The sequence below is a fragment of the Sphaeramia orbicularis genome, chromosome 17, assembly GCF_902148855.1.
Source record: "Sphaeramia orbicularis chromosome 17, fSphaOr1.1, whole genome shotgun sequence".
In the NCBI taxonomy this organism is placed as follows: domain Eukaryota; kingdom Metazoa; phylum Chordata; class Actinopteri; order Kurtiformes; family Apogonidae; genus Sphaeramia; species Sphaeramia orbicularis.
This window is the reverse complement of record NC_043973.1, coordinates 15,899,331-16,043,509: the sequence shown is the minus strand read 5'-3', so window position 1 is coordinate 16,043,509 and position 144,179 is coordinate 15,899,331. Positions and strand designations below refer to the sequence as shown.

Sequence of the window (144,179 nt, the reverse complement as noted above, 5' to 3'; positions counted from 1 at the left end):
TAACATGAACAATCTGAATTTTTAAAGAAAAGAAAGAAAGAAAGAAAGAAAGATAAGAGCAATTTTAACAATATTCTACGCCAGTTTACCATTGACACATATTTATTACAACTTACAGATAACAGTGGATCCACAAATACACACATTTAATAACAGGCACACTGTAAAAAATGACTGTAGAATTAACACCAAAAAGTTGTAAAACTGCAACATGAAAAAACTATAAGTAACAATACAATGCAAAGTTGTTTACTTGAAAAGATTTTTGTGTCAATGATTAAATCAAATATAGCTGTAGTTTTTACAGGAAGAGTATGTGAACAAAACCAGATTAGTGTGTAGAAATGATGTATTTCTATTGTTTTTAGAAAATAAAACTGTAAATTGAAAAACAATGTGGTGCCGTTTAAATTGCAAGACCATAATGTTGAAATAACAGTCTATTTTCTTTTCTTTTCTTTTCTTTTTTCTTTTTTTTTTTTTTTTTTAACAAAAAAGTTATAAAAAAGTAAACATTTAACAATTTAACATTTTAAATTTGTAAATTAATGGGTTGGTAGAGTTGGCAGAGTGGCTCTTCCAATAACCAAAGGGTTGGTGGTTTGAATCCTGGCTCTGACTGTCCATATATCAAAGTGTCCATGGAAGACACTGAACCTTAAATTGGTCCCAGTTGGACCTGGTGGTTTTGGAAAGTGCTTTGGACACCATGAAGGTGGAGAAAATGTGCTAAATAAGTGCAGTCCATTTACCATTTAAATCCAGTGTTAAATCTACATGTTTAAAATGTTAAATCTACATTTTACTCCGTAAATATGTTTACAGTTGGATGTGTTTTTTTTACAGTATTGTTCTAGTAACCACAGCTGCCAGTTTTTTTCCATAAAAACAACAGGATTTTTTTTTTTTTTACAGTGCAGAATATTGGTGAAATTACATCTATTTCTCTTAAGGTATTTCAGGTTCATATTTGTTCAAGTTATTCACATTTTTTGTGAAAGTATAATTTGTAAATGCAAACATTTTATGTAATTTTACTTTTTTACACTAAAACAAAGAGAAAAACATTTGTAGTTGTCATTATTTATATGTTATTATGTTATTATTTCAGTGGTTCGACCCACTTCAGATCTGTATGTGCAACCTGAACTAAAAGGATTTTAACATTGTTAATATCTTCAGTGTAAGTTTTGGATTTCACAAATCCATCCCATGGGCCAGACTGGACCCCTTCATTGGCCGGTTTTGGCCCACGGGACATATGTTTAACACCTGAACTTTAACTGATGTAACTTCCCACACACAAAACTATAAAGCTCAAAAGTCTGAAAAAAATCATCAAAATGAGGTGAACCCACTGTCAAAACTTTATTTTAAACTCTTCAGTCTAAATAGCATTGGAAATAATATAAATTTAAGGCACAACCACCAAAATAATTCACAAACAACAAATTCTTGCTTCAGTGAATGTCTACATTTAAATCCTATTGAGTGGTTATATTTCCACATCAGTGCTTGGTACTGTTCATAGTTATGTTTTAACAAGAAGAAAATCACATTTTATTATTTCATTCCACTTAAGTCAATAATTACAAACCTGTTGGGGAAGAAAAGGAAGCGGACAATGTGACTGACCTTTTCAATGAAAGGGAATATATTAAAACGTCCCCTCTTTGTAATTGCAAACATTGTTATTCATTTCTTTTCATCCCACACTGTAACAGATTACATTTACATTATCATTTAATTACATGTAACTAGTTCATCTCCAACAGCCCCCTTAATTTCTAATCTTTCAGTTTGCATCCAAAAGAGTGAATTTTGTTCATTGAATCCTGCAGATTTTAAGTCAAAATAGAACTACACTGTAAAAAAAATCTGTAACTTAACAGAATTTTTACTATTTATTTTACAGATTTTTCCTGTATTTTCAAGATACAGGAAAATATCAATGAAATGACAAAAATAGACTGTAATTTTACATGTCAAATTTAAAATAACATGAAAAAACTGTAACTGTGAATAACCAAAAAATTTCAATTTTTTAAAAGAACTTTTTTCTTTTTTCACAGAGAAATACAGTTAACATACATTTGCAAATGTATCATAGTTTCACAAATATTTCTTTTCTATTTATGAGATTAAACTGTTAATTTAAAGTTTAATACTGTAAAAAAAATATATATATATATTAAAACCAGACAAAATTACTGATAATTACACGTAAAAGAAGTATTTGTTCTGTAAGTTTAACAAGACTTGTTTGTTAATTGAAAAATATCTTGTGTAATTACGGGAGGTTTCACAACAAAAATATTGAATAAATGTATTTTTGTGTATGTATAACATGTATAAGCACTGATAAACTGTCCAAATACAGTTTTTATCAGTGGATTGTACAACTTAGTCTCATTGAAAATTTTATATATATTTATATATATATATATATATATATATATATATATATATATATATATATATATATATATATATATATATTTATATATATATATATATATATATATATATATGTATGTCATTTGATTGTTTTAATATATGTAAATATTCTTTATTAAACATTAAAAAGTTAAACAAAAATGCATAATCTCATGTAAAGTTAGAGCAAAAAACTGTATTTTAATTATTGAAAATTACCATATTTTTATGAGATGGTTATTTTCCGTTATTTAACAGTATTTTTTTGGCACCAGTGCTGCCGGAATATTACTGTTTTTATTACTTTTTTTTTTGTTTTTTTTCTTACAGTGTATTACATCAACCCAAGTTCATTCTTGTCCACATGCTGTTACAGCTGCTGTTTACAATTTGTTTAGCTTCAGAACATATTAATTATAACGAAAAGATTAATAAAACAATTACTTCTCTCAATAACACTACAAAAATGACTATATGTACACCCTTTCAAATCAACAGCATTTTAATTATTATGTATAATAAGTGTATTTTTCCAAATTTTTTGTCAATAAAGATTTCAATCAATAATTCAAAAAGAGAAGACAACCTCAGTAAAAGGTTCAACTGTGATCACATGTAAAACAAGGAGAGACAATTATTTTTCTGAAACTGTAACAGATCCCAATCTATTTTTCATAACTGAATTACATAACACTTGTACATAAAACTCTGGTCATAAACCCCCACCTCTGAGCCCCTTCCACCTGCACAACCCCATCTCCACCCTACAGGCTTGTCCTGCCAACCACTCCACCCACTTATACCCACCCACCCCCTAACAGAGACACTCCCTGCAGGGCAAACACTGAGGCCCGTCAGCACAAAGGCTGGGTAAACAGCTCGTTGCTTTCCTCTTCGGGCCCACTCTGTGCTCCGGGGCTGAGACAAATGCAGGGTGGATCCCTGGTCTCTGGTATGGAGCTAAGAATAGTAGCGACCAGCGAGGTAACAATGTGCACAGCTGAGGTGCATGACATGCAGGAATGTACCATCAGATAATAAGGAAGAGCTTAATAACAACAGGAGGCAAACAAGTGTGAGAACAGAGGACAGACCTGTAATGCATGTGTGACCTAATAACAGAAGGGAAAGACGTATTCAGACTTAAAGGAATGATATTTAGCTTTTTTAAATGCAATTATGCATTTTAAAACATTTCCCTGTGGTCTATATAAACTGTAAATGCTATGCTTGGTGTTTGAATTCTTCATTAATTCAACTCCACAGGTCCATTTTCAACCCTATTTCTGAATAATGACACCAGAAAGGTTGTTTTGAGCGCTGGCCCTTTAAATGTAAATGAGCTACTTCACGCCCCACCCCCTCCAGGTTGTTGGCTGTGCTGCTCTGTCCAATTCAACCGACAACTGAACATTTTAGGCAATCGGCTCAAAGTTTGGACATATTTTCAGTTTGGACTACAACCGCTGCTGCTGACCAAGGTTCTAATAGTTTTGGATTTTTCATTATAGTTTAGTTTTATTTAGTTTTGACTTTTTTTTTTTCTAATTCAGTTAGTTTTATTTAGTTTTTAGAGCAGGTTTGCTTGTTTTTATTAGTTTTCATTTTTTTCTAAATGCTTAGTTTTAGTTTAGTTTAGTTTCTTTATATCTTTTCTCTTCTTCACCATTGTATTCAAATAAATCCCAGACAGGACTCTGCTGCTTTCTCCCAACTTTAGTCTCCATGTTTCCAGGTAGAGTGGGGACCAGAAGACGACTGTAAACCATAAGTGACGAGAAGTGACGGACCGTTAAATATCATACGGTGCCAGCAGCTAAAATTGCTTGAGGGAAATAAATCGATTTCATATCAATCCGACATTGACAAAGACGAAAACGAAAGGAATTTTATCCACAATTTTTAAATGTTTTAGTTAGTTCCAATACAGTTTCAGTTATCGTTTTTTTTCTTTTAATTATAGTTTTTATTTATTTCAGTTAATGAAAATGTTTTCATCATTTCTTCAGTTTTTGTTAACGATAAATAACCTTGCTGCTGACAAACAATTATGGCGAACTCAGAAAAATGTTCGTCGGAAGTCTTGACCATATATGTACAAATGTTGTGACGTAACTACAGGGTGTCCCATAAGTCTCCATACATAGGAAAAATAAACGTTTCTTGAGATAAACCATTTTTATTTATATAATATGCTCTATATGACTGCCATTTTGTCGGGAACATATTTCAATGCGTGTCCTCCACTGCTGAAGAACTATAAAGAAGAAATATAAAGAAATACATGTTAGAACCATATATGTATGGGATGTATTATGTCTCCTATGTATGGAGACTTATGGGACACCCTGTAGTTATAGACGTAATTAATTAAGCAGGAATTGAAACAGGTTGTAGAAATCCACTTGATTTTTGTCAAAATGAATATAAAGATAGCTTTGCAGCACCTGGAGGGTTCAAATTCAAACTTTTTGAACTATTAGGGTCCAAATACACAAATAAATGAACCAAAGACTAATAAAAGTGAGTCTAGCAAAATATGACCCCTATAAGGGTGGATTCACACCTGGAAAGTCCTTTGGTCAGCTGATTTGGTTCAGATCGAAAGCAGACTTTTCTTTTCTTTTTTTTCTTTGTTTGGGTCGGATCGTATTCTCATTGCACTTTTTACTAGCGGACCAAAATTTGTAAACAGAAGCACCCATGTGATGAACTGCACTGGCATTGGACAGAAAAGTTGGGGGCAGGGTAAACTATTTGAACTGTTAGGGTCCCTAAATACACACATAAATATACCAAAGACTAATAAAAGTGGGTATAGTAAAATATGACCCCTTTAAGTACAAGTATAAAACCACACTGACAATACTCCAATACTCCACTGCAAGTCCAACCCTGCAATCAAACCTTATTTTATCAGCAAAATGTGCTGTAGTATGACAAACCAAAACAGTCATTGTGTAGTAAACTGGTCCATGTCTGTGTTACACTATTATATATGATGTTTTTAATTCATTTTACTACTGCGTTCATGTGTATGTTGCATTTTATTTCTGTAGACATTTAAAGTAGAGCTCATTTTAATCACTATATAAAGTGTTGGTAGTTTGATTCACATTAACTAGGAGATCATCATATATGTGCAGTGCTGTTGTCTTGGGAGAACCAAGGTTATTATCGTTAACAAAAACTAATGAAATGACGAAAACTAGAATTGTAAAAACATTTTCGTTAACTGAAATAAATAAAAACTATAATTAAAAGAAAAAAAGCAATAACTAACTGAAACTGTATTGTGTGCTTACAAAACTAACTAAAACGAATAAAAATTATAGATAAAATTTCCTTCGTTTTCGTCTTTGTCAATGTCGGATTGATATGAAATTGATTTATTTTCCTCAAGCAATTTTATCTGTTGGCACCTTATGATATTTAGCGGTTCGTCACTTGTGGTTTCCAGTCGTCTTCTGGTCCCCACTCTACCTGGAAACATGGACACTAAAGTTGGGAGAAAGCAGCAGAGTCCTGTCTGGGATTTATTTGAATTCGACAGCGAAGAAAATAAAAGATAGAAAAAAAAACCCTAAAACTAAACTAAAACTAAGCATTTAGAAAATAACTACAACTAATAAAAACTAGCAAACCCGCTCTGAAAACAAATTTAAAATTAACTGAACTAGAGAAAAAAAAGTCAAAACTAAATAAAATTAAACTATAATGAAAAATCCAAAACTATTATAACCTTGGTGAGAACCACGTATTTCTTAAAAGTTGGATTTCCATGAGTTCAGAAAAATATCTGTTTTCAGCTTTGTGATGCTGTATTGTTAAATTAATGCAAGAAGGTTTTAAAGGACAACTTCATCAATCAGTAAATATTTGTAAGCGTTCAAAATCAATGGAGAGCCACAAAAGGGGATACTGAAATCTGAAAGGTAAATAAATCTGTCAGACATATACATCATCCATCTTGATAGTACTGTACCTAATAAAGTGGCCAGTGAGTGTACATTACTACTGTTGTTGCCATCTGCCTCTTGGTTTGATGTGTTGTGCATTCAGAGATGCTCATCTGTATATCTCCATGGTAACCAGTTGTTACTTGAGTTACTCTTACCTTTCTATCAGCTCACACCAGTCTGGCCACTGACCTCTGACCTCCGGAACTGTCTCTCATTGGATATTCTGTGGTGTTCGGACCATTCTGTGTAAACCATAGAGATGAAGATGAGCAGTTTCTGAAACACTCTGACCATGACACATTCAAAGTCACTTTACTCACCTTTTTTCCCGTTGTGAGGCTCAGTTTTAACTTTATCAGATCATCTCAGCCATGTCCACATTAGTAAATAATTAAATTGCTGCCATGTTTGTTAAATTCTACACTTTTACCCCGGCCCCCGAAGGGGAGGCAAGGGTTCAACTTGTTTGTTTCTTTGTTTGTTTTTTTGTTAACACTCTAGCAGCAAAACTATTGGTTGAATTCATACCAAATTTGGTTTACAGATTGCCAGTGACTCAGAATAAAAGCCTTTATATTTTAATAATAATAAATAATACATTTTATTTGTATAGCGCTTTTCATGGAACTCAAAGGTACTTTACATACAGCAGATAAAAACAGAAATCAAACACATTAAAGACAGATAAAAGCAGGTGCAGAAGGCAGGTACATACATATAAAACAGTTAAACATTAAAAGCAATCTTAAATAAGTGAGTTTTTAAAAGGGATTTGGAGGTGTTGAGGTCGGAGCAATGTCGGAGCAATGCCGACTTTTGGAAAAAGTTGGTCAAACTTAAAATTTTTTATGAATTTTTAAAATCTTTTTTTTTTCCTCCCATTTACTTATAATGGGCGAGATTTCAAATGTTTATAAAAATATAAATTTTGTTTCAATTTACTTCAAACTTGGCACATATATAGCAGCAATTGATATGCTGACATCAGCACATGCAAAGACATGATGACATCAGCTGGATCAATGCTAAAATAATCTAGTCTACTCTCGTTAAACCGCCCGCCGTTATACCGCCATTTCCGCCTATCGCCATCCGCCAGCCCAGTTCCATGCACAAACAACACTCATACCATTGATTTCCCGACCGTTATACCGCCAGCATGATTGCCATCGAGTACACATAAATTTTAACAATGCACTGAAACAAACACGCCAGACGCTGATCGCGACAAGCTACGAGTAGGTCTACGGAACGGCCACCGTTCATTTATCGCAGAACACTCAGTAGGTCAGGATGTCGGGAAGAGGACGTGGGATTAAGCCAAAGCCTCAAGATGATGGGGTGTCATTTCCCGACACGGTATAATAATGCTTAAAATGTTTCCCCACTTTAAATGATCCCTTACAACATAACAGAATCAAGACTTATTTAGAAACGCAATTAGAACGGGTTAACGGAGGCAGCATAGACATCATATAGTAAAGACATGCACATTATGGACGCAACCCGTTATAACGCCATTTTCGCTATACCGCCAATTTGGCCGTGAACGGAAGTTGGCGGTATAACGAGAGTAGACTGTACATTTGTTGCTGGAGTTAATAAAAGCATTTGGTGGCATCTCAGGGTACACAATCAACAACACCAAGTCTTCGATTCTACTACTTGAGGAGAAAGGGAGTGAAAATCCACCCAGAGAAGTTTCCCGATTTAAAGATCAATTTACATATTTGGGAATAGAAATTGTGTCAAAATGATCTCTAATTGTAAAATCTAATTTTGAACCACTGACAGAGGAAATAACAGAGTGAATTAATAGATGGACATCCCTGCCCTTATCTTTGATTGGTAGAATCAATATTTTAAAAATGAACACACTTCCTAAGATACTGTATTTATTTCAGAATATACCACTGCCTCTGCCTGATGATTTTTTAAAGAAAATTAAAAAGTTTTTTACTGTTTTCATATGGCAAAATAACAAAGCTATCAACTATCCATGCTGCACCTGCCACATAGTAATGGAGGCTTAAAGTGTCCAAATATAACTTGGTATTATTGGGCCATGCAATTAAGGACTATTAAATTTTACTTTGCAACAAGGGTTGTTACACAATGGAAAGAAATGGAATCTGAATCTTTGCGCTTGCCTTACCCATGTATCTCTATTCAGATAAATTGCCAAACTTGATAAGACATCAGCTGGATCGATGCCAAAATAAGATGCAATATGTGCGAGGGGCGGGGTTTGTTGTGCCTGGCACCACTTGTTTTGTCTTGTACTTACAACGTGTGGATTGACAATAAAATCTAATGTAATCTAATGTAATCTAATCTAATCTAATCTAATGTAATCTAATGTAATGTAATGTAATGTAATCTAATCTAATCTAATCTAATCTAATCTAATCTAATCTAACTCTGTCATGCATGAATTATGAGAAGCTTAATCAAGATTTTTTTTCCTGAGTGTTTTTATTCATTTGTAGGCATAAAAAAAAAATGTGATTGAATTTTTTTTTTTTTTTTATGAACCTATTTTTCATGGCACTACAAAAATATCCACTCATCTGAACACCATGGGTTTAATTTTTGAAGCTCAAAAATATGTATGTACTGACATACTGTGTGAAAAGTATGAAATAAAAGCATTTTTTACCTCCTGAGACCCAGCAATGCATTTTTGTCCTCTGTAGGGGACAAAAGTTTGACAGTTTTACTTAAAAAAAAAAAAAAAAAAAAAAAAAAGATGTCCATTGCAATGGACATTCCATTAAAAAAATAGATAAATAAAAATAATTTTTAAAAATGTATCTGAAAAAAAAAAAAAAAAAAGTGTTGCTTTATGCAGTTTCCAATCAAGACAACTGTTTAATGGAAAAAAGCTAAAAATGTCACTTTCCTGGGTCTCAGGAGGTTAATGCTGCTAATCTGATGTTTTCTCACATTTGAACTTACTATAATACTAGTTATTACTTACTCAGATAATATGCAAAAAAGAAAAAAAAAAAAATTGTTAAAAAAAAATTATAAAATAAAACTCTGTTAATTACAGTCTAATAACAATTAACAATTGATTTAGATAAAAGAACAGGGAAGTTACAGTAATGGTATGAATGTCAGTGTATGGGATGGTGCATAAGCGTCCACTGTGTTGGTTGATATGGAACTAAAACAACAAAACCCATGAATACACAAGAGAACAGCTGTAGAAAAACTGTCCACTGTAGTGACCACTATGCATGAAAGGGTTAATCTAAATTCTATTAGATATTTGTGTTAACATGCAGTTGAACAAGTGTACCTAATAAAGTGGCCTGTGTAGATGTAAGCACAGGAGTTAAGTTAAGTGTAGTATTGGCCTCTGAGATGTTATGAAGTAGAGGAATAAAGCTGCATTAAGTGGAAAAACTCATGTTAAGTACCTCAGATTTATTCTTCAGTGCAGCAGATAAGAAATAGTACTTTATTATTCCATCACTCCCTAATAAGACTCAAATTATGCGACTGACATTAAAAATAAGCTTTACAAAACCATATTTCTGTCCTAACACAGGCCTGTTTTATCCATTTAAAGGGCTGACACTTACATCAAACTTATTTGCCAAATAATTCCACCCACGCTCCAAATCCACATCAGATAATAGCCCCTGGAGTGAAAAATAAAACCCTCAATAAAATGATTTACTGTGTAAACTATGGGAGCAGCCAGGTGGTACCACACTGCAGGCAGGCTCACACATCTGAAAAGAGCGTGTCTGTATCATCCATCATGTTGAGCGATGGCCGTGAACTTGTTTGGCGTTGTATGAGGCTTTACAGGATGACAGTGTTTGTACATCCACAGTTAAACCTCATGCAAGCACAACACACATATATCATCACACACACACACACACACACTTTCGTCTCTGGAAACTCGGTAGCTCCTCTGGAATTTCTTCATTTCCTTCATAGAGAATAAAACTGAATTTATGGGAGAACATTTTTTTATAGGAGATTTTTACATGTTTTTTTGTATCATTTATTTGGTGAAGTTTGAGTCTAATCTCCAGAAAGTGCTCATGTGCCGCAGGGATGTGCGTTCACAGCGGTTTCCACGGTTACAGGGTGATGTTCCGGGACCAGATGGGGCGACGGCTTATGGTTTGGATTTTCTGTGGTGATGCTGGAGGAGGCCGAAAAACAGAGAGCGATGAGGTGGACTATGCTCCTCCACACATGATGGACAGTAAAAGAGTGTTTTTTTTCTCTTCCCTCTGAGGTTTCTCCAGTTACTTTAGGAGGCACAGGTCACTGCTTGTCCTTCCTCTTTGTCTCTTCTGTTGCTCTCTACATCCAAAGGTGCTTTTCTTTCTTGGGCTTGTTCCAGTTTCCGAGTTTGTTTTCACTTTTCGAGCGGGAACTCCCCTCATCCACCACACTGTCCAAAGCACACACCCCCCCCCAGGCTAAATCTGCAGGACAAAGTTACAAGAAGCAAAACAGTGAGCTCCATAACAACATCTTTCCACATTAGCTCAACAAGTGAATATAGCGCTGATAATCTGGGCAGTAATTTACACCCAATCAAAGCGTCTCCAAGCTGCATTCCTGCAGGCGTCCATCAGCTTTGTTTAATAACTCTTCATACAAACTATTCCTGAGACAAATCACCAACATATGGTTTGATTAGAGGCCTCAGAATATGGATGAATTCAAGGTTTGGTTATGCTGTCAAATATCTCTCTTCCCTTAGACACGTTTGTTTTTATAAATTAATACACAACAATAATTGATAATGATTAACCCTTTAATGCACAGGTGTCAAACATGTGGCCCGGGGGCCAAATCCGGCCCACTAAAGGTTCCAGTCTGGCCCTTGGGATGAATTTGAGAAATGCAAAAATTGCGCTAAGATATTACCAATCCTTTTAGTTCAGGTTCCACATTCCGACCAATTCAATCTCAAGTGGGCAGGACCAGTAAAATACTATCATAAAAACATAAAGATAATGACAGCTCCAAATTTTTCTCTTTGTAAATATAAATATTTTGATGTATTTACTCTAAAACAAAGTTTCATTTTGCAAAAAATGTGAATAACCTGAAATGTCTTAAGTGAAGTGTGTACAGTTTTAACAAGCTTCTGCCTGTTATTAAATGTTTTGTGTGTTTGTAGATCCACTGTGGTCTGTACATTATAATCTACATGTGTAAATGATAAACTGAGGCAGAAAATTGTTAAAATTACACTTATTTTTTCAGTTTGTTCATGTTAATCACATTGTTTGAAAAGATACTTCGCAAATGTAAACCTTCTCATAATGTAAATTTACTTTTTTGCTCTAAAACATAGAGAAAAGTTTGGAGTTGACATTATTTATATATTCTTATGTTATTATTTTACTGGTTTGGCCCACTTCAGATCAAATTTAGCTGAATGTGGCCCCTGAACTGAAATGAGTTTGACACGCCTGCTTTAATGCATAGTGGTCACTACAGTGGACAGTTATTCTACAGCTGTTCTTTTGTGTGTTCATGGATTTTGTTGTTTTAGGGTGTATTCACACCTACCACGTTTGGTCTGTTTAAAACGGACCAGAGTTCGTTTCCCCAGAAAGTCCGGACTTTTTTTTAGGTGTGAATCCAAACATGCAAACTCTGATTCGAACCAAACAAGCGGACCGAGACCAACTAGAAGAGGTGGTCTCAGTCCGCTTCCAAACGGACTCTGGGCCGGTTCACTTCTGGTGTGAATATAACCGACCTCAAACCAAACCAAACCAAGGAATCTTGTGCCTTCTTGTGCTTGACGAGCCACCGTAGCCACTGGAAGTAGCCGAGGTTTACAGGTGGTCAGAGCTAATAGCAGCAGCCATGAGCTGTGGACAGACGTGGAGCAATGAGGAAACTGAATGTGCCATTGACATTTGGTCAGATGCCCGTATTATGAAACTGGCTCCGACTGAGCTTTACTTGAGTGTTAACATTATTTTCAAAAATTTGTGTCAGTAAAAATACAATTTATATTCCGAAAATGATAACTGTATGTAGGAGTACCATGATTATTTTCATCAACACTGGCCGTCTCTGGTTCACCCCGCCCCCGACTTTTCTGTCCAATGCTAGTGCAGTTCATCACATGTGTGCTTGTGTTCACGCATTTTGGTCCACTAGAAAAAAGTGCAATGTGAATGCGATCCGACCTAAATGAAAAAAATAAAGCCCGCATTTGATCTGAATCAAATAAGCGGACGAAAGGACTTTTCAGGTGTGAATACACCCTTAGTTTCATATCAGCCAACACAGTGGACGCTTATGCATCATCCCATACACTGCAATTGATAACATTACTGTAACTTTACTGTTCTTGATAAACCTGATCTAACATGTTCAAGTTTAAATCAATTAATTGTTATTGTTATTAGACTGTAATTAACAACAAAAGTTTTTTTTTTTTTTTTTTTTGGCATATTATGTCCATGAAGTGAGTAATGATTAGTATTAGAGTACACTACAAAAAAAAATGTTCAGGATATTTCTTTCTTTTTTTTTTTTTGTCTTTTTTTTTTCGTCATTTTTGCCATTTGTAAATAAAACGATGTCTGGTCATTAAAAAAAAAAAAAAGTGTTTCAATTCAGTTCACACATAAAAAAGTAAAAAGTATTGTGCAAGAATCCCAACTGAAAAAAATAGCCCAAAAATTAAAAATATCCATAACTTTTTGTTTGTAGTGTATGCTAAAATGTGAGAAAACATCAAATTAGCAGCATTCAGTGTTTTTATTTTATAGTTTTCACACAGTATATCAATAAAAACATGTTTCTTTGCTTCAAAAATTAAACACATGGTGTCCAGCTTGGTGGACATTTTTGCAACTCCATGAAAAATAGCTTCATAAAAAAAACAATAATAATAATCGCATTGTTTTTGTAATGCCCAAAGAAGAATAAAGAAAAAAATCTTGATTAATGTTCTCATAATTCATGCATGAAAGGGTTAATAAAGGAAAATGTACAAAGTTTCATTTTCCTTAATAAGGGTTTGTGGCTTATTTGGGTTGTGTTTTAACCATATGTTTGATGAGTTTAATTCCATACATTAACTTTGTCCCTATAGTGTTGTTATAAACACTTCTGCTGTATTTGGGCGCTTCTCTGAAACTGGTCCCTAAAAACAGGACATGGGGCTAAAAATTCAAACCAGATGTAGACTAATGTTATGAAGACAAGTTTGGAAGCACTTTGGGTCTATTTTAAAAATAAATATTTACTGAGATAAAAGAGAAACTATTTTTCCAAATAAAACATATTTTTATGTGTTTTTAATATTATTTTTTATTCAAAAATCTGCACGTAACACGATAAAAAGGACCCGGAAATTACACACTATTTTTTTTTTTTTTAATTCTCTCACAAGTACATTTTGGAAATCAAACTAATTATACAAGACAGAGTGTTTCACAAAAATGACCGCTGTTGCAAAGTCACTGACGATTTATGTGTTTAAATGGGCAGGTTCTGCATGTAACGAAAGTGGACACCATGGGTTACATGCGAAACCTGGAATAAGACTGACATTCATGAAAAACCAGCATGTCTGGGTTAAAAAAACTACTAGGATCATCTAATTTAACGCTAATTTAACACTCTAATTGATTTATAGCGGTATACAAAACCATTTACAGCCATGCTTTCCAGATCAAATGCACTGACACCTAGGTAGCTTTTCCTGTCCCAATTTTGATTCTATTTTTGTCCCCAGTATTTTATTAAAAACTCATTAATTTTGGGATAGCTCAGAGCAGGAGTATAATTTTTTTTGCATTTATCTGAGGTCATCATTAGGTACACCCTGGGGGGAAATATGTCTAAATTTCCCTTTTATTACTGAGTCTAAAAAAGCTGGAAAAGTGCCACGTACCAAAATGAACCCAGTTTCATCGAAGGACACGTATGTAAAAAGGGTGAAAAATTAAAATTAGATAAAATACGTGGACAAAAAAATTGATTAAGGCAGACATTAAAAGGTTAAATGCGAGAATTTGCTGCTTTGTTCATGCTGTTTATCAGTTTTATTAGTATTTTAGACGTATTTATTCTCATAAAGGCACAATGTACATTTATGCCTTTTGATAAAGAGTGTAAAATAACAGACATACTTGAAACACGATCCTATGTGCCTCTAAATTTCTTTGGTGTTTCTTGGCATAAATGAAGAATATTATAATAATATTGTTGCAGATGGAAGAACTCAGACCAGTAACACTGTGTAGAGATATTAAAATTAAGGCATGAATTTAACCCTTTAAACCCTAAGCCTGAAGTGGTCTCTTTGGACTTTTTTTTTTCTTCATATTTTGATTCTAAAAAGGTTAGAAAATATGCTGTGAGTGAGTCGTTTTGTCCATTTCGTCATAGCACTTAGAGATTTCAAAATCTAGCAGTCATTTACACTTTACTGCATGTAATAATATTGCTAAAACAACTTCTTCTCCAGCTTGGGTGAAAATATCATAATGACCCAATAAAGCCTATAAAGCCCAAAGTCTCAAGTTTCATAAACAGTTGGAATTTTTCCAATTGCACAAACATTGAAAGAGTTACAGCCATCCAAACTGCACATGCACAGGGTGTGTCAGCAATGACACATCAGGTTTTAAAGAGTAAAAGTTTTACTCAAGTAAAAACAGTCATCAGGATGTTATATTTCAGAATGATACATATTTCTGGGTGCAGTTCGTTACTGTGATCATGGATACTGAAGCTGGTAAAAGTGATTTGACAGTTTATCAGCTGAGTAGGTTGTGAAACTCACCTCTGGGATCAAGAGAGTTCAATGTTAGCCAGTAATATGACCTCATTATGTTTTACAAATCTGCATGAATAAATGCACTGGACTAAAAAGTATAATATTTGCGTCTGAGTTGCAGTGACATCAAAGTATAAAGCCACATAAGATGAAAATAAATAAATATAAGTCATGTAAAAATGAGTAAAAACACTAAAATTCCACTTATATTCAGTGTCAGGTGTTAAGGACCACAGCTGTGATGGTTGCTGACTTTTTTGTCTGCTTTTTATAAGAATATACTGAAAATATTTTTGCAATCCCTGTGTTTGCTCAGTTTTATGTCCCTTAAATTCATTTTATTTTAACAGTTTTGTTTGCACTTTTTTTTTTTTTTTACACTGTTTTCCTTGTGTTATTTTTTGTTTTTACTGTTGTTTGCAGTGTTGTGGTCATTTTTGTTACTATTTTTACCAAGTTTTGATGGTGTAACTGCTTTTGGTGTTCAGCAGGTGTCAAAAAGCAGTTGGACTGATTTAGAAAAAAGGAGACCCAAAATAAAATATCATTATGTTTTACAAATCTGCATGAATAAATGAACTGGAGTAAAAAGTACAATATTTGCGTCTGAGTTGTGGTGACATCAAACTATCAAGCAACATAATATGGAAATAAATAAAATACTAGAAGCACTCGGAGAGCGCAGACCTCCGCCAAGGCTGATCAGTGGCCCCCCCCGTGGGCCCCCCCACCCCCGATCACCACTAAAATTTAATCATTTCATCCTTATCCCATTTCCAACAAACCCTGAAAATTTCATCAAAATCTGTCCATAACTTTTTGAGTTATGTTGCACACTAACGGACAGACAAACAAACAAACAAACCCTGGCAAACACATAACCTCCTTGGCGGAGGTAATAAGTCATGTAAAAATGAGTAAAAACACTAAAATTCCAGTTCTATTCAGTGTCAGGTGCTGAGAACCACAGCTGTGATGTGTGCTGACTTTTTTGTCTGCTTTTTATAAGAATATATTTAAAATATTTTTGCCATCCCTGTGTTTGCTCAGTTTTATGTCCCTTAAATGCATTATAACAGTTTTGTTTGCACTTTTTTTTAGGGACCAAGCAGAAAGGTGAGGCCCTCTCACACACTGAGTGAGAGGCCTTCCCTTGAAGCAAGGCCCTATTGTTTTTTGTTCACTTATATTATTTTTCCGTGACGCTTTAAACTAGAATTTCACCCCCTAAACATGCTCAAAAACTCATCAAACTTTGCACACGTCAGGTCCTGTGAAAAATTGGATAAAGTGTAAAAATTAACCCCATAGGTGCTCTCTAGCGCCACCTATGTGAAATTAAAAATGGTAACGGCCCTAGTGGTAAGTAGGAATGTCGTAGAGACATGAAACCAATGACAAAATGTTTTTTGGATGATGCACTACAAATGATACACTGATGCCCCTGACCTAACGCCAACAGGAAGTTCGCAATATGCCTTTCAAAATAAAATTTCTAAAACTAACTCATCTTACACTGTGTGTTGTATTGACTTCTAAGTAGCACCAAAAGATAGAGTGAACCCTTCTGAAAAAAGTGATCTTGCAACTTTTTCAGAACTGCCTGTGTTTTTTTTTTTAGAAGCCCGGAAAGTTGCGATGTCTGGAACTAATTTTTCACTTTGGACTTTTTCCCCACATGTTATATATCTATACATTCAGGGGACTCACCACAACTCTCACATGCAAAAATTTTTGAGATAGGTTGTACGGTTATTGATTTATTGAAATTGTTTGGGTTTTTTTTATACTTTTTCCACTTTAAACCACCATTTGACGCCCTTAACATGCTCAAAAACTCACCAAAGTTGGCAGACATGTCATGGCTGGTGAACACTTTCCTACAATATCAAAATTAACCCCTTGGGTGCCAAAATAGATTCTGTAGCGCCACCTATGTACTAAAAAATACAAAATCTGCCCTAGCGGCCAGTAGGAATTTCACAGACACATGAAACAAATGCCAAAATGTTGGTCTGATTGAGCCCAACAAATCATACACTGACACTCATGAGCTAACTCCAACAGGAAGTTGACAATCTGCCTTTCAAAGTGACTCTACCTTCCTGCGATTACTGCTTATTCATTTCTGACTTTTTTCACACAATTTGTACATCATTAAACTTCCACAAGTCTGCAAGTGAAAGAATTTTTGAGATTGGACCTATGGTTATGGAATAATCGTGATTTATTTCAAGACTACTTTTACTTTTGATCATTAAAAATTACTCTCTCACAGACACACATGCTCACACAACAGGGTTTTTCCAAAATAATAGCCTTAAATGTGATAAATCATCACTTTTAAGTCTCAATTGTTCATACAATTTCAATTCATTTTTCAAACTGATTCTGTCTCTCACATACAAAACAAACGCACATACACACAGTAGGCTTCTCAGAATAAAAGTCTCATTTAAAGGTGATGGTGGTTTCAGCAAAGGGTCACTGGTGTTCTGTAGGGATGTAAGAAGGATGGACACAAAAGGGTGGGAGCTGGTACTGGAACGGAGAGGTGTGAGTGGAGCTGAGGTGTCGACGGTCACAGGAGGCGGAACGCCCGGTTCGAGGTCCTGCCCAATGCTGCTTGCAGCTTTAATTTACACTCTTTTCCTTGTGTTATTTTTTGCTTTTACTGTTTGCAGTGTTATGGTCATTTTTGTTAATGTTTTACCAAGTTTTGATTGTGTAACTGCTTTTGGAGTTCAGCAGGTGTCAAAAAGCAGTTGGACTGATTTAGAAAAAAGGAGACCCAAAATAAAATATCATTATGTTTCACAAATCTGCATGAATACATGCACTGGAGTAAAAAGTACAATATTTGCATCTGAGTTGCGGTGACATCTAAGTATAAAGCAACATAAGATGGAAATAAATAAAATATAAGTCATGTAAAAATGAGTAAAAACACTAAAATTCCAGTTCTATTCAGTGTCAGGTGCTGAGAACCACAGCTGTGATGTGTGCTGACTTTTTTATCTGGTCTTTTTAAGAATACATTAAAAATATTTTTGCCATCCCTGTGTTTGTTCAGTTTTATGTCTCTTAAACCCATTCATGCATGAATTATGAGAACCTTAATCAAGAGTTTTTGTTGTTTTTTTTTTCTGAGTGTTTCTATTCCTCTTTAGGCATGAAAAAAATTGAAACATTTTTATGAACCTAATTTTCATGGAGTTCCAAAATGTCAACTCAGCTGGACATCATGCGTTTAATTTCAGAAGCAAAGAAACATGTATTTACTGATATACTGCGTCAAAACTAGGAAATAAAAACATGTTTAATGCTCCTAATCTGATGTTTTCTCACATTTTAACATGTCTGCATCGAGATAATATGCAAAAAAAAACAAAAAAAAACAAAACATTAGAATCTAATAAAAATTACCAATTTTTTACACTCAAACATGTAACTGCAGATCAGGTTTATCTAGAACAGCAAATTTAGATTAATGGTATGAATTACAGTGTATGGGATGATGCACAAGCGTCCAATGTGTTGGCTGATATGGAACTAAAACAACAAAATCCATAAGAGAACACCTTTGAACAGCTGTCCACTGTAGTGACCACTATGCATGAAAGGGTTAAATGAATTTTATTTTTAACACTTTTATTTGTGTAGAGATGCGCATGTGCTGTCTCATCTCATCTCATCTCAGTACAGATGTGTTTTTCTGATTTACATACGAGCAGGGAAATCATTCGAACACTTCTGTACCACTCTGAAACCACTTTGTTGACACTGAATATGTGGAAACGTACACTGCAGGTTTTCTAGGCTGTAGTGAGACAGGTACCTGACAGGCTGTGGGTGTGTCCAGTTCAGAGACAAAGGTGGACTGACAGAATGTGGGCCACAGTGTGGAGAAGGGAATGTTGTTTTCCCTGGTCTCAGCTGACCCAGCATTAAGTCAACACAGGAGAAAGGAGCCCTGTCTCTCCGTCCGGGCGTCTGAATGGGTGTTTTCTCTCCCCATTCCAACTCTTTTACGAGGAGTTTAAATTTCAGGCCCGGAGGTCGTGGCCCCTCCGCTCCAAACCAACAGAGAGGAGGTGGGGTGGGGAACCTGTCGCCGAGAATAAAAAGCCCGCCGGCTGAAGAGGTGCAGGCGTGCTCACAGGCCTGTCTGCCGGACCAACAGGAACGACCGCCTCCAACCGGTCAGCCAGCTGCCACTGGGGTCCCAGGTGGCAAACATCCCCCTCCCTCCTCCTCCTCCTCATGCTTCTGCTTCTACCCCCAGACCGGACCCCACCCTCACATATGTGGACTCCAGGTTCTGGTGGCCAGTGAGGCGTGACTGGTTGGGACCAAACGTTTCTGGCACCACATTAACAGCAGGATGGGACGGTCCAGTGGCGCTTTAGGGGTCCTCAGGGTCCGATCCTCCATCAGCTGACACCAGCACAGACTCCCAGCAGCTGGAGCCGGATCACTGGATCTGAGCAGCATCTCCGCTCCTCTGGATTTAAGTGATGATGCGACGTGGAAACGCCAGTGACGGTTTCACAAAGGCTGCAGCTGAAAAGTCCATTTGTATGAGAAGAAAAACAAGTTATTATACAAAACTGAAAAAAGGACGCTTTGAAAGTGAAGGTGGCAAGAGTGTATTCAAGTATTCAAATTCAGGGTGAACTTGATATTAACCCTTTAACCTACAGGTGTCAAACATGCGGCCCGGGGGCCAAAACCAGCCCGCCAAATTTCCAATCCGGATGACTTTGCAAAGTGCAGAAAATATTAACAGTCAAGGGTGTTGAACTCAAAAATAATAGCTTAATAACCTAGAAATAATGACTCCAAATGTTCTTCTTGGTTTAATGTGAAAAAATTAATATGACGTTATGCCTATAAATCACAGGTGTCAAACATGCGGCCCTGGGGCCAAATCCGGCCCGCCAAAGGGTCCAGTCCAGCCCTTGGGATGAATTTGAAAAATGCAAAAATTACACTGAAGATATTGACAATCCTTTCATTTCAGGTTCCACATTCAGACCAATTCAATCTCAAGTGGGCGGAACAAGTAAAATACGATCATAATAACATGTAAATAATGACAACTTCAAATTTTTCTCTTTGTAAATGTAAATATTTTCATGTATTTACACTAAAGCAAAGTTTAATTTAACAAAAAATGTGAATAACTTGAAATATCTTAAGGGAAGTACAATTTTTTAACAATACTGTGCCTGTTACTCAATGTTTTGTGTATTTGTAGATCCACTGTGATCTGTAAGTTATAATGTACATGTGTAAATGATAAACTGAGGCAGAATATTGTTCAAATTACACTTATTTTTTCAGTTTGTTCATGTTATTCACATCTTTTGAAAGGATAGTTTGTAGATGTAAACCTGTTCAGAATGTAAATTAACTTTTTTTGCTCTAAAACATAGAGAAAAGTTTGGAGTTGACATTATTTATATATAATTATGTTATTATTTTACTGGTTCAGCCCACTGCTGATCAAATTTAGCTGAATGTGGCTCCTGAACTATAATGAGTTTGACACCCTTGCTATAAATAATGGCAACTTCAATTTCTTCTCTTTGATTTATTGCAACGAACATTAAACTCTGATATCCTTTAATAATTAAATGTCAATAACCTGAACAAATATGAACAATCTGAAATGTCTAAAGAAAAATATATGCAATTTTAACAATATTCTGCCTGTTTTGTGCCTTGGTAGCAAGGTTATTATTGTTAACGAAAACTAACAAAATGACGAAAAGTAGAATAGTAAAAACATTTTTGTTAACAGAAATAAATAAAACTATAATTAAAAGAAAAAAAATGATAACTAACTGAAACTGTATTGTGTGTTTACAAAACTAACTAAAACGGATAAAAAATCGGGAAAAAATTCCCTTCGTTTCGTCTTTGTCAATGTCGGATTGATATGAAATCGATTTATTTCCCTCAAGTAATTTTAGCTGCTGGTACCGTATGATATTTAACGGTCCGTCACTTCTCGTCACTTGTCGTTTAGTCGTCTTCTCGTCCCCACTCTACCTGGAAACATGGAGACTAAAGTTGGGAGAAAGCAGCAGAGTCCTGTCTGGGATTTATGTGAATTCGACGGTGAAGAAGAGAAAAGATATAAAGAAACTAAAACTAAACTAAAACTAAGCATTTAGAAAATAACGAAAACTAATAAAAACTAGCAAACCTGCTCTAAGAACTAATTAAAACTACCTGAATTAGAGAAATAAAAAGTCAACCTAAATAAAACTAAACTATAATGAAAAATGCAAAACTATTATAACCTTGCTTGGTAGATCAGATCTGTAATGCACATGTATAAATCATAAGTTGAGGCATAATATTGATCAAATTTTTCTTATTATTTCTTCTTATTTTTTGTCAGAAATTTCAGCTTTTTCAGTTTATTCACATCTTTTTTGTTGGGATAGTTTGTAAAATGTTAATGATTTCATAATTTAATCTTATTTTTTGCATATAAAAAATTTGGAGTTGTCATTATTTATAGGCTATTACGCTATTATTGAACTGGTCCGGCCCGCTGGTGGTCAAATTGGGCTGAATGTGGCCCCTGAAAGAAAATGAGTTTGACACCCCTGCTTTAACCCCTGATGTGTCTGTGGTGAGCGCTCTGAATGTAGGATTTATGTTAAATATTAATAAAAATCCAACTGTTTGCTCAAGAGGAAAAATTTCAAAGCGTGCTGATAGAATAGACCTTGTGCTTTCCGTAGACATCTGAGCATGCTCAGTGCATCCCCCTGCCACTTGTATAACAGGGGCAAAACACAGAGCAGTGAGTAAGACTGACTCACTATTAAAATACAGGGGTTGGACAAAATAATGGAAACACCTTAAAAAATCAACAAAATATAATTTAATATGGTGTAGGTCCGCCTTTTGCGGCAATTACAGCCTCAAGTCTCCGAGGTGTTGATTCATACAACTTGTGAATTGTTTCCAAAGGAATTTTAAGCCATTCTTCAGTTAGAATACCCTCCAACTCTTTTAGAGACGATGGAAATCGACATCTTACTTGAATCTCTAAAACTGACCATAAATGCTCAATAATGTTGAGGTCTGGGGACTGTGCCGGCCATACGAGATGCTCAACTTCATTAGAATGTTCCTCATGCCATTCTTTAACAATTCTAGCTGTATGGATTGGGGCATTATCATCTTGAGGTGAAGGTGTTTCCATTATTTTGTCCAACCCCTGTAGATGGTTTGGATTGTTTTTTTGTTTTTTTTTTTGTTTTTTTACACCGTTCTCCTTGTGTTTTTTTTGTTTTTGCTGTTGTTTGCAGTGTTGTGGTGATTTTTGTTAATTTGTTTTACTGTGTTTTTATCAAGTTTTGATCATGTAACTGCTTTTTTGGAGTTCAACCAGGTGTCAAAAAGCAGCTGGACTGATTTAGAGAAAAAGAGCCCCAAAACAAAAACTACCGGGCCCAAATTCAAATCCTTGTTGTTGTTCTGTGTGTTCCGGTTCACAGTTCATGTTCAACATCTGAAATCTCTTACTGATATACATTCTGAGTGCCTTATTTAGTAAAAACCTGTCAAACTTCAATTCCTCTCTTTGTCTTTTTCTGTTATTCCACCCAGTTTTGACCTTAAAACACAGTAAAACAAAACCACCAAAGAAAAGGAACACAAGCACATACTCACAACAGCTTTTATGACACTGAAACAGACGCAAATTCACAGCAGCAGCATTTACCTGGAATAATGTCTCAGGGGTTAAAGGGTTAAAGTTAGGAGTGTGCAAAAAAACGTAACCACTTTTCTCAAATGCATTAAAACTACAATATACAGTATTTAACATGTGAGAAGTTAAAAATTAAAGATATTTATGTGAAGTACTTGGCTAGAGTAGTGAAGTATTTGCATTTCATTTGTGCCCACCTTTGGATATAATCAGAACCAAAACCAGGACCAGACCAGATGTAGAGGGACACTATGACAACCTAGTTTATGAAATATATACACAAAGCTCTGCTCTTCATGAATACACCTGAACAGCACAAAAAGAATTTAAATAGTTTACCACCGTGGTTTGTGTTTTATTACTGATGGTCTACGTCTCCTTCTCTTCATGTCTACCGACAATGACATTGGTTTGGGGTGGTTAGGGGAGGCAGGGGGTATTATTTTTGGTTCAGTTTGTTTGTTGGTTGAATTCATACCAAATTGGGTTCATAGATTGCCAGTGACCCAGAATAGATGTGATTACATTTTGGGAAAAGTAGGTCAAAATTCCAATTTTTTAAATGAATTTTTAAAATTTTCATTCCCATTTACTTATGATGGATGAAATTTCAAATTGCTATAAAAACGTCAATTTTAACTCAGTTTAACCATTTGAGGCATTAATTATAAGAACTTTAGTCAAGATTTTTTTTTTTTTTCCTGAGTTTTTATTCCTCTTTAGTCATGAAAAAAAACAATGTGACCGAAATTTTTTTAATGAATCTATTTTTTATGGAGTTCCAAAAATATCCACTCAGCTGGACACAATGCGTTTAATTTTTGAAGCAAAGAAACATGGATTTAAAACACAATAACAGAAAGTGATAAACTGTGTGAAAACTATGAAATAAAAACATTTTTCATGCAGCTAATCTGATGTTTTCTCACATTTTACCATACACTAATACTAGTTATTATTCACTTCATGGAGATAATATGCAAAAAAAAAAAAAAAAAAAAAAAAATCCTATTTGTATAAGAAAACAGTTAATTACAGTCTAAAAATTACCAGTTGATTTACACTAAACATGTTACTGCAGATCAGGTTTATCAAGAACAGCAAAGTTACAGTAATGGTATGAACTGCAGTGTATGAGGTTGTGCATAAGTGTTCTCTGCGTTGGTTCATATGCAAATAAAAGAACAAAACCTATGAATATACTAGAGAACAGCTGTCCACTGTAGTGACCGCTATGCATGAAAGGGTTAATTACAACGTTGCAGAGATATAGAGATTAATTTTTGACATCACTTTGCAAAAAGTGATAGCTAAGTGCTAAATACTAGCTTGTTTTTGAAGTTTTTTATTAAAATTATAAATCTTTTTCTTCTCCCATTAACTTATAATGGAAGAAATTTCAAATGTCCATAATTTTTTATATTTAACAAATATTGAATATGGATGAATGAGTTGATCGATGCCAAAATGAGCTACAATATGTGTGAGGGGTGGGGTTTGTCGTGCCTGACACCACTTGTTTATCCATCTTTCCTTGTGCTGGTTCCATCTTATCTCTGAATATACATGTGTAAAACCAGTATGATCTGTCAGAACATCCTACAGATGGTGGTCTAGAGCACAGGTGTCAAACATGCGGCCCGGGGGCCAAAACTGGCCTGCCAAAGGGTCCAATCCGGCCCCTGGGATGAATTTGTGAAATGTAAAAATTACAATGAAGATATTAACAATCAAGGATGTTCAATCTAAAGTAAAATACTATTATAACTAGAAGCACTCGGAGAGCGCAGACCTCCGCCAAGGCTGATCAGTGGCCCCCCCCGTGGGCCCCCCCACCCCCGATCACCACCAAAATTTAATCATTTCTTCCTTATCCCATTTCCAACAAACCCTGAAAATTTCATCCAAATCTGTCCATAACTTTTTGAGTTATGTTGCACACTAACGGACAGACAAACAAACAAACCCTGGCAAAAACATAACCTCCTTGGCGGAGGTAATAACCTGTAAATAATGAAAAAAAGCTATTTTTTTTATTTTTGTTTTAGTGTCAAAAAGTAGAACGTAAAAAAATAAAGGAAGGTCCGCACAACCTGTGAGCTTCCATCTGTTTGGGAGCTCACAGGTTGTGCGGACCTTCCTTTATTTTTTCACGTTCTACTTTTTGGGATCCTGCACATCTCTAATTTTGGATGTGCGTGTCGTTTACCTTTTCTAGTGTCAAAGAGTAAAATTACAAAAAAATGTTTACATTTATAGACTGGCTTTTCACAAAAAATAGGAATAACCTGAAATGTCGTAAGAGAAGTATGTAGTATTTTAACAATATTCTGCCTATTATCAAATGTTTTGTGTATTTGTAGATCCACTGTGATCTGTAAGTTGTGGTGCACATGTATAAATGATAAACTGAGGTGTAATATTGTTAAAATTACACTTATTTTTCTCAAGAATTTTCAGGTTGTTCATATTTGTTCATGTTACGTTCAAGTACGGTTTGTAGATGTAAACATTTTAATTACGGAATTTTACTTTTTTCACACAAAAACATAGAGAAAACTTTGGAGTTGATATTATTTCTAAGTTCTTATCCTATTATTTACATTATTTTAGTGGTCCGGCCCACTTTATTTCATATTAGGTTGTACGTGGCCCCTGAACTAAAATGAGTTTGACACCCCTGGTCTAGAGTCTAGTCTAGAGAGTAGAGTTTGATAAAACAGGATTTTTTTTCATGAAATTATTTACAGAAGCACCTGAAAGTGTCAGAACTTGTTATTTTGGGGGAATTTAAGTCTATTTTAAAGGACTGAGAAAACAAACTTGATCAATGTGGCTGTTTTTAAATTTGCACCAAATTTGTAGCTGAACTTGTCCTTATTGATCTTGAATTTTCTTTTATATACAACCAGATTCTACACTTTTAAGATAAGGAAACTTACATAAAGGGGATAAAACTTCATGAAAAGGACCTCGATGTGTATTTTTCTCTTGGTTTAAAACATCCAGTGTGGGAAAACTGGAATGACTGACTGAGAGAATAGACGACACTGAAAACAGCTGGGTTAGAATGGATATTTATGTAGACCTATCTGATCTCCAACTGTGTATTCAGACTCATACTCTTCTGTGCACAGATATTGTTAACTGCATTAGTTAACAAATAAATCAGACAATGCACAAGCAATTTAGAGATATCCCGCAGTTGTGGTCTTGAAATGAAATCCAGAGTCCCCTTTGTCTGAAAGTGAGACAAAACTGACTATGGTTGAGTCCAAGGTGAGACGGAAAACTTTAAAATATAGTTTCAAGACCATGACTGATCTGAAGAACTGTGACTATTCTAGCTTAAACTTTAACAGAAATGGGTTCCAAGATCGAAGAAAGCATTACATGTAGTTGCATGAAAAGAACGGATATTTACTGTAAGGTCTCAAATTAAGAAAAAACAAACTACGGTCACGTTCACACTGCAGGTCTTAATGCTCAATTCTATATATATATATATAAATACAGGGTGGGGAAACAAAATTTACAATATTTTGAGGCAGGGATTGAAAGACAGTGTATGACCAATTAGTTTATTGAAAGTCATGAGAATTTATTTGCCACAAGAAAATTGACATAATAGAAAATGTTTTTATTCTATGTGTCCTCCTTCTTTCTCAATAACTGCCTTCACACGCTTCCTGAAACTTGCGCAAGTGTTCCTCAAATATTGGGGTGACAACTTCTCCCATTCTTCTTTAATAGTATCTTCCAGACTTTCTCATAATAGTTTTGCTCATAGTCATTCTCTTCTTTACATTATAAACAGTCTTTATGGACACTCCAACTATTTTTGAAATCTCCTTTGGTGTGACGAGTGCATTCAGCAAATCACACACTCTTTGACGTTTGCTTTCCTGATTACTCATATGGGCAAAAGTTTCTGAAAAGGTATGGATAATAGTGTTAAGTATGATTATGACATCAATATATGTTTGGTTTCAAAACAATTGACGTAGTGCCTGCTGAGAAAAAACAACTAAATGTTCATTGTAAATTTTGCTTCCCCACCCTGTATATATATATATATATATATATATATATATATATATATATATTTTTTTTTTTTTTTTTTTTCTTTTTTTTTTTTTTTTTTTTTTTCTAAAATCTGAATTTTTTTTTGTGTGATATTAGAATTTAACCAATAAAAACCCAGTGTTTCTTTTCCGGCAGTTCCCAAAGGAATTTTTCTCTGTATTTAATTTTTATTAAGCAATTTTTTACCATTTATTATAATATTATCCTCTGTATTTTGCATTTCTTCAATAAAAATGAGGTATTATTCCATATTTAATTCACTGATCATGTAGATCACAGGTGTCAAACATGCGGCCCGGGGGCCAAATCCGGCCCACCAAAGGGTCCAGTCCGGCCCTTGGGATGAATTTGTGAAATGCAAAAATTACACTGAAGATATTAACAATCCTTTTACTTCAGGTCTTCCGCCAGCACAGAATGTGTGCGTCATTGCAACAGGACAAAACAACGAACATGTGCAGAATGGCAGGAATAAAGTCCAAACGGAATAAAGGGTTTACATGTCCGAGGAATAATTTAGACCGGAATTAAAAGGGGATTAAACCAGTGACTTTAACCGGGTTTAAATTTAATCTGAACTATTCTTTTTCAGCTGGAACAAGATGTTTACATGGGAATCTGAAATAGGATCTAACCTTTAATCAGTTTAAACCAGGAATAAAAGTTGTCATGTAAACGCACGGACAGTCTAATTAGATTTTAAGTGGGTCAGACCAGTAAAATATTATCATAATAACCTATAAATAATGACAACCCCAAATTTTCTCTTTGTTTTTCGGTGTAAAAAAGTAAAATTACATGAAAATGTTTACATTACCAAACTATACTTTTACAAAAAATGTGAATAACCTGAACAAATATGAACAAATGGAAATGTCTTAAGAAAAGTAAATGTAATTTTACCAATATTCTGCCTGTTACTAAATGTTTTGTGCGATTGTAACACACGTATAAATGATAAACTGACAAACTGAGGCAGAATATTGTTAAAATTGCACTTGCTTTTCTTAAGACAATTCAAGTTGTTCATGTTATTCAGATTTAAAAAAAAAAACTTTGTTGATGTAAACCTGATCATAATGTAATTTTACTTTTTTCACTGTTATTATTTTACTGGTCTGGCCCACTGGAGATCAAATTGGGCTGGATGTGGCCCCTGAACTAAAATGAGTTTGACACCCCTGATGTAGATGTTCATAAAAGCTCAGATTAAACACAGATGTCATCAGACTCATGTGAACAATCTACAGCTCTGAAGTGACCCATATTTACTTCTGTAAACGCAGCACAGTCTTTGTTTTTCAGTAAATATTCATGCAGTGTGACTGAGTATCCTGCTTTATGTGGAACTGGACAGGTTTTAATCTTTTGTTCAAAATCCCACATATTGAGACAATGTCACGCACAGGGAATACATGAACTCTAACAGATGACAGTCAGGTTTCCACCCATTGAATTTTCAGAAAATCACGTGCGCTTCCATCCACTCTTATCTTATTTTTTCTTCACTTTTATTAGTTAATTGATTCATCTGCACTTTAACAGTTAATTTATTCATTTGGAGTCATTCTGTGTATTAAATTTTCTACCTGAATACTATAATTTAGCCCGGTGTTGTGTTTTTTTCCATCTGAATGGAAGAAAATAGAAAGGAACAAACGTGCTAATTTTTATGGTACATCATGATCTGTTTACACTGGAAATAAAAACGCAATTAATATAAGTAGATTTCTGTTTACTGATGCCATATAGTGCCTTTAACCCTTTCATGCATTGTGGTCACTACAATAGACAGTTATTCTCCAGCTGTTCTCTTGTATATTCATGGGTTTTGTTGTTTTAGTTCCATATCAGCCAACACAGTGGACTCTTATGCATCATCCCAAACACTGCAATTCATACAATTACTGTAACGTTGCTGCTCTTGATAAACCTGATCTGCACTAACATGTTTTTGTGTAAATTAATTACTAATTATAATTAGAGTGTAATTAACAGTTTTCTGAAACAAAAAGTTTTTGTTTTTTGTTTTTTTTTGCATATCCACCATAAACCCAGCAATGCATTGTGTCCTCTGTAGGGAACAAAAGTTTGACAGTTTAACTTAAAAAAAAATACTGTCCATTACAAAGGACATTCCATGAAAAAAATTAATCAATAAACAAAAATAATTTTTAAAATGTATCTGAAAAAACTGTCGCATTATGCAGTTTCCAATCAAGACTATTTTAACCCTTTCGTGCATAGTGGTCACTACAGTGGATAGTTATTCTACAGCTGTTCTCTTGTATATTCATGGGTTTTGTTATTTTAGTTTCATATCAGCCAACACAATACACAATGCACTGACATCGATAACATTACTGTAACTTGGCTGTTCTTTATAAACCAGATCTAACATGTTTGAGTGTAAATCAATTCCTTGTTATCGTTATTAGACTGTAATTAACAACAAAAGTTGTTTTTTTTTTTGGTATATTATCTCCATGAAGTGACTAGTATTGGAGTTTGAGAAATGTATTACAAAATGCACTTGACACATTTTTATTTAAAAAATGTAATAACATGGTTCATTATGCAATAACAATCCAAATTAATATAATTTCAGAGCAATTTAGAAGAAATTAGTGACCGGAGCTACAGGTAATATAATCAGAACTTTAACCACACAGTTTAAAGATTAATTTAGCACATTACATTTTCCTGAAAATAAAAATGTGTCAAGTGCATTTTGTAATAAATTTCTCAAATTGTAATAACTTACTACATAATGTGAGAAAATTTACTATATAATGTGTTGACGTAGTTTATTACAAAATGTGTCAGTTTATTACATAATGCGGCTTTATTACAAGATGACGTGACATTCTTATTACATTTTGAACTTTTATTACATAATGGGAATTTATTACATAATGCGGCTCAACAAACCTACTCTTTATGTTCAGTTCAGAATCAGAAATACTTTATTAACCCTTTCATGCATAGTGGTCACTACAGTGGACAGTTATTCTACAGCTGTTCTGTTGTATATTCATGAGTTTTGTTGTTTTACTTGCATATTACCCAACGCAGTGGACGCTTATGCACCATCACATACACTGCAATTCATACCCTTACTGTAACTTTGCTGTTCTTGATAAACCTGATCCCCACTAACATGTTTGAGTGTAAATCAATTGCTAATTCTTATTAGACTGTAATTAACATTTTTCTCAGGCAAAAAGGTTTTTTTGTACAATATCTCCATAAAGTGAGTAACAACTAGTATTAGAGTATGATATAATGTGAGAAAACAGATTAGCTGCATCAAAAATGCTTTAATTTCATAGTTTTCACACAGTATATCACTTTCTGATATTGCGTTTTAAATTCATGTTTCTTTGCTTCAGAAATTAAACACATGGTGTCCAGATGAGTGGACATTTTTGTAACTATGGGAAAAATACACTGAACAAAAATATAAATGCCACACTTGTTTTTGCTCCCATTTTTCATGAGCTGAACTCAAAGATCTAAAACTTTTTCTGTATGCACATAAGGTTTATTTCTCTCAAATATTGTTCACAAATCTGTCTACATTTGTGTTAGTGAACACTTCTTCTTTGCTGAGATAATCCATCCACCTCACAGGTGTGGCATAGCAAGATGCTGATTAGACAGCAGGATTATTGCACAGGTGTGCCTTAGGCTGGCCACAATAAAAGGCCACTCTAAAATGTGCAGTTTTATCACACAGCACAATACCACAGATGTCACAAGTTTTGAGGGAATATGAAATCAGCATGCTGACTTCAGGAATCTCCACCAGAGCTTTTGCCTGTGAACTGAATGTTCATTTCTCTACCATAAGCCATCTCCAAAGCTGTTTCAGAGAATTCATGAAGAACACTGCGTGAGGAAAATGGTGGTCACACCAAATACTGACTGGTTTTCTGACCTCCCTGGACCACCCAATACAGTAAGAGTGCACATTTTAGAGTGGCCTTTTATTGTGGCCAGCCTAAGTCACACCTGTGCAATAATCCTGCTGTCTAATCAGCATCTTGATATGCCACACCTGTGAGGTGGATGGATTATCTCAGCAAAGGACAAAGGAGAAGTGTTCACTAGCACAGATTTAGACAAATTTATGAACAATATTTGACAGAAATAGGCCTTTTGTGTTCGTAGAAAAAGTTTTAGATTGTTGAGTTCAGCTCATGAAAAATGGGAGCAAAAACAAAAGTGTGACATTTATATTTTTGTTCAGTGTAGGTTCATTAAAAAAAAGTCAATCACACTTTTTTTCATGCCTAAATAGGAATAAAAACACTCAGGAAAAAAACTTGACTAAGGTTCTCATAATTCATGCATGAAAGGGTTAATAGTAATCAAGCTCCTATTTTTTTTAATCTTCTGCATTTCCACACAAAATGAAAATGCAGATGAAATAAGTGGAAACAAACCTACCATCAGAAGAACTGTGAAACCTCTGTTTCCTTTTACACTCACAGTATGAATGTAGCGGGGGAGTTGGAAAGGTTTCATTGAAAATAAAACAGTATTTAAGACTTTCAGACAGGATCCAGCTGATCCAAGCTGTCTTTGTTGGTTTCAGATGATGGTATGATTTTCATCTCATGGTTTTTTTTTGTCTGTGCAGAACAGACTGTGAATGAGTCCCTGGTGGCCACGGCAATGAAACGCGATCTGCCTCAGAGTTTAGCAGGTGAAGAGAAAGAAATACACCAGCCAGAGATGAGAATAGACAAAGAATGAGAGGAGGGGTGGATGAGAGGAGGGGTGGATGAGAGGAGGGGTGGATGAGAGGAGGCTGAAGTGAGAGTCGGCGAGGGACAGAGTAGGACAGACATAAACACACCGGAGAAAAGGAGAGTACATTAGGGAGGAAGTCCGGTGGATGGGGATTGAAGAATGATTTCCTCTGGCTCTGCAGGTAGGAGATACAGAGTACAGAGCAGCAGAGGAAATCCCCGTCCTCACACTCCTCCCTTCCATCCCTCCTTCATCTTTACAGTGAGCTCCAAGCGGTTCTGTGAGAGCTTCTTCCCAACTGCCATCAGACTGTTACATACATCTGTGTAATAAAGCAGACACACTTCCTCCTCTCAGGAGTAATCTTTTAGTGTAATTACGGTTTTATGTGCAATTATTTTAACATTTCTCTATTTATTACTTGTTATATTTATATTTATACTGTGGTTTTAATCTATTGCCCTTTTACACTTTATTGCAGGGGTGTCAAACTCATTTTAGTTCAGGGCCCATATTCAGCCAAATTTGATCTGCAGTGGGCTGGAGCAGTAAAATAATAACATAATAACCTATAAATAATGACAACTAGAAATTTTTGTTTTAGTGTAAAAAAACCATTAAATTATGAAAATACTTACTTTTATAAACGATCCAAAAAAACAAACAAAACAAAACAAAAAAATCTGAAAAAACTGAAATTTGAATTAAAAAATGTAAGAAAATTTAGTGCAATTTTAATAATATTATTCCTCCACTTCTCATTTCTACATGTGCATTATGGATCAGATCTACAAAGACACTAAACACTGAGAAACAGGGAGAAAAATATTTCAAATTGTGCTTAATTTTTTTTTAGACATTTCAGGTTGTTCATATTTGTTCAGGTTATTCATATTTAATTGTTTCAGGATAGTTTGTAAATGTAAATATTTTTATAATTTAATGTTATTTTTTGCGCTACAACAAAGAAGAAAAAAAAAGTTGTTAATTCTAGATTGTTTTTGGCTTAACTGAAGATTTTTTTTTACTCAATTGAAGTTTTTTTTTTTTTTTTTTTTGCTCAATTCAAGATTTTTTTACTTAATTGAAGATGTTTTTTGGCTTAATTGAAGATTTTTTTGCAAAAGTTGAGATTTTTTTTTTTTAACTTAATTGATGATTTTTTTTTACATAATTGAAGATGTTTTTTTTGGCTTAATTCAAGATTTTTCCCTTAATTCAAGCCAAATTTTTTTTTTCTTAATTCAATTCAAGACTGTGGAACTTTTGCACTTGGCAAAAACATCCCAGGGGCCGAACTGGACCCTTTGGCGGGCCGCATTTGGCCCCTGGGCCGCATGTTTGACACCCCTGCTTTATTGTCTTATCTATCATTCTGTAAGCTGTTGCTACATATTTTTGGCTGCTAAGCTGTTTTTATTTCTTGTGTCTATGCAAAAAGTCGATGAAACCTAATTTCATTCTGCACTGTATCCGTGTTGGTATTGTGTTTGAATGACAATAAAGTGAATCTTGAATCTTGAGTTTCCTGCAGTTTGAAACATCCGGAACAGACCGACGAATGTGCAGTGTTTTACCCAAGATGCACTGCACAACATAAGGCCGTCTACTATTAAAGCCATCTGCAATATAGGAAATAAATACATAAATAAATACAGGAATGGAAAAAAAGCTTAAATATTATGAAATATTTGTGGAAAAATGTTTGTGTTTTAAAAGGTGTGGCTGCATCACACAGACACAAATTATTATTTTTTTAGTATTAGCAAGAAAAACAAGTGGTGCCAGGCAAAACAAACCCCGCCCCTTGCATGTATTGCAGCTTATTTTGGCATGGATCCAGCTGATGTCAGCGTAACAATTTCCATTAATATTTTTAGCTCGAGCTATAATAACAAGCATATATGCAATGCGTTGTATGAAAAGAGGAACATTTCCCCCAGAGGTAAAGCAGTATGGAATTCAACTTTCTCTAAAACTGAGTGGTCAAAAGCATGGACATTAACATATAAATACTGTATTCCAAACAAAATTAGAATTTTACATCTCCAAATTTCACATAACATATATCCCTCTAATGCTATTTTGTCTCGATTCTCTGATGTGGATGAAATATGTAACTTTTATCATTCTTACTCTGAAAATACTCTACACTTATGCTTTTTATGTGAACATTCTTTTAATTTCTGGTCCAAAGTTGAAAAATATATCATATCTAAAAGTAATAATAAGATAACTATAACATTCCAAAATGTAATTACATATTTTAAACATGATATTCACAATTTAGAATTTGTTGTAAATTTGTTCATCTTATTTGGAAAATTCCATATACATAAAAACAAATATACTAAAACACACCCAAAGTTTAAAACCTTCCTATTGGAATTTGAAAATTGTATTAAATCTTTAGAATTTATCTATAATAAAAAATAAAAAAAAAGCTCTTATACCTTGGCTATTTATGAACAATTCTTTAATATTGACTGAACTCTCTGTTGCATTTATTTATTCATATCTGTCAGATTTGTTATTTTTATTTATTTACTTTTTTTATACTATTATTTGTATATTATGCTTTGTATCTTTAAATCTATGCATTATTTTCTTAAACTTCTACGGTCAAATGCTTTTTCCCTTTTGACAGCTTGTTATTTGTTCAAATTTTTGTTCTGTATACTCAAATGTTCTCAGTAAAGTTGGGAAAAAAGCATTTCAATTGCCTCTATATATGTGCCAAGTTTGAAGTAAATTGAAACAAAATTGATGTTTTTATAGACATTTGGAATTTTGCCCATTATAAGTGAATGGGAGAAAAAAAAAAAGATGTAAAAAAATTCATAATACATTTGAACTTTGACCTACTTTATCCAAAATGTAACCACATCCATTCTGGGTCACTGGCAATCTATAAACCCAATTTGGTATGAATTCAACCAATAATTTTGCTGCTATAGACAGGTGAAATTTAGTCCATAATAAGTGAATGGGGAAAAAAATAAAAATAAATAAAAATTGAAACTTTGACCTGTTTTTCCCAAAATGTAATGACACTTATTTCTGGTCACTGGCAATCTATAAACCCAATTTGGTATGAATTCCACCAATAGTTTTGCTGCTACAGACATTTGAAATTTCACCTATAATAAGTAAATGGAAACTTTTTTTTTGAAAAAAAAAAAAAAAAAAAAGAACTTTGACCTACTGTTCCCAAAATGTAATGAGCTCTATTCTGGGTCACTGGCGATCTATAAACCCAAACTGGTATGAATTCAACCAATTGTTTTGCTGCTACAGACATGTGAAATTTCGCCCATTATAAGTAAATGGGAAAAAACAAAACAAAACATCATTAAAAATTGAAACTTTGACCTATTTTTCCCAAAATGTAATGACATATATTCCTGGTCACTGGTAATCTATAAACCCAATTTGGTATGAATTCAACCAATAGTTTTGCTGCTACAGACATTTGAAATTTCACCTATTACAAGTAAATGGGGAAAAAAAAAATACAATTTAAAATTCATTAAAAATTTAAACTTTGACCTATTTTTCCCCAAAATGTAATTACATTTATTCTGGTCACTGGCAATCTATAAACCCAATTTGGTATGAATTGAAATGATAGTTTGGCTGCTACAGACATTTGAAATTTTGCCCATTATAAGTAAATGGGGAAAAAAAATTAACAATTCATTAAAAATTGAAACTTTGACCTAGTTTTCCCAAAATGTAATGGCATTTATTCCTGGTCACTGGCAATCTATAAACCCAATTTGGCATGAATTCAGTCAATAGTTTTGCTGCTACAGTCATGTGAAATTTCACTCATAAGTAAATGTGGAAGAAAAAAAAAAAAAAATCACTAAAAATTTAAACTTTGACCTATTTTTCCCCAAAATGTAATTACATTTATTCTGGTCACTGGCAATCTATAAACCCAATTTGGTATGAATTGAAATGATAGTTTGGCTGCTACAGACATTTGAAATTTTGCCCATTATAAGTAAATGGGGAAAAAAAATTAACAATTCATTAAAAATTGAAACTTTGACCTAGTTTTCCCAAAATGTAATGGCATTTATTCCTGGTCACTGGCAATCTATAAACCCAATTTGGCATGAATTCAGTCAATAGTTTTGCTGCTACAGTCATGTGAAATTTCACTCATTATAAGTAAATGTGGAAGAAAAAAAAAAAAAAAAATCACTAAAAATTGAAACTTTGACCTGTTTTTCCCAAAATGCAATGACACTTATTCCTGGTCATTGGCAATCTATGAACCCAATTTGGTATGAATTCAACCTATAATTTTGCTTCTACAGACATTTGAAATTTCACCTATTATAAGTAAATGGGGAAAAAAATTGAGAAATTAAAAAAAAATAACTTTGACCTACTGTTCCCAAAATGTAATGAGCTCTATTCTGGGTCACTGGCAATATATAAACCCAATCTGGTATGAATTCAAGCAGTTTTGAACCAAAAACAATACCCCTCTCCTCTCCTTCGGGGGTGGGGGTAATTAACAGAACTAAATTGTTGACAGTCTAACATGTCAAATCCTGAATGTGTTTGATTCAGTTTTGACCTGAATGCAACAGAGCACGTGCAGACAGAATCATGTTGGATTGGTGAATGAAATGATACTCTGCAGAGTTCAGAGTGATTCTTAATATGATATATGATGATATATGGGGTGTCCAAAAAGTTTTTTCAACCACTGTATGTTTCGGTTGAATGGATGAAAAGTGAAGCATGTCTGTTGATATAAAACAGAAAAGTAGACTAAAGTACATCAAAAATATTTACTATATACTGAAAATTCACAGTGTACAGGAATATGTATATACACAGTAAGACATAATCAAAAATAAAACAGATCCAAACTGAGCTAACTAGGAAAAATATATCCATTTGCTCCACAGAATGAGTCAAACATGCACAGGCAAATATCCAATACAAACTTATTTATTGAGTTGCAGAAATGAATTTATAATGTTCTACTAACAGATTATTTATTAGAGGAGGGATTTGGGCCCAAACCATGTAAATCTTCCAGCATTTATTTAGAAAAAAAAAAAAAAAAAAAAAAAGAGGACTCCAACTACAATCTGCTTCGTCTCAAAGTTTTCGAGACTTTACTGGTGGTTTGTACAAATTGCACATATTTCAAACAAACAACCATTTCCAAAGTTAAATTATTTGAAGCCACTGGTTGCTGATAATTTCACCAAAACAATGAAAATCTACCTGTGATAAGGTTATGATGATATGCTACTGCTGCTGTCATCAGGGACCAGTTTACAACTTTCATTCAAGCATAAACAGTCAGCTGCCGATGAACAGAACGGATGAGCCACGGTGGTTTCATTAGAAAATCTTGCAAACATTCAAGTGAATTTTATGATTTCTTGCATTCGACGGTTGCAGTTTAGCAGCTAACATTTAAAATACAGATGTCGATTTGTTGTGGAATGGCTAAGACAAATACAAAACCACCAGTACAGGGCTTCAAGTCTTCTTTAAACTGTATATAATGTATATACAGCAGCACAAACACAAAATGGTCCCAAATCACAAATATGAGAAGTGATCGGTCCTGACTTGATATGACGTAATCGGTCGGTTGCCGTGGTTTCTAAATCCGTGTATCATTTGTTCATTCGTTATTCGATTTAAAACCAAAAATGACTCGGTTTTTTTGTTTTTCATTTTCAAAACAAGAATGAAAAACAGTTAACGGTTGGTTTTTCCATTTCCCGATTTTGAGCTCAAATGAAACATGGAAAAAACGGATAACGACCGTTTCATCCAATTTTGTTATTTTCAATATAGTTCAGTTGTCTGACCCGAAAGTAGTCGTTACTAGGGAAAAAGTAAACACACGGAATCATGGAGAAATATTTTGCTATATTTAAGCATCTGTTTGATACGGAAGCATATATCATTCACACAAAAAAATAAATTTGGCTCTTTTTCTGAATAAATGAGATACTGTTTTCTGAAAAAAATTTAATTCGGCTCTGTTTTTCTGAATTAACAAGAAAATTATCTTAATTGAGAAAAACAGAGCCGAATTTATTTTTTTGTATGAATGCAATACGCTTCCGTACGTATCAAACAGCTGCTTAATTATAGCCAAATATTCCTCCAGTCCGGCCATGATTCCATTTGTCTATTTTTTTCCCTAGTAACGACAATCCGTGTATCATCCGTTCTTCAATTTAAAACCAAAAATCAAAAAACAAAAAAATGACTTGTTTTTTTGTTTTTCATTTTCAAAACCAGAATGAAAAACTGAAAACGGTTTGTTTTTCCATTTCCCAATTTTGTGCTCAAATGAAAAAAACGGATAACGACTGTTTCATCCGATTTAGCTATTTTCAGTATAGTTAAGTTGTCTGACCCAGAAGTAATCATTACTAGGGAAAAAATAAACAAACGGAATCATGGCCGGACTGGAGGAATATTTTTCTATAATTAAGCAGCTGTTTGGTACGTACGGAAGTGTATTGCATTCACAGAAAAAAATTAATTCGGCTGTTTTTCTGAATTAATTAATTCAGAAAAACAGAGCCAAATTTAATTTTTTTTAGAAAACAGTATCTCGTTAATTCAGAAAATTCCTTTTCTTTACTTTTTCCCTAGTAATGACTACTTCCGGGTCAGACAACTGAACTATATTGAAAAAAGCAAAATCGGATGAAACGTTCGTTGTCCGTTATTTCCATTTTTCATTTGAGCACAAAATTGGGAAACGGAAAAACGAACCGTTATCAGTTTTTCATTGTGGTTTTGAAAATGAAAAACAAAAAAACGAGTGGTCTTTTTGTTTTTTTGATTATTGGTTTTAAATTGAAAAACGAATGAACGAATGATACATGGATTAACGACAACTTCTGGGTCAGACACCCTAACTGTACTGAAAATAGCAAAATCGAATGAAACGGTCGTTATCCGTTTTTTCCATTTTTCATTTGAGCACAAAATCGCGCAATGGAAAAATGAACCGTTACCTGTTTTTCATTCTGGTTTTGAAAATGAATTTGATTTTTGGTTTTAAATTGAAAAAACGAATGAACGAATGATACACAGATTTTTCTTATTTCCTGTGTCGAACTCCTCGCTACAGTTTCCAGGTGATGAGGTGTAAGGCACTGACAGCGCCTCATGGTAGTGCAATGGTCGGATGATCCATGTACCTGGGATCTGAAAGGCTCCAGCTGGGCCTTGGCTTCCAGAAACCTTCCCATGTCACTAAAGGGCGAGTCTGGATAATCTGAGTGGGTTTGTATGAGGCAGTCATGAAACACTGGAGATATTCAGAGTGGAGAAGAGAAGCAGGAGCGCTGCAAAATGCTACATTTATATACAGTCATGGAAAAAATTATTAGACCACCCTTGTTTTCTTCAATTTCTTGTTCGTTTTAATGCCTGGTACAACTAAAGGTACATTTGTTTGGACAAATATAATGATAACAACAAAATTAGCTCAGAAGAGTTGAATTTCAGAGATGATATCTGTCTGTTTTCCATGTTAAAACCCATCTTTTCTCCTTGGCTTTTGAAACCATGTGAGATGTTTGAAGGTATTATCTTTATTCTATTGTTCTTATTTATTTATCTATCTATTTTGTTGTTTTTAAATTGTATGACTTTTTAATCTATCTTATATTTTATTCTTTTATTTGGGTTTTATTTATAATTCTGTATAGCACTTTTTCCTTTTTGTACAGTTTCTATGCCTTTATATCTATTCTGTATTTTATTCTTCTATTTTGGTTTTAATTATTTCTTCTGTCCAGCACTTTGGTCCACTGCAGTTGTTTTAAATTGCTTTATAAATAAAGTTGGATTGGATTTCTTGATAATAACCAAAATCACTTCAGTTTACATTAATAGTTATGGCATTGTACTGACAAAAACAGTGCTTTTAGTCATGTTTTCTTTTCTGTCTGTTTTAGTCACATGATACACACAGGTGTTAGTACTTGATTGCATAACCATTGTTTTGGATGACTTTTGATGGTCTAATAATTTTTTTCTGTGACTGTACATACCGAAAAAAAATCCCTACAAGTTAAAGTCTAGGTTATATTTAGAATATTGTTACCACTTTTCCTGTCCAAAGATGATCTGAAACTTTAGGATCACTCTTTTCAAAGCCAAACACCAGACTGTTTTGAAGAACACAGTGGTTTTGTCATGTAGAGATGCTAAGTCTTTACACATCAGGGGCTATTAATATATTTGTCATTTATATATATATATATATATATGTATATATATATATATTTTACCCAGACAGCTGCTTATAACATGAGTACTTCACATAGATTGCAAATATTTCTAAGAGAAATTGCAGCCATTTAATTTTTCGGAGCAAGTTAAGTTTTTTGAGCTTTCATAATGCGAATAAAGGCATAAACCAATCATTTGTTGACTGGATGTCATGTGACAACAACAATGATGGACTTGGAGCCATTGATTTCTAGTATGAAAAAATTACAAATGGTTAAAACAATGAAGTGCGGAACAATTACGGAACTATAAATAAAAAATCCCATCCTAATAGTCTATATGTGTTTTCTTTGGTTATCGTCTTATTGTTTGTTTAGTTTTAGAAATCTCTTGCGGTTTTTGGTGTCATCTGCACAATTTGTTGTACTTAGATCTTTGTTTTTCCTGCTTTTCTTTTTTATTCTGCAAAAAGAAAAAAAATCAAGTACAAGTTTGCACATGTGTGACTTTTTACTTGGACGCTGAACACAGACCCAGAGGAAAAGAAGATTCTGGATCAGAATCAGAGGCTGCAGATAATCGTGGTGATGTTGATCAGCCACAGATATATCCAAATCTTTTACTGAACAAGCATTGCAACAGTCACAAGCCCGAATCACTGTTGGTGTGGTTAGTTTTCTGTCGTTTTTTTTTTTTTTTTAAATCACGCCCCTGGTGTGTAAAAGTATTAACAGACTGAGGCTCCGACATTGTATCCAAAGAATCAGGTGTCAGACATGGAAGCAAATTGACAAAAATATTCTAAATATAGGTGGTATATCTTTTTTTTTTGGCATCATTCAGAAAAAAATCCATCAGTTACAATAATATAATAATAAAAAAACAGGTAACTGACAGCTGTGAGAACTTGATCCGATATGGTAATGCATTTCTAAATTTCCATTTTTTCCCTCTGATTAATTTTTCTTTAGTATTACATTATTTAACTTCCATCCCGAGGCTCCTGTCTGCTTTTCCAAACTGTCCATCTATTGTAGACAAGAAATGGATAAATAACTCATACAACCCCACTTCAAAAAAATCAGAGCTAACCCTTTAAACCCAGAGGACTGTGTTAAAACTCTCAAAGGGACACATTCCTGTACAATCCCAGCAGGGTTTGAGAAAATCAAACAAAATCAAGCAGCTGACTGACTGATGGTAATGGAAGTGACGCTGTACATCTGATTGTACAGTAAATATGTGATGAAAAAGTAGACGTGAAAACAAGAAGAAAATGCAAAAAACAACAACAACAACAACAACAACAAAAAAACCCTGTTTAAAATAAAGAGAAAACTCTGCTTTGGTGAAGCAATGTTTTGAATCCACCACCACAGTACAGTATAAAGCTGATTATCGCATTCATATGAGAAAATGACAGTTTAAACATTCTCACATTGTCTTTAGGCGGAAGCAGAAGGAAAAGCAAAAAGGTTGGATTGCGTAATACTGAACAGTCGCCATGCGGGTTGCAGCGCTGAAATACTGAAAACCATGTGGCAGAACCTCCACTGTCAAAGTGCAAAGGCATGATCACCACCTGTTTATCTGAGAAAAAAGCAAATATCACAGAGGATTCACTCATACTGCAGTCATGCTCTAAACCAGGGGTGTCAAACATGCAGCCCGGGGGCCACAACCGGCCCACCAAAGGGTCCAATCCGGCCCGTGGGACGAATTACTGAAATAAAAAAAACTACACTGATGATATTAACAATCAAGGATGTCAAAATAAATTTAGTTCAATTCCATGTAAAGTGGGTCAGACCAGTAAAATACTATCATAATAAACTATAAGTAATGAAAACCACATATTTTTCTTTGTTTTAGTGTAAAAAAAAGTTAAATTACACAAACATGTTAACATTTACAAACTAGCTTTTTACAAAAAATGTGAAAAACCTGAACAAATATGAACAACCTGAAATGTCTTATGAGATTTAAGAGTAACTGTACCAATATTCTGTCTGTTATTAAATGTTTTGTGCATTTGTAGATCCACTGAGATCTGTGCGTTGTAATGAACATGTAAAAATGAGAAGCTGAGGCCAAATAATGGCATAAATTGTTAAAATTGCACTTTTTTTCTTAATAAATTTCATTTTGGTCATGGTTTGTTCATGTTTTTCCACATTTTTTTAAAGTATAGTTTGTAGATGTAAAAATTTTAATAATATAATCTTACTTTTTTCACTGTAAAACATAGAAATTAGACACAGAAATTTTGGAATTGATATTATTTATGTATTATTATGTTATTATTTTAATGAGCTGGCCTACTACAGGTCATATTGGGCTTTATGTGGCCCCTGAACTAACATGAGTTTGACACCCCTGCTCTAAACATTTAGAAGCAACACATAAATTGAAGTTCATCTTCACAAATGAGCAGACAAATGAACAAAAGTGTCATGGAGCACATAAACAATGGACCTCTGACTGACAACATTTAACACTTAGCCAATTAGAAAAAAAAAAAGGTTAATTTATAAATTTAATCAACACTGCTTCTGCAACGACGTAGAAGACCGTACAGTCTGGAAGGAAGCACATGGTGTCGAATACAAAATGAACACAAATGCATATGTCTGTGTCTTTTCTGAACAAACTAACAGGAAGCAGGCCTGCCTGTGACCGAAACGTAGGGAATTCGTAACAAAATAAATAATTCAAATCAACCTAAAAACAAAAATATACTCATTTATATTCTACAATCCAAGATTTCACCGATAACAGAAGAACGAGAGAAATCTGCAGCAACAGGACGTCGGAAAAGGGACGCAGCTCCATGTCGTCCGGTTCAACTCTGTTTGACCAGGATGAGACACGTCACCGTATGTCTGAGCTGATGAAGTGATGAAGATAGTACCATGACATGAACCAGGAAGAACGTTAGAAGAGGAGACATAAGGGTGGACGAGTAAGAACGCAGAGGGACGAGGTGGATTTAACGTTTTGGGCTCACCTGCCAGAGCTGGTAAAGTTTATAAGGACTTAAAATAACTGAAATGATCAAAAAAGTGTCTTTTATTGGCTTATAATAGTTTCCTACTTTTACTCAATATACTGTTTTTTTCATTATGGAGAATTTTTCATTTTCACATAATTTTAAAATGAATACATTTTCTCTAAGTTTCAGGAAGACATAGTCACACAACCCCCCCTCAAAATATACGTATATAATGATAGACAATTTTATGACCATTATTCTGACCATATCTGTGCAAAAAATGTTGGAGTTAGACCTTAGAATAACCCCCAAGAAGCTTGAAAAAAACCCCACTGGGGACAAACAGGCATCCACAGCATCTTGGGGGAAAAAATCTTTTAGTTTTAATGCTTTTCACATTGATTTTGCTTTAATTTGGATTTGGTGCTTCACCTAAGGCTTATAATGATAGGAAAAGTGCCACATCAAGAAATCACAGGAAAAGACATGAGCACAGTCATGTTTATGGGCAGTTATAGCTCAATAAGGAAACCTAATAATATATAATAAATCCTATTACATTTTTTTTACTTGATTAATTTGCTTTACTCGTGTCTTATATCAGCGTTAAAGCATTTCATCATTTTGTGCTAGAAACACCAAATTATTGATCAATTTTCTTGAGTACTAATCAATATTTTTCCTGAAAAAAACAAAAAACAAAAAAACAAACACATTAGTTGATCACTGTATATCAGGGGTGTCAAACTGATTTAGGTCTGGGGCCATATTTAGCCCAATTTGATCTCAAGCGGGCCAGACCAGTCAAATAATGACTTAATAACCTAAAAATAATGACAAATCCAACTTTTTCTTTTATGTTTTAGTCCAAAAAAACCCAAACAATTAAATTATGAAATTATTTACATTTTACAAAAGAGGTGAATAACCTGAAAAAACAGAAATTTCATTTGAAAAATTTGTGCAATTTTAACAATATTATGCCTCGACTTATTATTGATACATGTACATTACACACAATGTTTCATAAATATTTGGTAACAGGCAGAATATTGTTACAATTTTGGAGTTTGGAACTAAAATTTGAACAATTTCTACAATATTCCATCTCTTATTATTAACACAACTACAGATCACAGTGGATCCATAAATGCACGATACATTTAGTAAAAGGCGAAATACTGTTCAAATTGCACATTTTGGGGTGTTCATCTTTGTTTTTTATTAATGTATTTATTTGCATTTTATTGTGAAAGAATAGTTTTGTAAATGTAAATATTTTCAGTGTCATGTTATTTTTTTCACTTAAATTTTTTAACATAATTTTTCACAAAGAAAATGTGTAGTTGTCATTACTTATGGGTTACTGTGCTGTTATTTTTACTATAGATCACATTGGTCTGTATGTGGAACCTGAACCTAAAGGACTTGGACAACCTTGACTGTTCAGGTTAATTTTTGCACTTTCATCCCACGGGTCGGAATGGAACCTTTGGTAGCCCAGATTTGGCCCCTGGGCCGCATGTTTGACACCTGTGCTGTATATAATATAAAACCCTAAAACGTGGCAGGTGACCCTCGCTATATCCTACTGTCAGTGGTTTGGCAGGTGTTAGTTTTGGACCCTAGACATTAAAAAAGTGAGGGAATGAATAAATAGCAGATGCGCGGGGTGGGAGGGGGAAGGGGAGGGGTGTTGCTGCAGCTCGGTAGAAAGCACAGTAAAAATCTTTGATATTTACACTGAGGAAAGTGAATACATTCAGGCAGCAAAAGGAGAGGAGGACCACCTCTCCTTTGTACGAGGTACGTTTGGCACTGCTAATACTCAGCCCAACCCTGCAAGCGTCTCCGTTTCAGTCCTTTTTCACTCCTCTCCGTCCTCGTCCGGTTAGTCCATAAGTCGGACTAAATCCTCACATCTGTACGGTAACATGTCACTCCTGCTCTCTCTATTCATTCATGTGATGCTCGGGGGTACAAAGTGGTAAACGTCAAACTGAATGTACGGGGCCGGCGGAGCTTTGCTGTGTCTGTCTTTGATGAGACAGAGAGCAGGCAGACCCAGTCCTCCCCACGCCCACGCCCCCCCCTGCTTTAATCAGCAGGAGTCTTTGGTTCTGAAGGCACATGTGAGTGCATCTCTACACAGAAACCCTCCTTTAGCTTTTTCTTTTTTTTTTAAAATAATCTCTTTTGATATAAAAACCCCGGCAGTGCGAAGGCCACCCGAGGGGTTCTTCCTCCCCCTACTTGATCCATTTCCCAGCATCCTGTTTTGTAGTCCTTTGGGAAAGGCAGAAGGAGACTGTCGGTGTGTGTAAACTCAGATTCCGTTGGTCAGGTCTGTGATGACATTGGCTTTCACCAGTTTGCGCAGGAACTCCTTCTCCTTAGATATGTTATGTGTCCATGACTGTGGAAAAAGAGAAAATGAGTTTAATCTACTACATGTAATGAGATAGCCGTGTGATCAGCTGCACTTCCATCAATATTTTTATGCATTAAAAAGTTGATGAACTCAGGTAAGTGAAAACATCAAGACTGCTTTCCTTAACCCTTTCATGCATGAATTATGAGAACCTTCATCAAGATTTTTTTCCTGAGTGTTTTTATTCCTTTTTAGGCATGAAAAACACAATGTGATTGAATTTTTTTTTTTTTTTAATGAACCTATTTTTCAGGAAGTTACAAAAATGTCCACTTAGCTGGACACCATGTGTTTAATTTTTGAAGTAAAGAAACATGCATTTACTGTCATACTGTGTGAAAACCATGAAATTAATGTTTTTTTTAATGTTGCTAATCTGATGTTTTCTCACGTTTTAACATACTATATTAGTAGTTATTACGCACTCAAATAATATGCAAAAAACAACAAAACACAACAACTTCTTGTTTTAAAAAAATGTTAATTACAGTCTAATAAAAATTAGCAATTGATTTACACTAAAATCTGTTGCTACAGATCAGGTTTCTCAAAAACTGCAAAGTTACAGTAACAGTATGAATTGCAGTCTATTATGGGATGGTGCGTAAGTATCCACTGTGTTGGTTGATATGCAACTAAAACAAAATCCATGAATACACAAGAGAAAAGCTGTAGAATAACTGTCATCTGCAGTGACCACTATGCATGAAAGGGTTAAAAAAAAAAAGTAAGAGTTAATATTTTTTACAGGAGAAAGAAACATGAATAAGTTCAGACTTCAGGGTTCGTACACATTTTTCAAGGTCAATTTTCCAGTACAGCACCTTATCGCTGGGGTAAAATATATATCTACAGGAATATTTATACTCAGGATTATTTTTTTCACTTTTTATCACAGTGATGTACATTGTATTATGCTATAAACATCAAAAAATTATGTTTCACAATGGCAAACATTTTAGATACTGAAGGACAACACAAATTTCTCCTTGAACCTTAAAGGTGCTGGAGACTTTTGTGACCGATTTTTCATCAGCTCTGTAAAACCTCAGTCATATCCTAAGTATCACGAATCCGTAAGTCTTTCTGTGATTACTCACCTGAATCTCTTGCATTATGGTGAACAATTTCGAAATGTCATCCATCATAAATAAACTGTGTTTACATTCAGATCCAGTAGGTCACTTGGGCATCTTTGGAATTGTATTGCTAAATGCATTGTGGGAAATGCTGGTTTGCGCCTCTGTCTGGCAGTGGCAGCTGCTACAGACGACGTGGAAACGGCAGGAGCTCCCTTCCTTCTATGCATATTCCTCCAGCCGTTTCTGCGTTTCAGCTGTTTCCGTGTCGTGTTTCATCCATATAATATATGCTCACGCTGCTGCTGTCACCGTCAGACGGCGGCGTGAGCCTTCGCTTCCCACAATGCACGTCAAAATTCTGAGGATGTCCGAGTTAACTCCCGACTCTGTAAACACACATTTTGTTTATGGTGGATGGCACTTCGAAATTGTTCACCGTAACGCAAGAGATTCAGGTGAGTAATGACAGAAAGACTTACAGATTTGTGATACTTAGGCTATGACTGAGGTTTTACAGATTTGATGAAAAATTGGTCACGAAAGTCTCCAGCACCTTTAATTTGGACAAATGTACTAATTATTGCCAAAAATGGACAACTATCCTAAAAGATGAGACACCCCAATAGGACAATACCTTATTGTTCCCCTGAAAAATTCACATATATCTCAACATCTGTGTGTTTCATTATCAACATGTCTAAGTGTGCACTCCTGGAAACTGTGCACAAATGTCTATGAAAATAGTGGAAGGATAATCATGTCAGTAGGTGTATGTGTATCCATGGGGATACCAGTATGTAGTCGTCTGTGTGCAACAACAATCTGTACATATGCTTGTATTTGTAGACTTGTAGGTGGATGTATGTCCTTAAATACATGTAATAGCAGGGCTCGTGACTGCGACTGAATTACGGTCGCATGCGCCTGAGAATTTCGGTAGTGTGACTGTTTTTGAGATTACAATCGCACGGTGCGCCAATAAAAAAATGAGCGAAAATTAATACGTGCGCCTAGAATAATGGCTGCAGAAGTAACTCGTCAGCTGAAAATAAACAAGCTCCACGCCTCGCTGACTGAAGCGGAAAATCTAGTCCCCGCCCCCTCGCATGCGCATCTCTGCGGATGGTCCAACACTGCATGACTTCGATGCACTGCCAGCGGTCAGGAAGTACCTACACTCTGGCACCAGGTCAAGGAGGCCTGACTTCAGGCGTCGTGGTGCAGACCACAGTGACTAAGGGGCACCAGGTCAAGGAGACCTGACTTCAGGCGTGGTGTAGACCACAGTGACTAAGGGCCTTTAGGCCATGAAATAAAAAAGTTGGTTGTTGCAAATAATGGTGTGATTCGTCTTTCTTCTCCAAGAACCAACTAAAGTATATACCACACATTGACAATTGTTTTGCACCTGTGTCAATGTAAGCTTTTTCTTTCATACTCTATTCAAATACTTTATTCTAGGTTGTTAACATTGCTTAAATACATATAGGAATATTACTTGGTATGGCCAAGAGTTTTGCTTGTTCTCCAAATTTTTTATATAATAGTGGTGCGCCTAGATTTTAGCCTGTGCTCCTAACTTTTTAGGGTTAGGAGCACAGTGCTCCTAGGTCAAAAAGTTAATTTTGAGCCCTGAATAGCAAAATGTATGAAACTCCTTGAATACATTGAATACAATGTGATGTCACAGAGGAACCGTTTGGCACATGTGGACATGATCTGATGCAACATGAGAATACATCTGAAATGGACTGAAACAGGACAATACCATAGCTAACTCAACCCTCTTCTGATGGAGGAATATTGTGACTCATTGACCTGCTTTGTTACCATTGTACTTTAAGTTTTGATGCTGTCCCACCTGTGGTTGTTGACGCTCTTCTTATGTCTTTGCATTTTCAATTTATTGTCTGTTTGTTAAAAAATTTTAAATCTGTCAAAAATAAAGTATTAAAAAAAAAAAAAAAAAAAGAACAAGTTTTATCCAAAAAAAAAAAAAAAAGGGAGGCCATTTGGTGTTCTTCAGGCACACCCACATGGAGACAAAGATTAAAATAAAAATGTACCTGAGTCGACCTGAGAGCACCTGGTAATTTTCTTTTTTGACAATAAGTTTTATTTTTCTAAATGTATAACCTCTATGTAAGTAGCTTTGGCTTAGGATCTAACCTGGTAGAGTTAATATAATAAATAAATAAATAAATAAATAAATAAATAAAAAAAATCACAGAGTTATAATTGTGTGCACTTTCAAGCACTTTAACTAAAATTCAATTCACTTTTCAGACCTTGAAAACACAACATAGAAATTCAAACATTTTCAAGGATTTCAAGCACCCGTACAAACCCTGTGACAATTTCACCTGTTTTTTCCCATCAACAAAAAACACTGACGGTCTTAGCAACAATTAGTTTTCATAAAGCAACAAAAGGCTCCACTTGTTCTCTGTTAATTACAGCTTTGTGTAATGTAGTCTGTAACACCACCTTCTGACAACAACACAGAGCTGAATTTATTCACTCAAAAACTGATGATGAATAGGTCCCTGATTCATCATTGAATTTTATGCAATATTTAAAATGTTTGCTGGACAGAGCTAAAATCTGTCCAAACTAAAACCAAAAAAGGTCATAAAAACAGTTTGAAACATAAACACAAAGGGTTTGTTTCCCAGATATGGTTTTAACTCAGTTCTAGACTAAAACCTATTTCCAGAGAAGATTTTGATTGTTTCTTTTAGTCTCAGACTGAACCTAATCCATGTCTGGGAAAGTGGATGAACATGGACAAAAACAACTTTCACTTGCTGCACATGAGTGAATCCCACATCCAGTAAGTACTTAAAAAGGAGAAGACCACGCATACTTTCTTACTTTGTGATGTGATTGCACGTTTAACAGCAATTGCATCAACAATAGCACTTTGAGTCCTGTAAAATGGACTTGAATTTCATGTATGTATCAGATTTGAGAGTTTTTGGTTTCTAATGTTAGTTTATTTGATCAGAGTGCAAATGTCAATTTCAAACTCTTCAGCATTTGAGACTTTATGAAGATTAAATCTAAACAGTTTGTCTGATTTGTCTGAATTTCACACCAACTGAACTGGAGTTACCTGAAGATCACCCATATTGACCCACTGGACAAATACGGTTTTATACAATGGCTAAAATGTGCTTAGAGGTCTTATTTATGTCTTTGTGCATAAGAAATCAATATAAGTGAATCCCCAAAGGAACTTTGTGTTGGTAAATGCAAGTTATGCAAATTTACAGGATTTCAGTTCTGTTGCCACATGTTGATGGTCATATGAACTATGTTTTCAGCTCAAAAATGTCCAATTTCATCACAATTAATGCTGTATTTTCATGTCACAAATGGCCAAGTTATATTTTAACTGAATTTACATGAAAAACAAATATTCTATTCTTTTAGATTCCCCAATTTTTTCTTACAAGATTATATACTACATATCACGTTTTATTTTTACAGGTTGCAATCTGGAGTATGGTGCTGATCCATCCTGCTTATGTTACGCCAATACATACATTAAGAATGTCACACGTCACTTTTTAAGTCAACAGTTTTCTAATAATAAGCATTTTTATAAAGAAATAACAATTCTATATTATTTACTCTTTAGTATGATGATAAACTATACAATAAATAATTCTGATCCTAGTTTTTGCACAGGGATCATTTGTGGAAACGGTGACATGGCTGCTGAGCATCAGTATGATGGGATCTGTAACAACCATGTCAGATCCGTCCACTGCCACATTTTGTGTTTTTGTGTCAGCTGTTATTGTTTTAGATCCACAATACTAACATTTATGAATAATAGGAGAATTACCAATAGTAAGTATATAAGTTTATTACTAATAAAGTACTGGTACTGACCAGATCATCATGGGTAATGTCACGTCCGTCCACCAGCAAAAGTTTTCACATACACGTGCTATTCAAAATCCAATATTTCAGAAAATATAGCTTCCACTGTCAAATAATATCAGTAGTCTGTGCACAAATGTATTAGCATTATTTCAACACAGTTGTATGCATTTCTTACAACTTTTTTTTTTGACAAAAATGGCCACTCATTTGACCCCTTAAGTAAATTTTAGCTGACAAGAACACTTAAATGCTCTGTGACCGACACACATGTCCGAATGCATGTGTGGGTTTCACTATATTCATGCAGTGCAGATCCAGTATATGTACAAAGCCACACTGGGCCAGTTTTCCTCCCTGCTGTGCTATGAGGATTGAGTCCAGTGGGCCGACATGTAACCAGATCCGGCGGTTCCTGTGTGGTGCTTTGGGATGCAGAGACGAACAGAGAGCAAATAAAGGGTGGGGGAGAGTCACACGGGGGGAATAAGAGGACAAAAAAGCACCGAGCTAGGTTGGGTCCTGCAGCTGCCTCTGGTCGATCCTTCTGGTTTAAGACTATCTGAGGCCTGTCTGGGTCGGACCTCCTTTTCGATGGGTCACGCGGAACAATAAGCTACAGTTTTATCAGAGATTATCATGAGGAGGAACTGAGCCTCAACGTTTAGAGTCCCACTGAAATCACAACTGAAATGTTTATAACCCACAGTTGAAAAGTCAAAGTGATATTCACTTCTGTTTTTTTTTTAATTTTTATTATTATTACTGTGGGGGTTTCTACATATTTTCCACTTAAAAAATTCCATTACTTGTGGTTGGTGTTGGTGTTACATTGGGTGGCGCCAAATATATGAGTGTTTGGAGAGGAAGTTGTGACATGCGTATGGATTACATTAACTGCCTCCTCCGTGTTGGAAATGTTGAACAATTTTACACAAAGACTGCACCTAGCTTTGTTTTCCTATTCACAATCCTGAACCAACCAGGCTTTATATCTGGGATTGTCAAGACAACCCCCCAGAAAAACTTTCATTTACCCACTGTGGCCGTGCAGTCCACGCTTGTCACACTCCTACGCAGGTGTAAAGACTTATAAGACAGCAAATTTCTTGTCTTACTTCTGATGTCATTGAGTTTGCTCTACTCTCTCACAATGTGATTAACACTTTGATTTTACCTGCTGCCTCCTACAAATAACATAAAAACTCTGCTTATACCTTGGATCAAATTACGCTTTTGAAATAATGGATTTTATATATGAGAAAACAGAACTCCGTTATGATTTCTACACTTACACAGATTCGATAATGACTACAATCTCATTCCGTATTTGAACATACTCTGTGAGGAAAATAACTTAAAAAAGGCCTTTGTATATTTAATGTCAAAGCCTATCAGTGTGGGGAGATGAAGAAGCAGTTAGTAGATACAAGACTTCACAGCTGGATGCTGATATTTACAGCTTATTTTTATTTATAATGTGCTACTTTATGATTAGCTAAGGAGCAACAAACTGACGCTATCAGTGTCGGTTCATTTGTTTTAACTACTCTCTTTGCCAGGCCACTCTGAAAAAGATTTTGATTTCCATTAGGATTTCACTTGGTTACATAAAGGATATATAATAATGCACTTTAATCACTGCATATACTTGCTTAGAGAAAACAAAAGAGAAATATAAGGGGAAAAGGAGGCTTTTTTTTTACTTGTCTACAAGTACAATCCACAAGTACACATTTTCATTATTTCTTTAATCTTTATGAATCTTGTTCGGTTTTGAGAAAATTGAAGTGACAGCATGGGACATTTCCTTATACATTTTTATTTCATTTAGTTTTCTGTGGAACTTGAAAGCATCTGTCAATATCGGAAAGAGCAGGAAAGTTTTTTTCTCCAAAGCAATGGAATTACATGTAACGACTCCATGATATCAAAAACCTGTGAGGACTGGCAGTAGTTAAGTGTTCCAGAAAACAAGGCCAAAACTATTCCCATTAATTAGCCATGTGTGGCTGATGATGACAACACTGATGAAGATGGTGATAATAACAAATGCCAAAGGTTCACTGGGAGTTTAGACAAAGGTTATCATCATACTGAGCTCATGGTTTACACGCATCAGCACATGGGTGACATCTTTGATTCCACTGGGGTTCAGTGTAAACAGCGGGAGGAAGACTTGACTGATGGAGAGGACAGAAGACCATCGTGAGACTGTTTCTGAAAATGACCTTTTAAACAAGGCACTGGCTGCTAGTGTGTTGGTACAGTGACCGCTACAACTGTCACATCTTTCATCATTTTGTGACGTGTTACGGCCAAATTCGTCGTAAAAATAAATGTTGATTTACAACTGTAACGGCCACGACACAAGAGAATCACCGAAACCAGACACTATAAATCACTTTTGTTTAATTTCAAAGTAAAATGTCAACAGTTGGACAGTCTTGGCCACAATTTATCTTTTATAACTGTGTTAAAATGATTGCAATGCAGATGCTTGTCTATATTCATCCTTGCCAAAGAGCAGTGCTTAAAATCTCTGCAGCTAAAAACAAAAGCTGAAAGGTTTATTCATGGACAATTCTTAGACTTACAATACCATCAGACAAAATAGTGGATGCTTTGTGCTGAAAGTAATATACATTGGCTGGAGGCCAGTACAATTCCCCCTTCATCGTCCTCCACAGGAGTGGTGGTCCCTCCTCATCAAGATTTGAGCTCTTTGTTTCTTCAGTTACTCTTGTGGGACCAGACTCGTTAAGGAGAAGCCAAAAAGTACTTCTACACATGTCACATGGAATTGTATTTAAAAATGAGGAAAGCTTTCCTTATTTTGAAGACTTGTGACAACAGATTTGACCACTAATTAAAAGCTGTAACCAGGTGATGAAACGGACCATGTTCACGTGTTCGACACTCACCTCTTTAATGGCGGACATCTTGACAGTCTCGTAGTAGTGCAGAGGTGCATGGGGCATGCTCATGTCGTAGCCAAAACCAGCCACAGCCACCTCATCACAGTTATGAAGTGCCATCGTTATAGCAACTGTCCCCAAAGTTGGAATGTTCTGTGGTTGAAACAGAAATGGTGGCTGTCAGACTCAAACAAGACTGATCTCATGAAACAGTGTTGTATGTCACACAGTTCTTATGGTATTTGGTGTGCTATACGTATGCATTTTCATCCTTTCCCATTTTATTCAACGCCATTTGATTGTGTGTCAATTTACACCAAGATCTACAGTTCGCATAACCCTAACTGCAACCATCAGTGCGTGGTGTTTGACGTGGTGTGAACATACATGCGGAAAGCTTATAATGCGTACAGATAACACGCCAATTAAAAAGTGCCGCGTATAGATACGCGATTTCACAATATCACGTTGCACATACATACGTTCTTCAAAAGCTTTTAGAGCAACTTATGCAGCATTCGGCAGCTGTCATTGTGTAAATTTGAGGCCGTTATGGATGCAATTTAAGACCCATTTCACATCCACATTAGCAAAAAAGGAGGAAAAAATCTGAGTCTGAAGAAAAATATTGAGCAATGGCAGGTGTTTGCTTGTTTCTTTTATTAGTGTACTTTGTTATTCTGACTTCTCATGTGACTTCAGTGAATTAAAAACCTAAGTTCCTAAAGTGAGTGTTTTCATTTTCAACAGGCTTCAGCCAAGCACCAAAATACTCTGTTCTCAGGACAGAGCATCATGAACTTATTCACACTGGATGAAAGAGTCCTCGGTTTTTATTGTTTTTTTTATTTTTTTTTTTAAATTGTCCTATTTCTTAGTAATACGTATATTTATTTATTGCAAATGTGTACAGCACTTTGGCCAACCTTGCTGTTATGCTGTTATTTTAAAGTGCTTTACAAATACAACTGGATTGGAAAGTATTTACTTCTAGTTACAGCTGTTGGTTTTTGACAAATGGAGAGAATGACTTCATAATCAAATTTTAAAGACCTGTCAAACTGAACTTTTGGATGTGAACCATTTTCAGGCTATTTAAGGGCCCTTGGAGGCCATGTTGTGTGTTCTGACACGGGTTCAGAGACACCCTCTCATGTATCTGCCTCCCTTCCGTCGTTATACTTCTGTCTTTGTTCTGCTCCACTGCTGCTAACTAACTTTGAGCACTTGGTGATTAACTATTACCTCTAAGATGCAACCCCTGCAGACCCCTGCTACGACACAGTGGTCTACAGGGTTGAACTGTGCTTCCTAACCGCCTAGGGCTGTCAGAAATTTGGGGGGGTAAAGTCTGTGTGTGTGTGTTTGTGTGTGTGTGTGTGTGTGTGTGTGTGTTTGGATGTTGGAGAAAGAGAAAAGAGTGTAAGTGGAAAAAAGCGGGTCCAGAAGAAAGAGTGGAGGGAGGCCTCATTTAAATCATTACCCTGATTTGCAGCCCTCAGGGTAGGTGGAGTTGAACCAGCAGCTGGCCAACCCCCTACCGCGTCTTCTAATACAGATTAATTTACACACATGCACATACACACTCAACATAAACACAAGTATAACAAATAGACCCACTCATTCATTTCCACAAACATAAACATACACTACGATGGTCAGGGGAGACGCAGCAAAGTGTTCTAGGGGAAGAATTTGCCAAATCATACAACTCTGCAGCCTGCAGTGTATGAGACAGCACTGCAAACGCCTAGATACAAATGTGCACACACAAATTACCACAAACACACACACACACTCAGGCCAGATGCCCACATGTTGAACACATGTTTGCAGAGGGGAGTTCATGCAGGGGTGTTCTGGCAGGTCCAGGGGGCAAAGGTACGGTGGAACTCACGTCCCCTTCAATTTTCAACCAATATTCTCCATCTACTTTTCAACAGAACACACATGCACAACAATCAAAGACACATGAACACAAGGACCCTGTGCATGAGCTTCTTTGATTCATTTGTACATGTTTAGTTTGTATCTTTCTGTGTGGTACATTGCCCTCCAAATAAAATACATTATTTCACCAACAAAATAAGACTTAGCTTCAGATCCAGCAATTATGAAGCAAGAACAAGGGCAGTGTAGAATTTAGTCTGGACTAGGTCTGAAGCAGGTATTCAACATTTCAGCAATGTCAACATCGAGAAATAGTTCGGCATTTCCTCTTAATCTATGTTGTTCTCCTCGTTTGTATTCAGAAAACAGTGGAGGTTCACTGCAATTACCTCCAAGAAAGCCTTCTATATGAAAATAGGAGAATTAAACTGCAAAATATCCAACTGAACAGCAGATTCTATACACACTGCATCAGCTAGGCATCCCTATGGAGAGCTCCTCTTACACGAGGGATGACTATGCATGAAGTTAGAGAAAAAGGCCTTAAATAACACCAGGGACACCAGTTTATGTAACATGTGTTTTTCTTTCTTTCATCAATTATTTACACAAAGTCGTATCAGCCAGAGAGTACACAGTGCCGAGTTAAGATAATATTGCTTTCAGTGGAGTGGTACAGATTATGTTCATCTGAGTTTTCCTCATGGATACTAACACGAAACCAGTGAGCAGAGTAAATGATTTGGAATCTACTTGTGCGGTTCAGTGTGACCTCCTCATCTAGATGTTAAAGTACTGTTTTCCTTAAAAACAAGAGCCAAAGTGTAAGCCTCTTTTCAGCATATGTGGGATTTCACTTACTGAGGTTAGCTCTTAGTTTGTTTTTGTTAATTTATCTTACTTTGACTGTTCTCCTGCTAGGCACCAGTGTTAAATATACATCACATTGTTGCTATTTGTACTTAGTATTACTTCTTATGTTATTGTAATTTGTTTGAACAACATCTGGCACAAGTATTTTCTTTGGGATTAATAAAGCTCTATTGTCGTCTTTCCATTTTATTCCTTATTTAAAACATAATGAAAGCACAAAATGTCCGACTTCACTTATGTTATATGTAGATCTCGGCTGGTGTTATACTGTATGACCACTAAAAATCTAAAAAAAGTGATGGATGAAAAATCATTTCCATTAAATAATGGTGCTTGTAATGTATTATGTATGTCATTTGAGTGTGCGTGCATGAGCCTTACCCCTTTGCCCATGAGGCCGTTGTTAAATGGTAGGCCTATGAACTGGAAGGCAGCCTCCTGGATGAAGTACGGATTGAGGATTCTCATCTCACTTGGCTCCCGAGGCACGTAGTGGGCTACTGACTTCCAAAAGCCCTCTGTACCCCTCTGAAGTAGTGACAGGGGAATATAGAAAGAGACAGACAAAAAAAAAAAAAGTGTATTAGTCATTTTTACAACTCAATGTGATGACACCGTTGCAGTTGCCTTGGCGCAGACGACCAGCTGCAGTTTGCCAACATCAAAGTGAGATTATCCTCTGTAACACTGACATAAAACACAGGAGCCGACCAGAAGCCAGACCCCTACTACCACTGATTAGGGAAATGGCTTTTGGGCCTTTAATGGATGAAGTCAGGGTGAGGGTCTCACAGGACATCAGTAATTATAACCCCAGTGTGAGAGACACTGAGCAGTGGGTGAGGGGTCCGGCCACTGATGAGGGACTGTTCTACAGCCTGTTCAGTCCAAACTAAAATGATGGCAAGAGGGGTAGAAATGAGAATAATCATCTATGAACAGTATTTTTTCATGGCAAAGCTTTTCACATACCATCTTCAGTTTATTAAATCGATTTTTTCCAAATACATTTTGGCAGCTGGTCATTTACATTTGTCTACAAAAACAATGGCTGTTCTGGCGAATGAGATGTCAAGTGTGCAGTTTTCAGTTTTAATGAACTGCCTTTACCAGTTTCTTTTTGTGATTTCTTTTTTTTGGATGATTTACTTGCCCTTTTAACCACTACTGTTTGTACAAGTTGCTTGCCTACATCATGAGTCAATCCTCTACCTGCTGAAAAAGGCTGACATACCTCAACAAAGGGCTGCACAACTAATCGAAATCGGATTATTTAATTAGGACAATGTTTAAAAAAGGGTAATCGTCAAAGCGAATTTCATCTTTCGTGTCTCCGGGCCGCACCTCTGGGCTACCATAGGCTCCTCCTCCTAACAATGAGAGTGGTTTCCGCAGTCTTTGGTCTCCACACACCAGTACACAAATGGCGTTTGCTAAGGAGGGTGACAAGTTCATGGGTAAAAATAGCAAGAGCAAGTCTGTTGTGTGGAATTGGTACGGCTTCGAAGTTTCCGATAAGACTAAACTGTTCCTCACTGCAAACTCTGCCTGAAAGTGGCATCAGTCAAAGACAGCAGCACAACCAACTTATTTCAGCACCTCAAACATCATCACACGCCAGAGTGGGAGCAGTGCGTTGCAAAAAAAAAAAAAAAATGACATGCTGAAAGACTCCTGTTGTCTTTTGTAGTTTCACCCAGAAATCAAAATCGAAATCAAAAATCGAGTTTTTAGAGGAAAAAAAATTGGCATTTCATTTTTGGCCAAAATCATGCAGCCCTACATCAACATCCATGGTTTGACACCTGATTCAAGGACCATTGTTGCAAAAATCATGCTGCGTCTTTCTGCTGTACTCAGTATGACGGCAAAAAAAAAAAAAAAAAAAAAACCTATGAAACGAGTTTGTTTACAATAAGCCGCTCCAAACAAGTTACCCTTAGAGGATTTTATGCAGTTGTTTGTTTTGGACTGTATTGTAAGTATATAAACAGCCCAAAGCAATATCTCTAACCAACATTTGAAGTTAAATCAGGCTTCTCAAAGGAAATGGATCAAATCACACCTCGACCTCAGGGTGTGTTGGAAGACCGCAAGTTCTTACACACAACGCAATCACCATTATGATCAGTAGAGCAACCTGTCAGACAGGCAGCAACACCTGAAGAAAATTATGTTACCTTAATGAAATACATTTGTTCATTTCAGACATAATAGAGCAGCCAATAAATAACAGATAAACAAAGTGACAAGAAGGTACCCTCAACAGGACAGGGCTATAGAAAGTTTCAATTAATCCTGATTCTGCTTTTGAAGAAACTCTTAGAGGTGATCAGTTTATAATCTAATAAACTAAATGAAAGTATAACAAACTAGCTGTGCGTGATTGACTCACCTGACAGTGTAACTTCCTAACAGGCATAAAGCCAACAGGGTCAGCAGATGTAAATGGGAATCACCTGTTCAAATAGTCAAGCACCCGCCTGGCCACCTTTGATACAGCAACGCACGACTGTGTGTGTGTGTGTGTGTGTGTGTGTGTGTGTGTGTGTGTTGGCAGAGGCAGTAGCAACAAGTCTGCTGCCTTTGTGGCCACAACAGTGGCGGCTCTTTTTGAACGAAGGCCTGGCTCTGTGCTTTCGGCAAGCTGCAACAGGAACAGCAGCTCATCTCTCTTGTCAACACAGCTTGTGTTTGCCAGGAATCTATTTAGTGGGGCTGTTTGGATGTGTATGTGTCTGTGTATGCTGAATAAAGAAGAGTGATGCATTTTTTCCCTTTATTCTCGGAAGGAGAGAAGCTAACGACACACAACACACACCCCTCGCTTTACACAGCAATGACCTGACGAGTACATAGACACAAATGTCATGGGGTGGGGATCTCTTTGAAGATATTCAGACAACTGGATAAGTACAGGTGGCTTTAAGAATGTAAGAGCAATTAGTATGTAAGGATTCAGTGCTGCGAGGAGGGAGTGGGCTGTGGGTACTCTCATGAGTTAAGGAATGTGGGCAGCTGCTTACATTTACGCTCAGTGTTTAAATCATCATCAAAGATCAACAGGGAAAGTGAATGATAACACCCCTCCCTACAGAGCATACACCCAGGTGCTCTGAACTGGGCACTGATAGAAGACTTCATCTGGACTTTGACTGTGAATACTGGGTAAACTGTGAGGTGGAGATACTGTGCGGCCAGGAGCGAGACCCCTTTTCCAATATTATTTCCTGTAAGCCTGTACACTGGGCATAGCCTGCACAAGCTCAGGAAACTCTGCAACATACAACAACTTTGTACAATACTTTGATCAGTGATGACAATATGACTTGTAATAGATAAACGAACCTCACAGTCCCCGCCACATTTAGTTTTGCTGAAGGTAGATTCATCTCACAAGCTAAAGAAGGCCTCAATACAGGAGCCTCCATTAGCTTGGTGCATCTGCATTCTATAGTCTTTTACAAAGTATTTCTAGCAAATTTATCGAAGCATTGGTCATGGACAACCCCAATTTGGGGCTCAAAAAATCATGGGAAAGAATGCTTCTAGGACTCAAAAAAGAGTTTGTTCAAAGTGCTCTTTGGAAAAAGGGATTCATAAAGTACATGACAAACAGGAAGAAAACTCCAAGGCACTCTCTTTGAGCATTAAAACGCTTTTATTCTCACGGCATGGGGCTGCAAATTTGGGGCTGTTTGGTATCACTGGGCCCTTCTTGAAAATTAGATAAAGATTACTGTACTACCGTTAGATTGACAGTGAGCCTGTTTACATGCACACCAATACTCCGATCATTATCTGATGTCTTCAGTTATCAGACTGTTCAAGGGATCATGTAAACAGTATAATCTGATATGGTTTATCAGACAACAGCAGTAATCGGATTATGAGAAATCGGATTAACACACCTGGATTTCTCCTCAATACTTCCATGTCTTCCTACATGTATACAGGTTAATCTGATTTATTTTGTTCTTTTTTTTTTTTTTTTTTAACGTCTGCACTTGTGTAAACACAAAATCGTAGAAAATGGAAGTTACATAGTCAAACAGGAGTGGAAGACAATAACAGGAAGTTTGAGTCTACCGTCATGACATACATAGGTACTCCAAAAGAAATCTGATAATGGACTGGAGCGTCTAAACCAGGGTTTTTGATTATGGCATTTCTCAAGTGCATGTAAACTTGTCAGATCTGATTATTACAATTATCTAATTAGTCCCAGTTAACGGAATTTGATGGTCATGTAAACAGTCCGAGTTATACAAATATGAAATTTATCAGAAAGTATCCTGAAACGGAATAAAAATTAGCAAAATAAGAGTCTGGGGTATTCTCCTATGTCCTATACTGCTATTTTAAAATATCAGCCCCAACACCCAAACAGAGACAAAATGACATTACTGCCTCACATGTGTATAGTAAACGTGATAAATTATTTTTGTTTATTTCTTGACAGATTGTACAGATTAATATTATATCGTATTTCGCATTGTTTTTTGTGCCTTTCATGTAATATACTATTCCAAATAGGGATGTAAACAATTAATCGACTATCAATTAATTGTTGCTAAGAATTTGCTCAATTAAATTATTAATTTTTGGTTAATTGCCCTTTTCCACGGCTGGATTTGTGGTGTGGGCAGTAGGGGGCGCAACCACCCAAACTAGGCTTTATCGCTGAAGTTGAATAACGCCGCCGCCACTGAAACCTCGCTCCATCATGTCAGTGAGGCAAAGTCAGAAATGCCCATTTCTTCTAAACTGCCCCTCTTCAGATCCATTTATTTTATTAAATTTCTCTGCAGAATTTATTTAGTTCTACTCCATAAATGTCATTGCCTGTACTGTATCCAATGGTACAATAAATCAGTCATTAAGGAATATGACATACTTTTTTCATGAAGTATATAAACTATATTTAGCTTTTATTCTTATAGACCCTATCGAAAGAGAAATTCAGGTTCTCATGAAAATCGCTGCTTATCAATTAATCGTTACTCGATTGATAAGGTCAACCAACTAATGATTAATGGATTAATTGATAATTTGCATCCTTAATTCCAAATAATTAGTTCCTAGTGGGATTAATTAAGTTTTATTTAATTATTGCAAATAAAAGTGAGAACACAATAAGTTGCACTATCGAGGTCAGCAGAGCCAGAACAGGATTCTCACTTTTACAAACAGCCTCGGGGGAACAGGATGTGGCTTCCAGTGTGGACTGACCGCTAACCTCTGTGTGAAAGTGACTTAGTTTATCAAAAGAAACGCAACTACTCCAGCAGAATTTGAACACTGACAGAACAGGAAGTTGAGTAAACCACTTACTCACCCAGCCTCGACACACACATGCTCAGAAGGTGAACAGAAGTGTGTGTGGGTCGACTGGTTAGGCTGTCGCTGGGTTGTGGTCAGAGAGGAAATGGCTGTTTCCCCTCTCCTCCGACAGCTTTATGGTTAAATTGGTCGGGATTATTAGATTCAAGTGTGCGCGTCAGGCTGTGTGCGCCAATACAGCACCTGTTAAAACAACCTATATATGGAAGAAGTAACTGCAATGGAAGGAGATAAGTTTACATACATGTAAATGCTGATTGTGTTTTTGTATCTTTGTATCTTCTAAAGTCTTACACTTTATATGAGGGGGTCCTGTAACAAGTGGAGGTGAAGGGCTGTGCTGTGAAGGGCTGTGCTTTAAAAAAAAAAAAAAAACAACAACAATTTTTTTTTTATTGTGTTGTTAATATGCTGATGTGCATGGGAGAAATTAGTGCATTTAGAGCAGGGGTGTCAAACTCATTATAGTTCAGGAGCCACATTCAGCTAAATTTGATCTGCAGTGGGCCGAACCAGTAAAATAATAACATAATAATATATAAATAATGTCAACTCCAAACTTTTCTCTATGTTATAGAGCGAAAAAAGTAAATTTACATTATGAAAAGGTTTACATCTACAAACTATCCTTTCAAAAGATGTGAGTAACATGAACAAACTGAAAAAAGTAAGTGTAATTTTAACAATATTCTGCCTCAGGTTATCATTTACACATGTACATTAGAACTTACAGATCACAGTGGATCTACAAACACACAAAACATTTAATAACAGGCAGAATATTGTTAAAAAAAAAAAACAACCTCTTAAGACATTTCATGTTGTTCATATTTGTTCAGGATATTCACATTTTTTGCGAAATTATACTTTGTTTTAGTGTAAATACATGAAAATATTACATTTACAAAGAGAAAAATGTGGAGTTGTTGTTATTTATATGTTATTATGGTCGTATTTTACTGACCCTTTGGCGAGCCAGATTTGGCCCCCGTGCCACAGGTTTGACACCTGTGATTTAGAGTGAGGAGGGAAGCTTGTCAATGATAGGTCACAAAAAACTAAAAGTGATCTGACCCTGAAAGGCCCAAAGACATGACAATCAATTATTTCATTTTTTTAACATCAAATTTGTTTCATTGTAACCTTTATATTTTCAAGGGAAATCAACAAAAGGCGAGTGAATGGGACACAGAATAGAACGGAACAGGAGAATTCCAAACAGAAAGGCTGGCTGCAAAAAAATGAGGCGCTCATACCATGGATGTGATTCATCAGTGAAAATCATTTTTATGTTTTGTACATTCTTATTTCATGGTTGTTACACGCTTAGTTGAAATTTTGCACAAAAGGTAAATATAAAGGACAAAATGGTCAAATATGCTTTATGTTTTTGTTAAGTATATACCGTACTCTATGGACTATTGGCCGCAACTGACTATAAGCCGCACCTACCCTGTCTCTAATGTCTTCCCATGGATTCATTGATGCCAAGCTTACACGCAGCAGCTCTATTTCCTTCTACGAGAGCCGGATTGATTGTTAGCCCGGAAAACATAAATTAGCCGCATCATTTTTGAGCTGTGGGTTCACAGAGTGTGGAAAAAAGTAGCAGCTTATAAACCGGAAATTATGGTAATTAAAAGTCATGTAGTTATTTTATATCAATGACTGATTAAATTTACATTTCACTGGTTTGAGTCTAGATAATTTTTTTTTTTTTTTTACAGTTAACAAAATGACTATCAGCTGTCAAAATTCAATATCAAAAAAGTCCCACAAGACAGCTGCATCACACTTGGAGTACATGTAGTTCACATCTGAACAGCTGCTGGTTGTCTGTTTTTTAAGAATACAGCGAAGTAAATAGTTTCCAACACTGAGGACAACAGGCTAAACTTTAATCTCAGGTGTGAAACTCTAGTGCGCAGCAGATGCAACATGAAACTCCAAGGGGTATTGTCAATGTAACCGAGTGAGCCAATAACATAAAAACACTCCATGTCGCTGTTGTCAAACACAGTAGAAGCTTTGCAAAAAAAAAAAAAAAAAAAAAAAGGCTAAGTGTATTTGTCTTGTCATCTCACAGCTGTAGGAAAACCACAGCTAGACAAATCATCAGAAGAGCTGAAAGAAGAGGATTAGAGCAGGACCCTGTAAAGCCAACAGAAGACATGGATCAAACGGATGGAAAAAGTGATGTGAAGTGAAAAGCTTAAGGTTTTCAATGATAAAAGAAGCACTAAAATGGAAAATCTTCAACATTCAGCAAAATGCTAAATAACCAAATTCGGTTCTTCATGAGTGACATCTCAAATTAGGCTGATGAGACTCTGTTCTAGTTCACCACATCTCAGCGCCCTTCACTTTACATTTGTAAAATGCCCAAAAAAGCAACAGCTTGGTTTAGAAGCTGTTCTTATCCAACTTTGGTTCCAATGTGGGTTGAAGCACAAGCCTATGAAACCCAACTCACCTTTAAACTGAAAAGTTTTCTGTACTGAATGAAGGGAAAAGCTGGGTTTATAGCTCCAGGGGGAGAGAGTAAAAAAGTGTGTAAAAGTAGGGCACTGAACAGGACTGTAATGAGAGAAGAAGAGGGAGAACAAGAGGTTTCACATCTGCAATGCTCCTACAGGTGGCTATAAGCTCTTCAGTGTAAACAAATACAAATAAATCTCAGCTTTCTGTCGGCCACAAGAGGAGAATGCACATTATCCTGTCATCAGATGCATATAGTAAATGGCTGATTTTAAGGTTTCAACCTGCTCTTAGATATTCTATCAACTGGTTTCTTGAATCCTGTAAACCCCTGGAAGGATGTGGTTGTGTTTGATGTTTATGGAGTGGACTACTGCAAACCAGGACGACTGGATTCCGGAAGGAAGACTTAAAGCGATATAGAAACACGAACGGCAGCCCTGAACTGCTAACAATCACAATTAAGGTTGCCTGGAGGTCATTAGCAGTGTGTACATGTTGGACCTTTGAGTTTACAAGCTGCAGCGTCTCACCGCATAAGTGCTCCACTGAAGAGGAACCATTTCAGAAAGGATGTTTGAAAGAAGAGCGAGTTTCCAAAATAGGTGGTAAATGGTGAGGTGCACACAGATTTTAGTTTCTAAGATCATTAGTAGTGGAACTCCGGACAGCTTTGGTTATTTTATTCCCTTTGGTTTTGGGAAGGAATTTGAAGCACTTACCAATTTGGCTCTGCTTTTCCTGACACATACCACGACCTCTGCTCCCATTAAGGTCAGGGTGGTTTCTCTTTCCTGGTCTCTTTGAGGTTATCCAGTGTGTGAAACCCTTGTCTTCACCCTCCCATGACGGCAAATGTAAAACAGTGAAGATGCTTTACAAAACTGTGTCCCTCAACACTTCCACTAGGGAATAACAGGTGATATTTAGAACCAAGAATGGGAATTGATGTGATTTTATTAATACCAGTGCTATAATTGATTGTGCTTGATGGTCTGGCTTTTGAAAAAATTATTTCCCTCATATATCTCTCAGGTAGTAGCAGATGTCCACAGGTTTTTAATGTCGGTGCAAATGTTTTGATATGTATGAGTGTGACACAGTTTAAACATTACTCCTCTTTTGTGCTGTAAGTAACCATTCCAAAATAGCTCCGGTTATACAATGGCTGTCTAAAAAAAGTTCCCTGGATTTAACAAAGCAAATTAATATGTTTCAGCTGAAACAAGTTCTTTAATCCTAACTGATGCAGTGAGTAGCTTTTTACATTTTAAACCATCAATTTTCAAGAGAGCATAACGAGTGGCCAATGTCAGGAATCATTAGGTTCATCAAAATTGTCAAAAAGTGGTTTAGGAAGCATGTGATATTATATTCATACATGAATGGTCACCACAGAGTCCAGACCTGAACCCCATTGGGAATGTTTGGGATCAGCTGGTGAAGACTTAATCCAGTAATCTGATTCTCCCATCGTCAATTCAAGATCATGGTGAAAAATTAATGCAACTATGAGTGGAAAATATGTTGTGACGCTGCAGAAAGGATACCACGATGAAGAGACTAGAGGATTTGATAATATATTTTTAGTTGACAACTGTTTGCCTTTTTAGCTGTATAAACAAAATGTACATAGGTAAGGGTTAACAACTAACCTAAATATAGGAAGCTTAGGGCTGGGCAATATGGAAAAAAATCATATTGTGATTTTTTTTCTCATATCAGACGATATCGATATGTATCACGATATAAATCAAATCACTATTTTTGTCAAGCTTAAATTTTCCAATACTCACAAGCTAGTAGTGAAGACATCAGAAGGTTATTTTTGATTTAAATATGATTTATTTTCTGTCAGAGGTTGAACATGACAGATGTGCTGAAGACCATTATACAACTGTTTCAGATCAATAAAACAGGTACATATATTTAAAACTAAATTAAAAGTCTGACCAGCAGGCAAAAGCTTTTAAGTTTTAAAAGAGAACATAAACAAAATAGACCATCTGCTGGGGATATAGACGTGGGAGTGCGTTCTTTAACTGCCGTAACTCCCGCAACTGGCGTAAACCAAAAATTAAATGACACGCTTTGAACATCCGACTCCTGGCCTCTATGCCGCACCTTACTTTTCAGTAACCCGGTCGCCCGAGTTCTCAGTTAAATTTTCTCCTGAGGGAATACTCATTACCTACCGCTGCAGCCCAAACATTAGCATGTGTGTTGCGCTGCTCTTACGCCTGTGCTGTGTGCGTCAACCTAACTTGACGTGGCTCTAGCATGATTGGTTCAGTGCGGCGCAACTTAATCATGATTGGCTTTTCTTATGTTTGTCAAAACATGGACAAATGAATTCTATCAAAGCTATATCCCATATTTCTATCGAGGAAAAGTTATTTTGCGATATATATTGTTATCGTTTTATCACCCAGCCCTACCTTTTAATGAAATATACGAAGAAATGACTGATATTGCCAAATACCAACAGAAGTCAAGATACCCTTTTGCCAAGATGAAGGACCACAACAAAAGTCAATATGTCAAACAGTGTCCATCCTGATGACAGTGATGAATGGAGAAAACTATAACAATTCTCCAAAAGAAATGCAGGTAGCTTCATAACAGCAACGACAGAATACTGTTACTACTTATAGAGCTGTGTGATTGGTTTTGAATGATGTGAAGTGGGTTTGAGTGAGTTAAAGTGATTCAAATTTTATGTATGTGCGTAGGAACATGTTCTAGTTTGATGCAGATATCTTTTCTGAGCCACAGTGTAGAACCCATTTTGTCCCTTGGCATTTACCAAACACAACAAATCACTGTTTCACTCTCAGTGTATCCAGAGTGCCGCCCCAGAGAGACACACTAAGTTGTAAACACTGACACCCACTTTGACATGAGTGGGACTTCAATAAATTGCTGTGAGCGGTTAAGACCACCTGGCTTGATAAAAAGCTGTTAATGGGAAAAATGCCAGCATCAATAATAGAAAGTGATAAGCTCCTTCTCAAATCTCTATTCCCTCGAAGACAATCACAAGTTTATGGTTGATTTCAGCTACTGGCGTGGAGAGTCTTATCTAAGCAGAGGCTGAAATCAGTACTTTAAGGTTTTATATATAATGATTCAGAACTTTTAAGTGGCTTGTTTTGATCTCCACTTCATCAAACCATACTAAAGGAACCGAGTGTACAGGTCAGTGTTAATCACAGTAGGATACATAGGTGACTCACTTCTGAAACACAACACTCATGGTAATCAGTGACATCCGGACACCATGTTAGTCACTTGGTTCATGTTCAAAATCCAAGTATGTAAATGTTTATGAACGCATGTATGCATGCCACTTCTGCACAGATGTCTGTGCTTAAAAAAGAGCAATATAGCAGCTATTTCTACTCTATATACTGCACATTCAATAACAAGATTAGAGTAGTGTTTGGAACTGAGATAATGCAGCTATAATCGAGATATAGATTATGATAAACTAGCTAACTTGGAAGTCATTGTCAGCGCTGTGCAATATTTCATCTACAATGGCTATTCCCTGAAAACTCAGTTTGCTTAACTGTGCAAAACATGCAATGTTTTTTTTTAAATATTGGCTTCAATATTATAATACTTGTGAGTAGAAAGTCCTGCCTGTATTTCTATTAAAGGAGAAGTGCTCTCTTCTTAAAACTGTCTCCATCCATCATTTATCTCTGTGGCCTGTGGAGAGCAGGGAGCGCTCCTGTAAACAAACAGGAGAGATAGAACACCGACACTCCACCTACGAACCCCATGTTTACCACCGGCTGTATATCCTTCACTGGCTGTGTTTGAAAATATCCCCACATATACAAACAAATGTGGCTGTGTGTGCATGAAGCATGAGTGAGCGCTGCGCATGAGGGGAAAATCGAAATGAGATAGACACAAGGGGAAAAGCAGAACATCTACAATTGTGGAAATCATGTTTGAGCACATTTGTAAACAGCATGTAACTGGCCAATCAACCAGGCTGCTGCACATGTGGGGCCAAGCTTCTAAGCAGTGTGACAAAGTCGAGTTGTAATCACCCAGACCTGCGGTAATGAGGGATTAAGGAAGTGGGAGACCCTGTGATGTTACACTGTATATAGTGGAGGTCTTCACAGATATAAAGATGTAAAACACATTCAGTAAGAGAACGGTCTGATCAAAACCAAGGCTGATTAGGAAACCTGGACATGGTCGGAACTTGGCCTTGAAGTTTATGACTCTGAATGCGTGTGTGTGTCTGTTTGTGATTGTGCAAAAAGTCTAAATAACAAGATTGGGAAATTGCATCGCTAATTCGTTGTCTGTTCGAGCATCCAACTGCGCTGTAGGCATTTCAAAAGCCACACCAGCAAAGAGTTCAAGAACATTGACCACAGCCTACATGAGTCACTTGTGGTTGAATAAAAACTGTGTAGCCTTTTAAAGAACGACAGAGGAACACTTGCTTTCATAAATGCAGAAGGAGGAAGAAAACATTTCGCATCTCTCCCAGCTGCAAGTGTGCAGGCTACACAAGGAAATCCCCTACAGCACTGCAGATGCAAAACCTCAAAACGTGCAATTTACAACTGTAATAGATGAGGGATGCTTGCTGCTATTTGGATTCCTTGTTTAGGTTTCTGAGTGTACAGAAGGCTCATGTACAGTACGTGCATATATAAATGCCTTTTTACTGTTTATGTTTCCACTGCATTAGTCTATGCTAGGTGTGAGTCTCATACAATAAAGCAGCATAACAGTCTTTTAACAGGACTTCAGTTCTTTTCATGTTGTTGCTAAGACTTAAAATCCACTTTCCACAGTAAACAGATACCATCACCCAGGCAACACGTGTTTTTTTTTAGCTTTAAAGATCCCTATTCCTGAATTTCCCTCTAACAACAAAAGAGGCTTAAATCCAACTAGGTTTCACAGACATTACCAACCATGCACTTACTAGCAGGGCTAACCCTTGTCCACCAGTGGAGATTAGTGACACCATTTGCATCTTGGAAGCTTTTCCTTAGTGTCTCTATATGGCAGGTTGTGTGTGGGGATACATTTTTACAGGATCATGGGATCACAAAAAAATGCACTGCTTCACAACGTAATGCGATTCAGGCAGATGGACAACATTTGAAATGGTCACCGACACTGATAGCAGAGAAAACCACTATATAGATACAGTGCATCTTAGACTAATGAATGATCTTTTTAAGAATGAATGATATTAGTGAATATTAAGTCCTTGTGCTACAAGACTTAAGTGTTGACAAAGAAGCTTCAGCACCAGGTTGGTATATGGGATGGCTCTTGTGTGGTTTTATTCTTACCTGACCACCTGAAAATATTTGTGTCCATTGGTAAACATATCTCTCCTCAGTTCCTTTACCATTTTTGGAGTCCCTCAGGGGTCAATAATGTGGCCAAACCTGTTCTCTTCTGTTCTCATTTTCTCATGCCTCCTCTAATTGCCTCACAGATGTTCAATTTTTCATATTAATCTCTATTAACACATACATACTCTATCAGTCCAGACAATCTACACTCTAACAAAGTCTTTTTGTAGTTCCTTGTCAGTAAATGTCAAATCGCATGTCAGTAACTTGTAACTTTGGTGCAATCTTCATTAAATATGTAGCAAATATATAAATAAGGACCTCCAGAAAACACAGCTTATTATTGTAATGACTGCACACTGCCTGTCCATATGTTTTAGGATTGATTTTAAGGTTTTTGCTTAACTGTAATCTCAAGGCTTTTAAAAAGCCTTTTCTAGAACAGTTTGAGGACACTGTATTCTTAATACTACACTTGAGTCTGGTATTACTTTGTTTTAGATGGAGCCGTAATGCTTCCATTTGTGCTTCAGTATTTTGAGTCTGTGTTGTCTGGTGTGAGGCAGATGTTTTTTTATTTAATAAGTACATTATGGTTACTCTAGATCATTTCATAGTGCACTGTGTTGCTACTATGAGATAAATTCACACACTGTGATAAAACATTACATCCATATCATCTACTCCTAGTAAATGATATGGATGTAATGTTCTATCCTAGTGGATGATATGGATGTAATGTTCTATCCTAGCGGATGATATGGCTTAAAAAACACAACATGTGTATTACAGCCAATCAAATACTGAAGACATATGACACACTGAGCACAAACATAAGTCCCTACACATCTGTCGGTTCTCTTCTACCATACTATCATCAAGACTCGAAACAAAGGGCATGAGGATTTTTTTTGTCCCCTGATTTTTAGCTCATGAGAAACATTCTTCCTTCCTCAGCAGATCAAAGAACACTGAGTCGGACGCCAGAGGCCAGATCAATTATCCCAGGCAGCCATTTCCACTGTCCTCTCCTTCTGACACACCAGAAAAATCTGGGCCCTATCAAAGGCTGAAGGGGCCATCAGCCAACCAGCCCAGCTATTTTCCTTCATTTTACTTCACTGTTACCTTCCACTGCTCATTTTCTTTTCCCCAGCTATTATCCCTTTACCCTATTTCACTTTATCCTTTCCATCTATCTCTTCACTATTCCTCCTCAAGGCTTAATCCAACTTCACACTATTGCTTAGTCTCAATTTGCCATTTTATGACCTTTCCATCCCTTGTTGAAACACTATTGTCCTTTCCTATTTGTTTTTTGCCCTTCTTAGCTCAGTCTTGTATTATCATAAATGTCACCTTGTAAAAATTCCAGCCGGCAGCTGGTCCCTGAAAGTCACACAGCTGGGATGGAAAATAAATTGTGTTTCCCAATCCTGCGTTGCCCAACCAGACCTTACTAAGAATGAGAATCTGCTACTCTATGAAGAACATATCGAGGACTGTGCCTAATACTTGCTTTGACCCTTGACTATAACCCGCATATCATTCACACCACTACCTAAAATTATAAGAAACATTCACCTTTTTAAAAAAAAAAAAAAAAAAAAAAAGGGGTTGAAAATTACTAGTTCCCCATCTGGTAAAAAAATACAAAAAATGATCAGAAAGGATATTCATTTATGAGGTGCTGCATCAAAAACTTCTAAATCAATGTTAGGGTCCTTTAAATGTAGCTAACGTCATCTAAAAGAGCTCCAAGAGGAACCCTTAATAAGCATATCCATTGTCCTGAGGATGAATGAGCTCAATCTGAGATACTCAACACTATTCATTAAGAACAAAATGGAAAACATAATGGAAGCGCTTATAAGAGCTTTTTACTGACAATGACTACAGAGGATAGGAACCATTACTTAAGGTGATAAGGAAAAGCCAGGTCTGTCAGTCAGAGTCTAGTGATTAAGAGCCACTTAACTGCACTAATCAAGACATTGTAAAGGACCGTCAGAGAGTGAGAGAAATTGCTTAATTACTACTACAGCCAACATCCTAGGGAACAGTTTGAGACAGACATGGAGGTAAAACTTAAACCAGTTCATTAGACAATGGCAAAATGGCACAATAGTAACCTCAGAGAAAGAAGCCCAAACGGTTGGTGTGCTCATCTTTGGTTTCTCTCAGCCGTCCTGTTCATATTAAGCATTTCAACTATCTAAAACATCCCCATTACATTATACACCAGACATTCATACTGTCTTAACCCCTTTAAAGAAATGGCTTACATTTCTACAGGAAGGAATGTACAGAATGTGATCAGGTCTGCTATGCACTGTACTGCTAAAAACATAACACATTTAGACAAGCAGAAGTAGATTTTTTTCTGGACTGTAGGGCGATTCAAGGGATTGCAAAGACATAGACTATAAAAACCTTTAATACAAAAGCTATTGTGCGAAACGTAACTGTTCATTCAATACATCTGAAAAAGGTGAAAGAACTCTCAGTAAATTTTGTGACGAGAGCTGGTGTGTGGCTGACTTAGATTTGGTCAGTCATTTAAATCACTTAAGAAATGTTTGCTATTCAAAATCTTTCAGATGAAGCTTGTTCGCTAATCTTTCTTAATCTTGTTGGGTTGAAATGATCAACATTGACTGACCTAGTGAACCAAACCAGCCAACATTATCCTTAATATGGTCATTAAACTGTAGAGTACATTTTCCTTAATGCCAATCCAGGGTTCTCTACAGGCTTAACGTCTGTCTTAAAGAAATCTGTCAATTCAAATAGCACAGTGTCAGATGTCCCATTCTTTCCTCGTTTGGAGAATGTGAGCTTTTGAAACAGCTCAACAGTATTTTTATTTTAATATATTGACTTTTCACAGCCTGAATTTCAGATAATTGGATTTTAGACGTTTCAAGGACGTGCAGAAACTCTGAAATCTCAGTAAGTCTGATTTCAAAATATCCTTACCAGTTTCTCTTTGAAGACCATCTGTCTGAGCCACTTGAAATCCAGTGGTTTGAAAGCAGAAAAAACAAAAAGCGAGTCTTTCTCATAGTTTTCTGGCTTCTGGATTGCTCCTTCTGGATAGGTAATTCTAATGGTGGTTTTGGTCCCAACATCTCTGCCATACCCACTTACTGGTGCTTCATTCAACCTGGAAAACAAGTCAAAATTTAAGTATTTTCTATTGCTTTACATGGTTTTAAAATGAATCCTGGGCACTTGGCTTAAAAATGGAACATGCTAAATGCAACAGTAAACAGCCACTAAGACGCACTGTAATCAGATCACTCAAACCATATTAAGTACATCTTTATCTGTACTAGGGATGTCCCAATCCAACCTGAAGATTGGTATCAGCTGCCGAGCTGGCATTTTTTGGAAGATCGGATTGGATTTAGTCACAAGATCGGGCTGATCTGGGGGGGGGGGGGGGGGGGGGGGGGGGGCTGAATAAACATCCTGCCCCCTCAAATTAAAGTTTTTGAAGGTAGGGAAAAGGAAAATTAGCTGGAGGAATTAGTAAAGCATCTATAACTTTCACTTTCTGGTCTTACAATCTATATTCAGATTTCCTAAGATACATTAAAAAGCAGGTATGAACATGTACTACAATGTCATATACATAGCTTTAACAGTGTTTTTCAAACCTGGGGTCACCTGAAATTCAAATGGAGTTGCCTGAAATTTCTAGTAATTGATAAATTAAAAAAATTACAAATAAACTTTTTTTGTAATGATTCAATTTCATTATAATTAAAACACCACACACTATTCCTAATAAAAATCAAGTTCAAATAAAATGCAGGACATAATATCTGTGAGGGCATATCTTGATTGACTCGATCATGTGACTACGCTTCAACCTGCCCAGACACAGTCGCAGTCAGAAAACTGGACCAAACAGAGAATGGAAAGATTTCTTCGCCGGCCTGGCACAGCTAAGACATCTCCAAGAGAAACTGACTAGCAGACACCAAAAAGGTGCATTATATACATTATATAGCCTAAATGTCATCTAAAATTAACATTTATTTGCAACATAGTAAAACAAACTATTACAAGATCAAAAACAAATTAATTTTAACAAAAAAAAAAAAAAAAAAAAGTCTCAGTTTTAAATATCTGGGGTCACCAGAAATTTGTGATGTTAAAATGGGGTCACGAGCCAAAATAGGTTGGGAACCACTGCTTTAACAAAATGTTTACATATACAACCAAAAACTGAATTGAACAGCGCTATTTATACTTGTGTTATTGTGTATACACGACCATGTTCTTTTGCAAGATGATTTACAGAAAATAAAGAGATGTCTCACCTCACTACAACATCGTATTCATCTATACGGGAGCCCAGGGACTTGTTGGCCAAAATACCTCCATTGCCCACGATGATGCACCTTTTACAGCTTAAACTGTCAGGTAGAAAAGTTAGAGTTAGCAGTATCCAAAAACAATAGATGCATGTTACCATATATTTAAGCAGCTGAAATTACCTGTCTAGTTCCTCTCCAAGTCCATAGTTTTTTGTGGCAGTTAAAATGCTGTCTATGATTCTCTCTGCGGAAGAAAATAGAAATAATGTCAAAAATAAAATAAGTTCAGGATGCGCTGTCACCGCAGTGAATTGAAGAGAGCATTCTGAAAAGTAAGTCTTACATAAGCTTCATGTAAATACTTGGTGGAGTATTTTATTGCCCGGAACAGTTTGTGTATAAATACATCAGCAGGTTAGTTCTTTTTTTGGCAGTTGATGAGAGAGTGTGTCTCTCTTCTCCTAAGAAACTTTATATCATAATTTGGCACTAGAGAATGTACCGTTATCCTTAGTGTTCTCCATCTTCAGCTGTCACTCCTTATGCAACAACATAGCTTATAAGGGGGAAATAAAATAAACCTTTACAATGAAAATGAGAGTGCTGAAAAGAACCAATTTTGTGCTCATCTGAAAGATTAACAATCTGACAAGAATTTCAACATACCATTAGTGTTACAACAATCTAGGTGGTCCTAGGAGGAGAGAAAACCCCTCTTAATTTATTCATTTACAGATAAGGGGGGACTGATCAGCGCTCAGAAAAAAGAATGATACGATTATGGAGAGAAAAAAAAGCTGTTGAGTGGAGTGAATCTGGGAGAAACAGACACACATGGTTCAGGATGGTATGCATGTGTATGAAGAAACTCTCCCATAAAAGCACTCAGAGAGGAATGCTCTTTTTAAACAAGCACATTCTCCTGGTTAAGTGGGCGATGTTGAGCTTGTCTCGCAGCGTGGCTAGCGCCCCTCCGATCGCAGGGTGAGAAACAGGGATGTTTAGTCATAGCGAACATTCCTGCCATGCTCTACAGGACATTCTACTGGAGTCATGCTTTCAGTATTAGATATTACATAGATCATCTTCAGATATTTTAGACCTCTCGTGCTTTGTAATACACCCCTTCACAGGATTAAAAATGCACGGATTTCTGTATAACCTTTGATACATTCCATTCAAAGCTATGTATATGGTAATATAACAGCAGTTTCTTTCCTTTATTTGCATCCTACATTATATTGTATGTAATGTGATGACAGAAAATAGCAACTATTTCATATTGTTCTGTTTTTATTTTGTTCTTGCTTATTACTGCAACACTTTCTGCCATTTAGACAGTGCTTTGTGTTCTTTCAAAGACACAGATTCAGACAGAGTTTAACCCGTAAAGACCCAAACAGCCACCAGCAACCAAAACCATCTACTGATATAAACAGTTCAATACCTGTTGATCCACTAATCCTATCAATACATGTAAATAATTTGTGTAAAATGCACTTTGTCATCTTTTCATGATCATCACATAAGACCCATTTGGACATTCAGAGGCTCTGTAATGAATGTGGAAACACAGTCATCTTCTACAACACTGATTCACCTGTAAAACCCACGGAGTTTGATAAATAACAGTGGATGGTCACACTTGTTTCTGATATGATGACAATCAATTTTAATCTGAGCTTTTATGAACATCTACATGATCAGTGAATTAAACATGGAAAAATACCGGATTTTCATTGAAAAAAAGTAAAATACAGAGGATAATATAACAATAAATGGTGATAAATATTTTAAGACAGATTAGAGAGAAAACTTAATTTAGGAACTGCCACAAAAGTAGCACTGGGTCTTTATGGGTTAAAGTCTCATTAAATTGTAATATAACAATATTTCTATTTGGTTCATATTAATTTTCTTTTGCTGCTACATTTCAGTTCTACTGGTAAACGGTTTTACATGTTGGTATTTTTGACCATCCTGTATTTGTTGTATGCAAGTACAGTCAAGTGTTCCATTTAAATTTTAACATTTTATTCACAACTGTTCTATATTTTGTTATATGCATAGTTTAATTATTGCACAAAGGTTAATGAGGAGAGAAATGATCAAATATGGGAAATGTCAAAAATGCTAAATAAAGTAAATAAACGGCCCTTTCCATGTGACCTTTAGAAATAAACAACAAATGTGCTACAATATGCTGTGTATTTTTAACTGGATATGTAGTTACTTCTAATAGGAAATTAGATTTGTCTATATTAAACAGACCTATATCACAAAAAAACCCACTCAAATATATATATATATATATAAAAAAAAAAAAAAACAGCGCGATATATTCACGTAGTACTGTCTACACAGTGGCCAAGTGAAACTGCAAAAGTGAGAGTGGAGATTGAGAAAGAGAGTTTAGACTGGGGCCTCAAAGCAGTTTGTGCGACAGCCCCATTCACCCTGGTTAACGATCCTAATGATTAACCTGCTGAGGAGAGGCAGGCAGAGCAACAGCCCTTTGTTTGGATGTGGTGTCGATGTCTGGCGTCAAGCATCACCCAGAGCAGCATAAACACAAGGCTGAGGACCACACCTGGATCCAAGCGGGTGAAAAGTGAATAATCACGATGGGCACGACTCTCTTCCAGAGGACGACATGGAAGCTAATAGTTATAAGTACTCGAGGTAAACATTTCAGTGAAGTATGTCTTGTGGTGAAACCCAAAGATGGATGGTTGTAGGTTCAGACATTAGCCCAATGCTTCTCAAGAAATGACAAAAACCTTTACTGGCAACACAACGGAAGGGCAAAGGGGTGGCTGAAGAGATTAAAACCGACACGCTGCTGGGAACAGTGTAACGTAAACAATCTAAGGAATGGCATAACGAGAAAAGGATTTCTTGGATGGCATTTAGTAGATGATTACACAGTGAAGACTTGTGTATTCTGGAGTGCCATTAAGTTGTTAATATGTATTTTATATTATATAGTAAAAGGAATACAATGTTCATAAGTCTTTTTTTTTCTTGCTGCTGTGTCACTGAATGTATACTCATGCACCTGTTCTGGTCTCATGTTACAAAGACACCACTAATGTTCACATGGCTTGAAAAGCACAGTCATGAGCCATAGCCCTGGTAAACACACTCTGGTCATACATACAAACTAACATGACCAAAGTCGATGATTGGTGTGGCATTAGACTTTTTTAATCCATTTGTGCAGTGTTTATAAAAGTGTCAGATGTTTAAACTGCAGTGTTATGAAAATGAATAAATCTTTTTATCTTGGCTCTGAAACAATCACTAATGTTAGTGATACTAAATGCTTATTATTGTAGATGATACTTGCAGAAAGAAAAACAGAAGGTTGCCAGAAACTATAAATTATAACTGCAGAAATTAATGTGTATACATAGAGTAATATTAAAATAAAATTAATCACAGAATAACATTAATGGCATATAATTATGGTCGAGAATATGTCATTGTGGGGAATTCCGCAGCCCAGATACGTGCAGTTTTTTTTTTCCCCCCTAAGATCAAATAAACACACCTTTGCTGTTTATAGACTACAGTTGATGTGTGCCTGAGATACCTAGGTGCAGAATAAAAAGTAAAAATAAATCTCCCGTCCACCACCATCACTTCATGTTCCCAATTTGGAATCCTTTGTGGTGTTCTATTCAACTTCCACACGTATCATCTCTCCACATGAGTACCACTAAAAGGGAAACCCCGTGGACCGCGATAGCCGTGGAGAAAACAGAAACCAGGTGTAACAATCACACAGGGAGTGCTCTTTTGAAAGAGACTGGGATGGTGTGTGTCTGTGTTCATATGACAGCGGAGAACTTGCCAGAGCACAATGGTAACATTCACAGTACCTTCTGCTTTTAAGTATCGGAAAATATGTAACAGAACATGTTATCTCTTCTTTTCCCATGGCATTGTGTACGCCTTTTACATTAAATGTGATGGAATGTGTTAATGAAACAAGTACACACAGTGTACGTGAAAGTTGAAGTCCTGGAACATGCGATAAAACAATTAATGCACAGAAGGGTTTACATGTGCATAATAAAATAAGACTATTATAATCTAATGTATTTATTATCTACTAAGGCTGTGGTATACGGAATCATACAAATTAATAACACTTTTTCCAAACTAACAGACTATTTTGGTCGATAACATAGTGTTTTGATATTTATCATAAAGGTAATACACACACTTCACAGCACTAAACAGGAACTTATAAAAGATAAAGTACACTGCACAAACTGAGTTTTTTAAGGGATGACAGCCAAAAACTACTGCTAGAATCCATCTATAGTCAAACAATAAGAGAACAGAAGGGGTGACACAGGTGGTGTGGGATTGTGATAATTAACATTTACACTCAAATGTCCAATTTGTCATGAATTAGCTTCCATTTCATATGCCGTTGCTGTAATATGACACCAGCTATGTTTACTTGATTCTTTGAGGATAAGATCAGTCTGGCAGAAGCCAACGTTGACTGAACATACACTGAAGGATAACCTATCTTAATGGGATCTTAATCCAGAATAAGGCCGCGTGAGACCCAATGCAGAGTGTCACTATTGTTGGTATTTTTATCCAACCACAGAAAATGAAGTCACAAAGTTACAGAGCAGAGGTATTGTCTACATCAGGACAATACAGTGAAAACTTGTTCTAAATTAAACTACCAATTTTTGATACAGATAAGATGCTCAGCAGCCTAAAATGTTTTGTCAGTTTCTTACAATATTGAGCAGTTTTACTGCTTTTAAAACACAGTTTAAGACCACAGCATTGACACAATGGTTGGGTCATGTACAGGAGTATACTGGTCTTATTTTCATGAAATTGAAAAAGAATAAACTGCTGTAAGATGCAGCTACTTTTAACCTCAAAGAACTCAGCACAAGCTGGGTGTCAGCTGAAGTATGTTCTTTCTAAGCCTTAAATAAACAGAATCTGACAATTGTTAAGGCAAAACCGTTTTACCTTGTGTTTTAAATCCAAATGGAGGTAAGTAATTGCTGACTTTTGCTAGGCGTTTGAAGTTCCGATCAAGAAACATAGGAGCTGGTTTCATGAACCTGAAAGAAAGAAAGAACACAAAGTCAGATGGCAGAATTTTAAGAGTAAAAAATTCTACATTATTTTATAATGAGGAATCCTCTTTGTAAACCCATGGTGATTAAATATCAACCTATGAAATAATTTTTATTCTGTCTGTAATAGAGACAGAGACGAGGAAAGACATTATCAACAAAACTACTACACACAACTAAACTATAGCAGACACAGTTTGGAGAAAAGTGCAGGGAGAACATGCAAGCAGAATGCTTTTCCTCAAATTATCTGGGGCAGGACTGAGTTACATAGAAGGGAGGAAACGGCTTTGTTGTTCCAGTGAAGTAGACAGACAGTGCAACAAAATGGAAGATGCACAGGGATTCATAATATCTAAGATAATGTTGTCTTTTTTACCACTGACTGAACTAATTCGACAACAAAGGAAAAAAAAAAAATTAGTTTTGGATTCAAAAGCACAAATATGACCAATGTTTCTAATGGCCCATGAACTGCTACTTCCAGCATCGCCTCTTCCTTATCCTGTGGTCCAAAATATGTGTCTCTGTGTGTGTCCCTCATTGATTAATTACAGCTCTAAAATCAAAAGAAGCCATTTCCTCTTAGTCACTCCTGCGACCCAAGTGCCGGGCTACGTGCCACCTCTGCAAACGTGGCTTCAGGATGGATGGGTGTTTTTATGACCTGCTGGCAAGCTGGCAGAACACGAGAGAGAGCGAGAGAGTGAGAGAGAGAGAGAGAGAGAGAGAGAGAGAGAGAGAGAGAGAGACAGAGAGACAGAGAGAGAGAGAGAGAGAGAGAGAGAGAGAGAGAGACCAGCTCTGTCTGTCTCACATCTGATGTTAACAGGAACAGAAACTCTATAACTGTTCTGTCAATGTTTTGTTGTCAGACCTGTGCAACCATTCCATAGAAACATATCTGAAAAGTAATGGAAGGCGCCGTAGACTAATGTATTGAACTGATGTGTATTATTTTGTTCATATTGGGAGACAGCTACAGAAATTATATCATCTCATTAGCTAGGACCAGGCCACCAGCAACATAACATTAAATCTCTTGAGGGGTTGATGATTGGCCACCCCATGCTTATACACAAACACAAATGGCTGTTCTTTCTCACCAACCATAAATTACGACTTCCATAGCAGACAGACTACACTAACTCCCAAAGGCATTTTAAACTGTAGAATCACAAGAGGACACACAAGAACAATCATACTCCATTATTTCTCAACAGGAATCTTGGATAGCTTGTTACCATAACATTGCCATGAGTTCACAAGAAGTATGTGGAGCTGTGCAGTACAATGACCAAACATGGCTGACGTTATTGTGAGACCTTCCGGTTAGCTTCAACCTTGTCTCCTTTCCAAACACCCTAATCGGTCTGTGATACCCTCATTATCCTCCTACAGCTTTAAAGCTTTAGAGCAGATAAAGATGGTGAGAGCCAAAACTAGAAGCAGTTATGAATGCCTCTCCCCTCCTCGCATCATCTAACGGGCACAGACGCTCCGAGACTTCTGTCCTGCCAAAACAAATGGAGATTCATTAAACCCAGGACTTCTGAGGCCATAACTGCCTATAAATAACACAGGACTAGTGCAGGGTCCTGAGCCCTGACCAACAGTCAGTCACTGACATCCTGACAAAGCAAAGAGACAGGGGACTGCTTGTTGTTAAATAAAACGTGAGGTTTCCCAACAGGTTGGGGGTGCATTGTACTCATTTCCTTTGCTAAGTCCATCTCTCACGGGCAATATTTTCATAACCGTGCTGCTTCAAGTTCACCGCCAGCACTTGATTTAGGGCTTCAATACAAACAGTTTTGGGTAAAGCACAGGGGAGGGAAGGTGGGGAAAATAAATTGGATTCTGCAGGGCAGGGGCTTCAGAGAAGACAAACACGGAGGAAGCAGGAGATGATTAGAGGGAGAATCACAGGACCTCACGGTTAGAGGTTAAGTAGGTTTTTTCTGACAGCTGAACCATGGGCCACACCTATTTATACAACATGCTAACGCTAACACTCAAACTGATTTGTTTTCCTCTTGTAAACATAAAGACTAGACAAAACAAAGAGTTCTGACAAACAAGCAAACAGTAACAGTAATATCACTTGCATACAACACATAATAAATCCTAAGTGAACATGCATGCTAAACATGGAGGTTGAAGCACACACTTACACTAATGCATACAAACAGATACACAGTGCAGCATTAATTGTGCTCATTGACCTGTAAGTGACTGGGTTGAAGGTGGTAGTAATCAGTGAGCTCCCGGTGGGGATTCTGTGTTGTATAGAACTTTGATCCGACACGTGCGGCTGATTAGACCGAGTCATTATGAGGGAGGACGTTGTTAACACGCAGCCTCTTGATAGGTAGAGGGCACTTCCACAAAAACTGGCCCGTCTGTCTACTTAAACAGCAGTCCAATTTAAACCTAGCAGTCCAACTGAGTGTAATATAAAACAAACAGCTTTATTATACACAGAGACAGTACATTTACTGAATGTACAGTGTACTGTTGTGTATGACCTGGGCTAGCACGGTTACTGAAACAAAAGGTCGAGTATCAAATAGCACTACACCTTGAAAAATGAACGCTCCATCTCTACATTAGACTTGTACAGCTATACATGACTGAGCCACCAGAAACAGAACATATTTTGGAGCCATTTCCCCATTTGTTACGGAATTAAGCAATATGCATTAGCATATTGACATTGATTTGCATAATCATGATCAACAAATATAACTGTTTATACTTACTCACTATTGGTTTTATAACATTATACTATTATGTATGGGTCCAGCACATCATCAATCCTAATCACAATTCAGTAGAACATACTTCACTGCTTTGTCACAGGTCTTCAGTAATTAATTTCCAGCATCAATAACACATTTAGAAACAGTCCTTTATACAGACTTCACATAATTTGAGAGCATTTTAATTTTATTTTGTAAAAATAGGATATGTGGGAAGAAGACAGCTTTGGAAATAGGCTTCATTCAGCCATTCAAATACACAAAACCAGCTTTTGTGATAGGTAGACTGGTGGTAAAATTAGGTAAAATGTTGGGGATTTTTTGCTTATATGTCACAGTATATACAGGGTATGGAAGCAAAATTTACAATGAACATTTAGTTGTTTTTTCTCAGCAGGCACTACGTCAATTGTTTTGAAACCAAACATATATTGATGTCATAATCATACCTAACACTATTATCCATACCTTTTCAGAAACTTTTGCCCATATGAGTAATCAGGAAAGCAAACGTCAAAGAGTGTGTGATTTGCTGAATGCACTCGTCACACCAAAGGAGATTTCAAAAATAGCTGGAGTGTCCATAAAGACTGTTTATAATGTAAAGAAGAGAATGACTATGAGCAAAACTATTACGAGAAAGTCTGGAAGATACTATTAAAGAAGAATGGGAGAAGTTGTCACCTGAATATTTGAGGAACACTTGCACAAGTTTCAGGAAGCGTGTGAAGGCAGTTATTGAGAAAGAAGGAGGACACATAGAATAATAACATTTTCTATTATGTCAATTTTCTTGTGGCAAATAAATTCTCATGACTTTCAATAAACTAATTGGTCATACACTGTCTTTCAGTCCCTGCCTCAAAATATTGTAAATTTTGCTTCCCCATCCTGTATATTAAAGTATGTATTAGGACATCTTCAGGCAATGAATAAATTGGTTTTCAGCACTGACTGTGGAAACTAACTGGTGAATTTGCCCCTTAACTAGGTCAAGTACAGCAGTAAAGTGCCACTGGCTATTGTTCACCAATGTGGAAAATTGCTCTCCATTAGCTTAGCTCTAAGAATGCTAATGGGACAATGTTCTATAGATCGAACTGAGATGGACAGCTACTGGAGGCGCAGAAAAATCAAAAGAGCCAATGAGATCAGAGAGGGCCGTGGAGGACTCAGTGGACTGTGTGGGTTGGGTACCAGGAAGCTTGTGATGAGTCATAATGTGATGGACAGGAAGTGGATTTGAGCTCCTCACAGAGAAAGCCTCAGAGGCTCTAAGGATGCGATAGGGGAAAGATGAGAGACCTTGTACTAGATAACAAAGATTCTTTGTGTAACAGGGGGATCACAAGGACACAGTTGAGTTTTTGTGGTGCGAGCGTAGATGATAGAAAAATGACTGAAACTGGGGAATGTGGGGGCTTCTCTGTTTCTGATTCAAACCCCTTTAGGCCACAGTGGCTTGGGAGTGACATCATGCATCTTGGTATTCCCAAGTAACAGTTTTTTGCCTTTCTTGTGCTGACATGTGATTAAAATGATTTGTTTGTGGAGCTCCTGATTTTGTATGTGCGGCACTTGCGCTAAATCTGCCTCAGTGGTTTATATAAAAGGACACTTGAGGACATGTGGTCCATTTCCATGCTGTTATGTGAAATTATGTGTAAAAGTGTAGGCAATCCCTCTCACTTAGGGTAGATGGTGGTCATCTTGGCTGCTGCATATCCTGGCTTACACACTCCTTCGCTGAGATTACCATACTTGTATGCCAACTCCGGTGGCCTGTTCATTAAGAGAACAGAAGGAAAGATTAATCAGACACATCATGATGGCTGGTTATCAATAATAATGACGCATTTGTAAGACTCAAACCAAAGCTTGTCAAACAATCTGCTTGAGAGATAGGGAAACGGGATGCTGAGGAAGTTAAGAGAGCTCAGCAACAGCTCAGCATTTTACCTGTGTGTGGTAAGACAAAGCAGAGAGGCCTTGTTCAAATAATCACACCGACAGTCTTAAAGTAGAACCTCCCGATTACGAGCATGATCATTAATAACCTGATGTATGCCATGAATCTAGTTTAAATAAACAAGAGAAGAGGCCCAGCACTATGTGAGGCCCAAACCAGAGTTGGCAGGAGAAACAGTTTGACTGGTGCCTGTTGGTGCACATTTTTGCACCTCTGCTATTTCATTTGGACTTAATCACCATCTAGCTGCTAGCTGAGAGGAAGAAAACGCACAGGGCACTTTTCCGTCACTCTTGCTACCAGTGGGAATAAAGAGAGTCACACATGTAATTACTTCAGTTATTTTTAAGTAGAAGTACAGTATTTTCTGCATGCGCTCTGACATAGTAATTAATGGATAATACTGTAATGCAATGTAAGGAGCTATATCAGATAACACACTCAAGCCACGTGAAAACCACCGTAAAGTGTGTGCTGACACAGTGCTTATAGTGTGTATGCAGAGTGTCGAGAGACATGCCCTGTGAGAGCCAGGGTGGTGATGGCAGCATATGATTACTGCCTGCATGGTAATAGAGGCCAGAGAAAGGCCCTTCTAATGGCAGTTTAGAGCAAGAGTGTCAAACCAATTCATGGAAGTATACACATATCAACACACACACTGACATAATATCGGCTGCACAATGACTCAATGTAATATGTTCTCACACTAACAGACCACAGCTGCTGTGGAATAAACGGACTAACTAAAACACCAACTGCACTTCTAGTTACACAGATTTTTATTTGTATCACTCATAAGAACCAATCAAATCTGTGTGTTTGTCACCAGGTTCTGGTTAAGACTCCCATGAGCTGTTAGGTGCTTATTTAAAAAATCAAGTGAGATGAATTGGCTGAAGGTTTACATTTCCATGTTTCATGTTACCTCATTGATCAATCAGAAATTGTATAAAAAACTAGCTGGTGAAACTGGCTGTAAAACATATTTGAACAAATGGAGTTGAACTGGTCTGAATGGAACAGGTTACAATAAAATATGATGGACAAAGCTAAATGTTTAATAGTAAATGACTAAAATGTTTACCAGAAAGAAGTGTACTCACAATTTTGTATCCAGCTTCAGTAGAAAGCCCTGTTTATCATACACTGGAAAAAAACACAAACAAACACAAAAAAGACAACACATTAGCACACAGATCCACCCTGGGCATAGCAAAAGAAGGTTTGGCATTTTTAGTGGCAAAAGTACAGAGCTGCATGGTTAGCGCTGGTCATCCTACGATTTACAATGAAACATGATGCAGCTCATTTGCTGTAGTAGCAAACGATATTTGTGCTTTTCATAGGGAAAATAAAATGGCAAATGTCAAGGGAAAAGCATTAGATTCAAGGATATATGACAAACAAGCAGGGTTAGGGATAGGTCAGCCAAAACATCTGTTGAGTTTAAAATAAAGTTAGAAAACAAGTCAGAGATCACCTATGGACGGCCAGTAGGTGCCTGGTGAAGCACTGAGGTAAGGCTTATTAGAAGACAGAGGAAGCACAGAGAGCCGACAGGCAACTTTATTTCCTAATTATGCCATTTAAAGCTCTACTCAGTTATATTATGCAAATTAATGCTAACAGTGTTGATAAAGTTACTATCTGTACTATAGTATACAACTTCTGGGACCAGTTTCACAAAGAGAGACATACTAGTTCTACTTAATAATTCAGACTGTACATTAGTGTGTAAATGGATCTGTTGTACAAAGCTATTTGGTTATTTTTTATCTTAATTTGAGCTCATTTACTTTACCATCTGGGAAAATTAAGACTGTACTCAAACTAAAATACATAGCAAATCATACCACAACTTCAAACCATTTAGCTCCATTTATGAGAATTTTTACTGACAACATGTTTTACACAATTCAGGTAAAATATTTGTAAAATAATGTAATATGGAAAAAACAATGCCACTTTATGTTGTAGGTCTTAATACTTCAGTCAGGCTCAAATATCTACCTTTGGCTGCATAACTGACAGTCACTTTACATTTCTTATTATTGCAGTTTTTATGACTGACTTTTCATGCCTCGATCCATCATATCATTAAACAATAAATTAGTTTTGCTTTCCCTCTTTTTGTCAGATGGTACCACTGGTCAGTATGACTCACTGTTACCATAGTAACAAAGATTTCCTTCTACATTAGCCAAGGGACAATGTTTCTCACTTCAGTTTTGTGAACCTGGCTAACTTACATTAGACTAATTTAAGAACAATACTGAGACAGGTCTAACACTGTAAACCAGTCTGGAACAGACACCTTTATGAAACTGGCCCCTGTGTGTCAAATGTCAATTGTATTAGATTGACAGAGGACTAGATTTAAGGTAATAAGCTTTGATGGAAAGGAAGAGGATAGGTTTTCTCCTGCGGTTGCGAATCTTGTCTTCACAGAGAAGCTGGAGAAGAAAGATAAAGAAAAGGACAATGGGAATGCATGACAGCTGACTAGGGAAGGATCCAAGCACTGCCCTGGAGGATGGGGAGTTTGCCATAGCAGCCAAGGTCGGTGTGTATATATATATATATACATACATATGTGTGTGTGTGTGTGTGTGTGTTTGTGAGCATTAGGTTTCTGTAGAGAAGCTGAGGCAGACAGTGGGCCAAGTCAAGGCAACAGCCTGAGAGGAATGAAATATGCAGGATTCTCAAATGTCCCTCAGCAGCATTACTGTATACAATATGCACCAAACTCCCTGCTTCCCTTACAAACCAGTTGTTACCAAACAAAGACAACAGAGGGCAGTGTTGTACTGCACTGAACCTTCATGACAATGTTGTCATGGGAACTTAAATCTCTATGTCTACTACAATTATTCACCATATATTGTTTTACTTGCGTGTTTGAATACTTGTTTTCCCTGTCAGTAACTCATCTGGCTGATAATGCTGTCCACTACTTATTGTTGGTGGAAGGACAACAAGGGTGGGTAAGGGTTCAGTTGATGGGGCTGCAGATGTACCTGAGCCTACTATTCGTCCCACGGTGATGTCTGTTTCCACCTCTGAAACACAAAAGGTTCAGTTAGCACTATTTAAGGCCAGTCTGCTACTGCAGCATTGGACTTGAAAGTAAAGCCAACACTGAATGTAAGAATAGAGTAAGAAGAAGACATGTTAGTAGCTTTAATTCCAGTTGGTTGAGTTACAATTCAGTCTCATTCTTTTTTCTAAGACAAAGCCCAGTGAAGTGGAAAATTAACTGCAGAAAGCCCCTATTATGTTTTTGAGATTATTATGGCAGTGGCATGTTGAAAATTCCTCTGAAAGACTAAATGAGTCAATGAGCACAAACCTTTAAAATGATGAAAGGTGGATGAGAGAGGTAAAATGCAGTTGAAGTTGTTTTTTTTATTGTTGGGTTAGCAGCGATTTAATTTCTATGGGGGAAACACCTCAACAGCCCAAATTTAAAAAAAAAATAAATAAAAAAATCACCCACTTCACAAGAGTCAGCTGGTATTAAATAGACAGCGCCTCAATGCCTCTACCTGAAATTCTTTTCACTTCAGCACCTTTAGTCAGGGCTACAGATGTCGCTCCTGCATCACTCTCTGAAAACAAAAGGGGTTAAGAGACTCAAAAATCATCATCACTGTTGGCTTGTGGAGGTAACTATTTACCAAGTCCAAAGAGCTCAGATTATTAAAAAACGTTTTCAAAAGCAGCTTGAGCAACACATAGACCGCAACTCTGCACAAAAACAGATGCACACAAACAAAGGGCACACAAAGACACAAAAAGACCAAATGAACAGCTGAGTATGAATCACTGCTTCACTGTGTGTCCACTATCTCAATTTTTCTTAAGGCTTGCAGAAGAGAGGTGTCAGCATTTGTGGATGAGTTCAAAGTATTGTCAGAATGGTCACAACTGATTGACTGACATTATCTAAATAAAGGCAAAATCTAATATTTTAGACATTTATATGCATATCATGCTTTTCTAAAGTAAAGTAGATTATAAGAATATTGATATTTATTCAAGTTGTAACACGCGTTTCTAAAATTGTTTGAGATGTTTTCAATCTGCTTGATATTCATAGGAATATGGACTGGAACACAAAACATATGGCGAGCCATTGTTCACATATGGACATCTTCTTTTTCATTTGCAGTTCATTCAATACACATTTGTGACCACTGTGAGACTTAGTCTGAATAAACTTGTGTATATTGTTTGACAAATGTTCAAACAGCACACTGACATTCCACTCCAATTGAATAAATCCGTGCGATTTGCCTTTTCTGAAAAACTGTTTAAAAAGTAATGACTTTTAATTAATGGGAACGTTAACTTCATCCAAATTCCACATGGACCTGGGGAGACAAAATCTCTCGATTGCTGTATTCTGGCGATTGTCACACAATTGAGAGATTGTGTGACAATAACTAGAAGACAGCTGCTCTGTCAGTTCATCCAAATGGTGATGACTAAGCATATAAAACCTACAAAGCGCTCTTTACAAAGAACAAAGACAAAAAGTACTCTCCGTGGGCAAAAAGAATAATATTCTGCCACTGTAAACTGGTGTTCAAATGTGCTGTTTTACAATAGGCTGTATGCACAACAGAAGCTCTTCGTGTGTCAGGGTGGCAGATCCTATTTCCATGTTCCATTTGAAACTGTATATCACTGACACTCCACTGATTTACTACAGCACAAAGGCATGACAAGGCGATCCCTGATGCCGCAAACCAAACTGATACCTACAACATGCTGAACTCATAAAAATTACACACTAAAGTGAGGGGGTAACATGGGAATGTCACATTTAAGAAAAGTATATCATGATATAATTAGGACTGAATGTGCCTGCACTGAATCTTGCAAACATTTACTGAGATATTCCCTAATAAAATGACTGATTGTAGCTATTATTATAATTTTTTAAAGTTTTAAAGCTGCCTTGTGACAATTTAGTTTAAAATGTTCAGGTCAAGTGTAAAAATAATGCCAGGAAGACATGGCTTTCTGCTGTCTAGAGGAAATTTTTTAAAATGAAGCTTGAGTGGAGGCACACGTTTATTTCACACCCTACACGTGTTGATTTCAAAACCTGAGGTGATGCTCCTGTTACTTACAGTAAGGTCAATGAACCAATTATAATACTGTACTGTTAGGAAGCCAAAGCTGCTGCAACTGCATAGCCTCCTTAATGTCTGACAAAAGTTAGACACTGAGGATAACAAGTCTTAGATCACCACCGGCCAAACTATTCATAATAACTAAGTTAGGTATGGCATACTTACAAAACATGAAACACACTGTCACAAGTGAGCACGTGTAAAAGAGGTTAGACACAATATAATGTAAAATACCTATTTTTCATCCACAAAAATACAACAGAAACCCACAGACACAACATGGCTTCAGTTTCTCAAAACAGATTATATGCAAATGTGAATAGAAGTGGTCTGTTATTATTTTTGTGCTACATTTTTCTGACTATTATTAACTGTCAAACACAAAGTAAAATGAAGTGCAACTCTGAAGTTCAACTGAAAGTCCAATATCGGAGCTCTATCTGGCTATAATGGCTTCAATTATTTGTAACCACTTATCTTTGCAGAGTCACAAGGGAACTGGAGCTGATCCCTGGTGACATTAGGCAAGAGGCCGGATTCACCCTAGACAGGCTGTCAGTTCATTATAGAGCTATTTTGGCACACAAACAATTACAGAGGGATCTGGGAGGACAAGGAGTGCGCCTTCTATTTGGAAGAAGTCATTTGCAAAAAGCAAAAATAATAATAAAGACTTTAGGATCTGTCTACAGTCAGTGACAATAATCAACAAGTCAGTTTAGATGGTAAAACAAACGCTTAAAAACCATAGAAGCCCAAAGTTTGTAAATGTGGTTCCATCTGGTTATTCTGCATAAAACGGATGTTTGAGCCTAGCTCATGTCACTGTTACAACCACGCACACACAAACACAGACACACACACTATGTACAATGAGACTGCTTGTTAAGGTGGTCTTGTTAAAAATAAAACAACCCCAAGAACTAAAGGCCCTGATTTTTTTTTTAATTAGTAAACTTTATAAGCTCCACAGCACTAATAGGCATACAAGAGCCCAATCAGAGACTGAATGCATGGCTGCACAATAAGCAGAGAATAATTAAAGGAATGTCACCAGTGCGACAATGTACATGACAAGCCTGTTTTGTATACACTCCATTTGTCCCTGTCCCAGTATCTAGCACTATGTACTCAAGAACAGGGAAGAGAGATTATCCAGATTTGATCCTCTCAATGAGGCAGCACAGCTTATCTGACCCGCATGGAGTGCAGGAGAGACCGTCCACATGCTCAACTTTCCCCTTTGATCCTCTTTAAGCTAAACATCTGGCACAAGAGTATTGCAGAAAGCCAATATTTCTGCAGCGTGGTCATATCTTTTGTATCTCTAGTGACGTGCATGTCATTTTCATCCGGTGAATTTGACGTGGAAAGGGTGACAGCATTTCCTTTAACTTCCTTAGAATAAGGACTAATTCATCTGGGAAAAAAAATGAAGTGTCAACATAGAAAATTGTGCTGTTGCTGCTCCACAGAAACCTTGGTCAAACAGTTTGTGAAATTGCTGCCTGGATAACAGCCAAGGCCGGTGACGTGACAGCACCACACAAAAACAGAGCGTAGGAAGGAGATAAAAACTTTGCGAATAATTTCATTCATATGTGGGAGAATAAAGACAGTCATCTGAGTTTAAATACAATGGATTGTTTGTATAGTACAGTATTTTCCAGTAACCCAGCAATACTTATTTCTGTCAGACTCCCACCACAGAAACCTAACAATTCCAAAACAGAAAACTGTATTACTGCTGCAAGAACCAGAAATCAGGCCAGAATTTGATAAGACACACCTCCCCTCTCTATCTAAATCAAAAGACTGAGGATGACATGACACCATGTGACAGTGCAAAACAATCTGCAGACAAAATACCACAGTCATAGGAGCTGCCATGTTTCTTGTGTGATGAACCACAGAGAAGAGCAACAGTCATGTTTGAGAGAAGCTTTAATCAATAATTAAAAATCAGTCATATTTTCGATTCCCCCTCCCTTTATGAAAACACCTATGATCTGCTAAAATCTTACGTGCCAGAGTATATTAGAGACAGGGCCAAGAGGAGGTGCAGAGGTCTTTTTGCCTGTCAGAACACTTGAGTTATAATATGATTAAAGGTGGAATATTTGCCTAGTAGTGCCAAAAAAAACTGTCATATATTCATAAGAGGTAAAACAAGATCAACAACACATGTCATGCGGTACACTCCTGCACACATAGTTATGAGAGTTTAATTTTTACACAACGCTCTGGACATAAGAGGACATGTGAGACTCTTGTTCCTCCTGCACTGTGGGAGTACAGCTGGAAAACAGTCATGAGTGGCCAAGTAAGTTATGACACCAAGGACAAGGCACATTCTCAGTTTTTTCACAGGCATCATCAGTGATAAAAGTGAGTAAGCAGCTCACTTTTTATTTGCTTTGGGTTTTTTACAGACATTCAACAGCAAGACCCGGCTCCAGGAAACTGTCAACTCCGCCTAATGCCTCATCAATTTCGTAATTTACTATACATATGTGAATATTTTTGTCTTATTTTTAAGTGTCACTCAAGGAAAAACTTCCACAAATATTTGTACTTTTTACATTTTTTTTAATACTTTGGATGCCTGAAAACCATTTACGAGTCAGCTGCAAATAACTGGAATCAGCGAGTGTTTAATGAATCAATGGGATCATACAACATTAATACATACTCTGTCAACATGCTAAGATGAAGCATCATGCTGCCCACCAGAAAAACAATCAAAATGTGCACAAGAGTGGAGTGTTTCATTGTGCAGACAGCAGGAAAGCATGGTGTTGTTAGGGACGGGTACATTCTTATTTGAGCCTTCTACATTTTGTAATAGGCTAAAGAGGATTATTTTTTCTCAATACTGACCATAAGTGCTCTTTTGTAAGACTATTTAAAAGTGGTTGGGCATACAATTAAAGTAATTACTCTATCTCCAGCTCATAACAAAGCCTTGAATCCATTAAAACTGGTGGAAAAATATTAAGGACACCACACAGGGGAGATGAGCATTCCCCCCAAGGTTGACATTAAAGCAGCTTGTTGTCCTTTTCGTTAAGCTCTAACTGTGGTTCACAACACTGACATTTGTGTTTCCCATTCCAAACACTGCTCCTGCAAAACATTTTCTAAGGATCTACACACCGCAGGATGCACAGGCATAAAATATGCCTCAAGTTTCCCATTTTTTAAAATAAATCTTCTAGCCCCCTCTGCTGGTTTTACACAGCTGTTTCAAAGAGCCCATACCGTGACATAGTTCCCCAGCCCCTAACATCAGTTTGTGCAAGTTGGTTCTGATGACACATTTTGCCTGAAGAAGTATTTGAGCGAAACAGTGCGCAAATTGTAAGGTTCGTCATCCCAGCTTTTGTAAATGTCAACTATTACATTCCAAAATTCAATGATAATAAAATTACCCCCCGCTCTAATGAAGTACTTATTCTTCCTCTTAAAAAAAAAAAAGCTTCCAAGAACCACATGCCAGGAAATAGCATGAGCTCCTACCCCAAGACAGAGGGACACGCAAGTCAGCTGCTCATTTAATGCCACAGTAGTGAAATGGAAATAATGAAAGCACAAAACCACAACGCAGAACTAAGTTAATCTGAATCCCAATCATCTTCAACCAAAGGCTGAGACTGAACATGAAGAAAATTCTTGGCCACATATAGGGACAAATTCATCTTCAAGTCCATGAAAAACAACTATTTCATTGTGCAGCATAAGCTTTGTTTGCCCAAAAACCCTGCGCTCAACCAGAACAAGTGAATCTAATATTTACCCAATGGTAGTAGCCAGTGGCTTTGATGCTGATTCATTGGGTTTGGGTAACAACTTATTAATATTGAGGGTTTGAGCAAATGGAATTTTTAATTGCTGATCCAACAGGGGAAGTCTTGTGTAGGATAATAAATAACAGGTACCAAAATTGAATATGAATGAAAAATACCAAAAGAGGTAACTGTTCAAAGTAACTGACATGATTAAACTTTACTTCAATTTCACCACAGTAAGATTACTTTTACTTGATTAAAATAATGTAATACTTTCTAGACTACTGCCAACATTACTATGACAACTGTTCTGATGTGGAAGTGGAAAAGGAGTGTTCTTAGAATACCATAAATAGCACTGCTAACTTGAAACTTCAGTATCGAGGGTGTCATAATCGAAGTGTGAAAACAACACTTCCTTTTAACTCCTTAAGCAAGTGAAAGAATGAGTTGAACAACAGAGATGGAGTCGGGAAAAAAAAGCATGTAATTCAATCAAGATTAAAATAGGTTTCCATCAGAAAGTCAGCCCACATGGGTGTATCCACTGGTTTTGAGTACCAGAGATGGAGCAGCTAATACTGGATGGATAAGAAAATGTGATTAAACTCCCACAACATCCGGTGCTCTGGTGAGGGTACATGACAAGCTAATTTCATATCAGATTCACACAGGTCTGAGACGCCAACGAAGAGCTTGACGTACACATATGGTTCAAACAGAGTGTTAAAAAAAATAAAAAATAAAAAATAAAAAAAAACAGAAAAAGACAGATCATGAACTAGCAGGCAGCACAGAAAACTCAAGAGCAAAACAGACACAGATGCCAAACAGACTTGCTCAATAAAAACAGGTACAACATGTGTGGATTTTAAAACAGCTATTGACAAGAACAGATGGATGATTACAAAATAAAAAAATAAGCATTGCAGTCACACTAGAAATGTCACTTACGTGGCTTCTGGCCCCATACATGCAGGTGTAGCTTCCCAGAGGAATAGTAAATAAAGCCCAGGACCAGCATGGGGCACAGGACGAACAGCAGCTTGTGTGTGGGCTTCATGGTCTTCAGTCATTTACATGGCACCATCAAGGTCATCACCTGAAATGGGTAAGAAGAAAGAGGGTCACTGCATTAACAGATAATCCAAGATTGCAGACAAAATCACTCTAACTAATGTGGGTACTTGTGCCATTTTATAGGTCGAAGGAGTAACAAAGCTCTTTGCACGTTTCACATTCTTAAATGATCGATTAGCAGATCATTCATTATCATTTTATTAATCATTATCACTTCCTGCTAATTCATACATAGTAGTGTACTGTTCAGCTTCATTTAATTTTAGAATACACTGAGGTAGAAGACTAATTTATGACTGAGGAATAATTGTATAAACACTGGTCATAAAAACAATTAAAAGGTAATTCAGAAAATAATAAAACCATGAGAATAACTAAAGGTATCACAACAATAAACCTGGATAAAACGTGGTGATGAAAACAATAAAAAGGTAATTCAGTAAAACTGTAAAAATAACTGAAACATTTAAAATGCAAGGTAAATAAACGAAACATAATATGTAAATGTTAAGTTTCTATGTTCAAAACTAAGGTCAGGAATGCTCATCAAATAGCTTTAGAAATTAACTTAGTGAATAAAATATGTGCTGTCCACGGTGGATTCTCTTCCAGATCAGCAAAAAATTGATCATCATAATAGACATTGTTATGCAGCATGAAGTTGACAATTTTTAGAGCAATATCTACCTTCAGTTCAGAGAAAAATCACAAAAAAAATTCTTCAAAGTGAGTGCAGATCCAGAGACCATGTTCTAGGAGGACCAAGAAATGGTAGAGACCTATGTTGTGTAAAGATGAAAAAAGGAACACAATTTCTAATAAGTGAGCAAAGAGGTGCAGGAGAGAGAAAAGGCCCAGTCATCACTGACATATCATTCTTTGATGGCTCTTGTTTTTGTTGCTTTTATTTCTTATCTCCCATTTAGCTATACCATACTTCCTTGGCCCCCCTACAAAAATCAAAAAGACTTTGACCTTGCCCATTGAGAGCAGAAGAACTGAGTAGTTTTAGAAAATTGCTCCTTGAATTAGTTATGGATATATAAATAAATCTAAGTGTCATGTCAGGTAGAACTGCACGGTGGCAAATGAACAAATGTCAGACAGATAGAACAGCAAAAAGCCTAGCACCAAAACACAAATAAGAAATTGCAGCAAGTGTGGTGGAAAAATACAGAATGGTTTTCAAGATATACCCTTGAAACAAAATAATAACTGACAGACATGCCAATCATGAGTATAGTGAAGTCTGTTAATAGTGAAGCATCAGTCATTACACTTGGCTTAAACCTGCAGAGTTGAAGTAGCGTGTTGTGCAACCACTGATGAAATGGAGACTGATAAAACAACAACTTCAGCCAGTAACGAATTACACTAACTCCCTGATCTTCGGGTCCAGCTTCTGATCTCTGACTTGAATTAAACCCTATTTTCACAGATGCTTTGCCAAAGCAACGGTGCAAGGCACAACGTGAGTGTGCAAGAACACTTTTGGTTAATTATGAAACCTAATTTGTGTAGCAGAACAAATTAGGCCATCACAGTCTAGGTAATTAATAAGAAACACTGCTGCTGTCACAGATGAAAAGCACACGGGTAGGGAAACGTCGACGAGTATTTACTTCATCAATTAACATATATGTTTCGGGTTTCTTCTGGCTACTGTCAAGATATTATATCAGACACTGATGCAATAATGCTGATAACAAACTACCAAAAGCCCTCCAGAAACAAGAGTAAATGAGGAGAAAACTCAATGGATGCAACTACAATAACATTAATACTATAAGAGGCGAGTGATTCAGATTGTGGATCGTGGCTGTACCTCAAAATAGCCACTTGAGCTTTTAGACAGATCATCTAGCCTGATCTAGCCTTTATTTTTGAGTGAAACCTTCATAAAAGGACGAAGAGAGCATTGGAGAGCATAAAGCCAGTGCTGTACATGTGCGTTAAGGGTGTTATTTTGGTAAAAGAGGCCACACGACATCAAGTGGTAACGGTTACTCACTGGCGCTTATCAGCTGTACAAGCATCCGTTAAACAACTCTCACAAAAAACAGTGAGGTTCTTGGTAGTTTAAAGGAAGCCACACCCTCACTGCTGTAAAGAGCATGAACTACATGGGAAAAGAGAAAGTAACAGCCCGGTGACTGAGGCATACTTAGCTCACATTTCAGAGTTTACCATCTGCAATTTTACACAGGGATTAATCAAATACTTAATACTCAACACTTAATCGTTGCTGTTGGTGATACAGATGCCAGTGTGTACATGCTCCATTTAGATAATCTTACATCTCTTTAAACCTGAATCAATCTGCCTCTGGTACACAAACGTATTTAAAATGCTCAGATTACATAACGATGACAAAGGAGCCAAACCTGTCAGATTTATATGTATATATGTGACCATGTCATTAGTTTGTACACACTGTACTAAACACACCAAGTAGTGTGCTATGTTGTGGATTGTTACAGATATAGATCTTGTGCATTGTGCAATTTACCTCAAACCCTAAACATATTACATCTATCATTAATCTGTGGATTTATTTCAAAACACCAAATGCAGAAATTCTCAAGATGTGATGTAGTGGGGGGGGGGGGGAAATATCCATCTGGCCCATCTTTGTTACATCCAGAGAGCTGCTGGAGGCAAGTGCAAATGAGGGGCTATAAAGCTTGTCTGAACTGGGCTCAGTGAAGGCTGGTATTTCTATATACAAGCAGTTTATACAACAAACAAGGCAGCACATTCTGTACAGTGACTGGAAGCCAAATGCAGTCAGGTTGTCCATCACAAAAACAACTTCCTGACACTTATTTCACAACACAATATTTACCTTTAAGCCCTGACTAAAACATCTCCTAGATTAGAGAGTCGGGGACCAGACTTGATAAATAAATACAGTACCTACCTGTGGAACTAGTTAACAGTATTTTTTAGAGTTTTTTTTCTTTTTTTTTTTTTTTTTACACAAGACCAGCAACAGAACAGGCACCAATTACTACCCGTTGGCAACTGCTTTTCAGTTTAATATTTCAACTTAACGCATCACTGTGTAACTTAATGGTTTTCAACAGCGGGGGTTTCGTTTCACAACCAGTCTCCCCTACTGTATTCCAGACTATAACCCACTTAAGTACCTTTTTTTTCCCCAACCTTACTCGCTTTTAGTTGACGCCACATTAAAACTGTAGTTAGCAAGACAAACATAACGGAACTTTGCGGTCCTATTATTAACCCTCGTGCGTCTACAAATAGAACAGTTACCGTGATATAACAAAATATTTCCTAAATTGGCACCCATTTGTAAGTTTATGTTAGTGAATAAAACTACGACGTGATTGATAGGTAATGTTTACAAGCGGAGAAAACGCTATGAAAACACAGCGGTGAATATCGAACGGCTAACTGTTAGCTTCTATGCTATGCTACGTTGGCACAGTGGGAAATTTTGCCTTGATCCCCATCCGCAGGCCTGAAGCTTACAACAGCAGCAGCACGGGTTAGGGCATGTTGAAGTCACACAACAGGTTTAATATACGGCAACAAGAAAAATAGGTGTCAAAACAGTCCACGCAAACCCGGGTTTAAAAACAGTTATGTTAGCAAGACGCCGACTGTACCAGCGTCCGACATGAAAACAATACTGAGGTAACGTGATGTTGGAAGAATCCTGGACCACCGGTTTGGCAGGATCGACCACCACTACTACCACTACTACCACCATGGTCGAATAGAATAATAAATAAATAAAAACATCTTCCACGGAATTTACCTTCCCTTTCAGTCCACGCTTGGAAATCAACAGCAGTTTTATTGTAAATAGTGGATTGCTCGATAAGACGCTCGTTGTCTCCCTCCGCTCCAAGCCATGGTGATGAAATCTGGGAAAGTAGACGGGCTTCGGAAAACCAGCTTCACTGTTTTCTCCCCCCACCCCAACCCAGACCCCCTTTTCTTCTTCTTCTCCTTCTTCTTCTTCTTTTTCTTCTTCTTGTTCGTCTTCTTCTCGCCGGCGCTACTTCGCATTAAGACTGGCAAGAGGAAAACCGCAGCCTCTCCATCAACTTCATCTGCAACACAGTGAGCCTACAGCACATAGTTTATTCCCGACGGTCACATGAGGTAGAGCCGTCAATCATGATGACCCCCGCCCCCCCCCCCCCCCCCCTACCGTTTTTAACCCAGCTAAAATGAATGCACCTTTTCATCTGGTTCTTCACGTGGTGCTCCTTTCTGCTCGTCAGCTGTTAACATTGTGGCTGGATTTCAGTTTGCATTTATATAGGCTATAACAGACACGTAAACCCCCCCCCCCCCACCCGCACGCAATCCTTTTTCAATAGAAATGCAATAATGTACAGTGCCTGTTGAATTGTCTGCACCACACTATAGTGGTATGTGCCTAGCAAGCAGTATCTTCTTTTTTTTTTTTTTTTTTTTTTGGTTGACTGTATAGGATGTTGATGTTTTAATCAGTAGTGGGAGTAGTCAGATTACTTGTCTAGTACCACACTGTGAAAGTACTCCACTACTGGTAAAAGTGTGTTCAAAGCAGAAGTATTATCAGCAAAACGAAGGCATTTTACAGTAAAATATTTCCTGTTTGTTTTTTTACTATTTCATGTTTTGTTTTTTGTTTTTGTTTTTTTATGCCTGTATATGAACTGATCTGTTTAAAGTCATTCTATAAGATCATCGTCATCACACTATAGTGGTATGTGCCTAGCAAGCATTATCTTCTTTTTTTTTTTTTGGTTGACTGTATAGGATGTTGATGTTTTAATCAGTAGTGGGAGTAGTCAGATTACTTGTCTAGTACCACACTGTGAAAGTACTCCACTACTGGTAAAAGTGTGTTCAAAGCAGAAGTATTATCAGCAAAACGAAGGCATTTTACAGTAAAATATTTCCTGTTTGTTTTTTTACTATTTCATGTTTTGTTTTTTGTTTTTGTTTTTTTATGCCTGTATATGAACTGATCTGTTTAAAGTCATTCTATAAGATCATCGTCATCACACTATAGTGGTATGTGCCTAGCAAGCAGTATCTTCTTTTTTTTTTTTTTTTTTGGTTGACTGTATAGGATGTTGATGTTTTAATCGGTAGTGGGAGTAGTCAGATTACTAGTCTAGTACCACACTGTGAAAGTACTCCACTACTGGTAAAAGTGTGTTCAAAGCAGAAGTATTATCAGCAAAGCTAAGGCAAGTTTTCATTTCACAGTAAAATATTTCCTGTTTGTTTGGGTTTTTTTTTACTACTTCATGTATGTATGTATGTATGTATGTATGTATGTATGTATGTATGTATGTATGTATTTATTTATTTATTTTCTAGTATGCATGTATATGAACTGACCTGTTTTAAAGACATTCTAAATATCATCCTCATCACACTATAGTGGTATGTGCCTAGCAAGCAGTATCTTCTTTTTTTTTTTTTTTTTTTTTTGGTTGACTGTATAGGATGTTGATGTTTTAATCAGTAGTGGGAGTAGTCAGATTACTTGTCTAGTACCACACTGTGAAAGTACTCCACTACTGGTAAAAGTGTGTTCAAAGCAGAAGTATTATCAGCAAAACGAAGGCATTTTACAGTAAAATATTTCCTGTTTGTTTTTTTACTATTTCATGTTTTGTTTTTTGTTTTTGTTTTTTTATGCCTGTATATGAACTGATCTGTTTAAAGTCATTCTATAAGATCATCATCATCACACTATAGTGGTATGTGCCTAGCAAGCATTATCTTCTTTTTTTTTTTTGGTTGACTGTATAGGATGTTGATGTTTTAATCAGTAGTGGGAGTAGTCAGATTACTAGTCTAGTACCACACTGTGAAAGTACTCCACTACTGGTAAAAGTGCATTCAAAGCAGAAGTATTATCAGCAAAGCTAAGGCAAGTTTTCATTTCACAGTAAAATATTTCCTGTTTGTTTGGGGTTTTTTTTACTACTTCATGTATGTATGTATGTATGTATGTATGTATTTATTTATTTATTTATTTATTTTCTAGTATGCATGTATATGAACTGACCTGTTTTAAAGACATTCTAAATATCATCCTCATCACACTATAGTGGTATGTGCCTAGCAAGCATTATCTTCTTTTTTTTTTGGTTGACTGTATAGGATGTTGATGTTTTAATCGGTAGTGGGAGTAGTCAGATTACTAGACTAGTACCACACTGTGAAAGTACTCCACTACTGGTAAAAGTGCATTCAAAGCAGAAGTATTATCAGCAAAGCTAAGGCAAGTTTTCATTTCACCGTAAAATATTTCCTGTTTGTTTGGGGTTTTTTTTTTTACTATTTCATGTATGTATGTATGTATGTATGTATGTATGTATGTATGTATGTATGTATTTATTTATTTATTTTCTAGTATGCATGTATATGAACTGACCTGTTTTAAAGACATTCTAAATATCATCCTCATCACACTATAGTGGTATGTGCCTAGCAAGCATTATCTTCTTTTTTTTTTTGGTTGACTGTATAGGATGTTGATGTTTTAATCAGTAGGGGGAGTAGTCAGATTACTAGTCTAGTACCACACTGTGAAAGTACTCCACTACTGGTAAAAGTGCATTCAAAGCAGAAGTACTTCCAGCAAAACGAAGGCATTTTGCAATAAAATATTTCCTGTTTGTTTTTTACTGTTTCATGGTTTTGTTTTGGTTTTTTTGTTTTTGTTTTTCTTTTTTTTTTTTGTAATATGCATGTATATGAACTGACCTGTTATAAAGTCATTCTATAAGATCATCCTCATCACACTATAGTGGTATGTGCCTAGCAAGCATTATCTTCTTTTTTTTCTTTTTTTTTTTTTTTTGGTTGACTGTATAGGATGTTGATGTTTTAATCGGTAGTGGGAGTAGTCAGATTACTAGTCTAGTACCACACTGTGAAAGTACTCCACTACTGGTAAAAGTGCATTCAAAGCAGAAGTATTATCAGCAAAGCTAAGGCAAGTTTTAATTTCGCAATAAAATATTTCCTGTTTGTTTGTTTGTTTGTTTTTTTACTATTTCATGTATTCATGTATGTATGTATTTATTTATTTATTTATATTTTTATTTATTTATTTATTTTGTAGTATGCATGTATATGAACTGACCTGTTATAAAGTCATTCTATAAGATCATCCTCATCACACTATTGTGGTATGTGCATAGCAAGCATTATCTTCTTTTTTTTTTTTTGTCTTTTGGGTTGACTGTATGGGATGTTGATGTTTTAATCAGTAGTGGGAGTAGTCAGATTACTACTCTAGTACCACACTGTGAAAGTACTCCACTACTGGTAAAGGTGCATTCAAAGCAGAAGTATTATCAGCAAAACTAAGGCAAGTTTTCATTTTACAGTAAAATATTTCCTGTTTGTTTTCTTGTTTTTTTTTGTTTTTTTTTACCATTTCATGTATTTTTTTTTTTTTTTATCAATTTTGCTGCTACAATAATTAAGGATCAGCCAGTTGTAGTATGCATACATATGAACTGACCTGTTTCAAAGTCATTTCCTAATAACGTTGTCTTTGCACGAGCTCAAATTCAGTCTTGTAAATTATAAAATGACCTTTAAAATAAATATCAGCCGCTGTGACATGGCTTGTGTCTGTGTATCCCCAGCACTGAGTCCTTGGTTGAGCTTATTTAGTTTATTCTAAATGCATCACATTCTATAAGATCACCCTCACCACACTATAGTAGTATGTGCCTAGCAAGCATCATCTTGTTTTTTTCTTTTGGGTTGACTGTATTGGATGAGTGGATGTTTTAATCAGTAGTGGGAGTAGTCAGATTAGTAGACTAGTACCACACTGTGAAAGTACTCCACTACTGGTAAAAGTGTGTTCAAAGCAGAAGTACTATCAGCAAAACTAAGACAAGTTTTCGGTTTGCAGTAAAACATTTCCTGTTTGTTTTGGGGTTTTTTTTTTTCAGTATTGCATGTTTTTTTTTTGTTGTTTTTTTTTAACTCTCTTTATCGGAAGCAATTTCACAGGCAACAGCATGACAGTGCAATGTGATAGAAAGGACTTCCATTTTTTGATTTTTCTTTTTATCCCTCCCACAATCCCACTCTATCCGAAAGAAGACAATTCTTAATGTAAATCCAATACTGACGTGCGATCAGTACAGAATACATACGACAATTGTCTAATGAAGAAAAATAAGTTGCTAAAATAAAATAGAAGAAAAAATAAATAAAAAGGAGCATGTTTTTTTGTTTTTTTTTTATTAATCTTGCATCTACAATAATTAAGGCTCAGCCAGTTGTAGTATGCATGTACATATATTAACTGAACTGTTTTAAAGTCAGTTCCTACAAACATTGTCTTTGCACAAGCACGAATTCAATCTTGTAATTTAATAAAATGACCTTTAAAATAAATATCAGCTACTGTGACATGACTTGTATCTGTGTATCCCCAGCACTGAGTCCTTGGTTCAGCTTATTTAGTTTATTCTAAATGCATCACATTCTATATGATCACCCTCACCACACTATAGTGGTATGTGCCTAGCAAGCACTATCATTTTTTTTTTTTTCCTTTTTGGTTGACTATAGGATGAGTGGATGGTTTAATCAGTGATGGAACTATTCAGATTCATCATTTATTTCAAGAAAGTACAAGTGAAAGTACTCCACTACGAGTAAAAGTACTGCATTTTTATGCTACTTGTGCATAAAATCAACTGTTTTAAAGTCTTTACTGCTTGTATATTTAAGGTTGAGCTGAATGGAAGTATTAGATTCATCATTTATTTCAAGTAACTACTAGTACCCTGCTGTGAAAGTACTCAGCTACTAGTAAAAGTGCATTCAAAATGAAGCTTTTATCATGCAGTAAAATGGTCCCTGCTAGTTTTTTTTTTTTACTAATACATATGCTATAATAATAATAATTAAGGATCCACCATTTGTATGTTACTTGTATAAATATTTACAAATTACATCAAATTGTATATTTATGTTTATAGTTAGCACATATGTAGCGGATTATGAAGAAGAATTATATATTGCTTGATATAAACATATAGCCATGTTGTATTATTGGTATAGTTTGTGTGTTGAATTTGGGGTGAATAAGCTTTTGCTTCAGCCTACTCTATTTTGTCCATTTCATTTATTCATTCAAGCTGGACTGTTTAAAAGTCTTTCAGCCCCCTATAACACTATCTTTTAACAAGCACAAATGCAATCATGTAAATTAATTAATGACACAACCTTTTAAATAAATATCAACCCCCGTGCAATGGCATATATCTGTGCATCACCAGCATTTATGTTCATGTTGATGTGAGTTCTAGCTAGAGTTCATTTAATTTAGTTTAATCAACAGAAAATTATCATTCTGTAATATAATTATATGTTTGTATTGTTACCAACCTGTGAGAACCATATCTCTGAAAATCCTAAAAATCTGCTTTTTTTAAAGAGTGAATTTAACAGCCAATCTAAGAGAGTTTTGAAACATTTTCTCAAGCCTCAAAGAACATTTAGTTCGTCATTTAATCCCAATCATCACATTTGGAGATAGCTGGCAGGACGTGGTTGAGTCATGTCAAAAGGACCTTGACAGATAAATGTAGCGGTGTAATAAAAAGTACAATATTTGCCTCTGACATGTAGTGATGTAATGTGTTGCATTAATTCTTAATATTCCATGCACTAATTCATTAAGTACTTCAGTAACTCTACTTACCTTCCACTGATTTTCATCTTTTGCTTATAGTTGATTAGTTGAAATCATAAATCCAGGTGACAACTTGCGGACCACTAATATATATATTTTTTTACATTTTTTAAGACACATGTTGACTAAACATTTAAAATGTTCATACAGAATTCAGTCCTAGTGTCTTGGAGTGTGCTCTGTCAGCAACTCTGAGGTAAACACTTCTCTCCTTTGCTGTCTGGTTTAGACATTGGCCAGTATTTTTCCAATACTCAACAGGCCTTTTAAAGCTGCAGGAGCCAAAATTAGGGGAACAAATGCCAGAAATTGAGAAAATACACACCTTCCATCTGCAGCTCCGTCTCTTTAGTTCCAATCAGACTAAATATAAATATAGATGACCTGATGCTGTTTCACAACGCTATGGAAAAGGGAAGGCACTTTTCCAAGTGTCTGTGTTGAGCAGTAGACTCATGTCTGAGGGAATCTGAGTGAGGATTGGTTAATACAGCTGCCAATCATGTATTTAACCCTTGTCTGACTGGAAACACCTATGAACAGTTAAAAGCTCCTGTGCAGGACAGATTGTCAACAGTGTGAAAAAAGAGTCCAGTGCAGTGGGTAAAAATCTTGTTTCCTGTCACACTCTTTGGATTACAATATGCTCATTGGTAATTATCAAGGTTATTATTGTTAACGAATACTAATGAAATGACGAAAACTAGAATTCTAAAAACATTTTCGTTAACTGAAATAAATAAAAACTATAATTAAAAGAAAAAAACGATAACTAACTGAAACTGTACTGTGTGTTTACAAAACTAACTAAAACAGATAAATTTTGTTTTCTTTCTGTCTGTGTGTAAATTTGTTGGTATGAACCTATCTGATGTGATACTTCAGTCTGTTGTCTTTTGAGTATTTATAATCTAAGTCTTATGAGTGTGTGTTGAATGTCTATGTGTCCAATAAATAAGTTAAAAAAAAAAAAAAATTCTGGATAAAATTCCCTTCGTTTTCTTCTTTTTCAAAGATTGATATGAAATTAATTTATTTCCCTTAAGCAATTTTAGCTAGTGGCACCATGTGATAGTTAGTGGTCCGTCACTTCTCGTCACTTGTCATTTACAGTCGTCTTCTGGTCCCCACTCTACCTGGAAACATGGAGACTAAAGTTGGGAGAAAGCAGCAGAGTCCTGTCTGGGATTTATTTGAATTCGACGACGAAGAAGAGAAAAGATCTAAAAACAAAACTAAAACTAAACTAAAACTAAGCATTTAGAAAATGACAAAGACTAATGAAAACTAGCAAACCTGCTCTAAAAACTAATTAAAACTAACTGAATTACAGAAAAAAAGTCAAAACTAAATAAAACTAAACTATAATAAAAAAAAAAAATCCAAAACTATTATAACTTTGGTAATTATGCAACTTTTTTTCCAATTCTCTTTTTATTAGGATTTTCCATGGTTCACATGTTTATTCACATAACAATTCACCATTCTCATCCATTCATCTGAAAATTACAACTGAATCACACAGAGGTATGTCTGTGACTCCACAGAGAATACAGATAAGGATGATCAGAATACAAAAGATGTCATTTATACAATACAAAATGAAGAACTAAACTCCCTAGAACAGGAATGATGGGTGCACATTTGTGATATTAAAAAAAAAAAACGAACAGGAAAAACATAGACACTAAAGGGTTAAAAAGGAAAAGGGAGTGAAATGGAAATAAGACATGGCTTTAGATAAACAGTGGTTGAACTGGTGTGACATACCGTATCCATCTTTACCATCTTTTCAGAAACAGACCTTGTTGCAGCCTCATTGCACAAGTAATTCTTTCCATCTTAAAAATGTCATAAATTATGTTAATCCACTCCTCCACTGTAGGTTTTTCTACTTTTAGCCACTCTCTTGTTATAATTATGCAAGTTTTTAACAAAAAAAAAACTATAAAGCTCTATATTTTTAAGGATATTGACAGTAAGAGCCCTGAGATGAACTGGCGAAATGTCCAGGGTGTACCCCGCCTTCGCCCCTATGTAGCTGGGATAGGCTCCAAGCGACCCCCGTGACCCTAGTGAGGATAAAGCGGGTTCAGAAAATGAATGAATGAATGACAGTAAGATGTATATAAAACACCAGCAGCTAACCTTCCTTCAGTGAGTGTGTCATCGGTACTTTACTGATTTTTTTTATGTTATGACTAATTTTCTCTTACATGATAAATAATCATTATTTCCCTAGCTATTATTACTAAGCTGCTTTGCTCTGTGATTCAGTGCAATAGATTTCTAAATGATAATAGTCTGATCCACAAACCACAAGCCACACCAAGATGTTTGCTCAAATACGTTGTCAGTTACGCAGCCTATAATTTCAGAGTCTGGTTGAGCTCATATACTTGACTGTGGCTTTCAATGAGGTGTTTTCTACAGTCATGCAAGTAGGAGAATCCAGGTCATCCGTCTGCACCGCCTGAAGTCAAGCAACGGGAAAACAGCATGGAACCTAAACGTCAATTCATAAATCAAACAAATGCTATGAAGTGATGAAAAAGGAAGCGTTTGTTAACCCTTTAATGTCTAGAGGAAAGTTGTAGCTGAATGTTTAAGTGTGTTAAAAGCTTAAAATGGGGTAGATTAAAATGTTCAGTTTTCACATCCTTGTTAACCTTTAACCCTTTCATGCATCGCAGTCACTCCATTCGACAGTTATTCTCCAGCTGTTCTCTTGTATATTCATGGATTTTGTTGTTTTAGTTCCATACCAGCCAACACAGTGGACACTTATGCACCATCCCATACACTGTGATTCATACAATTAGTATAACTTTGCTGTTCTTCATAAACCTGATCTGCAGTAAAATGTTTGAGTGTAAATCAATTGTTAATCATTAGACGGTAATTAACTTTTTTTTTTTTTTTTTTTTTTACAAGAAGGATTTTATTTTTTTGCATATTACCTCCATGAAGTGAGTAATAACTAGTATTATAATATGTTAAAATGTGAGAAAATATCAGATTAGCTGCATTAAAAATGACTTAATTTCATTGTTTTCATGTCACTTTCTGCTATTGGGTCAAAACACAGTGTTTGAAATCTCTCTGACGAGACATTTTAGAGACAATCTGACAGATTAGTATTGCTAAATGACCCACATTTTTACTTTTAAATTCATTTTTGCTTTAGTTGGATCATAAGGGATTATCCAAAACAAGGAGCTACTTTATATTGAAATAAATGTTGAAATGACAATCAATTAAACTTCGCTCTCTGATGAGATATTACTGTGTTTTGACCCTGTTGGGTTTTAAATACATGCTTCTTTGCTTCAAAAATTAAATGCATGGTGTAGCTGAGTGGACATTTTTGTAACAACATAAAAAAAAAAAAAACAAAAAAAAAACTATATCATGTTGTTTTTTTCATGCTTTAGGAGGAATAAAAACACTCAAAATTAAGGTGATTCTTGTATTAAGGTTCTTGTAGTTCATGCATGAAAAGGTTAAAGACCCAGCATTACTTTTCTGGTAGTTCCCAAATGGATTTTTCTCTCTATTTAAGCTTTTTTAAGTGATTTATCACCATTTATTATAATATTATCTTCTGCATTTTTCACTGCAAATAATGCATTTTCCTATATTTAATTTGGATGTTCATGAAAACTCAATAAATTCAAAGCTTATTATATCAAAACTTTGTATCAAAAATAGAAGAAAATGTATGGCAATCTGTAATTCAGAACATTCCTTCATCCTCAATCTGTTTAACCCTTTCATGCATAGTGGTCACTACAGCGGACAGTTATTCTCCAGCTGTTCTCTTATATATTCATGGATTTTGTTGTTTTAGTTCCATACCAGCCAACACAGTGGACACTTATGCATCATCCCATACACTGTGATTCATACAATTACTATAACTTTGCTCTTCTTGATAAACCTGATCTGCAGTAACATGTTTGAGTGTAAATCAATTGTTAATCATTAGACGATAATTAACTTTTTTTTTTTTTTTTTTTTTTTAAACAAAAAGGATTTTTTTTTTTGCATGTTAACCCCATGAAGTGAGTAATAACTAGTATTATAATATGTTAAAATGTGAGAAAACATCAGATTAGCAGCATTAAAAATGACTTAATTTCATTGTTTTCATGTCACTTTCTGCTATTGAGTCAAAACACAGTATTTAAAGTCTCTCTGACGGGACATTTTAGAGACAATCTGACAGATTAGTATTGCTAAATGACCCACATTTTTACTTTTAAATTCATTTTTGCTTTAGTTGGATCATAAGGGATTATCCAAAACAAGGAGCTACTTTATATTGAAATGAATGTTGAAATGGCAATCAATTAAACTTCGCTCTCTGATGAGATATTACTGTGTTTTGACCCTGTTGGGTTTTAAATACATGCTTCTTTGCTTCAAAAATTAAATGCATGGTGTAGCTGAGTGGACATTTTTGTAACGACATGAAAAAAACAAAACAAAACTATATCAAATTGTTTTTTTCATGCTTTAGGAGGAATAAAAACACTCAAAAAAAAATATAAAAGTCTTGATTAAGGTTCTCGTAATTCATGCATGAAAAGGTTAAAGACCCAGCATTACTTTTCTGGTAGTTCCCAAATGGATTTTTCTTTCTATTTAAGCTTTTTTAAGTGATTTATCACCATTTCTTATAATATTATCTTCTGTATTTTGCATTTTTCACTGCAAATAAGGCATTTTCCTATATTTAATTTGGATGTTCATGAAAACTCAATAAATTCAAAGGTTATTATATCAAAACTTTGTATCAAAAATGGAAGAAAATGTATGGCAATCTGTAATTCAGAACATTGCTTCATCCTCAGTCTGCTTAACCCTTTCATGCATAGTGGCCACTACAGTGGACAGTTATTCTCCAGCTGTTCTCTTGTATATTCATGGATTTTGTTGTTTTAGTTCCATATCAGCCAACATATTGGACGCTTATGCACCATCCCATACACTGAAATTCATACCATTACTGTAACTTTTCTGTTCTAGATAAACCTCATCTGCAGTAACATGTTTGAGTGCAAAGAAATGCTAATTGTTATTAGACTGTAAATAACAGTTTTTTTTGTTTGTTTGTTTGTTTGTTTGTTTGTTTGTTTGTTTGTTTTTAGCTTTTTTTGCATATTATCTCTATGAAGTAAGTAATAACTAGTATTAGAGTATGTTAAAATGTGAGAAAACATCAGATTAGCAGCATTAAGATGTTTTTATTTCATAGTTTTCACACAGTATATCAGTAAATACATGTTTCTTTGCTTCAAAAATTAAACACATGGTGTCCAGCTGAGTGGACATTTTTGCAACTCCATGAAAAATAGCTTAACAAAAAAAAAATTATCGCATTGTTTTTTTAATGCCTAAAAAGGAATAAAATCTCTCTCAAAAAAAGTCTTGATTAAGGTTCTTGTAATTCATGCGTGAAAGGGTTAAGTAATAGAGTAATTCAATTCAAGGTGGTTCACAGACTGCATTGGTCTAAAGTGAAGTTGGCAAAAATTAAATTGGACTTGAATCCTACTTGTGATCGTTGTGAAGCTGAGCCGGCCACACTGTCTCATATGTTCTGGTGTTAAAAACTGAAAAACTTTTGGCAGTCTATATTTAACCCTTTCATGCATAGGTCACTCTAGTGGACAGTTCTTCTCCAGCTGTTCTCTTGTATATTCATGGGTTTTGATGTTTTAGTTCCATATCAGCCAACACAGTGGACATTTATGCACCATCCCATACACTGACATTCAGACCATTACTGTAACTTTGCTGTTCTTGATAAACCTGATCTGCAGTAACATGTTTAAGTGTAAATCAGTTTTTATTTGTTAGACAAGAAGGTTTTTTTTTTTTTTTTTTTGCATATTATCCCCATGAAGTGAGTAATTACTAGCATTAGAATATGTTAAAATGTGAGAAGACATTAGATTAGCAGCATTAAAAATGTTTTTATTTCATTGTTTTCACATCACTTTCTGATATTGGGTTTTAAACACGTTTCTTTACTTCAAAAATTAAATGCATAGATATTTTTGTAACTCCATAGAAAAAAACAAAACTCAATCGCATTGTTTTTTTCGTGCCTAAGGAGGAATAAAAACAATGAAGAAAAAAATCTTGACTAAGGTTCTCACAATTCATGCATGAAAGGGTTAAATTTCTTTCTGATGTAACAGGGTCTCATATTGAATCTGAGGCAACAATTACAATATTTGTCATTACATCACATTCTTTTCATTTTAACCAAACATCTAAAAATGTGATTGCCTTCACCACTCTTCTAGCTCGTAGACTAAATCTACTTAAATGGAAAGATAAACAACCTCCAACAGTTAAATCTTGTTTTTTCTGAATCTTTTACATCATTTGACAATGGAAAAAATTAGATATTCTATAAGAGGATGTGCCAGTAAGTTTTTCCGTACCTGGCAGCCTGTTCTGAATCACATAAAAGAGGTAGATCTTTCACTTATTCCAAAGTAGTCTTATTAGTATGAGTCTGTGACTAATATCTGAATTCCTTAGTCTTTTTTTATTTATTATTATTGTTAATTATCATCTTTTTTATGGTCCAACAGGGTGGGAATATTCATGGGTTTGGGTATAAAAAAAAAAAAAAAGATGACTGTATTATGCTTTTCTGGATGACTTAATGTGTAATAAAAACACTTTAAACAAAAAAAAAAGGAAGAAAAAGAGACTTTTTCAGAAAATATATAAATAATTGAACATAAAACAAGTGTGTCCATGTCTGATGAATCAATGTTGTGGAAGATGACAGTGTTTCCACGGTAACTACAGAGCCTCTGAACGTCCAAATGGGTAATATCTGATGACCATGAAAAGATGAAAATCTGTATTTTACACCAATTATGTACATTGTTGATAGGATTTGTGAATCAGCAGATATTAACCCTTTCATGCACGAATTAGGAAAAAAAGTATCTAGATTTTTTTAGACTGATTTTATTTCTCCAAATTAGGCTAAAGTTGAAATGCATCTAGAATTTTTTATTTATTTTTTTTATATATATGGTTTTATTAAGAACATATTTAACTCCCTGAGACCCAGGAAAGGACAAGTTTTGACTTTTTTTTTTTTTTTTTTTTAAATCCTTTCATGCAAGAATTATGAGAACATTAGTCAATATTTTTTTCTTGAGTGTTTTTTTTCCCTCTATAGGCATGAAAAAAACAAAGCAATTGAATTTATTTTTATAAACCTATTTTTCATGCAGTTACAAAAATGTCCACTCAGCTGGACACCATGCATTTAATTTTTGAAGCAAAGAAACATATTTAAAACTCATCATCAGAAAGTGATAAACTGTGTGAAAACTATGAAATAAAAACATTTTTAATGCCGCTAATTGCTAAATTGCTAATGTTTTCTCACCTTTTATCATACTCTAATATTAGTTATTACTCATTTCATGGAGATAATATCCTCCTGAGACCCAGGAAATTGACAGTTTTAGCTTTTTTACATTAAAAAAATTGTCTTGATTGGAAACTGCATAATGCAACAGTTATTTCAGACAAATTTTTAAAATTATTTTTATTTATTGATTGATTTTTTTTAATGGAATCTCCTTTACAATGCACAGCATTTTTAAAGTAAAACTGTCAAACTTTTGTCCCTTACAGAGGACAAAATGCATTTGCTGGGTTTCAGGTGGATATGCAAAAAAAAAAAAAAAAAAAAAAAAAAAACTTTTTGTTCCAGAAAACTGTTAACTACAGTCTAATAACAATTAGCAATTGATTTACACTAAAACATGTTACTGCAGATCAGGCTTATCAAAAACAGCAAAGTTACAGTAATTGTATGAATGTCAGTGTATTATGGGATGGTGCATATGTGTCCACTGTGTTGGCTGATATGGAACTAAAACAGCAAAACCCATGAATATACAAGAGAACAGCTGGAGAAGAACTGTCCACTGTAGTGACCACTATGCATGAAAGGGTTAAACAGTTTAGATCAGTAGATGGTTTTGGTCACCAGTGGCTGTGTGGGTTAAACTCAACTTCACATACAGAAACAATACCTCTTTTTGATCAGATATTGCAACAAGACACATTTCAGACACACGAGTCAACTCCCACCTCACATGTGTGCATTAATGAGCCGAACTTAACACAACTGCACACACACACGGCAAGTTTTGAGTGATTACACACTCAATCTACTTTATACAGAATTTTTAATTGCTAACATTTATGTAAATCCTGCTGACAAATCGAAACATGTATTGCAGCATCAGAACGAGACGATGGTTTTCAGACACAAAACTATAAAACACAGGTGTAAAACATCCCATCCCAGGGGCCGGATTGGACCCTTTGGCAGGCCGGATTTGGCCCCCGGGCTGCATGTTTGACACCTGTGTTTTCGAACAAGGGTCTGGAATTTTTTGCACTTCTTTTTTTCATTCCGTTTTCAGTTCCAGTACTGTTCATGTCTCGTTATTTATTTTGTCATACTGTTATTTTCATGCTTCATAAAAGAATGAATATTCTTGGATGTTGGACATTTGTTTGGACAAAAAGGTAATCTGAAAATATTACAGTGTGCACAGTTTACAAGAAATAATGGAAAACTGCCTGACCTAATTAGTCCTATTTTTAGAATTTACACTCAAAATGAAATGAGGTTATAAAATACTGCATGGAATATTATTATGACTGCTCTATGTGAATATGTGTTCTTATATAACAAAGATGACAATTTGCAAAATGATTACTTTGACCAATGATAGATTGAATTTACATTTTGCTGATAATACTTTTGTGCTAAGTAAAACCTTGAAGTCAGCACTTTTATTCCAGCACTGGCGGTACATTTCCTCAAGCCCTGCACAGTTTTGATTCACACACACACACACACACACACACACACACACACACACACACACACACACACACACACACACACACACACATACAGTATCTAATTTAGCTTTCCTGTGTGGATTGGTTTTGCTATTTATCACAGTGACTGTAAACACAGATGTTTCCATAAAGCAAACAGGCTGAGTGCACGGATATCACACTGATACTCATCACTTTGATGTAAAAGCTGAGCTGGTCTCAAATCCAACTAAGATGCTTAATAAATATGAGCCCTGTAGGTCTAGTGTGTCATCCTCAACCCCACTTGGGCGTTTTATCTGATCGTATGGCTACTCAGCACACACTGTCTACAGCAGCACATCCATAGTCAGGTCCTTCTCACCTGCTTGGGTTACCCTGTAAATTCAGTTTTCCTTTGCCTTGTGGGTTTTATTTGTTCCCTGGCTTTCACACAGCCTTGTATTCTACATGAGCAGTTGTTGGGCTGAGAGCCAATAGAGAAAAGGGTGGGTGCAGGGGAGGCAGTCTTCCATTTTTGCCCTGCAAAATGTGTGGTAGGGTAACATGGCGATCTATTAATATTGAATCAAGCAGGAAATACAATCTGCTCACCCACTGTTCTCCATCTGGGGTCAGAAGATTAGAGGGAGCCAGGAGAGTAAAACACATACACAAGCAAACACTGAGATATGTACACACACATACACATGTATAGTGGAGTGCCTGAGGAGAACTGGCTTTTCAGAGCTGGCTTGAAGCTACTGTGATTTTGGCAGAATTTCATGGTCTTCCTTTAGGACACAAATCATTCATTTATATCACACTTACAAGACAAGATGGGGGAAAACAATGCAAGGAGCTACATTTTCCATTCTCTAACCACGTCTGGGACGCATGCTGTTATTTTCTTGTCTGCCACTAAAGAGTTGCATCCCTAAGGGGAGATTGTAATGCATTTGCGATACCAAGACTTCCAGTTTTAATTGGCAAGACGTCGCCACATCGGAATTAATTTGATGCAAGAGCTTGAAATTTGACTGAATCATTTAACGATTGTGGTTTTCCTTTTTTCCCCTCTCTCCGTTATGCTCCGTGGCCCTAATTATCTTCAAGGGTATAAATAACAAACTAGCATAGTCTCTTGTGATAACAGAAATTCTTCACTTCACTTTGACTGTGCAATCACCATATATGGCAACAATGATACCATCACGATGCCTGTTATTATCATTTTATCAACGCAGAGAAGACACTTTCCACTGAGCACAAACTGCCACTCCACAGGCTTAAAGGTGGGCTGAAAACTGGGAACAATGTTTAGAACAGAGGCGATTCCTCATAGACTGCAAGGGAAACTCAACTTCTCCTAAAATTACGAAAATTAAATGGTTAAATATGTTCGGTTGTGTTGACATTTCAGTGACTACAAATGTGTTAGAACACGTTCATCTCACAGACAAGTTCGTTCAGAATCAGCTTTATCACAAATCAACGGACTCGATGTGTTTCACTTCTCATACATTCCCGTTGCGCTGTTTTCTCATTCGATCTCTGCTCAGTGCATTTGTCCGTAGACACTCGGCGTCCATGCACGTCAATGGGACTGAGTGGAACAGTTTTTTTCATTGCCTCAAAACTGGACGGTAATTGGATAAATGTCATGATGTTGTCCCGCCCCTGGATACTCGGCATCTCTGAATGGAGCTGTGGGCGGAGCTCGACTGGGCTGGACGCCAGACTTCCATGTGCTGATTGGAGGATCAGTCGAAAGGTTGAATCCTGTTTGACTGACAGCTATTTTCAGATCTACTCCTTCACTGACACAGTTCAGTTTAATACTGTCGCGCATTCTGCTGTGAAATCGAGAGAAAAACCACTACAAAATTACTTGTTCATTTCTTGCACTGTAAATAAAACACACTCATTGTACTTCCTTGTTTCAGTTTAACATAATTTCAGCGTTTTCTTGTTTAGTTGGTACGATAAGGTCACTGACCATTTTCTTAAAAAGGAACGGAGGGCCGAATTTATGTTGAAATAACTTGACATTTTTTTTATGTAAGCCAACAATGAGCTTCCCCTCTCTGAAAGACGAGCAGCCGCCACTGGTTTAGAAATACACAGTGATGAAGCAATTCTGACCTTTAGGGTTCAATAATGCTGCAGATGTAACTGTATTTACTACATGCAATAATACTGGTGGACAACAGCTGTGCAAAAGCTCAGTCTCACCAGAGAATGTAAACCTCTAGATAAAGTCGGTGACTACCCTAACCTCTGACCTCTAATATCCACAAAGAGTGAACAGTAATCCCTCTTAAAGGGCCTTAATCTGGATTCTTATCTTTCACCTCTGTTGCAAAAAACTAAAAAAAAAAAACATTAAAACTGCAACATTAGGCGCATTTTAGTAGCATATCCGACATTTATTGGGGCAAAAACATTTTTTTAAAACTATTTTTAACGTCTGAATCATAGATGAACTATTGGCTCAACAGCACAGTTTTTTATTGATCGGGCAAGGAGCAAGAAAACAAAGCTAATGGCATTCTAAAGGATTCCAAACACGGACAAAGCACAACCACTTTAGACTGAGAGAACAATACTTTCACTTCCCATACACTTTATTTATTTATTGTGTTCTTGGCTGCACTTTTGAAGCACTTCCCTTCTGGAGAGGACAAACCCTGTAAAGTTAATTGTCAGCTTTCCTCAACACGAAGGAATTCAAGTCTCTTTTAGTAAAAGTGACACCTGATGTCATGAAGTCCTCTCAGAGTGTAACGCAAAGAAAATGTTTCACTGTTCACCAAGTTGTTATGTGCAGACAGAGGTAGAATGGAGCTAAATACTGCAGTCAAGTACAAATGTAGTATTTCCATTTTCTGAAGCTTTATAGTTCTGCTCCACAACATCTCAGTTTTTCATCCTGTACAGTAAAAACCACATATCTATATCTATATCTGTGTTGATGTCTATATCTGTATCTATATCTTCTGTATCTATATCTATATCTGAATCTATATCTTCTGTATCTATATCTATATCTGAATCTATATCTTCTGTATCTATATCTATATCTTCTGTATCTATATCTATATCTGAATCCATATCTATATCTTCTGTATCTATATCTATATCTTCTGTATCTATATCTATATCTTCTGTATCTATATCTATATCTGAATCCATATCTATATCTTCTGTATCTATATCTATATCTTCTGTATCTATATCTATATCTGAATCTATATCTATATCTTCTGTATCTATATCTATATCTGTGTCTATATCTATATCTATATCAATATTTATATGTATATCTATATCTGTATCCATATCTATATCTTCTGTGTCTATATCTATATCTGTGTCTATATCTATATCTATATCTTCTGTATCTATATCTATATCTACATCCGTCTCTATATCTATTTATATCTATATCTTCTGTATCCATATCTATATCTATATCTATATCTGTCTATATCTATATTCATATCTATGTCTATTATGTTCTATATCTGTATCTATATCTATATCTTCTGTATCTATATCTATATCTGTATCTATATATCTATATCTTCTGTATCTATATCTTTATCTATATCTTCTGTATCTATATCTATGTCTGTGTCTATATCTGTATCTATATCTTCTATATCTATATCTACGTCTATATGTATATGTATATCTTTATCTATCTATCTATCTATCTATCTATCTATCTATCTATCTATCTATCTATCTATCTATCTATCTATCTATCTATCTATCTATCTATCTATCTATAACTATATACTATATACTAGGCCAAGATGGCGGCGCGCACGGGTGCAGCGGCTTACGGCTCTTCATTTCAGTGCTATTTTATGTTTCTAATTCTCACATCCATGACCATTTACCTTGTATTTTCATATTTCATATTTCTTCCACATGTGCAATAACTCATACTCTCATATTCCAACATATTTGTATATTTATACACACCACTGCTGCTACTGTTTTTTTCTTAAAAACTTTTTAAATTATTTATTCTTTGTCAACGTGCAATAACTCCTCACTCCTCATATTCACACCCTTATATTCTTTACATTTCTTAATACCTATACCTCAGACGCCTTACTGTACATTTGTATATAGAGCATTTTGCACTTTTATCTTATTGTATTTTTTTCAATTGCACTATTTCTACTTTGTCTCTTTTAATATTGTGCACTGATATGAAGAAGCTCCCCCAATTTTGTTGTACAATGTATAATGACAATAAAGAGCATTCTATTCTATTCTATTCTATTCTATTCTATTCTATTCTATTCTATATCTATACGTAACCACATGTTCTTTTATTTTTCTTTATTTTTCTTTTTATTTGTTTCTTTCAAGCATTTACAGAATACATGCATATTCAAAATTCCAAAATCATTCATCCACACTCAAAAAAAGGAGTAGGAAAAAGAAAAACTGATTTAATCCCACCCCCATTGTCATCATCAAATAACTTAACATAATAACATTTTAAATACTCGCTACTGTCCTCAGACTTCAAACCAGAACAGTGTTTTATGCAATGAGAAAACTCGGTTCCTTCTTCAGATAAATAGATGACTTTACAACCCCTTTTGGAATAGCTCCTAAATGTATCATCATAAAGGTGAAAACAAGCTAATTTTTCTGAACTCATAAAAAAATAATGTTTTAGCAATATATGCCTCTCACAGGACAGATATATGATGAAGTTATAGCGTATGAGAAATTACTGAAGAATAATGTGTATAAAGTACTTAAAATAAGCTAAATTTTAAACATCTGCATGAGTAAAATGCAACATACACCATTAAACTATAACATTCTGATCACTGACAGGAAAAGTGGGATTAATTATTGGAATTATCTCATAATTCTTATCTTCCCCTCTCTGAAAGACGCCACTGGTCAAAAATGGTATTCGAAATCTCTCTGACGGGACATTTTAGAGACAGTTTGACAGATTAGTGTTGCTAAATGACCCACATTTTTACTTTTAAATTCATTTTTGCTTCAGTTGGACCATAAGGGATTATCCAAAACAAGTAGCTACTTTATATTGAAATACATGCTGGAATGGCAATCAATTAAGGTTCACTCTCTGATGGGACATTACTGTGTTTTGACCCTACTGCTTTGCACATTCTTGGCATTCTCTCGATGAGCTTCATGAGGTAGTCACCTGAAATGTTTTCCAACAGTCTTGAAGGAGTTCCCAGTGATGTTGAGCACTTGTTGGCCATCTGTGGTCCATCTCATGTCATTTAAATAAGAAGTTGACTCCAAACTTTTGACTGGCAGTGTAAGTAAAATATGTGAATATTCCTTCGACTGTGAAAGATCAGCATTTCCAGAAAGTTGGATTGTTGTTCTTACTCAACGGACATATCATTCAAATATTCAGTCACTTATGACAGAAGTAGTGCTACCAATAATTTACTCTAACAGTAAAAACAGGAGCCGAGTTCGATGGTGCCAGTCTAACACTTAATACTTTTAAATATTCTTACTGCTTCTGGCAGAGTTTTATTTAAGACCTTTGATGGCATTAGATCAATCCAGAGGCACTAAGGTTCTTTATTGCAACATGGCTTTAGAGAGCATGACTGAGTCACCAGTATCTAGAGCAGGGGTGTCAAACTCATTTTAGTTCAGGGGCCACATTCAGCTAAATTTGATCTGCAGAGGGCCGAACCAGTAAAATAATAACGTTATATAAACTAGAAAAGCACTCGGAGAGCGCAGACCTCCGCCAAGCGCAAAAATTCCCCACATAATCGGTGATACAAATCCTACATTTATTTTTTAAAATAAAATCCGCCTTCTGGATCAGATCCGGATCAGCCTTTGAAACGTGATAGAGGACCCCATTGTCAATTCCTGACTTAAATTTCATGAGTTTTGGTCAATAATTATGCGAGATATTGGGAAACGAAAATTTTGGCCCCATTTACCACAATGTTAACGAAAATTTCAAAGTGATCCAGAATCCAGGATTTCTTCCGGATCACCCCCAAAAGTTAATCGTTTCTTCCTTATCCCATTTCCAACAAACCCTGAAAATTTCATCAAAATCTGTCCATAACTTTTTGAGTTATGTTGCACACTAACGGACAGACAAACAAACCCTGGCAAAAACATAACCTCCTTGGCGGAGGTAATAATGTCAACTCCAAACTTTTCTCTATGTTTAAGAGAGAAAAAAGTAAAATTACATTATGAAAAGGTTTACAAACTATCCTTTCAGACAATGTGAATAACATGAACAAACTGAAAAAATAAATGTAATTTTAACAATATTCTACCTCAGTTTATCGTTTACACACATACATTATAACTTACAGATCACAGTGGATCTACAAATACACAAAAACATTTAGCAACAAGCAAAATATTGTTAAAATTGTACTGACTTCTGTTCAGACATTTCAGTTTGTTCATATTTGTTCAGGTTATTCACATTTTTTGTGAAATTATACTTTGTTTTAGTGTAAATACATGGAAATATTTACAGTTACAAAGAGAAAAGTTTAGAGTTGTCATTATTTATATGTTATTATAATTATATTTTACTGGTCTGACCCACTTTAGATTGAATTGGTCTGAATGTGGAACCTGAGCTGTTAATATTTTCAGTGTAATTTTTGCATTTCACAAATTCATCCCAAGGGCCAGACTGGACCCTTTGGCAGGCTGGATTTTGCCCCTGGGCCACATGTTTGACACCTGTGATCTAGAGGAAATAAAACATGATCTCTCAAACATATTTAAATAGCAATGAAAGATGGACATTTGAAGTGAAGTAAGCAAAACAGCAATTTGTTTTCCATTCAAATCTTCCAACACAAACATGATATGTCAGGTATTGTATCTTTGTATAATTTCATTTATCTTTTGTTGTATCATTGTAATACAATGCTTCATTTCCCTGACCCTGATATAAAACTGAGAGCTGGTGTTCTCCCTTCAATGTCACTTCCTACCTTCCTGCTGTGGAGTGCGTGACTGCACTTATTTTAAGCCCCACTAGGCCAAGGCCATGGATTCATCCTTGGCCCATAAATAATTCCTGTCATTGTTTCAGAGTTTTAACTATCAGAGTAAAGATACTTTATCATAGAGACAGATAAAATGGAAAAACATTCCCATGTATACAAACAAGTGTCACATCTCTGTGATATACACATGACTTCATCCCTCATTATTATATTGTACATCACTTGGGCTTGTAGAGCTTTCTTACCTCTCTTTTTTCACATCTCATGTCACATTAGTGTAATATTCAGTCGACATATTATGACCGCTGTAAACAGGATGTGGCTGCTGGGGTTTCCTTTGACAGAAGCACTGATCTACTTTAAAATATATAGTAATTTTATGCGCATGTAAAATCAAGCAACAATACCCCATTTACTTTATAAAACATGCTACCATAGTTTATATTTCACTCAAGAAAGGAAAAATATATTAGTCCTACCATTGAAATGTGGCTGCGTAGTTCAGAGTATTAGAATCCAAAAGATAAGCCACGGAATGAGTGATGAAACACTCAAACAGTCAAATAAAGGTGCATTCCTAAGAGCAGGGGAACACAGTTTTAGGTGTTTGCTGTCCTTTTGGGTACTGTCCGCAAACACTGGTTAATCAGTAATAGGCTGAATTTCAATAACAGAAAAATCAGTGCCACGGTACACCTCAGTTTAACACAAAAAGTACAGCGCACATTTCTAGCTAACTTCTCTTTCTCACGCTATCTGAAAAATGTGCTATTTGTTTGTTTCATTTTGTGGGAGACTCCACATCATACAGTATATTCCCAGCCTTTAAAGACTGCAGGCCGGGAAGGATTGTGTGCTCACAGACAGAAGAATGCTCAGATGATTATGGGCTCAATCCATCATGTGATAAAGTAGAGCCTTGGGGAAACCTATAGGCTTAAATTGCTGCCGTCTGCTGCTTAATGAGGCGGCAATGCCAGGAAGTCCCATTAGGATGCAACAGAAATAGTGTTGTAGCCTACGTGATCTTAATGGTGGCACAGTGTAAACTATTTATATATACAGGGTGGGGAAGCAAAATTTACAATGAACATTTAGTTGTTTTTTCTCAGCAGGCACTACGTCAATTGTTTTGAAACCAAACATATATTGATGTCATAATCATACCTAACACTATTATCCATACCTTTTCAGAAACTTTTGCCCATATGAGTAATCAGGAAAGCAAACGTCAAAGAGTGTGTGATTTGCTGAATGCACTCGTCACACCAAAGGAGATTCCATAAAGACTGTTTATAATGTAAAGAAGAGAATGACTATGAGCAAAACTATTACGAGAAAGTCTGGAAGATACTATTAAAGAAGAATGGGAGAAGTTGTCACCCCAATATTTGAGGAACACTTGCGCAAGTTTCAGGAAGCGTGTGAAGGCAGTTATTGAGAAAGAAGGAGGACACATAGAATAAAAACATTTTCTATTACGTACATTTTCTTGTGGCAAATAAATTCTCATGACTTTCAATAAAATAATTGGTCATACACTGTCTTTTAATCCCTGCCTCAAAATATTGTAAATTTTGCTTCCCCACCCTGTATTGGTAGAAATTAGGCTCATGTCTGATTGGTGTGGCACAGCACAGATATATCCAACAGATTTTTACTACAGTATGAGCAAAAGTAGAAATTATAGTAAAGTAATACATGAAATAAAGCAAAAATGACAATATGAACAGTATATGCGAAATTTCTCTTACACTAAACTTAAAATACTTTACTTTTTCATACTTTTTTTTTACTTTATACTGCTCCTTGGTCCTCCCATACTTCACATATTGTATTGAAGTGTGGGGAAACGGTTACCAGTGTACCATTTATTCATTAGTCATATGACAAAAACGAGCAGTACGGATCATACATGAGGTTGGATTTCTAGAACACACTCATAATCTCTTTATTCAGTTAAAACTATTAAAAATCCATGATCTTGTAAAACATTATACAGCAATAATCTTATTTAAAACATTCAACAAATTACTACCATGTAATATACTAAAAAATTTTACAATTCGGGAGAGTACTCATAATTTGAGAGGCTTTGGAGATTTTGCATTACCCAGATTTCCAACCACTCGTAAACGTTTTGTTTGTCTGTATGTGGAGTGAAACTTCGGAACAATCTGGACATCTAACACAAGCAATGCCAAAATATCCACCGATTTAAACTGTTATATAAAAATATGGTCTGGTTCCAGTATAAGGATGGAGGGTCTTAATTCTGATGTCACATCAATATTCTGTCTTATATGTTAATGTGTGCTTGCTGTTCCTCATCTAGTTTCTATGTGTTGTCCATTACCATCTGCTGTTGTTCTTACCATTGCTGGTATGTGCTGCCCTTTACCGCCTTTAGTGCTGTTGTAGTTTTTTGTTTTTTTTATCTTGGCATTGTTGGTCTGTAATTATTGCTGTTCTTTACCACTTGTGGTATTGCAGTGTTTTTGTTTTTACCATTGTTGGTATGTAATTATTATCATGTAAGTTGACAGTTAACTGTTACCTGTGGTAACACCACCAGGAATGTACTTTGTTTCTATTTTTTACACACAGTTTGGTTCTGCAATGTAAATACTGTCAAATCAGTTTATTCTAATTTGGTATAGGCCTATTTTGTTCATTGTTCTGGCTTGAAGTCAAAGCACAGGAGTGAGTATTTAAAATGTTATTATGTTCAGTTATTTCATGATGAGAATGGGGGTGGGATTAAATAAGCTTTAGTATAAAGTATAAATGAATGATTTTTTTGGAAATTTGAATTTGCATGTATTCTGTAAATGCTCGAAATAAACAAATGAATGAATGAAATATATACGAAAGAAACAATAATGAAATGCATGGAACAGAAAAACCTGTGGAAAACAATACATGCATTCACAGCAATGCACATAAGAGTTATTGTTAGACTGTCTGTTCTCAGTGGGTTAAGCTTTTTCAGATCATATTGTGCTGTCGAATGCATTTAGACGGAAAGTCTGCAGGCGTCAAGTAAAGACAGAAAGTCTGCAGGCGTCAAGTAAAGACAGAAAGTCTGCATGCATCAGGCTTATACATATACACTTTCACATCCTCATGAGTGTGTATACTCATACACTTGAGATATCTGTTCATTTCTGCTGTTTGGGATCTCAGGTTGTCAGCAAAGCAGCTGCAGAAATACTGCAAAGCTTTTTTTTTTCTACACTCAGCGTGAAGAGGCCTGTGAATGTGAAGTGAGTCTTTGCTAGTGAAGACAAATACGCAGCCCTCGGTCAAGATAAGGACTCACTCAGCTTTACAAATGACCCACATGACATTTTATCAGATTTCTTATTCTATTAAGAAGTTCCTCATCTAATCTGAATGAAGTCAAACATTGGCTGGTGTTTTGTTTTAAAGAATCTAAAAGTCCACGGTGATATTCGCAGAGATTTAATGTAATATACTGTATTTATGATATAAATCCACACGCATTCATTAGGAGGGAAAACAGTTGAATAGCAATGCAAACTGATGCCATGCTGATCTTTAGTAAATGTGTAATAACTATTGAGCTGCCGACATGAGTCAGTTGACAGCCTTTGACACCATGTTGCATTTGTGAGTACAAGTTAGGTGGCAGGCAGAGACGCTGAATTCATCATGGAAATAGTTTAATTTAGCGTGCCAAACATAACCAATAACTTTAAAAAGGATTTAAATAAGACTGTTCACAGTGTGGGATATGATAAATTAGAAAACAGTTGCTAAATGTATGAATAAACAACTGAAACAGTGTGCTAATGGTACTAGTTGGTAGTAAAGGGTTATTTGAGGTTGTTTGATTGTGTTCTGGAGTGAACTGGATTAGAAAAAAAAAAAAAAAAGGTTGCCAACTAACCTTGGCTGAACTGAGAGCGTAGGTAGAAAGAGGTTGGTTGTTCTGAAAGTATTTGATAATGCAGTACTATAAAAGATATTAAATCAGATTTGCTTCTCTCACTCAGCAGCCTTTTAAAGATCTTTAGGCCTGAATTAGACGATAATGCAGGCTTGATACAATTTACGCTCAAAAACAAGTAACTACATTTGGTTCACGGAGGAGGACGGCCTGATCACAAAGTGTTCAAGTATATTTGCATCAGTTATTGATCAGTATTGCAAAAAGATCCCCCAAAAACCATTCCCAAAATGTTTCTTTGGCCATCTTATTACTAGATCTTACAATCCTTCAAATTTGAAGAAAATCGGATAAAAACTGATAAAATGGCGACCCAATGAGCGTGAAAACGTGCACAATTTTATTGTTATAAAAGAACAAAATTATTGTACATAATGTTTTGTAACACAATAAATAATTCCTACTCAACTCCTGTGTCTTTTTTTATTACAAAATACACACATCACATTACTTTTCATTTACTGATCATTTTTGTTGAACAGCTGTTTGATTATCAATTCGTATTTTCAGCATTAAGACAATCAACCATTTTGTTCTGAAAACCCTTCTTTTACAGCCCTTTAATTGTAATAATAGAATGGGAACCTGTTATTTAAGTATTATTATGACTAAATATGCACAACTAGACAGATTTTGGTATGCTCCCTGGCTGCAGAAAATTCGGTAACAATGTGGCAAACGGATGTTTACATCGAACCGCATGTTTTCAATGGTGCGTTGTTCACCAAAATTCATGTAGTGTCCGTACACCAATATATAGGGATGGGAATCGAGAACCGGTTCTTTTTGAGATCCGGTTCCCAGTAGCTCGATTCCTTGGAATCGTTTGCTTGCCTGCTTAACGATTCTGCTTATCGATTCCGCCTTCGTTGTGCATGCGCGATGACGTCACATGTACGCTGCATTGTTTTGGTCAGAACGTAGCCAACATGGCGTTGAGGCAGAAACGGTCTAAAAAGACGACACCAGGTCCACTTGCATGGAACACTTGCAAAGCTTCCATGTCTTCAAAAGGGTGGAATCCCTCTAATATGCTCAAACATTTGTCCACAGCATGCGGTTCATTTACAAGAATGTCACGTGTTTGATACACTACTTAGCGGTGCTTGCGAATGTAGCGGCAGAGTGAACGCCAGGCCGGTTCCGGTTCCAGTGTGGGCAACAAATGTCGTAACTCCTCAAATACAAGTTTCCGAAGGTAAGAAGGGAAAGGAAATAAGGTGCACAACAACAGGAGACAAGTCGAGCCGAGTCGAACCGGTTCCACGTAGTAGAAATGCGGCAATAGAAGAATTAGTAAAGAGTCTTTAGTTTCACTTTCACTGTACCCCCCCCCCCCCCCCCCAAACCGGGCCAGGCATCATCTGTTCTTATTGTTTGTACATACTGTATATGTTATATTTTCTGTGCAGAGATGGAAATATAAAAGACAGTTAATCCAAACGCACCCATTTGTACTCTTTTATTCCCTCACCCGATGAGAATCGATAAGGAATCGGATTGACAAGCAATATCGATAATGGAATCGGAATTGTTAAATTCTTCACGATTCCCATCCCTACCAACATACTTCCATCAGTAATATGTTGTATATGCCTTATAGATATATTGTTATAACTTGTTCACAAATGTTTATTTCCTCCTGTACCAGGAAGACTTAGTTACAGATCTAACACAGATGCGACCATGTGATAAGCCAGATTTCCATTCCAATCTTGTAGAGTCCGTACACCAAGTAGTGTCCGTACACCATATTCAAAATATGTGGGTCTAATTTTATTGTTTCTGTCAATATATGGAATTTTTCAGCACACATGCTTTGGACACAACATCTGTGCAATAAACAATACATGATTATCCTGAGTGCTGAAACATTTGTATATCTTTGTAGGCATTAAATATGGAGGCTATTAGGCTGTAGTGTCCGTACACCCAATAATTTCTGATTTGACAGGGGTACAAGCCTGCCAAATTTTTAGTAGACACCATAATACAAAAATATTTTGGACTTTAAAAGAGAAATATCAGACAAATAAAATGGCCTGTCTGATTTTTTGATAGAGCATTATTATTTTTATCTATATGTGCACCCTTTCTGGTACCCTTGATTGTGATCAAGCCGATAACTTTTAAAAAGATTTAAATAAAATTGTTCACAGTGTGAGATATGATAAATTAGATAACAATTGCTAAATGTATGAATAAACAACTGAAATAGTGTGCTAATGGTAATAGTTGATAGTAAAGGGTTATTTGAGGTTGTTTGTGTTCTGGAGTGAACTGGATTAGAAAAAAAAAAAAAAGGTTGCCAACTAACCTCGGTTGAAAAGAGAGCGTAGGTAGAAAGAGGTTGGTTGTTCTGAAAGTATTTGATAATGCAGTACTATAAAAGATATTAAATCAGATTTGCTTCTCTCATTCAGTGGCCTTTTAAAGATCTTTAGACCTGAATTACACAATAATGCAGGCTTGAGACCACTCAGGTGGTCTGGTGCAGGTCTGCTCTGTGTTCCAAAAGTCAGAACTAAACATGGAGAATCAGCGTTCAGTTTCTATGCTCCGTATATCTGGAACAAACTACCAGAAAATATCAGGTCTGCTGAGAGTCTTTTAAGAGTTCTTTTAAGTCAAGGTTAAAGACTCACCTGTTCACAGCTGCCTTTGACTAAAAGGCTTTGGACTTTTTAATTTTTATATTCTCTTTGAAACTCTGCACTGCAACTCTTACTTTAATATATGTGTGTTTTTATTAGGTCTGTAACGGTACACAAAATTTTCGGTTCGGTATGTTTTCCGTTTTGAAAGTCACGGTTTGTTTTTTTTTCGATTCGGTACGGGAAAAAAGAAAACCCCTCAAAATGTCTTTAATACATTTATGAATTTTTGAACATTTTTCCCCCAATTTTTGGACACAATAGAATATAGGAAAACAGGAATAGTATAATCCTGCTGCTATAAATCAAGTAGAGAATACAATAAATTATTAATATTACTAAATGTATTTTAAACATTAGTTTTGCATTTTTCCTGACAGGTAGTTTTGAACAAACAACAAAAATCTAATCACAGTTCTGTCAGTTCACATTCTGCAGAAAAATATCATCAAAAAAATTCTGCATGAAGCGCAACATTAACAGGAGGGTAAACTGGTATTCTGTTTAAACAAACTGAAGAGAAACACTGACAACAAACTGAACCAAATTATTTATTTTAGGACAGAGAACAAACTGTTTAGGACACTTTGTGTACTTGTGTGTGTGTGTGTGTGTGTGTGTGTGTCTGTGTGTGTGCATGCGTGTGTGTGTGTGTGCAAGGTGCGATTTGTCTGGGGGATGGTTTGTTTGTTGTTTTTTTGTTTTGTTTTTTCGGTCGGAGCCAGGGTGGTGGTGGTGGGGGGGTGTGGTCCGGTCCATAACTAATGTAATTAACGCTGGCATGAAACGAAAGTGAAACTTTATTTTTATATACTTTCAACATCCAACTCCGAGTTCTATTCCTCTGTTATACAGCGTGTGTGAGAGAGAGACAGACAGAGCTAGTGTCAGTGTTTTAGAACTACCGTAGTTCCTACGGGCCAAACAACTTTTGTCTTATCACCGTCTCTTTCCTCGTTGTTGTCTTTCACCGGGACCTGAACTGATCCAAACTGGACTGTAATGATGGTGGAGGGTCTTCAGTCTCTTCCTTCCAGGTTCACGTCATATTTGTTGTTTTTTTTAACCTTATATCAGCTGCTATTTCGTATTTCGGGTCAATGTGTGCGTCCTTCAGTATGTCCGTGTGAAACTTGCGCGGATTTAAAGTTCCACATCAAACAATGTCTTTCGTTCCTTTTTCTTTTTCTTTTTCTCTACATACTGTGCCGTTTTGGTGCAGCTGTGTACCGAACCGAACAGGTGTGTACCGAAACAGTTCGGTTCGGTCCGTGTACCGTTACAGGCCTAGTTTTTATATCTTTGGGTTTTATGTGTTGTTTCCTTACTTGCTGTTTTTAATCACATTTTACATGTTTCTTTTATAATTCAGTTTCTGTTGGGTTTCTGTAAATTGGCTTAGAGTCTGGTTTTGACCAACTCTATATATAAAGTGTCATGAGATAACTTTTTTGTGATCTGGCGTTATATAAATAAAATTTGATTGATTGAGTGATTTGATTGGTTTTCCCCTGTAAGTCGCTTTGGAAAAAAGCATCTGCCAAATGCATAAACATAAACATAATGTTTTAAATGTGTTTCTTTTTCCCTTGTTGTTGTATTTCAATGTCCTGTGTGAAGCACCTTGAATTGCCTTGTTGCTGAAATGTGCTATACAAATAAACTTGCCTTGCCTTCATACAATTTATGCTCAAAAACAAGTAACTACATTTGGTTCAGAGAGGAGCATGTATCTGTGACGGTGGTCTCCAAGCCTTGACTCAGGCTGTAAAACAGTGTACGATCCGGTTTAACGGACAGTTGGCTCCTGCTTACCTTTCACCTTTCAGAACATGTCTGGGCAGGAAAGTCCACCTTCTTTGACATAGTGTAATGGGAATAGGCTCCGTGGTAATGATTAATGTGAGAGTCGCTTGAGAATAAATCCACAGCCTTCAACATGAGCTCTATAGTGGACGAAGAGTCTGAGAAACAGAAGTAGGAAGAGAAACTGATGATACAAGTAAGTGATACCTGTACGCCACTGATTAATCTGCTCCAAGTGAAACCATCTAAAAGGGTTTTCATGTGTGTTTCTGCAGGTGTTTACTGAAAACCCCACAGAAGAACCAAAATAAAAGACACAACTGGAGGATTTTTCAACTCCCTTATCTGACAGTTTTAATGAGGATGCATTTCCTGTCTCTGTCGGTAACACACCTCATAAAAGTGCCAAAGCTGAAGTAGCAGCACAGAAAACTGCATCTGTGATCCTCCATGTGGTTGAAGCAAAACTGCATAGAAACAGAATCTTCATCTAGCAGCTGCAGTTATAAGAACGTGATATTTAGCGCAAATTTAAGGTCGAAGTGTAGAAGATTTAGGGAAGGGGTCTCAAACATGCGGCCTGGGGGTCAAATGCGGCCCGCCAAAGGTTCCAATCCGGCCCGTGGGATGAATTTGCAAAGTGCTAAAATTCCACAGTCAAGGCAGTAGAATTTATTTTAGCTCAGGTTCCAAATACAGACCAACATTAGCTCAAGTAAAATAATAGCATAATAACCTACAGAGTACAATGACTCCAAATTTTTTTCTCAGTTTGATGTGGAAAAAAAATCATACATTATGCCTATAAATAATGACAACTTCAATTCACTTCACAACTATCCTATAAATAAAACATGAATAACCTGAACAAATATGAACAACCTGAAAAGCCTAAAGACAGTTAAGCACAATTTTAACAATATTCTACCTGTTACTAAGTGTTTAGTGTCTTTGTAGATCTGATCTATAATGCGCATGTATAAATGATAACTTGAGGCATAATATTGTTAAAATTGCACTTATTTTTCTTAAGAAATTTCAGTTTTTTCAGGTTATTCACACCTTTTTTGTTTGGATAGTTTATAAAAGTAAGTATTTTCACAATTTAATGTTTTTGTTTTTTTTTGCACTAAAACAAAGACAACAATTTGGAGTTGTCATTATTTGTAGGTTATCATGCAATTATTTTACTGGTCCAGCCCACTGGAGATCAAATCGGACTGAATGTGGCCCTTGAAAGAAAATGAGTTTGAGACCCCTGATTTAGGGGTATTTAAGTGGGGCTGAACTGCAGTAAAGGAGTATAATTTAACTGACGCGTTGACTTGTGAGGATACATGCTTTCTAGATGTGATAGTTTTTATGCTGTTGTGTATTCATGCATGCTGTACCGCATTTGTCCAGCAGTTACCGTCAAACTATTCTGGCCATAGCAACGCGATTATAAGGCTATTGTATTCCAAAATTATTAATATCTCACAAAATATTGGTCCTATCAACTTTCCGTTTTTGTTAGTCTCTTCCTTGACCAAAAATACACAAGTATGCCAAACTGCACCAGTTAGCTCTTTTCAGATTTTGTGTGAATCCACGGACACACAAACACGCATGCACACACACACACACACACACACACACACACATACAGAGGCCACTTGGCATTTATAATATAGATGACCCTCATTGTGTTTTGCATTGAAATGAAAAGTAACAGAAAAGAATGCATCGATAAGATAAGATAAGATAAGATAAGATAAGTTAAGTTAAGTTAAGTTAAGTTAAGTTAAGTTAAGTTAAGTTAAGTTGAGCTGAGATGAGATGAGACGAAATGAGACAAGACAAGATAAGATAAGGTAAGGTAAGACATTATAAGATAAGTTGAGATGAGACAAGATAAGATAAGGGAAGATAATATAAGATAAGATGAGATGAGACGAGATGAGACAAGACAAGACAGGATAAGGTAAGATAAGATGAGATAAGGTAAGGTAAGATAAGATAAGTTAAGGTTAGATAAGATGAGATAAGATAATATAAGACAAGTTGAGATGAGACAAGATAAGGTAAGATAAGATGAGGTAAGATAAGATAAGTTAAGATTAGATAAGATGAGATAAGGTAAAATAATATGAGATAAATTGAGATGAGACGAGATGAGACAAGATAAGGTAAGATAATATAAGATAAGTTGAGATGAGATGAGACAAGATAAGATGAAGTAAGATAAGATGAGAAAGGATAAGATAAGATAAAATAAGATAAGGTAAGATAAGACAAGCTAGGATAAGACTTTACTGATTCCACCATTGGGAAATGACAGTGTTAACAGCAGCAAAACCATAGAGAACTAGAAGCACTCGGAGAGCGCAGACCTCCGCCAAGGCTGATCAGTGCCCCCCCCCCCCGTGGGCCCCCCCACCCCCGATCACCACCAAAATTTAATCATTTCTTCCTTATCCCATTTCCAACAAACCCTGACAATTTCATCCAAATCTGTCCATAACTTTTTGAGTTATGTTGCACACTAACGGACAGACAAACAAACAAACAAACAAACAAACAAACAAACAAACCCTGGCAAAAACATAACCTCCTTGGCGGAGGTAAAAAGTGCAGAAAAGACAGGCAGACCCATTAAGAGTGAAACATGAAATATAAAGGGAAGTCTGCTATTTATCTTACTTACTGAATATTCGGAAAGACACATCACTGACATCTGTGTGCAAATCTGCGTTCCCCTATTTCACTTCTCATGTATTTTGTTTCCACCCTATCAGAGTGCATACAAATGTGCTGACAGATAGAATCTTCTCTGATGGCCACACTGGTTGACACAGTGGTGTTGTGGTTTGTAATGTTGTTTCACTCTGTCTACTGTGGCACCAGTTGGCATGAGTCTGTCTGTGTAGAATTTGCATGTGGTCCCTGCGTTCTCACCCATGACTTGCATCTTAATATGTGAAATGGTTAATCTACTGTAAAACTTAAAATGTGAATTGGTAAAATTGGTTAAAAGAGTGAATGGTATATGTCACAGGTGTCAAACATACGGCCCGCCCGGGGGCCAAAACCGGCCTGCCAAAGGTTCCAATCTGGCCCGCGAGATGAATTTACAAAGTGCAAAATGCAAAAATTACCCTGAAGATATTAACAGTCAAGGGCATCACACTCAAAAAGAATAGGATAATAACCTAGAAATAATGACTCCAAATGTTCTTCTTGGTTTAATGTGAGAAAAATAATATATTATGCCTATAAACAATGGCAACACCAATTTTTTGTCTTTGATTTTTTGCAAAGAACATTAAATTCTGATATCCTTTAACAATAAAATGTCAAAAACCTGAACAAATATGAACAACCTGGAATGTCTAAAGATAAATAAGTGCAATTTTAACAATATTCTGCCTGTTTTGTACCTTGGTAGATCTGATCTGTAATGCACATGTAGAAATCATAAGTTGAGGCAGAATACTGATACAAATGTTCTTATTTTTCTTCAGAAATTTCTTTTTTTCCCCCAATTTCTCACATCTTTTTTTTTTTGTTTTGGATAGAAATAGTTTCATCATTTAATGTTATTTTTTGCACTAAAAAATTTGAGTTGACATTATTTATAGACTATTATGCTATTATTTTACTGGTTCCGGCCCACTGGAGATCAAATTGGACTGAATATGGCCCCTGGAAGAAAATGAGTTTGACACCCCTGGTATATGTCACCATATAAACGTATATGAACTGCTGACAGATCCAAGGTGTACTCCATCTTTGTCTGTTGGTAGCCAGGATAGGCTTCAGCATCGCTACAACAAAATGAATGAATACTGACACCATTAACCCTTTAACCCCTGAGACACTATTCCAGGTAAATGCTGCTGCTGCTGTGAATTTGCATCTGTTTTAGTGTCATAAAAGCTGCTGTGAGTTTGTGCTTGTGTTCCTTTTCTTCAGTGGTTTTGCTTTACTGTGTGTTTTAGGGTCAAAACAGGTGGAATAACAGAAAAAAGACAAAGGAAGGAATTGAAGATTGACAGGTTTTTACTAAATAAGACACTCAGAATGCAGATCAATAACAGATTTAGGATGTGGAACATGAACTGTGAACTGGAACACACTGAACAACAAGTATTTGGATTTTGGCCCAGTAGTTTTTGTTTTGGGGCTCTTTTTTCTAAATCCAACTGCTTTTTGGCACCTGGTTTAACTCCAAAAAAAAACAGTTGCATGGTCAAAACTCAGTAAAAACACAGTAAAAAATATAAAGGAAAATCTTCAGAGCACTGCAAACAACAGTAAAAACAAAAAATGACAAGGAAAACGGTGTAAAAAACAAAAAATCCCAAACTGCACTCACTGCTCTGTGTTTTGCCTCCTATAACAACTGAAAGGGTTCTATCTGCACTCTGACCTTTTACTTTGTTTTCATTGATTATTACACTGGTCAACAACAAATTTATTGTTTAAGTTTTTTGAGCTGATTTAGGATAATTTTGGTGTGCTGAATCCAAAAATCACATAAATTTTGCTCAATCGGGTCAACTTTCTGAACTATGCTACATATTGACTTTTTAACATTTTTGCTTAAATTTATGGGCATTTTCACATCATATGATACAAAATTCTTTCATATTTCTTGCAATAAACGAGTTCTGAAGATTTTACTTTTGCCAATTTATGATTAATGTTTTTTTTTAATATTACAGGTGAATGAAATGACTTCGACTAGAAGATCTTGCAAAAATAAGCCTGACGTATTCTGCTACATCTGCGGTGAATACACCATTGTACCTAACAGGAATCAAGTCACAAATTTCATAAAGTGCGCTTACCAATCTGATTTTGGTATTAATTATTATATTTCGTGAGAAGATCAAATTTTTCAAAATCAAATTAGCAAAAAAGCCTAACCTGATTGAGAAAAACAGATGTTATTTTTGGGTTTAGCAGTGCAAAATGGTCCTAATTCAGTTGAAAAAACCTAGACAACTTGCAAAAAACATTTTTTTGTAACCCAGTGTTATTTATGTTTTATTGATTATGTTTCAATTATAATTGTGTTTTTAACCTGTCTCTTCCATTTTTGTATAGCACTGTGAATTGCCCTGTGTATGAATTGTGCTATACAAATAAATCTGCCTTGCCTTGCCATTCCACAGGCAGCAGGCATACACTGAGCATGCTCAGATGCAGTGGCGGCTGCTTGTCGTTCAGACAGGGGAAGCTCATTGCTGGCTTACATTAAAAAAAAAAAAAGTCAAGTGCGAACGTGGTATACGATATTTTCTTCATGCTTTCTTATATTCATCCTTTCATAGGTCTTATATATTTCATTGTTGTGTTTTGTTTAGTTTTTGTAGTTTTGTTGTTTTTTTTCTCTCTCTCTTCTGCCCAGTTCACTCGGTTCTGGTTGTAGTTGTTGTCACCATTATAATTGTCTTCCCCCCAACCCCCATGTCAGGTCTGGCATCGAAATGTGGTTCAAGAAAACTCATAATAAACACAGTAGAATATCAAAGGGCGCTTCATATACTTTATGAAGTTACCCTTGGCAAAGCAAATTTGTTCAGCACCGGGAGGAACCAGACTACCATTCTGCTGTTAGGACGCGGGACAAGACAAGTAGAAAAAAAAAAAAGAAAAAAAAAAAGTAGTGTGAGATACTCCCTGGTAAAATGTCCAAATAAAAGAGGATACACAAGCAAATGATGACTGGGAGTACAGTTGGTGTCGGCTGCTGCCTTATCGGTACAGACAGCTGCCTGTCAGCCAGCTGAGCCCATAAAAAACAAAAAACAAAACAAAACAAAAAAAAAAAGTCAAGTTTTTTAAACATAAATTCGTCCCTCCGTTCCTTTTTAAGAAAATGGTCAGTGACCTTATCGTGCCAGCTAAACAAGAAAACGTTGAAATTATGTTAAATTGAAACAAGGAAGTACAATGAGTGTGTTTTATTTACAGTGCAAGAAATGAACGAGTAATTTCGTAGTGGTTTCTCTCTCGATTTCACAGCAGAATGTGCAACGGTATTAAACTGAACTGTGTCAGTGAAGGAGGAGATCTCAAAACAGCTGTCAATCAAACGGGATTCAGCCTTTCAACTGATCCTCCAATCAGCATGTGGAAGCCCAGCGTCCAGCCCAGCCGAGCTCCGCCCACAGCTCCATTCACCCCCAGAGATGCCGAGCGTCCGGGGGCGGGACAACATAGTGGTATTTATCCAATTACCATCCAGTTTTGAGGCAATGAAAAAAACTGTTCCACTCAGTCCCATTGAAGTTCATGGACACCAGGCTTCTACGGGCAAAAGCACTGAGCAGAGATGTATGAGGAAACAGCGCAACGGGAATGTATGAGAAGTGAACGACACTGAGTCCGCTGATTTGTGATAAAGCTGATTCTTCGTCTGTGAGATGAACGTGTTCTAACACATTTGTAGTCAATGAAATGTCAACACAACCGTACATATTTGACCATTTAATTTTCGTAATTTTAGGGGAAGTCGAGCTTCCCTTGCAGTCTATGAGAAATTGCTTCTGCTCAGACGTCTCTGGAAAGGTCAAGGTCTATTCTATCAGCATGTTTTGAAATTTTTCTTCTTGAGCAAACGGTTGAATTTTTCTGAATATTTTAAATAAATCACACATTGGGAACGCTCACCACTGACACGTCAGGGGTTAAAGGGTTAACTGGCTGCACGCAAACCTCACATCATCAAGCACAATGCCAAGTGTTGGACCGGGCCACGGCTGGACTCTGGGGTAATAAAAATGAATTCTGCTGGCTGGTGAATCCTGCTTCTGTATCAGTCTGCCTGATGGAAGAGTCTGCTGCTCAGTGCCAGGAGAACTTTACCTGTCTGACCGCATAGTGCCAACTGAAAGGTAGGACAACGCCATGGGATGTCTTTGGTGGAATTACCTTGAGCTTCTCAGTTCCAGGAGAGTGAAATCATAATGGTTCAATTCACCAAGACATTTTGCACAATTCTATGTTCCCAATTTTGCGGTAATAGTTTGGTAATGCCCTGTATTCCTCCAGCATGACTGTACCCACTTGCACAAGGCAAACTCCCACAAACACACTCCAAAATCTTGTCGAAACCCTTCCCAAAAGAGTGGAAGCTGTTATGGCTGCAAAGGAGAACCAACTCCATATTAACTCATAAAGACCCAAAGATCCACTGGTGACCAAAAGTATCTACTGATCTAAACCGTTTAACCCTTTCATGCATGAATTATGAGAACCTGATTTTTTTCCTGAGTGTTTTTATTCCTCTTTAGGCATGAAAAAAAAACAATGGGATTGAAAATTTTCTAATGAACCTTTTTGTTTTTCTGAGTTCCACTCAGCTGGATACCATGCATTTAATTTTTAAAGCAAAGAAATATATATTTACTGATATAGTGTGTGAAAACTATGAAATAAAAACATTTACAAGTTACAGTAATGGTATGAATTGCAGTGTATTATGGGTTGGTGCATAAGCGTCCACTGTTTTGGCTGATATGGAACTAAAACAACAAACCCATGAATATACAAGAGAACAGCTGCAGAATAGCTGTCCACTCATTTATTTATTTATTTATTTATTTATTTGTTTGTTTGTTTGTTTGTTTGTTTATTTATTTATTTATTTATTTATTTAAATTTTGTATTTATTTATTATTTATTTAAAAAAACAAACAAAAATAATAATAATGATAAATAAAAAAAATAATCAATAAAAAAAAAATAGCTGTCAACTGTAGTGACCACTATGTATGAAAGGGTTAATACCTGTTGATCCACTAATCCTATCAATCCATGTAAATAATTGGTGTAAAATGCAGTTCGTCATCTTTTCATGGTCATCAGATATGACCCATTTGGACGTTCAGAGGCTCCGTAGTGAACGTGGAAACACCGTCATCTTCTACAACATTGATTCCGCAGTAAAACTCATGGAGTTGGATCAATGACAGTGGATGGACACACTTGTTTTTACATTCAGTTATTGGTATCCTTGCTGAAAAAGTAACTTTTTCTTCAGTTTTCTATGTTTCTAATTTAATAACCTTTGAATTTACTCTGAGTTTTTATGAACATCTACATGATCAGTAAATTAAATATCAGAAAATACATGAATATTCACAGATAAAATGCAAAATACAGAGGATAATATTGTAATAAATGATGATAAATCACGTAAGAAAGGTTTACATATACAGAAAACAATCACAAAAGTAGTACTGGGTCTTTATGGGTTAATGTCTTTATGGGATGTCATAAACACTCCTGTAGATGCCTCAGTACGTGTGTCCTACAGCTCTGAGAACAATAAGAATTAAAAAATCAGTTGTACTTTTTACTCAAATACATATTAATAAAATTAACATTGTTGCTTATTCTAGAATCCACTAAAATAGCTGATTGAAAATACAAAAAATAAAGCATTTACAGACCTGAAATGTGAGTTCATACAGTTCATGTTTACTTTAAATGTCACACATTCATTTTAAATAACTTAATAATATTTGAACTCAGAAAGTGTTAAAAAAAAGTCACTATTAAGTGAGTAAGTAAGTAAATTTTATTTATAGAGCATTTTTCACAGACAGAGTCACAATGTACTTTACCAATTCAAATCAGAATCAAATCAAGTTTACAGAGACCCAACAGAATCCTTCAGGAGCAAACACTTGTGATTGGTGACAGTGGCGAGGAAAAACTTCCCTTTAACGGGCAGAAACCTGGAGCAGACCCAGACTCCTGAAGGATGGCTGTCTGCCTTGACCAGTTGGGGTTAAAGAGAGAGAGAGAGAGTAAAGGAGGAGAAAAGAGAGAGCGATAGAGATATAGAGAGACTGGGGGGGGGACACATGGAGTACTTTATGATGAATACATAGAGTGTAATCAGTCTGTGGTGGTCCTGGGTCAGGTGGGAGACTAAAAAGCCTTTTTGAACAGGAGGGTTTTGAGGTGTTTCTTAAAGCTCTCTACAGAGTCCATGGACCGTAGGTGTAGAGGCAGGTCATTCCATAGACGTGGTGCCACAGCTTTAAAAGACCTGTCACCGCGTGTGCTAAAACAGGTGCGTGGAACCATCAGCAGGTGCTGTTCTGAAGACCTCAAGCTACGAGTCGAGCTGTAGGGCTGGATCAGGGAAGCAATGTATGCAGGGGCCTGGCCATGTAGGGCCCGGAAAGTTAGCACAAGAATTTTGAAATGAAGACGATATAGAACAGGGAGCCAGTGGAGAGATTTAAGGATGGGAGTGATGTGGGTTCTCCTGTTTGTGCGGATCTGAAGCCTGGCAGCAGAGTTCTGGACAAACTGTAGACGGGCCAGCTCCTTCTTGTTTAAGCATGTAAACAGGCTGTTGCAGTAGTCTAAGCGAGAAGACACAAAAGCGTGAACGATCATCTCGAGCTCATTGATGGACACCATAGATCTGAGTTTGGAGATGTTGCGTAGTTGGAAGAAACAGTTTTTAACTAGGTGTTCGGAGTACAATTCTAAAGACATGTCCTGGTCAAAGATGACACCCAGATTCCTCAGTTTGGTCTTTACCGAGGAACTCAGGTCTCCAAGGTGATGTTTGCTCCCTATTAAGTGGAATAACCCTGGTTTTCAGCCACAGCATCAGTTCACCCTGGCCTTCTCTTCACCAGTCCTTGACACTGCTGTTGACTGTATTTATGCGGCTGCTGGACTTAAAATTCAATCAGCTCTACTTTATTTGCTGAGGTTTCAAACTGGGAATATGGAGTGGAATTCTTACAAATAAATTCCCACAATCATTACCCATTAGAATACTTTTGAAAGATTGTGTTGGTATGATATTAATTTTAGAAATGAAGTCATTTTGGAACAGGCGCCTCCCAGAAGAAATGTGACAGAGTGGACAGAGAGTCTGCTTTAACTAATGTCACATGAAGGCCATGGAGTCTTTAATAAATAGTTCCTTTACTTTATATAGATGCTGCTGCAGGACTGAACCAAACTCATGCAATGATGGATAAAACTCCCACAGTGTTTCTGTGGAGTCATGTCCAAGCCAATGTTTTATTATTGTATCCTCTGGAACAGCTTCACTACTGCTCATACTGAGCCCAGGGAAAGTGTACACTCTAAAAAATTATTCATGGAGTTAGTAAGTTAAGCTTAAAATCAAGAGCTTTCTCTGCTTAAAAAATTAACCCTTTCATGCACGAATTATGAGAACCTCAGTCAAGATTTTTTTCTTGAGTGTTTTTATTCCTCTATAGGCATGGAAAAAAAAAACATTGTGTTTGAATTTTTTTTAATGAGCCTATTTTTCATGGAATTACAAAAATGTCCACTCAGCTGGACATCATGCATTTCATTTTAGAAGTAAAGAAACATGTATTTACTGATATACTATGAGGTAAAAACATTTTTAATGCTGCTAATTTGATGTTTTCTCACATTTTAACAATACCTGCATATAGATAATATGGAAAAACAAAACAAAACAAAACTGTTAATTACAGTTTAATAACAATTAGCTTTTTTTTTTTTTTTTTTTTTACAGTCAAACATGTTAGTGCAGATCAGATTTATCTAGAACAGCAAATTTACAGTAATGGTCTGAATGTCAGTATATGGGATGATACATAAGCGTCCACTGTGTTGGCTGATATGGAACTAAAACAACAAAATCCATAAATATATAAGAGAATCCCTTTAAACAGCTGTCCACTGTAGTGACCACTATGCATGAAAGGGTTAAATTTGTTACATGTACATATTTAAATCAGTTGATAAGTTATTTTATTTAGTTGGTCTAAATGAAAAACAACGAAAACAATCTTAACTTAATAACATATCGATTTTGAACAGACATTTCAGCCTTTAACTTAACATATTAGTATATTAACCCTTTCATGCATAAGTCACTCCAGTGGATAGTTATTCTACAGCTGTTCTCTTGTATATTAATAGGTTTTGTTGTTTTAGTTTCATATCAGCCAACACAGTGGACACTTTCGCACCATTTCATACCCTGACATTCAGACCATTACTGTAACTTTGCTGTTCTTGATAAACCTGATCTGCAGCGGCATGTTTTAGTGTAAATCAATTGTTATTTGTTAGACAAAAAGGGTTTTTTTGCATATTATCTCCATGAAGTGAGTAATTACTAGCATTAGAATATGTTAAAATGTGAGAGGACATCAGATTAGCAGCATTAAAAATGTTTTTATTTCATTGTTTTCATATCACTTTCTGATATTGGGTTTTAAACACGTTTCTTTACTTCAAAAATTAAATGCATGGATATTTTTGTGACTCTATAGAAAAAAAAAACTCAATCACATTGTTTTTTTATGCCTAAAGAGGAATAAAAACACTCAAGAAAAAAATCTTGACTAAGGTTCTCATAATTCATGCATGAAAGAGTTAAGTTAGTACAGCTTAAAAATCTTGTAAACTTCCTCTTAAAGCTGAGTACAAAGCTGTCGTGCCTGGACATGTTTTACTGACAGACCATACCAACCACATGAAACAGAGGGAAGCGTATGGGGATAGAAGCACAGAAAAAAAAGGGAGAAACACGATTTTGCACAGAACTTTACCAAACTTTAAGGCTTGATAGAATTTAGCTTTGTTTCTGCAACAGTAGTTTTAATTATTCAAGGACTGAATAATACACATTTTGCTCCTTTCTAATTTAAAACTGTAGTATATATTGTGGCATGTTTGCTGCATTGCATTGTGGGTATTGGTTATATTGTTGAAAATGTGTTCTTTTCTGTGCAGGGGTTCAGCAGGGTTGTGGTGTTGGTGTTAATTTTGAGTTAATGTGTGCACGCTAATGTTTATTGGCCTTTTTGTGTTTATTTTTGTATTTTTATAGAACTGCACCATGAGTCAGAGCCATAGGCCAAACCATGCCTTTCCTGTTTATTGTCAAATAGAGTTGTATAGCTTGATGTAATGTCTCACTGCCTGTGAAAATGACTCACTGCCTGAAATGACATGAAAACAATAATGTCTTACACAAGAAATTGACATACAGATGAGGCAAGTAACTAAGATGCATAGAGAAATGAGCAGTGTGATCATATGATTAAAAATTTAAAGTGGAATTTGTTCTGATGTACATACATACTACCATTCTGCTGTTAGGATGCTGGACAAGACAAGTTGATAATAAAAAAAAAAAAAAAAAAGTAAATATAAATAAATAAAATAAATAAAAAAGCAAAAAGGGACTCTATGAAATATCACACAAAATACTAAAAAAAAATGTACAAAAGCTACAAGATAAAAATAATAAATATACAAATATGACTAAAGTACTACAAAAACTACTGAAATATACAAAAAGCTGACTCTATACTACAGATGAGAAATATGTACAACAAACAAACAAATAAATAATGTTTTCATTTGTACTGAGTGTTCATTAATATGCACTGTCTTCATCAAACAAACAAACAAACAAATAAATAAATACAGGCAGTTTAGTGATATATATGTACAACGTAGGATTATATGTTTGTAGATAGAATAGAATAGAATAGAATAGAATAGAATAGAATAGAATAGAATAGAACAGTTAGGCCAACTCAAAAAATTAAGGAAACTACTTCTATGGACAATTTTGAGTAGAATAAAAGTAAGACAATAAGTCAGTAAACTAAACAGAGTAGTTTTTACACAATCAAAATTAAGTTGGTTCAACTTAATTAAGCTTGTCGAGTAAAAAGCAAATCATGTTTGTACTAAAGTAATAGAGTTTACCTAACTAGAGAAGTCTTGTGGCATTTAAGCAATTTGCCAAGTTGAAATAACTTAAAAAGATTAATGGAAATTGTTGCCTCAATTTTTTACGTTGAGCCAACTTATCATTTTTTGGAGTGTACGGATGTAAAAATTAAGTACATGCTATGTTTTTTAATAAACCTCCATTAGTTTTAGATTTAGACATAATGATACTTCTTTTTAAGCCGGTTTTATTCAAACAAAGAAGACACTAAGTAATATTTTATGATTTTCATTAAGCCGCTACAACCTGGAATAACATAAAAAAAAAAAAAAAAAAAGGCCTTATTTTCACCATCAGCATTACAACTGCGTCTGTCTGTCTACTACAACTTTCACCCTTTTGTTATTTTCTCCAACACAGAAATCAACTAATTCTCTGAAAAAAAAAAAACCTGCATAAATGTTCTGCATATTGCATAACAGCATCTATCACCATGATTCATTTTTTAATGGAAGACGATCCAGAAACAAGAGGGAATTTTCATGTCATGTTTTATTTGCTGTATTTCATTTTCTGACCACAGTTTAGAACATTGTAACCTTCAGATGTGGTTTTACAGTCACAGTGTAAATAATGCACACAGTGGAATTATTCAGCAGGGTACATCTAAAGGAAGGTAAGGTTCTGCAGTCTCTGTCTGTTATCCTTAGCACAGTTTAACATTTATTGACCTCATAAATGTTCCTGTTTATGATGATTCAATTGCATTTTAAACACCTCAGTTGTGTTTTTAGGTTTTATTGGTTTACTGATTTGTTTTTTTGTCGTTTCCACCCCCACTGTTTATCTTAGGTTGTTGCTGTGATGGTTTTATTATTTTCTGAATTGTATTGTAGTGCTTGGTGGCAAATAATTCCTCCCTAAATTTATGTATGGAATAGAATAGAATAGAATAGAATAGAATAGAATAGAATAGAATAGAATAGAATAGAATAGAATAGATCTTTATTGTCACCGTCACAGGAATAAGGAAAATACGTTTAGCTGCTCTGTTCTGTAGCAAAAACAATTAATGCAAAAAGGGAATTTGTTCAAAAGGCAACCAGACTACCATTCTGCTGTTAGGATTATGGACAAGACAAGTTGATAAAAAAATAAAAATAAAAAAAAGTAAAAAAAAATATATAAATATAAATAAATAAATAAAAGTTATTTTTAAAAAATCATAAAATAAAAAATTAAATAAATAAATAAGCAAAAAGGGACTCTGCAATACCACACAAAATACTAAAAAATGTACAAAACTACAACATAAAAATAATAAATATAAAACATACGACTAAAGTACTACAAAAACTACTGAAATATACAAAAAGCTGACTCTATACTACAGATGAGAAATATGTACAACAAATAAATACATAAATAATGTTTTAATTTGTACCAAGTGTTCATTAATATGCACTGTCTTCATCAAATAAACAAACAAAAAAACAAACAAATAAATAAATATATACAGGCAGTTTAGTATATATACGTACAAGGTAGGATTATATGTTTGTAGACAGAATAGAATAGAATAGAATAGAATAGAATAGAATAGAATAGAATAGAATAGAATAGAATAGAATAGATCTTTATTGTCACAGTCACAGGAACAAGGAAAATACATTTAGCTGCTCTGTTCTGCAGGAAAAACAGTTAATGCAAAAAGGGAATTTGTTGAAAAGGCAGCCAGACTACCATTCTGCTGTTAGGATGCTGGACAAGACAAGATAATAATAATAATAATAATAATAATAATAATAATAATAATAATAATAATAATAATAATAATAATAATAATAAGAAGAAGAAGAAGAAGAAGAAGAAGAAGAAGAAGAAGAAGAAGAACAAGAACAAGAAGAAGAAGAAAAATGTAAATATAAATAAATAAATAAATAAATAAATACAAAAAAATTATTTAAAAATAATAAAATAAAAAAAAGTAAATAAAAAAGCAAAAAGGGACTCTATGAAATATCACACAAAATTAAAAAAAAAAAATGTACAAAAGCTACAAGATAAAAATAATAAATATACAAATATGACTAAAGTACTACAAAAACTACTGAAATATACAAAAAGCTGACTCTATACTACAGATGAGAAATATGTACAACAAATAAATACATAAATAAATAAATAATGTTTTCATTTGTACTGAGTGTTCAGTAATATGCACCGTCTTCATCAAATGAACAAACAAACAAATAAATAAATAAATACAGGCAGTTTAGTAATATATACGTACGAGGTAGGATTATATGTTTGTAGATAGAATAGAATAGAATAGAATAGAATAGAATAGAATAGAATAGAATAGATCTTTATTGTCACAGTCACAAGAACAAGGAAAATACATTTAGCTGCTCTGTTCTGCAGGAAAAACAGTTAATGCAAAAAGGGAATTTGTTGAAAAGGCAGCCAGACTACCATTCTGCTGTTAGGATGCTGGACAAGACAAGATAATGATAATAATAATAATAATAATAATAATAATAATAATAATAATAATAATAATAAGAAGAAGAAGAAGAAGAAGAAGAAGAAGAAGAAGAAGAAGAAGAAGAAGAAGAAGACAAAGAAGAAGAAAAATGTAAATATAAATAAATAAATAAATAAATAAATAAATACAAAAAAATGATTTAAAAATAATAAAATAAAAAAAGTAAATAAAAAAGCAAAAAGGGACTCTATGAAATATCACACAAAATAAAAAAAAAAAATGTACAAAAGCTACAAGATAAAAATAATAAATATACAAATATGACTAAAGTACTACAAAAACTACTGAAATATACAAAAAGCTGACTCTATACTACAGATGAGAAATATGTACAACAAATAAATACATAAATAAATAAATAATGTTTTCATTTGTACTGAGTGTTCAGTAATATGCACCGTCTTCATCAAATGAACAAACAAACAAATAAATAAATAAATACAGGCAGTTTAGTAATATATATGTACGAGGTAGGATTATATGTTTGTAGATAGAATAGAATAGAATAGAATAGAATAGAATAGAATAGAATAGAATAGAATAGAATAGAATAGATCTTTATTGTCACCGTCACAGGAATAAGGAAAATACGTTTAGCTGCTCTGTTCTGTAGCAAAAACAATTAATGCAAAAAGGGAATTTGTTCAAAAGGCAACCAGACTACCATTCTGCTGTTAGGATTATGGACAAGACAAGTTGATAAAAAAAAAAAAATAAAAAAAGTAAAAAAAAATATATATATAAATATAAATAAATAAATAAAAGTTATTTTTAAAAAATCATAAAATAAAAAATTAAATAAATAAATAAGCAAAAAGGGACTCTGCAATACCACACAAAATACTAAAAAATGTACAAAACTACAACATAAAAATAATAAATATAAAACATACGACTAAAGTACTACAAAAACTACTGAAATATACAAAAAGCTGACTCTATACTACAGATGAGAAATATGTACAACAAATAAATACATAAATAATGTTTTAATTTGTACCAAGTGTTCATTAATATGCACTGTCTTCATCAAATAAACAAACAAAAAACAAACAAATAAATAAATATATACAGGCAGTTTAGTATATATACGTACAAGGTAGGATTATATGTTTGTAGACAGAATAGAATAGAATAGAATAGAATAGAATAGAATAGAATAGAATAGAATAGAATAGAATAGAATAGAATAGAATAGAATAGAATAGATCTTTATTGTCACAGTCACAAGAACAAGGAAAATACATTTAGCTGCTCTGTTCTGCAGGAAAAACAGTTAATGCAAAAAGGGAATTTGTTGAAAAGGCAGCCAGACTACCATTCTGCTGTTAGGATGCTGGACAAGACAAGATAATAATAATAATAATAATAATAATAATAATAATAATAATAA

General features: G+C 35.8%; 1 protein-coding gene across 3 annotated transcripts; it reads right to left on the bottom strand.

Moving 5' to 3' along the window:
- Nucleotides 1-43,421: 43,421 nt before the first annotated feature.
- Nucleotides 43,422-103,353, bottom strand: st3gal3b (ST3 beta-galactoside alpha-2,3-sialyltransferase 3b). Of its 3 annotated transcripts, none has more exons than XM_030160472.1 (15): nt 103,183-103,352; nt 97,246-97,559; nt 93,336-93,483; nt 86,998-87,060; nt 86,470-86,511; nt 84,553-84,595; nt 83,167-83,259; nt 78,606-78,700; nt 73,773-73,836; nt 73,596-73,691; nt 72,244-72,430; nt 56,480-56,626; nt 53,342-53,488; nt 44,547-45,429; nt 43,422-43,739 (listed from the first exon to the last, which is right to left on the bottom strand). In XM_030160472.1, exons 3-14 carry the CDS (start codon nt 93,442-93,444, stop codon nt 45,340-45,342), a joined length of 1,176 nt encoding a protein of 391 aa, XP_030016332.1. In that variant the 5' UTR covers nt 93,445-93,483; nt 97,246-97,559; nt 103,183-103,352; the 3' UTR covers nt 43,422-43,739; nt 44,547-45,339. The 3 variants fall into 3 exon arrangements, with proteins under 3 accessions (XP_030016332.1, XP_030016333.1, XP_030016334.1); XM_030160473.1 differs by lacking the exon at nt 103,183-103,352 and adding an exon at nt 96,883-96,888 and having other exon boundaries at nt 93,336-93,485; nt 97,246-97,615; XM_030160474.1 differs by lacking the exon at nt 97,246-97,559 and having other exon boundaries at nt 103,183-103,353.
- Nucleotides 103,354-144,179: the final 40,826 nt, after the last annotated feature.

What these genes read in the sequence shown, in the direction of transcription:
- st3gal3b (XM_030160474.1), bottom strand. Translation starts at nt 93,444, where the DNA reads ATGAAGCCCACACACAAGCTGCTGTTCGTCCTGTGCCCCATGCTGGTC. An exon ending in TGGTCTTCAAAGAGAAACTG is followed by an intron (nt 56,627 to 72,243) that starts GTAAGGATATTT and finishes TCACTACTTCAG; the next exon opens with AGGGGTACAGAGGGCTTTTG. An exon ending in AGATGTCCGCCATTAAAGAG is followed by an intron (nt 45,430 to 53,341) that starts GTGAGTGTCGAA and finishes CTTTTTCCACAG; the next exon opens with TCATGGACACATAACATATC.